Source organism: Photinus pyralis, unplaced genomic scaffold (genome assembly GCF_008802855.1).
Source record: "Photinus pyralis isolate 1611_PpyrPB1 unplaced genomic scaffold, Ppyr1.3 Ppyr1.4_LG4, whole genome shotgun sequence".
Classification (NCBI taxonomy): domain Eukaryota; kingdom Metazoa; phylum Arthropoda; class Insecta; order Coleoptera; family Lampyridae; genus Photinus; species Photinus pyralis.
Genome location: NW_022170511.1, coordinates 14,107,532 through 14,251,710, shown reverse-complemented (window position 1 = coordinate 14,251,710; position 144,179 = coordinate 14,107,532). Strand labels below are relative to the sequence as shown.

At 35.5% G+C, this 144,179-nt stretch overlaps 8 protein-coding genes across 9 annotated transcripts; 3 read left to right on the top strand and 5 right to left on the bottom strand.

The window, feature by feature from the left end:
- Positions 1-29,781: 29,781 nt before the first annotated feature.
- LOC116167928 (gustatory receptor for bitter taste 66a-like) lies at positions 29,782-30,380 on the top strand. Its single transcript, XM_031483541.1, has 4 exons — positions 29,782-29,851; positions 29,902-29,991; positions 30,044-30,175; positions 30,226-30,380. Exons 1-4 carry the CDS (start codon positions 29,813-29,815, stop codon positions 30,241-30,243), a joined length of 279 nt encoding a protein of 92 aa, XP_031339401.1. The 5' UTR covers positions 29,782-29,812; the 3' UTR covers positions 30,244-30,380.
- Positions 30,381-40,836: 10,456 nt separating this feature from the next.
- On the bottom strand, positions 40,837-42,128 carry LOC116169249 (retinol-binding protein pinta-like). The gene is made up of 5 exons (XM_031485285.1): positions 41,963-42,128; positions 41,758-41,917; positions 41,342-41,708; positions 41,151-41,259; positions 40,837-41,100 (listed from the first exon to the last, which is right to left on the bottom strand). The coding sequence occupies exons 1-5, from the start codon at positions 42,105-42,107 to the stop codon at positions 40,949-40,951; spliced, it is 933 nt and encodes a 310-aa protein (XP_031341145.1). The 5' UTR covers positions 42,108-42,128; the 3' UTR covers positions 40,837-40,948.
- Positions 42,129-53,686: 11,558 nt separating this feature from the next.
- On the top strand, positions 53,687-78,988 carry LOC116168955 (ETS translocation variant 1). Its single transcript, XM_031484976.1, has 10 exons — positions 53,687-53,820; positions 62,957-63,035; positions 63,174-63,215; positions 63,602-63,679; positions 69,656-69,809; positions 69,853-69,977; positions 78,019-78,117; positions 78,183-78,373; positions 78,416-78,524; positions 78,574-78,988. Exons 1-10 carry the CDS (start codon positions 53,770-53,772, stop codon positions 78,822-78,824), a joined length of 1,179 nt encoding a protein of 392 aa, XP_031340836.1. The 5' UTR covers positions 53,687-53,769; the 3' UTR covers positions 78,825-78,988.
- Positions 78,989-84,559: 5,571 nt separating this feature from the next.
- On the bottom strand, positions 84,560-85,861 carry LOC116169731. The gene is made up of 3 exons (XM_031485887.1): positions 85,701-85,861; positions 85,487-85,650; positions 84,560-85,356 (listed from the first exon to the last, which is right to left on the bottom strand). Exons 2-3 carry the CDS (start codon positions 85,641-85,643, stop codon positions 84,782-84,784), a joined length of 732 nt encoding a protein of 243 aa, XP_031341747.1. The 5' UTR covers positions 85,644-85,650; positions 85,701-85,861; the 3' UTR covers positions 84,560-84,781.
- Positions 85,862-91,666: 5,805 nt separating this feature from the next.
- On the bottom strand, positions 91,667-118,719 carry LOC116168895 (cadherin-23-like). 2 transcript variants are annotated; one of them, XM_031484896.1, is made up of 25 exons: positions 118,546-118,719; positions 116,183-116,555; positions 103,809-103,960; positions 103,467-103,764; positions 103,214-103,417; positions 102,982-103,169; positions 102,738-102,935; positions 102,300-102,694; positions 98,850-99,127; positions 98,484-98,797; positions 98,124-98,438; positions 95,214-95,487; positions 94,896-95,164; positions 94,622-94,849; positions 94,416-94,573; positions 93,966-94,371; positions 93,730-93,918; positions 93,556-93,685; positions 93,352-93,509; positions 92,877-93,302; positions 92,693-92,829; positions 92,452-92,650; positions 92,211-92,406; positions 92,019-92,160; positions 91,667-91,971 (listed from the first exon to the last, which is right to left on the bottom strand). In XM_031484896.1, exons 2-25 carry the CDS (start codon positions 116,409-116,411, stop codon positions 91,800-91,802), a joined length of 5,655 nt encoding a protein of 1,884 aa, XP_031340756.1. In that variant the 5' UTR covers positions 116,412-116,555; positions 118,546-118,719; the 3' UTR covers positions 91,667-91,799. The 2 variants fall into 2 exon arrangements, with proteins under 2 accessions (XP_031340756.1, XP_031340757.1); XM_031484897.1 differs by lacking the exon at positions 118,546-118,719 and adding an exon at positions 116,787-116,859.
- On the top strand, positions 109,477-111,192 carry LOC116168896 (aminopeptidase N-like). The gene is made up of 6 exons (XM_031484898.1): positions 109,477-109,689; positions 109,737-110,011; positions 110,058-110,416; positions 110,467-110,610; positions 110,660-110,729; positions 110,776-111,192. The coding sequence occupies exons 1-6, from the start codon at positions 109,512-109,514 to the stop codon at positions 110,971-110,973; spliced, it is 1,224 nt and encodes a 407-aa protein (XP_031340758.1). The 5' UTR covers positions 109,477-109,511; the 3' UTR covers positions 110,974-111,192.
- A 5,573-nt stretch (positions 118,720-124,292) lies between the features above and the next one.
- On the bottom strand, positions 124,293-127,852 carry LOC116168837 (aminopeptidase N-like). Its single transcript, XM_031484823.1, has 11 exons — positions 127,376-127,852; positions 126,982-127,131; positions 126,629-126,937; positions 126,399-126,579; positions 126,142-126,292; positions 126,011-126,092; positions 125,767-125,956; positions 125,497-125,686; positions 125,163-125,440; positions 124,621-125,114; positions 124,293-124,565 (listed from the first exon to the last, which is right to left on the bottom strand). Exons 1-11 carry the CDS (start codon positions 127,816-127,818, stop codon positions 124,382-124,384), a joined length of 2,652 nt encoding a protein of 883 aa, XP_031340683.1. The 5' UTR covers positions 127,819-127,852; the 3' UTR covers positions 124,293-124,381.
- A 2,440-nt stretch (positions 127,853-130,292) lies between these two features.
- Positions 130,293-137,863, bottom strand: LOC116168838 (aminopeptidase N-like). The gene is made up of 13 exons (XM_031484825.1): positions 137,388-137,863; positions 137,194-137,343; positions 136,851-137,147; positions 136,618-136,798; positions 136,397-136,547; positions 132,859-132,940; positions 132,622-132,811; positions 132,395-132,575; positions 131,415-131,701; positions 131,018-131,370; positions 130,833-130,973; positions 130,716-130,782; positions 130,293-130,673 (listed from the first exon to the last, which is right to left on the bottom strand). Exons 1-13 carry the CDS (start codon positions 137,828-137,830, stop codon positions 130,557-130,559), a joined length of 2,640 nt encoding a protein of 879 aa, XP_031340685.1. The 5' UTR covers positions 137,831-137,863; the 3' UTR covers positions 130,293-130,556.
- Between the last annotated feature and the right edge of the window lie 6,316 nt (positions 137,864-144,179).

Sequence of the window (144,179 nt, the reverse complement as noted above, 5' to 3'; positions counted from 1 at the left end):
ATTTTATTGTAATTAGAGTTCTGGATGCCTCCCACAAAGTTCTTGATAAACCTTAGGAAGAGTTTTGACAATTAAGTTATAACTAAATTTGAAATAATTGGGGGGGGGGGGCAACTTTACGTAGCCCCCTATTGCATCATCCTTAGCGAATTAGCTCTTTATAAACCTAAGGGACCCGTAAGACTCGTTCAGAACTTTTCTTTTACAGTATAGAGTGTGTAATAATAATAATAACAGTCTTTATTTGTTTTATTTTAGCTAGCCACGAAAAATACACTGCTAAGAGCGAGATTCAGGAGTACAAAGTCTACCCCTGCTCTTCCATGTATAATTTGTACGGAAATTGTGCAAATAGAATCATACCTTTGTGCATAAGCAAAAAGGGGAAAACATGGCCAACCTGCAAGCCGTCACCCTCGCAATGGCCCAGCTTCAAAGTCATCATAGGAATGACATTATTATTGCATGGTACCGCGGGTGGCATGGAGTGAAAGATGATATTACCACGAGGGAAAAATTGGTCATCTTGTTGAGAGAGAAGTTTGGGCCGAGGTTCGGGCCTACATACCAGTACACCACAACGAGCAATTCCATGAATCAAAGTGACTAGCTTCAAAGAGCCGGTTACTGAAATAATAAAAATTTTTTATTATAGGGTCTCCATTATAAAAAGCTTTAGGACTACTGAATATTCTAGTAGAAAGAACAACCTTTCACAAGAAAATGTGTTTGTTGTATAAAGTAAAAATCCTTTATAGTTTTTAATTAACCTTATTACAGCAACTTCCCAGACTCCCTAAAGTCTATCCGAAACTATAATCAGAGAGCCAAAAGTTTTCAGAGAAAGAACCCAAGTATTCATTTGGCAGTAGGAATACAAAAAATCCTCACTCGTTTAATAACCAAGTTTAACTCACAAGTTCATTTTGGAAAATTTTAGAAACTTTTACCACCCTTCCGAATTCACACTTACCATTTCAGTCGTTTAGCGCATTTTGACAATATAGATAAGCACCACTCTGGGCACTTTGTTGGTCTGCCGCGTAAGCATTATAATAAAATCTTTTCTTAAAGGGTATCGGTGAGTTTTTTTTTGTATGCTACTTGCTCAAAAAAGAGCGGCAAAAATAAATGATTATTATGCGGGGTAAACTAACAGCTTTAACGTTTAATTCACATCTGCAATCTGCACCCCTGTTAAAATGTGACTGTTACCTATGGATGCAATTTTTATGACAAAATCAAGCATAATATTTTCACAATGGCAATGGAATAATTACTTTTCTCTTTTTTCAATCTCAGTGAAAGTACTAAACAAGTACGATTAGAGCTGATTTAGACAAGGAGGAAGAATACCTTGTGTAAAAGGTCCAAAGTCCTGTCTAAGTTGAATCTTCATAGTTGCAAAACTTTATGTAAAGGAATAGAAAAACAATTAAGAAGCCTTTCACATTCCAATAAAATATTCGCGGCGATTTCTACGTTTATTTTCTATGAGACTTTGTTTATTAATTGCCCTAGAAAACCGGTAAAGCCATAAAGTCTGGAGTTTCGTATTTCATCCTTTCAATTGGTATTATTGGGTTACATTTGCAGACACATCATGATAGTTCTCAATATCATGGAACTTGCAAAATTGACATATATATTTGGAAAATACTGGGAATTATAATTATTGCTTAACTCCAATTTGATTAGTACCCGCCATTAAAATTTGTGTTTGCAAAGTAAAATTTAAAACCGCGAATTATTGCGAAATTATCAGGATGTGAAGACAATTAAACCTCAAATAAAACACTTTCCGTTGAATGAAATGAAACTGTATAGGAGCAACGACAGTCTAATTAAATAAATGATACAATTCAGTTGGTACAAAAAGCTATTGTTAGAACAGCTGTGTAAACGCTTTTTGCCATGAGCTTTCAGAACGGATTGAACTATTGAATCTTTCTTATACTAGCGAAAACAAAGTACTTCCAATTTTTTGTCAAACTCGTTAACCCCAAACCAGTAGTATTCATTAATTATACTGTCGTAGTACACCAGGAAAGAAAGCTTTCTGAGAAATGTTGAACTAGTATAGAATTCAATTAAGAAGTTTTGCCGTCGGCCGGCTAGTAGTAGGGGAATGTAGGTGCGTTTGCTGCCAACTATAGATACTAAAAGTTACTAAAAACAATGCTACAATGACTTAGATTGTAGCACCGTTTTTGGTTAAAGCAGAAACAGCAGCATTGTAACACCAAAATAGAGAAAACAAAGTTGTGGCAACTCTAGCGCAAAAGAACACCCTATCTGAAGGTATCAGGCCTATGATATCAAATCAACATCAACATTTAATGACCAATGAATATGAATCGCATTACAATTCAATTCTACATAAATGTATGGTAAAGTTCGTTTCCTTTCTTTCACTATACGTCTTTCGCTATAGAAACCGTTGCACGTCATTGATTTGTGTATCAATTTTAGACATATGCTGCAACACTGCAACATGTACAAAAAAAAACAAGTGTGCGAAATCTATAGAAAACTTGTCTGAAATTGATCCATAAATCAATGACGTGCACCGGTTTTTATAGCGAAAGATGTATACAATGCCGTAACCACGCAATTGTTCCGAATTCTGTTTAAGTAAATATTCTTGTGTACCATGAGAAAATTCATCAATGAAACTTAGTTTACTGTATCGAAATCCACTTCAAGTTGGTGTTTGTATAGGTCTGCAAATATCTCTGAGTATTAAATCAAGTATTTCATCAGATTTTGTTGTAAATTGGTTCCGCGAAAGATGAACGTCTTACGTTACGCATTAAATACTAAGTCCATATTTAGTAACAATTGCCGCATTGCAATATTTGATACTGGGGGATCGGCTCAGTCGCAATATACGTATAATCTCGCCCTCACTGTATTTGCTTTCATTTAAAGAGGGGGACTGACATGACCGAGTCCCTTAAACACGCAGTCAAAGACAAATTATATTATGATGAGCGATGGCTTAACATAATTTAATATTCCATTAATTTGCTATTAAGGTGCTACACGCTAAAGTGTTCTATAACGCACCCCATTATTTGAAAAGCGGACAAAAAATAGTTATTAATCAATAATACGCTTAATTTGGTGAGAAGTCATAAACGGCTTGACCTTTGGTTTATTTTGCAACCACAAGGTCTGTTCAAGCTGTAGTGGAAGTAAGTTTGCGGGTTTAGGTAATCAAATTAGCCTCTTTCCTCACGTGCCTCATAAATCTAATCTTTTACATCACAGGTGAAGTAAAAAGGAAAGAAACAAATTAACGTTCCTCGACGCCAAACAGGAGCAGTCGGTATGAATAAAATCTGTGGCGTGTCAGCTAAATAATTACACCCCAGTTCCCTGAACATGTTGCAGAATTTTATACTGAGCAAAATGAAAAAATCATACTCCTTCAGAAACTTTATTGTTGACTGTGTTGAAGCTGCAGGTTTCGCTTCCGATTGCATGCGTACTGCATACAAGTAGTGGCAGATTTCTATAGCTCACCATCTTTTGTAAGTTGCGAGGGAGTCAAATTAAAGACAACAGAGAGGAACACATTGCGGCCACAGTACCGAGATCAAATCATTGTAAATTCAAACAACGTATTACGAGACACGGCCGCCAGAGAAAAAGAAAATCAAAACCACCCCTCTCTGCTGTTGGGAAATTGTCTATTGTTGTCTTTGACCTCGATCCCTTTGAGCTAGTATATATTGATGTGTGTAAATCTTTATATACGTATACTCGTAGTGTGTGTTTGTGTGCGTTTGAAGTGAATCCTTTACTTTAGTTCGCTTACATGAAAATTTATATAGCAATATACATAACTCTTATTTACTTGAACAGTATCAGATATGAAATCGTTTCTAGGGTAAAAATGATGTATTTTAGAAAGTTCGAGGGTATAACTTTGGGAATTTATTGAGATCAGACACTCTGCCAGTACCATTTACCCATGTTTAATTAATTTATTGACCACTTTCGGAGATATCTTAAAAATAAGTCCGTAATGTAGAGCAGGTCTCGAACAAGTTATTATAGGATTATTAATATTCGACGTGAACAAAAACGTTAAATCTGCAGGTTCGATCGATTTTTTCTTGGTAATACTTAAAGTTAATTAAAGTTCTTCAAACTGCCGTTAGCTTAAAATTGATAACGACCAATCGCGAACTTTAGAAATTTTATCAAGCGTCCGACTTGTTGAAGTGTTAAAGGTATTACAATACATAATGGCAATTTTCTTTATTAAAGTCGTTAAAATTTTAGAACTGTTCGCTATCAGCGTAGTTTACAACTCGCACAAGGAAATTCGTTACGTATCTAGCTCTCATTTTATTAAAACGAAAAGCTGAAATTCATATACTGCAACGGTCCGTCGTTATAAGTAGATACAGTTGATAGCTTTCGGAAATCGAAATTACATTCGAATATTTAGCGCTGCAAATGTATAGCGCAGCAGAAGGTTTATAAAATATGAAACGGAAGATACAAGAAATTCATATTCCGGTTGAATGCCAGTCTTGGATACTAAGTTTTTCTGTTTGTTTTTGCACCATCTTCTTGCTTAGACTTGGCATACACGTATTATAAATAACCATTCGAAACAAAATACTCTATGAATAAGAAACAGATGGTACATTTGAAATTGAAAGTGAATAAGTAAAAATGTTGATAAAACTTTAGTAGAAAGCTTTAGCTCATAGTATTTTACCAAATTTGTTTTGTTTTACTTATTAGTCGGCGATCTTAGTACGAACTGGAGTACGATGGAAATATCATTTAATACACGGAAACGTAATCGTTCCATTTCTACTACAGCAGACTTTCCCATCTGTTGAATTTAACTACTGTGCTGTTTATTAATAATGTGTTTTATTTTTTCCTACACGTTTTTTCTACTTTCGTTGACAAATCACTTATTTTTTTGTTTAGTAATTTTGATCATTTCAAATTAAAATGTCTGAAGTTTATTTTTTGGTCGAGTGACTTTAGTGAGTTTAGCTTGAACTTTCTCGTATGTGGGTACGTTTTCTCTGTAACGTATTTAATCACAGTTTCTTTCAAAAGAAGGGAATTAAATTGTCTCATTCTATATTAACAAGTAGGTACATAGACATTATTTAATTCTAGATTTAATTATTCGGTCTATATACAGGGCTATTATAAATGAAAAAAATTACACCGGCGAGTGTAGACCCAAGCAAGTGAGTATGAACCTTTTCAGAATTGTACAAAATTTAATTACTACAATTGTCCGCACAGTCCTACAGCAAATCAATAGATTAGATAACCGTTCGCAAAGAATCCAACAACTAGAACGAGTAATAGATCCTGTATTTCCATCAGATGTTGGAGGAATTATCTTGTATTATAGACAATATTCCATCAGTAGCATAATCTACACTAAACAGGTAATCTAGAGCTGTCGTTGGGTTTACTGAATGCGAGAGGTCATTTTTTTAATCTCTATAACTTCACGTGTTATGCGTTCAATAATATTATTAAGTGTAATTAATCATATCATTTTGATATTGATGTGGTGACCTGCATCTAGTTAGTGAGTAGTCAAAGAAGATGAAGTATCGTGTTGTTTTATTACTAAACAGTGATTTTGTGCTCCAACGCGTGGCCCTCTACTAGTTACTCCAATGCATAAAATTTATCTTTGACATTTCTCAATATCACAAGCATTGTAGTTTCCATGAACACAATACTCGGGATTCTGTATTAATACGGGTTGATAACCCGGGTTAAGTACTAGTGGTTGGCTAATTTATGGGATAAGTTTGATAACAAACTACTCGACTGTATTTGAAGGAATAATTTTAATATTTACGTGATTTTGAAACAAATCTTTGTACTCCAATTTGTGAGGAATTATAAATGTCATTGCTGGACTGTCGAATTTGGAGTTTCATTCGAACTATTTGAATAATTATAATTAACCGTAATTAGTTTATTTTGCATTCGGACCATTTAATTTTTGCTTTTACATTAGGTTTACCGCACCGTATCTATACCCTTTGGTTTTTCTTGAACAGTAATTGCTACCGCTTCGTTAATTGCAAGGTAAGCTTTTTGTTATTTTGTGCTTTATTAATTGTGAGGCGAATTGTCTCGTTTGTTGCAATTTCTTTCTCGTAGAAACCGCCACCGAATCCGATTATACTGATATACTGTTCTAGCTTCGGGAAATTTCTGTGCAGTTTAAGTTTGCTTTAGCATTCAACAGTAGTCGCCCACCGCCATTTTCCATTCGAGTTACCTGGTATATATTTCGTGTTTGCTCATAATACATATATTCTTTTGTAATCTTATTAACAGCACAAAAGTAGTAAAAAAAAGTCTTCCAAAGAGACATGCCACTGGAAGTTGCATGATCTTTCGAAATATGCTACGGTATTCAAATTTCTAAACATTCTGCTAATAAGTTGAGACTTTTTCCGAAATTTGATTACGAAGTTTTAACTATTTGGAAGACAAATCTATTTAACTCTTTCCTATTCTTAGCCCAGTTTACCTAAACTAGCCTGAAAAGTAAAAATACGAAAGATAGATCCCAAAGAAGAAAACGAAGAAAATTATATAATAAGAAGAATGTTATATCAAACCAACCTGAGAATATATGCCCTTTGTAAGGGCAATCATTGCAAATTGGCACCCAACCGCAGTGCCGAATTAATACTCTCAATCAGTGTGATTAATAACCCATTAATAATATTAATAACCCATTAACCAAACTGTTCGAACACTGTATTACTGACATATTTCAGTTATAACTTCTTAAGGTATGAAGCAGTTGATTAGCAGGTTGATTGTTGCTCGTTGAATGAACCCTTTCCTTAATTTTCTTTCTCGCCGAACGTGTAGCCCAGTGGTAGAGCGTTGGGATACACAGCCAGAGGTCGAGAGTTGGAACCTGGGCCGAGGTAAAGATTTTTCATCTGTGGCAGAGATGGGAATTTCCTTAGGTCAATTTCGAGCATTCTGCTGGCTACTTCGATAATAAAAATTACAACAACCAATCATACACAGTTGACAACAAAGATTATTCCCTCAACGTATGTTATTATACCAAAAAAATAGAGCTCGATTATTATTATCAATTTGTTATCAACATTATAAGAGATAAATTTTGTGAGAATACTTTATAATTAATACAAGAATTTTTTTTTAATTATTTTTTTTATTTATCAATTTTTTTTTTGTTTATTAAATTTTATCTTATGCAACCAATTGATTTTTATAATATAACTTACATGTATTTAATAAAAAAAAAAGGTTTCAAGATTTAAGAGAGGAAGAAAATTTCATCTAAAGATATTGTAGAAGGGAAAGTGCCCATAATACTAGCGGTATTGCCGCGCTGAATGGCCAGACTAATTTTTTGAATAAGAAATGATTTTGAACGGTGCGCTCCTGTGGCATTTTTCAATTTCTTTCCTAAAGTATTTACAAATTGCATAGCTTCCGTACACCACGGTCCAAGGGTTTCAACAGCGAAAGGTAAAAACTGGTAACCTGCATTGATAATTTCCTGATATTTCCTCACCTTGTTAGCAGCAGTTTGTCTCGCAACCTCTCCAGTGGAATGCGAGGAAAGTGACAAGCGAGAAGAGGCAAGTGTATCAGAACAAGTCGCATCCCAAATTAAGTGTAGACCATGAGACCAAGGGATCAGAGTCATACCATCTACCCGTTTTCCGTCTGTTCTTGATAGTCCTAGGGGTTCTAATGTTGAAGGAATGTTTGCTGAGGCAAGAGCTTTCTGAATAATGCAATTGAGTTCGCGATGACGTGATAATCTTCCAGCACTTTTCTGACAAGGGAGACCATGTGTGCCTTGACGGTCAACAAGCATGCCACATATACAGTGGTGGGATTCACAAATTGTGCAACCTAGACGTAGAGCCAATGCTATTCGAAAAACATTATCATTCAGTAGTGTTCCCAGATTTTTACAAGGAAGCGCATTGAGCCACGCTCCAGAAACTGATGATTGGCAGGCTAGATATCTTGCTGTATCGACACTGGATTCTAATTTCAAATCATCACTCAACCTGCTGATGTTTATAGTATCCCAGTTTTTCTGAACAGCGGGTTCTATAGGAAGTTTCTCATAATTTAGTGAAAGCCAAGTTCCTAAATTCGCATTATATCCACTTATACAGGTCAAGTCAATTTCTCCGGTTAGAAACATTAAGGAGTAACTCGGCCGAGTTACTCGACTAATGTAAACCAGCCTTTAACTAAACCAGCAATAGCGTGTATGGAAGAAAGAAAGGCGGCTAAATGAATGTCAGCAACTCTACGAATGCCAAGACCTCCATTTTTAATTGGTAAAGATGCCACATTTAACTGGGTAGGATCTAACTTGACATTAACGATCTTCTCGAGAGTTGTAAATATTGTTTTATCAAACATGTGGACAAAATCAGTAAATCCATTTAAAGGTGTTGTCCGAAGAAGATACAGGAGCTTCGGGATTGCTAAGCAGTTCCGTAGCAGATAATAAGCGGTGTGAGTATTAAGTAACTCCAGGCGTTCAAACAATATTTTCATTTCGTCAAGTTTTCGACTTAGAATAGTGGCAGTAGCTTGTGGGACCAAAGGTGCTCCTAATAGAGTCAGATCTTCCACAATTAAAACACCGCATTATCAAAAGAAGACAGAAAGAAAATTTCACACTTCTGTGAATTAATTTGTAATCCTAGATCATTATATTTTTCTGTTAAGAGTTTAAAGCTGGCGAGAACAGAATCTGGATTTCCCCCAAGAGTACCATCATCTAAGTACCACGCATTAAATTCCGACTGAATTTCTACTAGGGCAGGTTGAATAGCAAGACAAAAGAGCATGGGTCCTGCAGCATCTCCCTGTTGAACTCCCACTTCTGACAGAATCTTCTCATTACCGAAGAATAAGTAGGATGCAGTCTGATAACATTGAGATAGGAATGACATTATAGAGGGTGTGTGTTTTTGAGCTTCTTGTAAAAGAAAATCACGTTCCACTGAATTGAAGGCGTTTTGAAAATCTATCTTGAGTATAATTTTGTTAGTCGGTTTATTTTTCTCAATAAAACTGCGAGTTGCATGAACTACAGCTTCGCATCTTCCTTTGCTACCAAAACCAAGTTGAATAGGACGTAAATAGGTACCAACTGAATCACGTACCATTTTGCAAGCAATTTTTGCAGCTAATCTTCTTAATGTAGTGCCTACAGCTATGGGATGAATTCCACCATCTTGAAACCTTTTTTTTTTTAATTAAATACATGTAAGTTATATTATAAAAATCAATTGGTTGCATAGGATAAAATTTAATAAACACAAAAAATATAGATAAATCTAAACTTAAATTCTAGGAAAAAATAAAATTCATCTCTCTTAACTACACAGAGAAGGCGATAAATCACATCCACCTGTTAATTAAGGTAAGCATTTACATTTGATAACAGATAAAGACCAAACAAAATTACCCGAAATTTCTACGTTAAATAAAATGTATAAACAAAAACAACCTTGACCGTTTTCTCGTTTAGCACAATAATCCCCACCGTCACATAGACTAACGACAAATAATAAACTTCAATTACGAATGTTAATTACACAAAAAGGAGACCGCCCTTGTCCATCTTAATTAGGATGTCCGAAAATTTCATCCTGTCGGACGAAACAAACACAGCAATATATTTGACAGGACGTCATAGACTGCTTTATATATCTCATATAACAGATATAATTGGCTTATAGGTAATAGGAAAATGAAGAATAAATAAATAAATTTAAACAAATAAAAGTAACCTAAAATGAATGGATATTTACTAAAACCGTTTTGTAATATTAATTTCGCTCTACATAAGTTATACTAAAAATACATTGAGAACCGGTTAGATTTTTGATATGATGTGGTTTGAATAAATGTTCGTGTACGAGTATAACAGAATAATGCATCATCCATGAAAACAAAGTTTAAATTCTTTATAGTGTTTTCCGTATCAGACAAATTTACCAAAATAAAACTCTGAAGTCTGTAGTTTCTAGAACCATTCTATCTGCAACTCTCCCACTACAACTATGTTCCTTTTCTCCAGTACATCCGAAACGAAATCGCCTTCATCTTAATATAGGTACTCGATTGCAGTCGTTAAATATTCCATTCAGATCCTTTGACTGACGTACCGTTTGACGAAACAACTTAAAGGCGAATACAGTTTCAACCCTAAAGTAGCAATGGACATATCGTTTATGGAATGAGTTTAATTATTGAATACCTAGGACCAGTAGTGCATTATTTTTTAATTGGTTCATTTGATCATATCAAGTAACCGACGCATAAGAACGCTTGACTATTTTTGGAGACATAGTTACATTTACTTTATTCATTTTATTTTATTTTAAATTGACCTGTAGACACCAAAACTGTGCAATTCCACAGATGTTGGTGGCCTATAATCACCTATTCCATGCCATTTCGCCTTTCTTACTTAATGCGTCTTATCTAAATTGAATAATTTACACAATTAGAAACAATTCTACAAATTCAAATGAAATAAACCAATTTGGTGCTTATGCGTAAACACCCCCCCTCCCCCTCCAAGCGATATCTTACTAAATTGAAATATTTCTTACGTTGTACATCGTGTCCCGTCCTTACTTTTGGTGCTATTTACATAACAATATGGAATCTGCTGACACATGCTAGATTGCTAGCGACAAATGCACCGTTAACTACATTATTAAAGCCGTGAATCTCCTAGATCTTTTACGGTGTTTCGACAGCATCTTTTTTCCACTCACTCAATATTGGAATTATCCTAAAATCCTAAAATCGTACCTTATATCATTAATAAATAGTACGAAAAGCAAAAGTCAAAGGTTCTATCAGTTCGTCTGTCTGTCTATCTGTCTGTTCGACAGAGATCTCGGCCCCTGGGCACTTAAGAGACTTCGGGTTTTCGCTAATTGATAGCTGCTATGGCCTATATTTTCCCGTTACTCATCATTTACGGTTGTGTTACGCGGCAACAGCCACGAGTGGGTTTTGAAACAATTTTATATCTGAACTCTGGACTGTTTGACCTTTTTCTGTTTTCGTGCGATTATTAAAGAAACTGCATCTTTGCTGTTCACCAAAAATAAGAAGTTCAGTCAGTGCGCAAACATATGCCAAATAATTTTTCTGCGAATGTAACTCTTTATGAAATGGCAGTGAGTGAAGTAGGGGGTGTTATTTCATGAGATCTATTTCTTCCATATTTATAAAAGTACCGAATGCGTTCGCAGTAATAATACGGTTTGTGTAAGCACTATCGGTGGACAAATAATGAACAATTTAAACGCTTCGACAGTGTAAATTAAACGATTTGCACCATATACCTACCACAAATAATGTTATCTTTATTTGACCACAGTTACGTTAAAAATAAGATCCTAATACGAAGCACAAAAGCGTTTTCTGTTCTAAAGGACTCGAAACGCTAAAGCAAAATTAGCGAGTGGAGCAACTTCATACATTTCTAAACGTTCCGCGTTGTCAGAAGCTGTAATATTAGTTGGGTCAGCTTAGTGGCTTTTGAGGTCTATTTCGAATTTGCGATGTAAATTCAAAGAGGAATGGTCATATCTACTAATCTAGTTTGATATTCGCCCCATTCCTGCATTTATATTTTCAAATGAGGTGATCACGTACCCCCAGACCATCCCTTCATCGCATTACCGTAACTGGCCGGAATTGTGACCCTGCCTTGGCCGTGTGCGTGGAGGCATGGCGTCATTAGCCCACTCGTTATTAAACTACTCTCCGGTAGAAGTAGGAATTCCGACCTCGAATTATACTCAATTTAAAATTGGTTGCAATTTTCATTTCTTTGAGAGATAGTGCGATAAAGTACCGGCTTTAAATAGCAATTACTTCACTCATAAGTGCAAATGTTTAAATTTTTCTACTCGAGTGAAACTTTCACTAAATATATCCATACCAAAATACGTATCAAAGTAACAAACAGAGAAGTATCATAATGCCTCTCACGTTTCTATACATTATCTACATCGACAAGTCGATCTTGAGTTATGAGGGTAACTTTATCTACCTGAATATCTTTTAAACCGTTCATTTTGTAGCTCTCTGCATTTTTTGTGCGTTTGAAATTGTAATTTCGTTTTTTTTTTTTGCTAACTGTAAATAGAAGACAATGTGTGCAGAGAGAAAATTAATATTTCACTCAAGACTGAGCTCGACGATGCGCTGTAGGCCAACACTGTACCATGTGATCCAAAATAGGCGAGGACGGTTTAAATTACGCGCTTAAAATGTTTGTGTTTTTTACTTTGGACATTGGCCATCAGGGTTTTTATCCTCAAAGACCTCAACAAATAATAAAAAATACGGTCATCTTTTTATTTTAAATCAAACAGTTCATATCAGAGGGAGTAACACAACTTAATGGTAATATAGGTAATATCTAACTTACCTTAATTTAAATTACAGGATTTTCGTACGGTACATGCCACACAGTTTTGCATAAGGACCTAAATATGTTTCCATATAAAGTTTCAAATGTCCCGAAACAGCATGCACTTGATAATGAAAGTAAGAGTAAACAATTGTCAGTGGTTTAATAACAATCTATAAACAACAACCATGTTTTGAATGTAACCTTTATGAGTGATGAGGTATGAGTAGATTAATAGACAAAACCATCGAACATGCGGAACTGAGAATCCCCATTATTTTGAAGTAGCCTGCATCCTTTAAAAATTGGTTTGGGTTGTCAGTTCTAAAAAGCGTGACGGAGCATGAGAGACGGCCTTTCTGCTACATAAGCAGACACGTAAAAAATACAACTAAAACCACTGTTTCGTTGAATCCGTTTCTTGTGTGGGATTCGGCGCGTACATAAGTAAAAATTGGGCGTGGGAGAAGGATTCTTAGCCAAACTTTCGATGCGAATCTATGCAGGTCGAGCGCGGCATTTTTCCATCGCGTAACACGAGATTGTTTGTCTAAGTATGGTCGGATTAACGACTCGCAATTATTCAATAAATTGTCACGAGGAAAGCGTAGGGGTCCAAGAAGGAAAACGTTCATTGGGGATATATTTCGAGCTGTTAGGCGCTTTAAAAAAAGTTTAGCAATCAAAACTGTCACCTCTCTTGTGTACGCGGGATGCTACCGGTCAAAAAATTTAAAGATATTAATCCGTGATGTTGGCTGTTAAAACCCTAAGGGTAAATTTTGACATTTCCATACTGCGGAACATTAGTAAACTATTCCAGTGAATAAATCAAATTTCAACTAACCAATTGCGAGAAACCTGAAGCACGGTTTGTCCTGGATCAAATTCGTCAACCATTATCTGAAACCCATTTTGGGGATTTTGTATAAAAGAATTTATGCTTAGTCATTTTAACATTCCTGAAGAGGTCGACCCACGGTAGTTTACTCCGTGAACAAATTTGTGTATTTTTTATGAACCCAAACAAAAGACATTGGTTTTTAATTAATTGTGAGCTTTGGTGGAAATAAACACATTATTGGTATTATTAATTTCAACTTCAGTAATACCAGTGTGGGTTAAATTTTATTTAGCATCTAGAAATGTGTAAATTATTTTGAATAGAATTTTGGACCAGATGTTTGATTAATTACGGGTATTAAAAAATCTAAAGAAAAGTGGAGTTGAAACGAGATTATTTTCAGCAATATATCCAAACGAGTCAATTTATATGAGTACTTATTTGACAGTGATAAAATCAGAGCATCAGGTTTTAATTTTCACATTATGAGTGGAGATAAAGAAACAAAATTCTCGTGGTATTAATTATTTCATTACAAAAAATTAATTGTTACTGTGAAATCTTTACCAGTACCGTAGGGAATAAAATTCGTTTTCTACAAGTAGGACTTCCAACCTAAGCAGTACCTAAGCAGTCACAATGGATTAAAAGGCAATCCGAGACGAAAAGTGACAGTACGCAGTGAAATGTCAAACACAACTTAATAATTAGTGGTTTGTGATTGCTACCTTCTAATATACATTCTGGTACTTCCAACATATTTTATACAGTTTTCCATATATGTATCCTTTCGAATGAGGTAGTAAAGTCCTCATCGCTTCAGTAATACCAGTGTGCGTAAAATTGATTATAATTAACACCCCCCTTCCCATTAACTATCTTTTTAAATATTTTTTATCACAGTGAAAAAGTGTATAGAACCTTTTGAGTTATTTACGAAAGATGGTTGTGAAAAAAAGACTCTTGGACCCCCCTTCCCATTAGCTTCACCCCCATCCATCTGTACTTTCAGTATGTTGTTTAAGACACATACAACTATAGAAAAATTCGCTTTTACACGAATTATTACCCCTATTTGGGAGTTGGCCTACGGTGAGTGGGCTAAATCCAAGATGGCTTCTAGTGTCTCTTTTCTACTGACAATTTTCCCAACTTTGTCATTTCATAGAAAATTGATTTGGTTTTTCACTGACGGCGACGGTCACTTCTGCTTACTACAAATTGCACAATTTATAACCATAGCAACATTAAGCACTATGTGACACCTTGTGCGTTTGTGGAATTTTAATCCCAAATAAAACTCGCGGTCATGTAAATCTCCGGTAATTTTCTCTCGTACTCGAAAGAATTTCCGGCAATTACATGGCCACTCATGTTATTTCAGTTTTTATTTGGGCTATTTTGTGATGATCGCCCTTTAAAACTGTGGGGTGTTCAGAGTGCTTCCCATGCGAAAAACACTGGGGTCTAAGTATACTTTAGGGATCCCAAATGGCATCCCCAAATGCACGATTCTACACGAATCCTCTCAACAGACTTTACAATTTTATTTAGATGGTTGACCCACATGTTATTTTTGTTATAGGATAATGCTTCCACTTTTCGTAGGTAGACAGTGGACTGGGCCGCTCTAATAAATTTCCGCAGTTTTCTTGGAAAATCGCTTATTGTTCCTCAATAAAATCGATTATTTTAAGTACTTATAATGTGTATAATAGGATCCGATTTGCTTGATATTTTTCCTTTTTTTAATATAATTTCACTTTGCGATTTTCATCGTAACACAATATTCAATAGTCACTGCTAAATCCCTTAATAAATATAAGTCAATTAGAAATGAACAACCATTACCCTGTTCGCTGTAAGAAACACAATGCCACTCTGTTGGCATTATCTTAAGAGTAAGGCCCTTTGTTGTACCTAACTAAACAACGATTAGGGGTTTAATTTTCATCGTAGGCACGACTAAAATTTGTTCTTTTGCATTTGAGGTTTTTATTGTGCATCCCGAATCTTTAAATTGGCCTTTTCAACTTTAATTTCGATTGTTCTTGAAAGGTACTTCCAAAGTTACAACTTTGTTTCAGTAATGCGTCCATTATGGTTCTCAATGATAGAAGGAGTTAGTAAACGTTGAAAAAGCACAAAGACAAAAGTTTTTTACTCCCTCAATCTAAAGTTTGACGTAGAAATGAAGTGTTCTGCAATGTTAGAATGATGACAGGCAATTTACTGTGAGTGCGATCGAGAGAGTTATAGAAAAATGGTGGTTAAAGCGAGAACTCCACTGTAGCAACCTATTTTGCTGATTACCTTTCTTTTCTAGATAAACGAGAGCGAAGGAAATATTTTATGTGCGTTGAAACGAACAAGAGCATGAACTTTTGTTTCAACCATAAATTTTAACACTTTTGCCATATATTATAAAGTTACCAAAGAATGATATACTGTTTAATTTTAGTACCGCGTTTTTTGACTTTTCCGTTATTTGTGTAACTAATTTCCTCACTTCTGCTCAACATTTTTAAGTAAAATTGTTTTGATTGTTTCATAATCAAATATTATATGCCGCATGATTTCCCGAATTAATAATTGGAAAGTTAGGCTCGCAGAACTGCGCTAATTATTTTCTATGCGATTACAAGATTGTGTCGGGTTTGTGGCATCACATTGTAGTACGTGCGTCAAGATGACGCGATTTCCTTTGCTTCGTCCCAACAGTATGCTCTGCACATTAGAAATCTCTGTTTCGAAAGGGTAACGCTTCACAGAACATGATTAGTTTACCAATAACCTTATTACAGTTTCCTCCGCCTTTACAGCTACAACTATTATCCCTTTACAAAGTTATCAAACATGTGCGTGACGATTTACGTTATTGACATGCTGTTTCCGTTAAGCGAAAAATCGTCACTATCTACCGATGTCGTTTAGTTTTAAATTTCCCATTCTGACTTGTACATTTACGTGTTGAACATTTTACTATGCGTTATAGCGAAATACAACTGTAAAAATCAAGGTAATATTGCAAATTAAATTGATCGTTTGTATATTTACGCATTTGGGGTGCTATGGCTGTTGTATAGCAACCAGCACACAAGACAGAAGTTGCGCGGCAGGCGGTCAATTGCAAATCTGTAGGCAAATAATCTAATTTCGGATTTCTCTTAGACGATTTCTTGTTTGTTTAAAGCGACATCTCTATAATAGTGGCTGTACCAAAATGTTACTCTATAGTTTTTTCTACTTCTACTTAATATAAATGTACACGCCTCTAGACGCGAAATAAGCTTTAACTCACATTCATCATTCATATAAGATACACAAAATTTGTATTCCCGTAGATCGACCTCTTCAGGAATGTTAGAATGACTTTCGACTTAAATATTTCATACAAACCTCCATAAATCGACTCATATGGTTACACAATGCATAAAATTCAGAAATTTTGAGAATTAGATGGTGGCACGCCTTGTCTAATACAATCGGATCTTTTGTGTGACCAGGTAAAATTTGATTAAAAGTGAATTTCGAATGAGGAATTTGAATCCAGATCAAACCATGCTTCAGGTTTTACGGATTATATTAGTTAAATTTGTGCCCACCTCATGCTCCGTAGCGACGGTTTTTAGAACCGGCAACGGTGTAACGTGACGACTCTTATCTGCTGGAACACTCGTTTCTTATCTTAACGCACCTTTTTTTCTCGAATATTAGTTCTGTTTTCTTCCATTATGAAGCGGTACACGTACAAAGTTTCCTATGTCGGGAAATTTGTAAATTTAATAAAAAATCTTTGAAGACTAAAAGGACTACCTGTTACAAACTGTATGTGGTATCCCATCCTGTAAACATGGATGGTGTATCTATATACAAACCTTCAAGGGGGGATCTATCGTTTATTGTTGTGCATTATTGTTGATTTTTTCATTATGGTTAAAAGGTAGACATTTAGCTGTACCCATGGGTGAAGGGGTTGCCTGATCTCTCATCCATTATGCAATTTTCTTCAAATGTTGTACATGAAGGTACACGTTCACAGAGGTAGAACGGATGCGTCGGACCCAACGGACCGTAATATTTGCATGTTACGCCCAAGTAAACGCATTTGATAAAATATGCCGTGCTGTGCACTTCATTTTAATTAAACAGCTGAGGCGTTAGTTGAGAACGCATGGAATTTCAACTGCCGTCATTCATATTTTATCAACCTCTGGTAATTGAATTCATTTAATTGGGGATTCCGCAGTACTGGACGGATATATCTAAAACTCCTATGTGAAAAGGATATAATTGCGTTTTTTGGTTAGTCTTCGTAAGTACCGCCATTTGCATTTAATGTACTTGAAGTGTATTTTTCTGTAGGTTTCGGCTGATATTGCTGACATTGTAATTTCCGTCGACGATTGTTGCATTAATCTATAATTAGCTCTCTTATTTAAGAGGTATGTTCATTTTACGACATCAACCAGAGGGTTACCTTGGATTTCTTTTAGGGTTTTAATTGTAGGGTTCAAGTGTTTGTTCAAAATCTAGTTTTAATTGAGCAGCTTAAGTGCGGAGACGCTTTTTCTACCATTATGTCGACGTACGAGTTTGGAATTGATAACCTTGGATCCAGTTCACTATTTTCCTGCGAGTTCCAACATCTTTAACATATTTTTCACCTGCTGATAACAACTGATGGAAATGGGTCACCAGGTCATGAGCGAGATTTGATATCGGGATTTCGATCCTCAACAAAGAAACAACTTCCGTAACTTTTAGCGTATTAGATAATAATCATTTTTGCCGCTTCTGGGTTATATGCTATCACATTCAAATAACTCGTTAACTTCAGTACCTACTGTAAATAAATTATAAAATGTACACAGAATCATGTTTTTACATCATTGTATATAACTCCAAAAGAACAACCAACGCGGACGTACTAGCATTGATCCACCTATTTACGTTGATATTTTTGAGGCACGGTTTCTATAAGTATTAGTTGTACTGAAAACTCACCCGTTTACGATAAGGTTACCACTTTGTCTCGGCAGATCATAATTATTACGCTGGAAGTACCTCGACAAACAAACAAATGTAAATTCTTAATCAACAAAACTTCCGGATACTTGAAAAGCAGCTTATGATAATTGTGGTGGAAAGATCTAATCAACATAACTAACACTGAGCAGAGCGAGCGAAAGGTGAAAGGCTATTGCGAAAGAGAAAATGCATTTTTACTGGTCATTATATTGATTTACAATTGTTTTAGCGCATTTTACTAAAACACAAAAATGGAACCCTCCTACTTGTTCTAATATACGAAAACATTAACCTCGCGCGAAAAATTGCCGTCGTATTAACGCAAATCGTACGAATGAATTTTACGATCGAAATTTTCGGTACTTTCACAGAGCCATGACAAAGTGTTCTTACTTACAAACGATATTATCTAACCCTAGCGCCTCATAAAAATGACCTGCCGCTCTTAAACGTCATGAAGAAACCCCATATTCATATGTCACACCCTCACCACTTTCTGAAATAAGGACTCGATGACATATTGTAGAGCAGCCACCTTATAACGTGACTTTCATACATCAAATTAAGCGAACCTTTACGCTTTTAACAATTCCTCTCCCCACTCTCCCATTTCTACGTTTTATTAATAGCAATTTACCCCATACTATTATTCTTGATTACTGCTTATGCAAAAGTGCTTTTTAATGATAATGTCTGACGAGATTTCCTTCACACTGTCACTTTTCTGTATGTCGTATTTCAAATTGCAATACGTGATATTGTTTTCGGACGGAATCAAGTGACAGTAAGCAATGGAGGTCTCATGTAATTTAACATAATCCAATTTTCAAAGTAGTACTTTTATACTAAACTAACTGAAGGTGGGTTCTAATCCCTGGGGCTGGGTTTGCTGCTCTCAACCTGGTTTCAGTAACTTGACCTCACTGCAATATTTTACAGTAAACTTCAATGTAAAACGTCACAACGTTACAAAATAATTTAATTGCTGTTTGCAATTCTCCCGATTTTTTTCAGTCTCCCACTTCCGTTACACGCCGACTCAAAGAACAAGCTGAAACGACCTCGTTTAATTTCGTCCAAACTCGGAATCCTTTACCGAGTTCTCCAGCCAATTGAATTATACCATTTTTATCTGATATGTATCTTATATGTTTAGTGTCTCTAATGCTATATATTATTATTATTAATGATATCCTTAGTAGTAGTTGTGTCGAAGATAGGGGGAACTTCCTATGTTCCAGCATAGCGCATTTTAATTTCGGTCAGAAAAGGTTGTTTTCTCGGCTGTGATGTTTCACAATGTATAGGATTCAAAATGTTTCCTCCACGTTGGTTACCTGTTATCTGTTGTGTTATGTGGTAAATCAATATTGTGATATTGGTATATTCAAAGCACAATTTTGGAAGTTCATGATAAGAAAATTTGGGAACGTTGTGCTTAGATAAAGCACCAATTTTAAATATCCCATCAAGATTAAATCGATACGTTAGTTGAATTGTACCTTTAAATCAATACATTCTCTCAAATGCAGATAATACATCATCAATTGCAACGCGTCGTCGAGACCATTGAAAGAGGATACGAATCCAAACAATTTACAACAACCCTGTTCAATGACATTGCCCAAGCCTTTGATCGGGTATGGACCAATGGTCTGAAATACAAAATCTCACTTCTCCAAATACCCAATTACATCAAAACCATTCTATTCTCCTTTCTAGAAAATCGCAGCTTCGCCGTTAAAATTCGCGCATCCCTTTCCCCCACCAAAACCATACAATCAGGGGTCCCGCAGGGGAGTATCCTAGGCCCAATCCTTTTCAATATCTTCATGCGGGACTTCCCTACTATCAATGCAGACCTTGCAATGTACGCAGACGACACAGTCATAATAACCAAAGATGAATGCTTGGAAATGGCCATCTCCAAACTGCAAGACGCCAGCACTATTCTCAGTAGATGGTTCAAGAAATGGAACCTATCCATTAATTATGATAAATGCGTTACAAAAATATTCACACTACGACGTATTAATAACCCACCAAACATCAACATTAACGGTCACATCATTCAATGGAACGCCAATGAGGAGCCCGTTAAATACTTAGGTATATACCTTGACAGTAAATTCACGTGGAAATACCATATACTCAAAAAACTAAACGAAGGACACACGAGACTAATCCAGCTGTATCCACTTCTAAACCGAAAGTCCGCCTTACTTCCTCAATGCACTATTATCCTGTACAAAGCACTGATACGTCCATTAATCCTCTATGGGTGTGTGGTATGGGGAAACACAGCCAAAACAAATCTTCAAAGACTTCAGATACTCCAGAACAAAATCCTCAGAATTGCATTCAACGCCCCCTGGTTCATTACAAACCAACAACTGCATTACGAACTAGGCATCGATACAGTTGAGCAGCATATAGCGAAACTTACTAAAAAATTTCACGCCAANCCAAAACCATACAATCAGGGGTCCCGCAGGGGAGTATCCTAGGCCCAATCCTTTTCAATATCTTCATGCGGGACTTCCCTACTATCAATGCAGACCTTGCAATGTACGCAGACGACACAGTCATAATAACCAAAGATGAATGCTTGGAAATGGCCATCTCCAAACTGCAAGACGCCAGCACTATTCTCAGTAGATGGTTCAAGAAATGGAACCTATCCATTAATTATGATAAATGCGTTACAAAAATATTCACACTACGACGTATTAATAACCCACCAAACATCAACATTAACGGTCACATCATTCAATGGAACGCCAATGAGGAGCCCGTTAAATACTTAGGTATATACCTTGACAGTAAATTCACGTGGAAATACCATATACTCAAAAAACTAAACGAAGGACACACGAGACTAATCCAGCTGTATCCACTTCTAAACCGAAAGTCCGCCTTACTTCCTCAATGCACTATTATCCTGTACAAAGCACTGATACGTCCATTAATCCTCTATGGGTGTGTGGTATGGGGAAACACAGCCAAAACAAATCTTCAAAGACTTCAGATACTCCAGAACAAAATCCTCAGAATTGCATTCAACGCCCCCTGGTTCATCACAAACCAACAACTGCATTACGAACTAGACATCGATACAGTTGAGCAGCATATAGCGAAACTTACTAAAAAATTTCACGCCAACCTCAACAACTGCAGTGGTGCAGCCCACTACACACTGGGACGACGAGGTATCCATGTACGACTCAAGCGTAAACTACCCCAAGATATATTCCTTAGCGACGACAGCGACCAGTGACCAGTTCCAACAAATCCAGTGCTCACAAGTGAACGTAACGTAACATTTAAACATTCTTGCGGTCATACATACCGCTCATGTTAGTTATATACTAAACACATCCTTGTTAACAATGCCTTGTATAACAGTGTAAGTAAATTGTTGAGCAGGCAAAAGCCTAAATAAAAAAAAAATAAAAAATAAAAATAAAAAAGATAATACATCGTCTGCCTCAATTATAATGCAAACGCTATAGGTGTAAGTGTTAAGTTTCGAATCATAAAAAATCCTTAAAAATCTATCTTAAATTTAACACAGAATTTCAACGAACATTATAATGATAAATTGAACTAAAAAATCTATCTTAAATTTAACACAGAATTTCAACGAACATTATAATGATAAATTGAACTATAGTTTACTCCAAAGATTACATGCGAACGGAATAAACCAGTGTTTAGAGAAACGCAAACGCAATTCAGTTTAAGGTCTACCTCCAATTTTTCAGAGCGATCTTCAATTCTAACGGCAATGTTACATAAATATAACGTTGTGTTGATTTCGAAGAACGAAAGATTTACATTCAAATGGCTGTTTTTCCTCTTCGTACACCAAGTGGAAATGTTAAGTGGGTCAACCGCAATTACCTCTTATCTGGCCGACGGTGTTTAATGTTGCTTCTACACCTTGATCTACTGTTGATGCGTATGGAGAAGCACTAGTGGAACAGTATTTAGCACTTTTTCAACTTAGTAATACAACGACACGTCATGTAAGTAATTTTCATATGCATGGGAATTCAAAAATATAGTCAGATACCATCTCAATGCTCATGTTTGCTTGTTGCAAGTTTTCAGGATAAATTATTTATGCATGCTGCTAAGTCGTCAACATCTGGCATATTAAACAAAACAATGAGACTGTGAATAAAAAGGTCCATAAAGGTGTATCTTTTAAATTGGCGTTAGAGAGACCTAAAAAGTCATTGATGTAGTCTAAATCAGCATTACAGCAGAAAACATGTTTCAAAATGCGTTTAATCTATTCAGGAAAAAAATCTGAAAAATTACCATTTTAAGTAAAAAGAAAGTTAAAGAAATGCAAGCCTCACTTGCTCGGTTGTGCGATTTAAAATTTTAGGGGTGAATTTCGAAACAACACTTTTAATTAATCGACAATAGTTTCGTCTTCAGTGCGCCACGTTGTGTAGAAGTAATAATAAAGAAATTCCGTTTATGGATTGATCATATTTCGCAATCCATTTCCGAGCAAATGGTCGGTTTCGTTTTCACTGTATTGTTCTATATTTATTTCATTGCTGGGATTGTGTTACAATGAAATTGATGTCCCACAAATTTTCTCAATGACAAGTAAGAAAGGTGGTGAATTTTATCGCACTATCCTGAGAAGCTCATCAAAATATCAAATATCCAATTAGCCTCTATGAATGGCTTCTTGTCAGATCCTGTAAGATCATTGCAATCTTCTCTCATTCGTTTCGCCCCCGATATGTAGCCCCTGTTGCTTCGCCCCGGAGTGTTCCCCTTGACTTGACAATAATTGGTAGTCTTTTTCAAAAAAATACGTATATCAAATTATTTAGTTAGAGTTTAGTTCAAAATTATGAGCAATACCTAGAATAATAATCCACCCTTTCTTAATCTACCGATTGCGGCCGAGTACAGTACAATCATCACTTGATGCGACACCACTGTTTTTCTGCTTGAACAAAACTGGTAACTTCATACCCAGATACAAAACATAAATGAATATACCGGGAGCCGGACCTTGGGTGTTGAAAACTTCAGGCGACACATTCAGTTTCAAAGATGCCTTACGCACGCACACAAAAATATCAAAAAACAAACAGGACACATACATATAACTTGACTAGTTACAACAATAAAGTTCGATACAAATACTGATACATTTATAAATGTATGTATAGGACAATATGTAATAATAAAAAAAGACAAACAATGACCCGTTAGGTTAAGCCCAGGGCCACAACAATAATTATATCAAAATTAGGTCCAAACATTTAACAAAACTCTGACTGGGTCGACGAATCAAGGAAACATCTCCTCCCCCTGAATAAACAAGCTTACGAAATCTAAAAGGGGAATAAAATTACCCCACTTAACCTCTATGACTGCGCCAATCGGTCCCCAAATAGCAGAAGATTAAACCTGCTATACAGGGTGTTCCTTAAAACCATGCTAATATTGAAGGAGTTGATTATTGAACCCATTTTAAGAAAAAAAACTTCCTATGAGCATATGTCCTAAACGTTTTAATTTTTGAGATACAAGGTGGTAAAGTTTTAAAGAAAAATCGTTTTTTTTATAATAACAGATACAATACAGTGGACATTATTGACAAAGAACAACCAGAAAATCAAAGTTGCTCAAAAGTGGATGAAGATTAAAAAATTAATTATATTTTAAGGGAAAGCAATGGCGTAGGACTTTTTTCTCCAAAAATATTCAATGCAAAAGCCGTACGGACGCCACTGGTAGAGAAAATAAAAACTTTTTCACATCAGAAAATGCATCCTGATGACATGCATAAAGATATCTACAATATTATCTCAGCTGTTATTATTAAAAAACGGATTTTTTTTAAACTTTACCACCCTGTATAATAGAAAATAACACTACTAGTTAAGTTACTACAATACTCATTCACTTAAACCAATCAGCTCAATGATAAATCTTTATACAACCACTGTAGATAAAGCAGCGCCGTGGCTGAAACCTCGCCCATTTATAAACTTAAAATAAGGCAAAAATAAATAAATGATAAATAGTATTACTGAAAACGCTAGTACAAAGATAAAAACTCAGGACCTTATGTCGCTAATATTAGTAACGCAATCTAGTAACGCAAATGCGAATGAAGTAGGAACACTACGACGAATTGTCGAACTGCCATTTCACCCTTGCGCAGGAATCGTTTACTACGTCGAGGGTTTATAGGGACCTCTATAGACAAGCATATTTACAGTAGCGTTCACGTAACGGATCGACTAAGGTTTGTGTAGGTATCTGGCAGTAACTCATGGCAATCGCGCTACTACATAATCTGTAAATTCCATGTAATCCTCATACCTATGTAATTAGCAGCTTAGAACGCAATACTGGTCAGGAAAAGTTACAGAAAATAAAGGGTGGTTTATTTATGAAGTGAAAAATACGCGTAAGCAGCAATTTTTAGTTACAATTCAGTGCCTACCTTTTGGTATTATTTCGCCGAGAGAACTAATACACGCTTTTTCGGGATTGATTTTCTTTTAAATAGAAACATAAACTGATCAAAATTTTAGACTCACCTAGTAAATATGTCCATTACAGACCAAAAACTCCTGTTCTTGGGGTTGCATCTTCCTACAAATTTTTAAGTGGCACGAAGGGTCGAATGACCTATAATTTGGAAGGGGTCAGTACTGACACAACCGTTTCAAAGCTTATAAATCAATAAAATTTAGTGTTTTTACAATTCCTGATCAATAAGTCCCCAAAAAGGGCAAAAGATTTCAAAATCATGTTTACGTTCTAAATGAACGAACTCGATGCTCAAGAATTTAGTCTAATGCATTTTTTGCCAAAGGGCACGATGATAGTGAAAATCGACATCGGTCGCTTATATATTCCCTTTACTAATTTAATTTATTAATGAATAATACTAAATAACACTTATTGACCAGCTGACAAATGATTAATTATGTCAAATAATCAAAATGGATTACAACGTATACCTACAATCAACGAGTTCAAATCAATAAAAAATAATATAAATAAAATGTTTGTAGGAGGCAATGTATATAAACTAATTTTGATTAATATTCATGATTTAAAAAGGAATTATTTTTTCATTTACGTTTCATTTGAATTAACTAAATACTATCTTTCTTTATATATTGAATTTAACGAATAACCAATTGTACTATTTTTTTTCCTTCGGGAGGAGAAATGCACTGACGCACTAAGTGTCGGGCTCCCCCGGATACTGGGTATACCCACTAAAATCCCTTCTGAGTCATCTATACTATGGTCATTTGCCTGATTTTATTAAATATACAGGGTGTTACATGATCGCATGTAAAAAAATGGGTGATAGATGGGATCAAGACAAGGACTTTTTCCCAATAAACCGAGCGTCCAACGTGTTTAGTTTGGGAGCCACCCCCAAAGAAGTGGTGAGATTTGGATTTCTTTAATTTTTTTTCAGCAACCATACCAGTTACAAAGATGGGTCTTTTAACAGGTCTTGGGGTATGCCCTGTCCGATTTTGAGAAACATTTTTCAAAGTTGCTAGCACGAAAGGGCGCACCCCTACTTGGGATTGCGAAAAAAAATTCTGATTTCAAAGAAATTTGGTATCTGGGGGTTTTTGATCATGAAAATGACGAATCTGGAATTAGTTTTTGAAAATTCGAATAAACGTTCCACTGCAATAAAATTGTTGGCCGGACAACGGAAATTGAGAGAAGTCAACGAAATTTGTTGTGTACATACTTGATGAGTTAAGGAACAAAATTGTCGAACACTTTTCAAAAAAAGGTGATACTCCCTTGAAGATTGGGCCTTCGGGTTATAAAGTGTCCCCCGCCTACTAGTGAGTGATCTAATTTCGCATGTAGTTAATTGAAAATGTGGCAAATAGTAAAAAAAATAACGATTTTAAATACTTATTCGATCTATACCTACCTAGGCCTCTTTTTGAAACAAATCACCTACCTTTTTTTTTGTATGTGTTTCAAAAATACCACATCCCATTTTCAACGACAACTGAATTATAGTTATTTGTGAAACTAATTTTGAAAGTGATACTTTTTTCATGAATTTGCAGTTTGATTAATGAGGGCGAAATTTTTTTGCATAGTGATCCATAATAACCCACAATTGAATAATTTTATTGACATTCGCGATTTACTGTCACTCAAAAGTGGATGCTATTGTTCATGGACAGGATTAAACTCCATGGAAACGCATAGTAAAAATCGTGAAAAAAAGTACCACTTTCCATACGATTTTTCGTTTAAAAAAGTCCGACAATTTCATCACTATGTAAAAAAATATTTTTGAATACGCCAGATATAGCAGCATATATAATTTATTCTGAAAAAAACAACAACGCACATTCCTTGCGGATTTAGTACAATTAACCATGCCTCAAATTGAAACGCGCTCAAAAATTGTTAAATTGTTTTTTTAACATTTTGCTACTGGTTCTGGAATAAAGGCTATTTTGATGTATCGGGAGGCCCACTGCCCTCGAAACTAACAAGAGTACCTCTGGAAGTTCTTCCAAATTTAGTTTACAAGACGGATTCCAATTTAGATCCCTCTGGAAGCATGAATCGGGTAGATACCTGTATTGTGTGTAGATCCAAAGTATGGAAAGCTAGCAATAGTAGGCAAAATGTTTTTGTGTAGGTACCTTATTGTGCACCTAATAGTACGTTGTGATACAAGCGTAGGTATAATGAGGGCAATGTTTGAGGTAGCTTTATTATTATTTTTTATCAATGAAGGACGTACTTAACTGAAAACATTATTTTCTTTTTCGGTTGAAAGCACCTCCAAATATTTCTTTTAATAATTATGTTTGCCCAAAGCGAAGAACGTCGGTCGTTTGTAATGTAGTTCGCTACATTGCTCAACGACTATTTCAGATCAATTTGTAACAAATTAATTTAACAGTGTAAAATGAATTGAGTTTAACAGTGTAATACATTTTCTATTTTATTTAAATTATTTGAAATCAACAAATCCTTCAAGAGACTCAGAATTTCCGAACGATAAGCGGACACTTCCTTGATAGCTTTGAACGTGTCAAGATGTTAAGAAGTAATTACGTTATAGAAATTACTAAAATTTTAATTGAATTAAATGCAAATATAATTGCCATTGAAAGAAGCACGTATTGCTTACCGAAATTTCGTTGAAATTTGAGTCCGACGAGGATTATTGAAAAAGGGATTTGTTACCAAATCGTAAGTTTTTTGTTGAGCATTCGTTTTGTACATGCATACAATTTTAGCCTTTTATTTTTTACTCAATTTATTTTCTGGTAAAATTGGTATTGGATCCAGAATTACGAACTGACGTTGCGGGGAGTTCGATAAAAGCAGCACGTTTGAGTTTCTACGTCTTTCGTTTGGTGTTAGCGAGCCCAGATTCATTTGCATTTGGAAAAACCTTCCGAAAAGTTCAACCTCTGTGGGTGTTCTACCAACTCACCTATCAAGAATCCGTGTGCGAAGAAAACTTACCATTAATAAAAAACCAATCAAATCAATCCCGTTGGTATGTAGTTTTGGAATTTGTTTCATTTCAGTTTCAGAGAAGTTTGTAATTCCTTTTCAAACCATGGACAAGAACAACTTGTTGTATAGAAGTTGGCAGCTATAAGTATTGATTTTTTCTAATGTTGTAGTAGTAACTATTAATTGAAGTTAAATTTGGCTACTTGTCCATTGGTGCCAATTGTATTCAAACCAAGTACTTATTTTTTTATATACGACGCTATCTCTGTACGAATATGGCCATACCTATTGAATTTATAGCGGTTGTTCTAATTTTTAGTTCTCAGGGGTCACATTTCAATTTAATTATTTATTTACCTGTACACTACGTGCCAACGAAAATCATTTTCAATTCTAAATATAAACGGATTTTACTAAGGGAGTTAATTTTTTGTCGGAATGTTACTGTTTATTACAGATGAATTATCTTTGCCTACGACCATTTCGCACCGACCTGAGTAGCTGGGTATCAGAATTTTATCGTAAACGTTGTTTTCACGTTATAAATTCTTAATTAAACCATAAACACATCAATATAACGCAAATATTATTTGTAAGCGTTCGAGAGACGTGGCAATACAATTAACATCAATTATTTAAGATAATTTACTAAACAGTTTTTTATTACTAACCCAACTGGAATTTCATTTTCTTTACAATTTCATTATCCACACGTCAAGTTTATTTCCAGGCATGGGGAAAACTAACGTTTATTTAAACAACAAGTTATTATATTACTTATCTGCTATCAGTGCTACTGTGACAGTCGGGAATGGATCGCATATAAAGTGGAAGTTTGCACGAATTGGTCAATGCATACTTTACATTTTGTTTTATATAAAACTGAATATAATGAATGTGGAAGTAGAATTCCATGATCATTTAGGACCGTTTTCTAGATCTGCTCTGATTTTATTCATAATTAGAGCCTACTGGTATGTGGATAATGTTGGCACTGTTCTGTCCTTGGTTGTGAGTCAATTCTTTGGGAATGCAAACAAACTGGCATGGTCAGAAATTGTCTCCATTGATGAACTTCTAGTAGTAAACGGCGCACTTACTGAATTAAGGAAACGAGATCGGCGACTTGTCCTTAAAACCAACTTTCTACTTATCGGTTACGGAGTGTACATAACATCTTTTCTTATATTGGAACGTGCTATGTCATCATGGGTTGTAATAATTGGCAAAATAGTACCATATTTTGTTAATATAACCATAAACCAACAATATTGTGTTTGGGTGACTACTATTGGTGATAGATTCGTTTTGTTAAACGTTATATTGAAGCAAGGAATAAGTCGTACAAGCCAACATGATAAAAATTCGTTTCCTAACAAATTAAAGTTGCTAATGGATGTGCACAATCGTTTAATAGGATTGGCCAAGCGCATAAACTCCTCTTACTCTATTGTACTGTTTGTATACGTTTTATTAACTTGTTCAGTAATTACAACTCATCTGTACGCCATAACGTACCTTCAGTTTAGTAGCCGAACTGCTGACAATTTGTTTGGATATATGATTGTTATCCTACCATCGGTTGTCATTACCATATTAGAGCTGTATAATACAACACTCTGCACTGCGTTTATGTGCCACAGTGTACGTTGTAATTTTTGGTAGCAGCGCATTGGTTTCTGATATGAATCGACAGTACTCGGAGATATATTACCACCAGTAATCTATTTCTTAGTGACAGACGACCTGGAAATTTCTTCATCCACACATCTCACTCCCGTCTAGCAGAAATATCCACCACGCTTGGTTTCCTTTGTAGCAATGTGTTCGTATCAGTTGCTAAAGTGCTGCGTTGCTCTATAGTAGGATTTTGTGAATAACGCAATATGTTACAGGCGAATTCGACTGTAAGGATCATTTGTGGAATGAAAATTGCGACAGAAAAAACGGATTATTCCATTTTGGTAATGATATAAAAAACACCCTTTCTTATATCCCCGTTTCTTAATTTCAGTTAAAAAAGACGATTCTACAACTAATGCATCAAACACTAAGTGTAAGCGCCTGCAAAATCTTCGCAATAGATTTTAGGATGCTTTACGGTGTAAGTTCACTTGTAAGAATTGTGATGTGTAATTTGATGATGATGATTTTAGATTGGTGCGACGGTAGTAAATTACTTAGTAATTATGCTCCAGTTTGACCTCATGGCTGACAAGCTTAGCGATTTGAAAACAGCATCCTTAAGCACTGCTGACAGTAGTGTGACATCTCCTCTGAACGAAAAAGTAAATATAGTCGGTGTGGTAATAAGACAATTTTGTAATTATTTTTTTAGATTCAACAGCCTAAGTGAATGTAGCATACTTCACACCGCACGCACGAGGAATATGGATGTGTCCAATGAAACACTAAAGAAGCATTTTCTTACATAAAAATAATTTCCCCTGGCTAAGTTGACGCTTTATGCAGATCATTTTGCTGAATTTTAAATTCCTGACCAGCATCGGCCACGACCATAATAGTACCATAATAACTCTTCTTTATCTCTCTGTCTGATTTAACGTTTTTGGAATAAAAGTTTTATAGAACCTCCTTCAGAAAACTGCCACCCTAAAACTGCTCCACCTTCGGTGTCACATCTTTATTAGTTGACAGTTTTTCTCGTGTAATTGGTAGGCAACATATTTTCATTAACTTAACAACCCAAATTTACTCGGTAAAATATAAACCTCTTCTAAGTGACAAATCGATGCTAAAAATCCCAGGTAAAGTCAAGTTAGCGGACAGAATTTTAATCAATCACTCCCCATTGCTATACTGATGGGAGCCAAACTATTTTTAAACATATTACAAGAGCAAATATGTGTAACGAAAGATAACAACACAAAACTGGGTTGGATAATCTCAGGACCATTAAATATTGCAAAATTTCTTGTCACTTTTCAACCTGCGAAATTCAGAACTCATTAGAACGATTTTGGAAAAGTTTTTGAGTCTCGAAGCAAAATTGTATAGAAACCCCGATTCACACAAAGAATAAGTAAAGTTTATGCAAAAATACATCATGCTTGGTCATATGAGTGAAATCTAAGATTTTTACGAAAATAAACAAGGTCCAGTTTCTTATATTCCGCAACAAATAGTACAAAAAAAATAGTAGCGTAGGTAACAACAAAATGTCGAGTAGTATTTGATGCATCATCAAAGTCAAGTTCAGGTCTTTCTCTAAATGACATTAAAAACAGGCCCAGTTGTACAGGATGAAATATTCAATATCATACTTAAAGCCAGAAAACATAATATTATAATTCTAGCTGACAACAAAAATGCATAGATGTGTTTACGTTCATGAATCAGTTAGGGAAATACTATTGCAAACAAATTTGGACATTAAGCATAGATTGAGATGATGAAGTTATCGTAGAAATTCAATCTGATTTTTTGAAATTTTAAAAAGATTCACTAAACATTAACAGTTTTCAAATTCCCAGATATGTAACCTTTCAGAATGTCACACAATTTAAATTGTACGCTTTTTGCCACAGATCTGAGCATATGGAGCAATTGTATATGCAATCAATAAATGTCAATAGAAAACAATTTACATTACTTTGCGCAAAATCGCGTGTCGCCCCGCTAAAAAGCTCAATATCACAAGGTTCGAATTGTTTACAAGTTAATCAATAACACAAAATATACTGTTTCTCTGACTCGACAGTAGTATTAGGATGGATCAGAACAGAATATCAGTTGAGGACATTTGTAGCGAATAGAGTAGCGCTTATTCAGGACAATAGTAACTTAAATATGAACATAACCCTGCCGATTGTATATCACTCGGAATAAGTTTTGTTGCTTTAAAACACCACGGATCGTGGTGGAACGACCCACAAAAAAACGACATGTTCCAGACATACGTTCTCTCACCATCACATGTATTATCTGAGGCAAAAGAACAAAAACTAGTCAGTATAATCTCAACAACGCAACATGGTTTTTCAATATTTAATAAATATTCAAATTTAAACAAGCTCATACGAGTAACAGCATATGTGAGTCCATTCATTGCAAACTGTCGTACAAAAACTAAAGTAAAGACTGAATTGTCACTAACTGGAAATCAACCAAGCTAAAATTACCCTCATAATACTTTGTCAAATACAAGAGTTTTCTAAGGAAACTGAGAAAATGAAACAAAACAGGCCCATTCATCAGAAAAGCAAATTAATCAGTTTAACCCCTTTCCTAGCTAATTAAGGCATTTTGTGTGTAGGTGGACGTTTGAAGCAATCCGAATTATCATTCTCACAAAAACATCAAATCATCCTACCGCCCAAGCATGCACTATCAAAATTGATCATGCAACATGACCATCACAAAAATTTGCACGGTGGATCCCAATTAATTTTGTCGACAATCAGGCAAAATTACTGGGCGATTAATGGAAAGCAAGCCGTACGTAGCGTGCTAAAACAATGCATAACATGTTTCAGAGTTAATCCTACCACAACGATTCCGCAAATGGGACAGCTTCCTGCAGATAGCCGTGGATTTTCTAAAGTAGATACATAGTATGTATGCATCTTTGTATGCTTGAGCACGAAAGCCATTCATCCTGAAATTTCCACTGCTTTCACAACCGATTCTTCCTTAAATTTGTTGAAAAGATTTGTCTTTAGACGAGGGTTATGTCGTACCTACTATCATATATCTGATAATGCAGAAACTAACATACGAAGAATTATATACACTTATTACGCAAGTAGAGGCAGTTCTGAAATCTAGGCTCATCATGACGTTGTCAAATGTCAAATGACTTACCCCAAGTCACTTCATCATTGGCTGTCTTCTCAACGCATTGTCTGAAGAACCATTGCAAGAAACGACAAATTTTAACAGTAGCATCTTTTGGTAAAGTCCAATCAGTTTTAAAAAAAGCAAATCAATCGATTATATTAAACTTATGAAAAACCGTGTCTCAGTCATCAGTCTTACTGAACTTTTAACATAAAGTACCAGTTAATAAAACAAATCTATCATATTAAACATTTTTGATGAATTGCTTGTAACGGGCGATCAAAAATGAGTTGCTGTCGAGTCGCCTTTGGAAGTTCAGATTAAGTACGATTTCCTATGTAAACAAAAATTCCAAAGGTGACTCGACAGCAACTCATTTTTGATCGCATGGTATAATTTTAAGAGTAGCACAATAAAACCTTGCTTTGATCATTGTAATTTTATATATTAATACTTACTTATATATCAAACATGTCAAAACTAAATTTTTAATTTCTGGACTAGTTTTGGTGAAATGTTAAACGTTATCAAGTTCTTACAGGAGCAGACATCCATGTCTATAATTGCTACATCGCTTAGGTACTTCGCTCAATAAAAGGCGAAGCGACGCATGAGAAGTAATTACAATAAATGGAAAGTGCTGGATTTCAGCAGAGGCTACCGTGCGGAAAAGTTAAGGTTTGAAGAAACTATTTTTTTATTACAGTACGGTACTTTGTGTTGCCTTGGTGTGAAAGTGTAGACGTTGGTCATTTTTTTCTCGTTTATTGCATACGCTAAAGTACCTATACAACAAATAACACAATGTTTCAAAACGGTATTTACTATAACATGCCTCATTCCCTCATTGATTCATTTTGGAGAAATACAACCTTTATTGGTGCAAAATTTTGAGATAGCTGGAAACTGTACCTCAGAGGTAAAGTATACAAAGTCACAAATTCAAAAGTTTACAGAAAACCACATTATAAGAAGCACAAAGGAATAATTTGACCTTATTAACCTATACATTTGATTACTTTCATCATGATGAACCATGTTACTTGTAACTAGTAAGTTTACATATGTATGGTCGAATTTTTGAAATTATATCAAAAATTTTTGTTTTACGGGACTTAGTATTGTTTACCTCTTATGAATTGTTTCGAATGATGGACTTATTATTGTTATGTGTAAACCAATTTTAATACATTTCTGGTCGAAAAGGGGAAGCAAGCATGTTTCATCATATACAGGGCGTGGAGAATATTTTTCCTGTATGAAATCACAACTCAGATTAGAAAAAAAATCTATTTATTTGATAAACAACTTATAATTCAATAATTTTATTGAAATAAAAAAATATATCAATACTGTTCAACTATTCATCTTCTTCGTTGTTGTAAGAAAGAAATGGTCATCATTTTGTAGAAAATTTCCTGCATAAACGATAAGAAACATATTTTTTGAGGATTAAAGCAGATTTTTAATAAGACACTTAAATTGAAAAATGACAACCATAAATGGGATATTATAAAAATAAAAAATAAACAAGTATAAATTGTGCACAACTCTTGTGCAGATAAAGCGCATTTTTGTTTAACCGATATAGCTTAGTAAATGGTTGGGTTATAAGGGGAGGAGGCTCTTTACACACAAACATTTAAAAACCGCCTGGCATACACTCAAAATTCTCCGAGACTCCATTCTGCAGATTTTGCCTACCTATGAGAGTACGTTCCTCCGACAAACCGTTTTCGAGATATTCGCTCTTAAAGTTTTGACATCACGAATGGATATATTTCTTGCAGATGTTCCAATCGCCCTTTGCGAGTCCCCACTTCCGATAATCCGTCCTGGAGATATAAGGGAATATATCCGAACACGATAAGAAGTCGAGGAGGAGGACTATGGTTGATAGAAATTAATTCCTTTCGTTGAGACCTTTCATTAGGGCACCATGAAGGATAAAACCAGTTCCACTCCCATCTCAGGAAATAATTGAAGGGGGGGAGGGGGCCTTTAAGACAGCGAAGTTTGATGGCCATTTGAAACACATTCAAAGTATATGGCTACCTACTGCAAAAATTCCTGGACTCTAGAAGTAGTTCGAAACGGCAGAAGTTGGTCCGGACGGACGGACGGACAGACGGACAAAACGCAAACAATAGCACATTTTTTTTATTCTTAAAAAATGCGCTAAAAAACCTGAAACATATTCCTTATAATGTACTAAGTCCATCAAAACAATACAACTATTGATACTAAGTCCACTTATTACAGTTTACCTCGCAATGTTACTCCGACATTAGTACTGTTTAAAATTCGCTAACTCTGTTGTTTATCATCAAACAATACTAAATCCATATATTTCGTGTAGAACAACAAAACTTATGTGACTGAAATGGACTAATCCGTTAGATAACTAACTGACTATTTTAGATCAATTACTAATTAAACACATCAATACAACGCAAACATAATTTGTAAGCCTTCAAGAGACGTGGCAATACAATTAACATTATTTATTTAAGATAATTTGCTAAACTGTTTTTTTATTTCTAATGAAACTGCAGAAGGTGTCTTATTTTCTTTACAATTATTCATACGTAGGTATGGATAAAACAAACATTTATTTAAATAACAAGTTATTATATTACTTATCTGCCATCAGTGCTACTGTTGCAATCGGAAATGGATCCCATATAAAGTGGAGATTTGCACGAATTGGTCAATGCATACTTTACGTTTCGTTTTATATAAAATTGAATACTATGGTAGAGGTGGCCGTTCGTGATTACTACGGACCGTTTTATAGATCTGCTCTGATTTTATTCATCATTAAAGCCTACTGGTACGTCAATCATTTAGCCACTGTTCTGTCCCTGGTTATGAGCCAATTCTATGGTAATGTGAATAGACTGGCATGGTCAGAAATTGTAGGCGTTGATGAACTTCTAGTGGTGAACGGCTCACATTCTGATTTAAGGCAACGCGATCGGCGACTTGTCGTTAAGACCAATTTAATCGTTATCGGTTATCTAGTGTACGTAAGCCTTTTGTTTATATTGGAACGTGCAGTGATATCATGGGCTCAAATAATTGGCAAAATAGTAGCAGATTGTGTTAATGTAACCGTAATGCAACAATATTGTGTTTGGGTGACAACAATTGGTGACAGATTCCTTTTGTTAAACGATATACTGAAGCAACAAATAAGTTGTACAAACCAACATGACAAAAGTTTGTTTCCTAACAAATTAAAGTTGCTAATGGATGTGCACAATCGTTTACTAGAGTTGGCAAAGTGATTAACTCGTCCTACTCTATTTTACTGTTTGTATACGTTTTATTAACTTGCTCGGTAATTACAACTCATCTGTACGTCATGACGTACCTTCACTTGAGTACTGGCCGAACTGGTGACAATTTCTTTGGATATATGATTGTCATCCTGCCATCAGCTGTCATTGCCATATTACAGCTGTATAATACAACATTCTGCACTGCGTTTATGTGCCATAGTGTACGTTGTCGTTTTTGGTTGCAGCGCATTAGTTTCTGATATGATAATCAATAGTACTCGGAGATATAGGTATTACCGCAAGTAGTCTATTTCTTAGTGACAGACGACTTGGAAAGTTCCCCATCCACATACCTCACCCCCGTCTAGCAGAAATATCTACCACGCGTGGTTTCATTTGTAGCAATGTGTTCGTATCAGTTGCTAAAGTGCTGCCTTGCCTTAGTAGGATTTTTTGAATAACGCAATATGTTACAGGCGAATTCGACTGTAAGGATCATTTGTGGAATAAAAATTGCGACAGAAAAAACAGATTATTCAATTTTGGTAAAGATATAAAAAAACACCCTTTCTTATATCCGCGTTTCTTAATTTCAGTTAAAAAAGACGATTCTACAACTAATGCATCATACACTAAGTATAAACGCCTGTAAAATCTTCACAATAGATTTTAGGATGTTTTACAGTGTAAGTTCACTTGAAAAAATTGTCAGGTGTAACTTTACTAAAAGATGATTTTAGATTGCTGCGACGGTAGTAAATTACTTAGTATTTATGCTCCAGTTTGACCTCATGGCTGACAAGTTTAACGATTTGAAAGGAGCATCCTTAAATACTACTGACAGTACTTTGGAATCTCCTCTGGTCTAAACAGTAAATACTGTCGGTGGGGTAAAAGATAATTTTGTAATTGTTTTTTTAGATTCAATGTAGCATACTTGACATGGCAAACGAGAAATGGTTGTTCTACAGTCTGTTTCAAATTAAGTCGCTTAAATTACCAAAATTGTGTATTCTTTTCTACTGAATCCAAAATCCAAAAAACACTACTCTACAGCTAAGAAAATTAGCAATAGTGCTGACTTAATTTGAAACAGACTGTATATCACAAAAAGTAGCACAGATGTAATTTACATACCTATGTGAAAGTAGTACCTAGATGTGCACGATGAAACACTAAAGAAGCATTTCCTGTTTAATCTCTTCGTACATAAAATTACTTGGCTAAATTAAACTTCCTTTCAGTCTGTTCTACAGGGTGACACTTTTAAAACTTTCAACGGGCGATATCGTTTTTTATATTAGAGGTATCACTAAATGCCCAAAACCGTTTCGGTAGAATCGAGGGGGAAGCAAAATGGTCGTATAAAGAAGGAACCAACTTCAACCTCGTACCGCCCGCCACCCCCATGCCTAAATTTTGAATTGTGACGTATCACTTGTGATACATCATTGGAAAGCTCTTAAAAAATGCTTTTCAGAAAAACCACACTGGTACATTTAAACTGCCCATTCACAATTTATTAGGTACACTAAAATTTGAACTCCGCAAATAAACAACTTTTATTTAATAAAATGTTCAAAATGTTCACCTTTTGTTCTAAACAATACCACAAACGTTTTCAAATTCATTTCTAACATTTTTAAACACTTCCCTGGAAAGTGAACGGCACTCCCTGACTATCCGGTAGCGAAGATCATTTATGGAAGCTGGTTCAGTTTTGTACACAACCGATTTTAAATGACCCCAAAGAAAGAAATCCAATGGTGTCAGATCTGGAGATCGTGCTGGCCATTCTATAGGACCTCTTCGTCCTATCCACTGTCCCGGAAATTTCTCATCTAAAAATTCATGAACAGCCATAGAGTAATGAGGAGGAGCCCCATCTTGTTGAAAATGTATGAAATCTTCAATCAAATTCATGTTTCCGTCAATTGGATTTATTTGATTCTCTATTTCATGAGTGATGAGAGGCTCGACGGTATTTTGTAGCATGTTTAGGTAAGTATCTCCAGTTAAATTTCCTTCGATAAACAGAGGACCAATAATGCTATCACCTAAGATACCTGCCCAGACGTTAATTTTTTGGGGCCGTTGAGTATGCCCCTCGCGAAAAAGATGAGGATTTTTATCGTCCCAATACCGGCAGTTATGTTTGTTCACATTTCCATTTAAAAAGAATGTACATTCATCACTAAAACAAATGTTTTTCACCAGTTCCGGATTATTTTGAATATTCTCGGTCATTATTTCACAAAATTGGATTCTTCGATCGGAGTCGTTTTCGGTTAGTTCCTGTACAATCTGCATCTTATAAGGGTAGAATTTGTGCACCTTAAGAGTTCGTCGTACAGTTTCGCGAGAAAGTCCGGTCATAGTTGCTGCTTCAATCTGAGTAGCTTCATCCATTATTCTTGGTCCGTCTCTTTTCTTATTTTCCACTGACCCAGTTTCTTCAAATTTAGTCACTAACATTGCAACATAAGTGTGACTGACACGTCGTTCTGGGAAACAGCTGCTGTTCTAAATGCAGATCGCGCTTCAGAACCATAGATGAAAATAATTTCAACTCTTTCGGCTAACGTGTACACCATTATGAAATCTTTAGTTAAATTCAAAATTTGTAATTTTCTTGCCAAAAAATACTAAAAACGAGACTAAAATAATAACCGATCAACAAATAAAACAATAGAAAATTATTATTTACTAAAAATTGCTGTCATTGTTTTTCCAAAGCATCACTAGATCTAAGAAATTTTTTTTTATTTCAAACACTGACAAATTCATCAAATACTCAAATTACTCATTTTTATTACATAAATTGTGAATGGGCAGTTTAAATGCACCAGTGTATGGTATTTCTGAAAAGCATTTTTTAAGAGCTTTCCAATGATGTATCACAAGTGATACGTCACAATTCAAAATTTAGGCATGGGGGTGGCGGGGGGTACGAGGTTGAAGTTGGTTCCTTCTTTATACGACCATTTTGCTTCCCCCTCGATTCTACCGAAACGGTTTTGGCCATTTTGTGATACCTCTAATATAAAAAACGATATCGCCCATTGAAAGTTTTAAAAGTGTCACCCTGTATATTTACTGCGGAAGCTGTGGCAATTGATAGAGCGCTACATTGGTTGGAGGATAATAATATACAAGAAGCAGTGATTGTATCAGACTCAAAATCAGTTTTAGAGGGTTTAAAAAATATTACGGAAAATCCAAAAAGATGTAGTCTATTATGTGATATAAAAAACAAAGCAGCAAGTAAAGATATCACATTTATTTGGACCAAAAGTCATACAGGTATACGGGGCAATGAGATGGTCGACCGTCTTGCAAAAGATTCCATTAGAACTGGAAAAACTGAAAACATTTCAACAGCATCTGATTTAATTAGGTGGCATCAGGCAAGCATTCAGGACAAGTGGCAACAGAAATGGGTGGAAAATTCCCATAGTTCTTATAACCAATACTTCCTCCTTCATCCTTCCTTACCAAAAGACATCCCACATATATTCACCTTCAACTTCTCCAAAAAGTCAGCTGCTACTATATCACGCTTAAAATGTAACCACGGTAGATTCCCAGCTCACCTCGCGAAGCTGCACATTATTCCATCTGCTGTGTGTTCATGCGATAATGCTTCTATATGCGACATGAATCATATCTTCTTTAAAGTGCTCAAAAAATAATGATGAAATTGAACTACTTTACAATGGATTATTGCTTAATAACGTTCAATTACCGGTTAATGTTGCTCACTTACTTTCCCTTAACCAAAAAATAATATTGAGTTACTATGCAACTTCTTGTACAAAGTTGACCAGCTTATATAATCAACTTAAACTTATATAAATAATACAATATATATAATTATATAATAATAATTATATAAACTTATATAATTTTGTGGCAAATGGATAACCTTCCATGCCATAAAAAAAAAGTCGACGTTTTTATATGCATCATTCATCCAACATGATTAACAAGATCATAAACGTACAACAATCAATTCTTCCATAACTACCAAATGCGTTTTACTATTGCTCTATACCAAAATTGCGGAATATTAAATTTCTGTGCAGCATTGACCATGACCATAATGGTACAATACTACTTTTTTTTCAATGTATGGGACTTAACGGTTTTCGAATAAAAACTAAAGTTTTGTTTGTAGTAGTGAAATAATTTTAGGAAAATCATACTCTCATCCAACATCCCGTCCTCAGAATAATCCGGTTTGTTGTTCAAACTAACATAGCATCTTCGGTCCAAAGCCGGTAATAATAAGTAATAAATAATAAATAATAAATAATAAATAATAAATAATAAATAATATATAATAAATAATAAATAATAAATAATAAATAATAAATAATAAATAATAAATAATAAATAATAAATAATAAATAATAAATAATAAATAATAAATAAACAAATCACACTGATTTGATCGTCGCGTTGGGTTTGTCTGGGATTTCGCGATCGTATGAAATAAACTCTAACCAAAAATATTTGTCCTAAACATAATGTGCACCTTTTTCAGTATATATTATGTAATTAATGCGTTATCAAAATATCTAATCTCTCCTTTAAGTTTTAAGATCTAGTTTTTCACTAATTTACCTCATAATTGAGGTATCCAATATCAGTCGGGGTACATAGTTAATAATTCAATGGCATAACCTCGATATTTGGGATCGGGTTTTTGTTTATGTACTTGTCTTTCTATATTGTAATCGAGGCCAGCAGCTATGTGCTATTGTGTCAAACGCGAAGCTGTGTCTTGACGCAACCAGCACATCTAAATGCATACGCCATTAGGCGACTAGGCCAAAGAATCCATGTAAAGGCTATTTCCATCATTGTAACGATTTATTCAAATTATAACCCTTATACGAGACTTCTATTATTACCTACAGTTAAATTCGTTCATCGGATATAGATTATTAGATACACCATCACATTTGCAAGGAGTTAATCAACTTCAATTCGTCGAAAAGAGCCTTCTAATCCGAACAACTCGTTTATAATCGGTGAATCTTTAGGTCGGTCCTTTTCGGAGGAGCAGTATTTTTGATCATTAATAAACCATTCGCTATAGCTCTCAAGTTTAACCTTTTGTTGCGCTAAAACACGTTAGCTTATAATAAGAGTAAACCAGGGTTACTATTTTTACCTATTAATTCGGACAGAGGTATGCCACCACCCCCATATTCCGGGGGTAATAAATTAGAAGGAAAATGTTGATACAGTTCATCACCGCCATTACCTTCATAAAAGAAAATCTAAAATCAAGGGAATTGATGAAATTATTAACGTGTAACGGTGTGACTAATGCTAAGGGACATCGCGGCCGCACATACTTACTTTAGACTGGTGCTTTTTGGAAAGCAATGGTATCCACAAAGATTTTAAAATTAAAGCAATTGATGACATATTAATTACATGGATCGCTTTAACTCTAATCGGATAAGCTTTGGTAACACATAAATAAATCTTCCGTAATAAATGCAGTGTCGTCTGCTTAACATGTTTGTAAGTAACACCCCGGGAGTCGATCAAGAGGCATAATCCACATATCGATATTTCCTCATATTCTTCGAGCAGGACATCCATAAACATGCAAGACAATTTGATTCGACTTTCAAACGACATTAGGTCTGGATCTACGTCAGTGGTCTGATAAATTGCACGTATAGGTTCACCAGTTACAACCGGTAACGGTACCACTGCGCTAAACGTAGCAAAATCGTATATTCATTGATGATTATTAAAAAACTAACCCAGCGTTTAGAGCGAGTTGAATTTCCGGTAAATATGGATCCCGCCTGTCAAAAATATCATCCGCAATAGTTCTCATGGTATAAAACAAATCCATCTTTTCCTTTGCCCTTTCGAGACTGAACTTAGACGCCCTTAAAAATTTTAATATCCACTGGTGTTCTACAATAGAATCGGTTATTTTGGAAAACTGTTTCTGTTAAGTACCTAAGCGGGCCTTTAGATGAGGTTGGGAATGAATCCAATTTATCATAGCGCGAATATCATCGCCCACACGATTTGGAGATTCATTTAATTCGGTTTCCGCTATTAACTGCATAGATTTAGGTAACGATCGAACTGCAACCTCCATGCTTTGTAAAACTACTTTTGATTTGCGTACACACACGAGGTATTATATCAATGCCAAGTAGTGCAATTTTCTATAATTATTGCAATCACTGTCCACTAATTAGGTAATATCGAGTAATATTATATTGATTTACCGTAAATTGCGTTGCTAAGGTTATGTCGTAGGTCACACGCTCTTTATACCAGCAGGTAATCTATTATGGGATACGCTTCTAATGCATTAGGTGCATTTCCATCAATTTCAATATACAGGGTGTTACATATAAAGCATGTAAAAAAATTGGGCGAATTGGGCACTGTTCCAAATAAACCGGGAGTCCCGTCACCGTCTACGTATTTTGTATTATACACTACCGCTGGATTATTTTTGTTATTACTGTCATTAAATTTCATTTTGTAATTATACCGTTTAATTTGTGTTCTTTTGTGAAGGAAAACCAAAGCCACGGTTGATGCACGACTTTCCGTCGCAGTATAACAAACAAAAAATCTGGATCTTTAATTGACACATACTTCAACAACAACCTGAGATTACAGAAATTTATTCTTATACAAAAGAAACACAAGTACAACCTCCTGTAATAAAGACTTTAAGGTGACGTAGCTAACGAGAAACAAGTACCATTTTTGATGTATTCAAAATTTGTTTAAATGTTAAGTGTTTAAAGTCAACCTTAGGTTATTTCTTTGTGCCGGGATGGTTAAAAAATTAAGAAGTTGTAATTGTGAACGCTAGCGCATTTTCGAGAATGACATTTTTCGGTTTTTTACTCATAACTTCGCTATTTGCGGAGCTACAATGAACTTTGAAAGGAAAAATTGATCAGTATATAATTCTGCTTTGTCCATTTAAGCAACTTTCTATCTCGGTTTACCAGACCCTCTAGTGAAAATGAAAAAAGCTTACACTCTATAAGACAATGTAATGGTGTATCGTTTTTTTTTTAAATAATTTCTTTTTACCTTCCCAACGAAGTAGAATTTGAATTTGACAGTGTAACTTAAAGGTTGAATTTAGTTGAGAGTGAATGTATTAAAATATGTAACAATAAATTAGCATCAGGTAAGCGACAATTACGACTCATGAAGTGGGGAATCTAAAGAAAGCATTCGCTCAGAAAAATTGCGTAATTTCAATGTTTACTTTTAAGAAAGTAAAAGTACAGAAAGGTAAGTTCCAAAAGTACTACGTACAATCAACATAATAAGACGAAGGAATTACAAGAAGAATTTACACATTGTGTGATATTGTGTGATCAAAACTCTCTAAACCTAAAAAAAAAAAAAAAGAATTTACACCACCAATGAGAGAATCTTTAACCCCTTCTAAGAAATCAGTACAAATTGACACCTCTTCTGCGGGGAAGAATTACCGAACCACCCAATATTTGTAACCATCCGTTTCAACTTGAAACTACTGTTTTTACCAAGATACTTTTTTTAGCTTGTTGTACTTGGTCATAATATGTATACACAATGCATGCGTCACCTTCTTCTAGGACTGTACTCTACCCATCTAAATCAGATTTGCCTGGACTGGATCTGCAACTGATTTTTTTTTATATTGGTTACTTGCAGGCCAAAATTCTTAAGGAAAACTCTGCAGCAAGTGGAAACAAATCACCTTCGTTTTCTGCGCATTTAAAAGAACTTGCAGCTCGTTCAGTTCTCACTGCAGATTTAAAACAACGTCTACTCTGGAGGCGCTATTTCTTTGTAAATGTAGGTATATAAACATATATTTTTGAAGTGACGAAGTGTAGGTACAGTTTTCCAATGATATGCAGAAAAAAATCAACTCGGGGTATGGTTTTGACGCAATAGTGATCTGTTGCATGTCGTTTGCTTTAGTCATAAGAAGACCTATAAACAGGTTATTACGGCAATTAGAGTGGGAGAAGGTTTGTATACTTTTTAGTCACAAATTAATGTCATTTTTTTTTATCACACATATCTTTTGAAGTAATATTTTAGTGATTTTGTAAACGTATTTCACTTGGAAATTGGCTGTCCAATTTAAGCTGATTAATTGAATTTGACATTATGTTTAAATCGTTAAGAGTAGGGACAGAACAAAAGTTAGTACCCTCAATTTATATGTAATTTGATGCTCTACAAAAATGGTAACCTCCTTTGCTCAATGGCATAATCTTCCTGTAAAAGAGTACAAAAAAATGCAGCTTTAAGATCTGCTTACATCTACCCATGAAAGGGCAACACCTTTTAAAATGTCCTTTTGGGCTAAATGGTCACTGTTTCAGTCATAACAGAGTGGTCTATGAATAGGCATAATTAAATATTCTGATGTAGACGGCTACGACAATAAAAGAGTGAAGGGGGTGAAGGAATCGTGTCTTTTTGCATATTCTTTTAGTCAAAAATGTTCCCTTTTGGTTGCACAGGGAGAAACAAGTACCGTTTTTGGTGTACACCAAAAATTCAAATTCACATTAATTCACGTTTATCCAAAATAATCCGCGTAAATTCATGTTAATTCACGTTAATTCAAGGCAATTCACGTTAATTCAAATTAATTCACGTTAATTCAAATTAATTTACGTTAATTTTAATTAATTCACGTTAATTCAAATTAATTCAGAGAGGTGTGCACCAAAAATTCAAAGTCGTTTCCCTCTAGACATAGAGCCTCTTTTGTGCACAATCCCGCGCACAGAACGCACACCAACAAAAGTAAAAAAACACAGGTCACAGTAAGTTCAAACAATATCCAAATTGAGATAGCCCGTCCAAGGAAGCGCAATTACTGACGAAGCACTCACAAAAACTTAAGGCTTTTTCAAATTCACATTTTTTTTGGCACTTGCAAATTAAATCTTCCAACGACTTATTCGACGAGTAATTAAAAAAATTTTAATCAACGTAACACTCACAAACTGGACAACAACGTCATTATTTCGTTTCTTATAAATCTTACCAACGGCGTATTTAATTGATTATGTCTTCTAATCGACTTTAAACAACAAGCGTATAAAACTTCACGTAAAAATGACACGTACGCTTGCAATACGACCCGAACAGCCAACTCCGTCGCCAATTGATACCCATATCCGTACGCTTATCATGCAGGTGTCATTTTATCAGGCCAATTAATTTGTCCAGTAACGGCTTTTACACATCAGTATATCGAGATAAAACTTCTGTCTTACGTCGATTTAAAATTAAATGTTTCCTTATTTATGGGTTTCTCGAATTTCTGACTCATTCAGTACAATTAACAACCCTAAACACAAATCCTAAATTTCCAATGTAACAAACTAACATTACAATGACCATTAAATAACATCCTCAAATTCTGTGTCCACTTGACAGAGCTTCCCTCAGGTTCAAAACAAATAAATTAAAACATTGTACAGGATGTCTCGCCTGCAACTTCTAATGCTAAAACTAAATTACGTTTACAGCACGTAAATTTGCAAGTACAAGGTGACTCGCTCCCATCGTCGGCATTATTTCAATCTACAGAAACGAGAGCACCAGATGCAGTATATAACAGTATTTATTACTATATTCGCAATGTTAGTACATTTATAATTGTATTTAACATAATTATGATTATGTTATTATTAGGTACTTGAACTACTGGTCGCTAGTCTAATGAGTAATAATGAAATTGACTCTATGAGGTCAGTAGTAACTACACAACCCGTGAGACGTACAGTTAATAAGGTCATTCCTTCAACCCAATAATTGAATCTTTTGTGTACCTTAAGTTATCATAGACGAATTTTCTTCTTTTACGGATAGATCCTTTCTGCTGATATCAAATTGCAACATTACTACTAAATAATTTACAATGGTGGCGAACATCTGTAAAGTAAAGGAATGTTTCACGTTCTTCGTAATAATTGGTCTTGGAAGATTTGTGTTGGAAATACAAAATAAGTTAACAAAAACCACCATTCTGAATAACATTCGACCAAAAAATCAAATAATAAGACCTTATATGCATTAAGTGTCCCTCCCTACTACCTAACATTATTTTTTTAAACCGATAACATACTCTAGGGTCCATCTGTGACAGATTCCTTTAACCTAACTTATAAGCTTTTCCAACACAAACACAATTGGACGGAATGGAATATGTACGAGGTCGTTTAATTAGTCTGTTGTTAGAAATAAATAACAATGACACATAGTCATAGTGCTACTCGTGATGACTCCTTTCCATCGAACCTTAACACTTCGATCTCTCATTACCAAATCACGGAGTTTGTCGATAATTCCTGTAGTTTTTCAGGTTTTACACCCGCTAACCCTCTTGAAAACTGTTTCATACGAAAATGTTAAATTACCCAACGTAAAGGATGTCTGTTCTTAAGTCTCCTCCTTCTTCAAATAGAAAAAATTCCCCAAATTTGGATTTAATCCATTTATAACTAGAACTCCTTAAAGGACTGCCAATACAAAACAAATGATCCTACGTGTTTGGTCACCACTAAACAGCGCTCTGATCATTAGAAAATTACGAAACAGTATTCTTATCAAACGACCCTTGTAGATACGTACTGAGTATAGCAATGCAAAATCTAACCGAAACAGTCGACAAGCAGACAATTCCAGTTTGTTATGAATTAAACGCATGACCATTCCTTTAATCTAAAATTTAATTTAAAAAAATTAAACCTCAAGAACATCCGTGGAAAACTTACCATTTCCACGTATTTCACAGTATTTGGACTGTGCTTCAAGCCACATATAATTGCTACGGTAGAATTTGCCTAAAATATATTGTTTACTAAATTTGTTGGTACACTACATACATCGTCAACTATTGGTTCTACAAAAACGGGGGACATGAATGTGTAATATGGTGGTCGGAAAACTAAAAAACGGAGCAGTTGGTGATTTGGTCCACGAGGTGCGTGGCCGGAATAAGTAAATAAGAGTAACAAGAGGCTTACCGTTTTACATAAGGTGGTTGCACAAGAGATGATGAAATAAAATTCCAATATATGGGGCACCAAAATTAAGAATGTAGTGTAGACGTACTTTGAAAATCTTCCAAACTCCCCAATAACATAAACAAATATCACTAGATAGCAATGCGTTATTATCAGAATAAAATCAATGCAAATGTAGACGAGTAATTGAAACGAGTAAGATTTATTAACAGCGTCTCCCAAAGAGACTAGTCTGCTGTGCAAAACCACTAGATCCATTATTTCGTCACAAACCACTTTGCCAGATTGCGAATCTACTGATTCCAGATCTTCGACCATTTTAGTCAATATATTATTGATGATCATGAATCTTGTTTTAATTAGGCTATTCCAAGTATAGTACTGCTTGTATAGGGAAATGTAAATTGAAAATGCTAATGTTCTTCCAATTCCTTCCATCCAAGATGAGTACTTTATTACGTAAAAGACGCTCATGTAAACACAATATTCTATTACGATAGAAACGTTGATCTTGAACCCCTGTAGACGATTGTGCTTTAAAATTTGAAACCGCTGGCCCCATTTATATAAATCTTCATCAATCACTTTCAGTTCTTTCCACAATTTCTTTTTACTTTTACCACAGATTTGGAGTGAAACTACAACATTAAGCGCCGTTAGGTACGTACCGTAGTAGTACTCTTTTGCAGCGATCAATATCACGATGGAACTTTCAATTTCTATAAAGTACTTCTGTAAGTCTGTTGGCCGACTCAAAATGCAAATAAATAATGAAGCATAGAGCCCTACTTGTAACCTTTGCAACCATTTCCAAAGTATTCCTTCATTTTCAATTAAACCGGTTGTGGCAAATGTTAGCGATAAATAGTATAATGGTTTATTGTATAAATACATTTCGTTCGTGCTACCCATGATCGATCAGATGGAAGTAAACAATTAAATGAAAATATTACTACAACTCAATGGTTTCGTTTTGCGTGAATGCATTAAACCGATTAAATATTGATGAAAGGCATTTTGGATGAGAATGTGTTTGCGAATACACTTATGCAGTAAGTATACAGGATGTTCAAAAATGGACTCAATAGATGAAGTAGTGCAAATAATTTACCGGAAATTGTTTACTTCCTTTTCATTAATAAAGATGGGCTACTTTAATATGTGTTATTTCTTCTGATATTTCCAGTTAATGCTATATTATGTTGTGGAAAAATTAGATATACTATTCCTCCTCCGGACAAAATATCTCTATATATTTAAACGCAACCTACACAACAAACTTAATTGATGTTGTCACCAAACCTGTCATTTTAATGTACAACCTAGTCCAGAAAAAAATTACTATACTATGGAGAATGCCCCAGTTCTGTGGTATAAAGAATCAATACATTGTTTCTGGTAGTACCTTTTTATGTGCTAGATGGCGCATGTAACAAATCCGCCCCTTTGGCGCCCTCAGTATTTTATATATTACATCAAGGGTCTGCAGGCAGCTACTTTACAAATCCATACTACAGATACAGAGACGCAATATACTTTGAACGTATCTGAACGCAAATGCTCGTTAATGCCACAGTAGAGGGCCCCCTAATGGGGGAACTATAGGAATACTTTTCAGTAGCTAAAGAAATAATCCGCAGATGGATAAAGCCTCGGATAAAGCCTTAAATATAAAATACCGATATTGCAATCAAACAAAAAGAAGAACCTTCCTTGAAAAGTAATTTGAAACTGATATATCTCTTCTTATTAGCAATGTTAACGCAAATTAGTAACACAAATTTGCACTGCACCGCACAACATTTCAACGCAAGGAAACGGAAATGGAAATTGTCGGTAGGCGAGTATAGAACTTATGCTCTGTTGGAAGTAAAACTGTACCTACACCTGACAACAGTGAATAAAATTCAACTAAAACAGCAAGGGTTTCTTGCTTCATGCATTAAATTTAGATAACGCGAAATAAATGGCTTTAATAATGACGTTGAACTGTAACACACAATTCATATACATTAAACAAGAACAGTATTTGATAGGAGTATATGTATATAGTTCTGTTATTTTATTCATTTGTTCATTTCCTAAATAACAGACAGAAAATACCTATTCACAGTTTTTAGATCCTAAAACACAACCACTGAAAATAAATATCTAACAAATCTGTAAACATAACAAAAACTTCCCCTCTGGGTTCAGGGGTAGAAGTGCCCCACTGGGGTTCTGAGTATTGTAGAAGGCGATATAAATTAACTGGGGGCCTCCCAAGCATTGCTAACATTTTTCCTCCGTCATGTTTTCCAATTCCTACTACCACTTTATGTAATCTACCTAGATCTTCATCTAGATGCATAAAAAAGAATTTAAGGGAAAATAACATTTATCTTTCTACACAGTGTCGCAGAATAAGGTAGGTACCGATATTCAAATACCTTTTTTTTATACGTACATACATACGTCAAATGTGACATTTCACTGATCATATTCAAACAGCGAAGTATCGTTTCGTTGCTAGGGGCAGAGATGCGGAAAACTACTACTGTTCTATAACATTATAAGATACTGGTTCCAATCAAGTCACGCTGGCTTTCGAATGAATTGAAGTTGATGATGTTTATTTTGTTTTGAAGCATATTTTATGAAGGCAATTAACACTACCCAACGCTATTTCGCCGTCATTTTCAATTAAATCGACTTGATCCAAATTCTACAAGAATAAAAATATGCTAGATTCGACATACTTACAGGTTCCGCCGCTAAATCGAAACCAAGAGGAAAAGCGGTGTGTAGAATTTGTGCTGTTTTCATGTGAAGGATGAGTGGCAGTAGTTGATATTTTTGGGAGTTCCTCGCGATGTGGTCTAGGTATTTGCATTTCTTACTGGTGGTGGTTTTGAGCTAGGCGTAATCCGTATACATGTCCTGCAGGACCTGTACATTTGTTAAATTGACCGTCCATCGGATTTTCGGCATCCTTCGGTAGAATCTTGAGAGTCTGTCGCTGTTTTGTAGTGGATGGGAGTCCAGATCTCTACACAGTAGAGTAGCATTGGTCAGATATATTATTTTAGTGTGCGTAGTTCAAACTGATGAGAGCTTTCCATTTGAACGGTTGTTTGGTTTGTTCGATTCTGCTCTTGATTTCGACCTCGTGGTTCAGGTGCTAATTAATGATTGATCGGAAATACTTGAAGTGGTGTTACTTGTTCCAATTTTTCCTTTCCTAATTTGTACGTGGTTTTGCTTGGAGTCCGGCTGTTCACGATTGTTTTCTTCCTGAAAGACTAGATTTTCATCCGTATTAAATTCAAGTCGTGAAAAACTTTTGCCTCGAGTAAGCTGATTTTTGTGAGCAGTTGGGAAAAATGCTGTGTGAAACCCAGGTATCCTATAGTCTGTTTCACCTTGTCTTTTTTACAGCACAGGGAACAGGGGCAATGCAATCCTTATGGGAGTTTTTGGGACAGCGATGCTTCTTTTAGTTTGAATTTAATGCATTAGTTACAACATCTCCATTATTAATTAAAAACCTGCGTTTTCTATTTTCTAAAATTACTTCTTGCGTGCATTTCTGGACACCCTTTATATTATAATTCCATTAAACCTTTCAGTAATTAAACAAAACTGTTGTTATTTCATACTATATTTTTCTAGTCGTTCTCTGCAATACGTACCGCCTATTAGTCAATGTCGTATATCTATTTTTTCCCGTTTCCGTACCCTGTTCCCGTGGTTCCCGAGAAGTGCTTTCGGAGTACATTTACGCCTACTAACAATCAACACCTACGTTCTAAAAGTGAAGTCTCTATCTGCAGTTTCCCCTGTAAAACGTGAAATCTCGTTTTTTTTTGCGTTCCCGTTCCTGCGGGAATTTCAGGTGCTTTGCTGAAACAGAAACTTTCCCGGGCATACGTCCAACCATTCCCTAGAGTTTCATTGCTATCCGATGAAGCGTTTAGGAAGGCATAAGAGACATACACGCAGATAAAGTTATTTTTGTTTATATACACTACAATCTATATAGAAATAGCAGGTCCTTTGTGATATCCTACATCAACTATCAACTATCGAAGTGTGGAAAAAAACTGAGGGTCAATTTTAATAATTTAAAAATGTAAAAAATTGATTTTTCCAAATGAAACATGCATTATTTTTTTGCACTTTCAAATGTCGAAAAAATTAATTAAAAGTATTACATGCCCTACTACGCCTGCATCACCACTGGTTGAATTGAGTAGCTTAGTCGGTGATGTTGCCAGTCGGAGGATTGTAGGGTTAGGTTAGCAGCCTGCCAGACATAAAAACAAGAATGCTCAAAAGACCGGTAGAAAGGCTCGGATATGCACGGAAAAAACGGTAAGCGAGAAAAAGAACAACGAACTGGAAATCGAAAAATATAATGAGGGTGGCCACATGGAATGTAAACACCCCAAATAATAAAGATCAGGATATAGAGAAAGAGTTGAGAGAACATCAATAGGCTTATGTGCTCTGCATGAAACAGAAAAGAACAGTCTAGTAGGGGAATACTTACTAATATATAGTGGAGTACCAAAACAGGAGAGAGCAAAAGAAGGTGTATCAATAATTGTAAGAACTAAATATAAAGATCAAATACAAGATTATCGGTACATATCTCAAAGGATTAAATAGAAACCTATGCAGCAGAAGACTGCAAACCCGAGCTGATATTATTGGGGGATTTTAATGGTAGGATAGGTATAATACCTGGAATAAAACATTAATGTAAAAAACAGTAACGAGAACAGAATGGTGGACTTCTGCACAACAAACGAGCTAAGAATAAACAACACACTCTTTGAACATAAATTTCAACATAAATACAAATTTGAAAATACGAGAGGACAAAGATCAATCATAGGTTATGAAGTAAGAAACAGAGAAATACACGACAAATAAGTTATTGGATGTTCGAAGCCTAATGTCACCTTATATAAGATGCGACCACTATTTGGTGCTCTGTAAAATTATATTCAGTGAAGGGTGGAAAGAAAGGTAAACAAAGAAAGACAGAAGAAAAAATAAAAATATAGAACTGAAGAGACGACTCAATTAAATACTTATATACAAAAGAGGCTTAAGCAGAAGATACAATCAGAACACATTGAAAATGGTAACAATGCAGAAACGAGCTGGAAAAAACTTAAGAAAAATATTACCGACGCTGCTTTAAAAGCAGTCGGAACTAAGACAGAAATAAAAAGTGGCAGAATAATTTACAGCGGAGATTAAACAAACAAACGGTAGTGCAACAGCAATGAAAAGAAATCAGGAATGGTTTTCAAATGAGGATATGATGAAGAACCATGAACATCAAATGGACTGATGAGGTACCTAAGTAATGTAGAAGAATTACGCAAAATTGGAGAGGAAAGATGTATGTTGGATTGGATATGTATTAAGAGGAAATGTTTGTTGAAGCAAGTAATAGAGGGAACTGTTCAGGGAGAAAGGAAGAGAGAAAGAAGAAGAAAATTAGTGGACGATCTGAAGGAGAGAGAAGGCGGATATGCAAGAGTAAAGAGAAGTACAGAGGATAGAGAGTCGTGGAGGGGACCTGCATTAGCAAAAAATTACTGATGATGACGTGAAACTGTTCTATACCGTCATTCGGTTCAAACTAGGGTATCTTTGATTTCATCATAAAGCAACTATAAAGACATAGCATCTAATTAATTCTGCAAAAGTGATATCTGCTTGGCAATCATAACTGTAGAACTGTTGTACAAATAGCAGCGAGAAACTTCTGTTGCAACGTATCTAGAAGAAACTATAGCAAATTCATGTGTTAATTCTATATCTCTCTACAATAGTCCAGTGTATTTAACATTTTTGGTAACACTGGTCACTATACATAATTATGTATATACTTGACTTTTAACTCATTAGGGATCAACTTGTATTTGATCTACTATTTATGTGTAAACTTCTGCTTTGTGCTCTCGTACTGTAACTTTTGTCCTCTTGAGTGTTTATCAAATAAACAAAGATATATATATTAATAATCCCTTATGAAATTTTAACGTTCTCAAAGGATTCGTTTATTACCTCGAATTGAGATATTCCTTTCCACATACGAGTATTGATCAATTACTTATTCACATTCCGTGCACACTTTGATCTAATTGATTGGTTACAGCTTCCTATTTAGATTATAAAACGATTTTGCATAAACAAGTACACGTATTGCATGACAATACAGAGGAGAGGACATGCGCTTTTAAAAGGGTAACCGGAAGTACGATTGGGCTGCAGGGGGTCGTCTACCACCAATGACATGTAACCACGCCTTCATTTGATAAAATAATGTAAATTTCATGTGTATTAGTCGATTGTAGTTAAGCTAAATTTGTATTACTGTCACGGAACTGAAAAAAGGGTTTTAGGTCAAGCTGTTGCATTTTATACATAGCGGGACAAAATACCTGCATAATTGCTTTAGCACCGTAATAAGTATTAAAGGAACATAGTAAGTGTTCAATTAAATTTATATTTATAAATGAATTTTCAGCATTGTGTAATGGGCGGGTTTTGCTGGATAGGCGTCGCGACGTTGGAAAAGCCACTTTGCGTCGCTAACTACGCGCCGGCCGATCGTGAGGGTTCTCCATCATTTTCATCCGCACTTTTCTTAATGTGCGTGATTTATAGAAGTCGACATCCACAAATCATTCTTGACTTAAAAATTAATTATGGTGCCCTGTTATATTTAATAACCAAGGTATGAATCAAGATCAAGAAGTTCCGACATCATCACCTGAATATACGCGTTTTGTAAGTAATTATTAACCGACAATTCATTTAATTAGCTTACGACAACCCTAATCTGTTTTGAAAGCAGTCTGCATGGTACTAGCCAGCTACAAACTATTGTTGCTGTATTGTAACAACTTTGTGTATACAGTACATCCTTATTCGACATAATTTATTAAGGAATCAATCCTTTTACATATTTTTATAATGATATGTAGTTGGAAATTTCTTTGACGTCTTAATTAAAATGTTAATAGGGTAGTTAGCCACTTGTTAATCGTCACAGTAACCGTTTGCAAGTAAAGTCTTGATGCGAAGACTTTAGTACCTACTTGTTGCATTTATAGTTATAAAAACAACATTCATTTTGCGACCGCAACTACTGTTGTAAGTACGGGAATTCTCCACAAAAAGGGGCTGACTTTGAAATGTTCGTAAATTAGTTTGTTTAATTCATTCTACCTACCTAAACAACGTCACATTTGATTGTTTGTCATCGTCAGTCGCCCTAAAGAGCCCCTTCGTTTTGTTTATAACTACTAAGATTAATGAATACTATAACTATAATACAAGGATGATATTTTTCCCTAGCTTACTAGAGTTGGGCATCAGTTCCACTGAAAGTAAGGTTTGAGTAATTACGTTAACTTAATTTGAAAAAAAGATATCGGTAAACTCATTTATATGCAGCAGTGAATTGAGGTTGAATCTTTAAAAGGACTGGATTCTTGTGTCTTGTGTCATGAATTCAGTGTACCATAATTGCAGATAAAAATGCTTCAGTTATGTTTTAATTGTCAAATTGGAGTTGCACATATTTTCGAATTCTTTGAAGTGTGAAAGTGCCCAGGTTCGAACACCCGACCTTAGGCTATGTAGCCCAACGCTCTACCACTGAGCCCCATAGTCGGGCCGCTATCCTCTAGGGGTATTTAACGAATTGCCTATTAATCCTATACCCACTTTAAATTTCATTCACTTCGGTTCATTATTAAAGTAGATGCCAAAAAGGTCTTCCTTGTTTTTTGGAATGCCTTGCTAACTCACAAACTCCGATCTACAAATTTGCTACAGAACCCACTTGCAAAATTTCATCGTAATCGGTCTATCCGTCCTCTTTTAAATCGATGAACATGAAGCTATCGAGTGATCAAGCAAACCGAGCGAGCGATTAGGAGAAATCATAAGCGCCTGGCGTAAGAACTCGCCGCTACAAACATAAGATGTTTTACAATACGTTCATGGAAACCTTACAATCAAATCTGTACAAAAAAGCCGTCATCATCAGCGAACAACGATTCGATTTGACAAGACCTATTTACGACGGAAGAAAATAAAAGAAAGAAAAAGAATTCACTTACAGTTTTGGTATACTCCACGATTTTACCTCACGTTGGTTCCGGTTTCCTCACTCAAAGCGCCAGCATACAGCTACAAGCGTGACGCGCCTCTAACTTCGTAGAAAAGTACCACCTAGGGCAACAATTTGGACACCAAAATTGGGAAAAAAGAGTCCTTCGCGTAAGTGTTTAGTTGCTACCTTTTTTTTCCGGTTGAACCAGGTTGAACAATCTACTTATTGCATGTAAATCCTCGAAATTGCATAATAATTTTACCAAAGTCATTTCACTTTTTACTTTTTGATACACCACGAACCATTATTACATTATATATGGAGTTTTTTAGCACAAAAGTATCTTGCGCGAGATTTCCTTTACAATTTACAGGCAACCGTCTCAGAAAATAACAATATGCTCTTACCACAAGGATCTTTCCGTGGTAGTACTTCCTAAAGTAGAACATCAAACAGTAATGAGTGATGTTTGAGATGGAATTGAAATTGCATATTCTATTGTCACCATTTTCAACGTAAATTCATGTTATGTATGGGTGGATACGGCTTATGGAAACCAAGACTGTCTATAAGATTAACCACTGGAACCCCTGTGGCCGTTGTAACTAAAACAAAACACCAATAAACCACATTAATATATTAAGATATTGAACGCGTTTAAACAGCGAACATGTGGCAGTGTTCAAATGTTCAAATGTTCACTGATGATGAGGGCCTTGCTGTTGAATCGCGTTCGGTATTTTAATAAATTATTGTGTTTATTTTACTTTTTACAAGACCGTCTATGTGGCTCAGAGCCAATTTTACCGTCAAAATTAAGTATTCCTTAAAGTTAAGCATAACTTAAATACCATAGCAACAATTGTCTTAATAATCGTTGCCATAGTTCGACTTAACTTTAAGCAAGGCTTAATTTTGTTGGTGCAACTGGGGCTCAGTGGTAGAACGTTGGGTTACATATCCGGGAGGTGGAGTGTTCGAATCTGTGTTGAGGTGGATTTTTCATCTGTGGCAGAGATGGGAATTTCCTTAGATCAGTTTCGAGCATTCTGCCGCTTACTCCGAATTAGGTTTTCCTGCAGTTTTCCTAATTCGTAAGGTAAATACCGGAGTAGGACCTTCTGCAGGGCACCTCTAAAAAAGCACTATGCGGGTCACCCTATAATTGGGCCAAAGCCTGTTGAGGGTCCAGAACAAGAGAGGAACAATAAATAAATAAAAGACTGTCTACTTGTTTAGCCTTTTAGCTAGCTGCTGTTAAATGCTGTGAGAAGCAGAGCGATGATGTTCAATAAATCCACAATGTTACAGAGTGCTATACTATATTGATTTCAAGTATATATTATTAAGTATAATTTAATAAATTATAACACAAAAATATGCTTAACAGCAAAGAAATTCGAGAGTTTCCTCCTAGGAGTTTTATAGCTTAAGGTAGGTAAGTTTTGATTATGTCATTTCTTTTAAAATTTGAGCCTGGGACAAGCCATATGCGTTAATTCATTCCTCTGAGGGATTACCAATTTGGTAATGATCAAAGTCAGTTAATAAAAATATAATTCAAGGCTTTAATCCGCTATGTTATAAAAGAATCCAAGTTGTTTAAATTCCAGCCCAATTCCCTGCTGCATATAATATGAGTAATTTACTGCGAGTCTTACTTTTACAATTCTTTTAAGGGGTTTTGGGTAGAATGACAACGGTTGTATGGCGTCAGAAACCGAATTTAATGTATATTGAACAAAATAAATTAATAAGCCTACATTTTACACACACATTATATTACGAACACAAACTTTCAAAGGTCTCTCTAGCGGCCAAATCGGGAAAGCAGCTATTGTCGACACTTTATCCGGCAATTCATATTTATCGCTGCGAATATTCCAGAAATTCCGATAGAGAGCGAGGCGCTCCATCAAATGACATCATTTTAAAAGCCATAAAATTCTCTTTACAGAAATACCCACAAAATTATACTTGGATGGTCTGCTTAGTAATCAATTTTAAAAAACCATACCACACCATAAACCGACACAGAATAAATGAATTTTTCACTTTTTGTTCTGTTATCATTGTGTGAAGATACTAGATATAACTGTAGGTGTTTCCAAAGAATAACAAACGTAAAATGTGTCAATTTTAATTATCCTGTGCTTGTTGTGGTTTTCTAGAATGAATCAATAAGCAGAATTGGTATCCAAATTTCTCTAAACAGAATTTTCTGGCCCTTAAGATGGTGTGTCACTCGATATTATAATTTTAAGGCGTTCACCCGAAATTCGCGTTTAAAGTTTTGACTCCACTATCATATCAATAAGATCTTGTCCGAAGCAACCACGTTCCATTTGTCGGTACTAATTTCCGACGTCCCGTTCACCCGAAATTCACATTTCGGTGGATTATGGATTTCGCTAAACGCCCTCCACTAAATAGTGCGCAATTTCTGAGGCCCTTCTCCTAGCTCGACTCGACTACCCATCGAAGACGCGCGTTTTGCAAAAGGTGGTTAATTTCGTCTCTAGAAAAAAAAACAAAATTCCGTCACGCAGCCGACCCGAAGTCAAAGATGAAATTACTGTCAGGTTAACATACATTTACTATTATTATGCGCAATGTACTGTGCAATGTTGCAGTACTTGTGGTGTCGTTTCTGGCACATATTTGTTAGTTCCACATGCTATTTAAGCATACAAGGTGGGATGACAAATAATTGAAATTGCGTCCCATCGGTTTTCATAGAGTTAAATTGTTTGATTTAAATTGATATCTACAATTTAGGAAATATCGTTGTTACCTACGCAGTATAGGAAGATGGTATGCAGATAAAGCAGGAACATGAAAATCTGAACTTTATTCAAAACCGAGTTGAGGGAATGACGAAAAACTAAAACCAAACTTTATTTGCTCGATAGCGGTGTCTAATAAGGAAATAAGACAATTTCAAGGAAAGATAATTCAATTTCATTTCACAGTTTGTGTGTTTTGAGCCAGTATTCGGAAGAGACGCGCCGCGCCGTTAGAGTAATGATTAAAGTTTCGTCCTATAATGCGTAACGACTTCGTATTATACTCGAATTTTACGCGCTTTGTCGATCATTTAATGGGATTGACTTTTTGACGACAAATACAACCGCGTGGGGTATTCAAAGGTAAAACAAACAATAGTAACACAACACCTATATAGTCAATAGAAAAAAGGTGCTTTGTACACATTTCACCCACACCGCGTGAATCATTTCATTGTGTAGGGAAAAAGAAACTTTAAATGCCTTTCTACAGTAATGGTTTTAGTTGAATCTATTAGTTTAACACACATCATACAAAATTAGTAAAATTTGAGTAGGTAATAAGATCTATTTTCGAAACGTACGTGCAGACTGAAGGGTACCTACCTGTAATTGCAATAGAGTGCATGCACATTTTAATAAATATGACTATATTATAGTTACAGTTATAATCACTATAATACCATTGAAGTTATGTGCTTTATTTGACTTCTGCAAGAAATACTGCTGTACCTAAACATATAGAGCTAAACGCAGCGTTTCTCAACCTGTGGGGCGCGCCCCCCTAGGGGGGCGTGTAAACATTAATGGGGGGGCGCAGCATATCAGAAAAAAAAAACACTAACTACATTAAATAATTTATTAAAACGAAAAGAAAACAAAATCCTGACATAATTAAAAATAAAATACACATTAACGCTGATATAGTAGGTACTCTTATGAACAGGACTGTATTAATAGGTACTTCATATTAAATTTATCAATACTAAGTTACAAATAAAGTTAACAATATTAAGTGTAAAAAACAATAATTACTAGTGACTCCCTTGGGCCTGCTTTGCCGAACAAAGCTTGTCGAAACAAGGTTTAATATTTGAAATAGACACCCTGAGTTCTTTTTCTATATTTAGCTGCGATCTATATTTGGTCTTCAAAGCAGCCACCGCAGAAAATCCTGTTTCGCAAAGGTAGGATGTTGAAAATGGTAATAGTATACGAAACGCTCTGGTTTTACTGCCGAAAACTCATCGCTCACGCCTGCCCAAAATTCAAAAAGAGATTTAGTATCAAACTGTTTTTTGATTTCGGCGTTTGCCGTCAAGTCTATGAAGAGTTCTTCTTCTGCCATTGAGAGCGCTTCGGGAGTAACTTGAAACGGATTCCTAACCCACTCGTAACTAAGTATTAATTTTTCGTCAGCAAGAAAATATTTTTTAAAATTTTTGGTCAGCATCGCTAAATGATTTTCAATGGTAATAAAGACAACTTTCACCTGTTGTTCTTCAACCTCGTAATTTTTAATAAATTCGTTTACATTTGCAAACATTTCCAGGTTTTTTTGCTGCAAATGTTTGCTCCACAATTCCAATTTTCTACAAAAAGCATTAATTTTATCACTCGTATCCAATATATGTGTATTTGCTCCTTGGAGCTGAAGGTTCAAGGTATTTAGTTTCTCAAATATGTCGACCAAGTAGCTCAATTTCATTAGAAATAAGCCATCTCGAAACTTCTCGGCTTCCGGTCGGTTTTCTTCTTCTAGAAAAATGGCGATTTCATGTCTTAATTCAAAAACACGTTGCAAACATTTCCCACGTGATAACCAGGGGGGCGCGGTAATAATTATTTTTGATAATTGGGTCGCGAATGGTGAAAGGTTGAGAAACGCTGAGCTAAAGGTTCGCAATAACAACTTCTATGTAAGCATTGCGGAAGAAAAGAAAGAAAACTTAACTTAAACTTAACATATCAAACAATTTCATGGAATGAGTGGTGGGCGCAAGGGGTGCCGATGAAGGATGCCCTTGCGCGGTGTAGTTTATTTTGCCTGCTTTAATTAACTATCGGACCAAAAAGTTACAGTGCAAACACCTCCAAAAAAATTCATTTATAATTGTTGTTACAAAGAACATACCAATTCATACCAAACTTAAACTAAAAAGGTCATTTTTTTAAAGGATTATGCACTAAAAATGAAGGCTCGTTTGTAATTACATTCCGAAAGCGAACAGTTTCTGTAGCGAGGAACGAAACGAACGTGTGTGCTGCCTCTTAATTTATCGCATCCCAAGTCAGCAGTTCATAAACGGTTTGGGTAATAACATGAAATTAGTAGGTATATCTATATTGCCCCCCCAGCCTTTCCGCTAAGATAAGATATATGAATGTATTTTTTTGTTTATCTACTTTTTTCATTTTTCAAGCTTCTATTGAGAGTATAACGGAGAACAAAAGCTATTTCAGTTTCTTGGATATGATGTAATAAATTACATACAGGGTGTTACATGACCGCATGTAAAAAAATTTAGTGATAGAGAGGATCAAGACAAGCACTTTTTCCAAATAAACCGAGGGTCCAACACGCAGGGTCCAACGTGTTTCGTTTCCAAGCCACCCCCAAACAAGTGGCGAAATTTGGATTTCGTGTTTAATTTTTTTCTCAGCAACCATAAGAGTTACAAAGATGGGTCTTTGAATAGGTTTTCGAGTATGCCCTATCCGATTCTGAAAATTCCTACCTCGAAACGGCGCACCCCTACAAATTACAAAGTTTTGGAAGGTAGAAAAACTGTCAAATTTTTTGCATAATCCGCCACCATATTGGATCCGCCATTTTGATTTTTGCAATTTTGACAGCAGATTCGTAAACAGCAGACCCGAAAACCCACTAGTACAAAATTGCAAATGATTTCTATAAAAAGTCAAATATTTCGCAAAGGACGACGCCATATTGAGTCCGCCATTTTGAATTTCGTAATTCTGACATCGGATTCGTAATCAGCAACCCCAAAACCCCCCTGGTACGAAATTGCAAATCATTTCTTTAAAGTTTGGAATTTTGGCCGCAAAGCGCGGTCTTTGCCGCACTGTGCCTCGGTTTATTTGGAAAAAAAGTGCTTGTCTTGATCCCCTCTATCACCCAATTTTTTTTACATTGGTCATGTAACACCCTGTATATGTAAAAATTATTTGAGCAAATAAATAATTTTATAAAAACAGACAAAAAAGTATGTTGAATATTCCCCCCAATAAATTCGCCCCCGACAAAGTCGCCCCCGGCAATTTCGCCCCCGTAGGATTCACTCCATTAGATTTACTAACCATCGGAAGTAAGGAAGCAACAGAGACAGCAGTTAATAAAATGAATTTTGTTTAATTTTAACTTGTTTGTAATAAATGTGTATACCTACATAAAGGGGGTAGAATAATAGCACTCAGATACCTGTTAACTAAAATATGAATAGGTAATTAAGGTAAGGTTGAATAAAGAAAGGAAGATCTGCAAAGGATTTGACATCCAAAGGAAATAAATCTTGTATCACAATGACTTATTTCATTATCGCACCGTCAATTATTTTGCGGTTTGATACGCACTGTCTTTAAGTTGTAGCTTGCTCCTCTTCAAACGTTTTCTTTGGCAAAAATACATTATTTCCATTAGACTATGATACAATAACAAATTGAAGAACTACGTAATTACTTTTAAAAGGGATAATGTTGAAAAAAGTTTAAATACTTCCGGAGGCGAATTTGTTGGGGGCGAATTTACTTGGGGGCGAGTTTTCTTGGGGCCGAATATTCCGAGAGCGAATCTTCCGTTGCGAATTTACCGCACACCAGAGACGGATCATAAGTCTCGGTACAGATAATCCATATCCTCCCTGGTCTCCGGATCTGACCCATTTGGACCATTCTTTGTTTTTCTATTTAAAGAACAGTTACCGAAATAAATTAAGCAGAAAATGTAATCCGACGCCAATGTACAATGTGCAACTGTCTTTAAAAAAGTGAACGACGGCGACGCGACGTGGTGACCTGTGTTTAATAAATGAAGGTGGGCGTTTTTGTAATTTTTGAATAAAACAAGCATTTTGTTGCCGACATTTCCTTGAATTGCAAATTGAACGTACATGCCACCAGTAAATTATTTTAACACTTCAGTTCGTTTTCTAAGAACAAACATTTAAAGTGTTTTGGTATTTCTACTTTCATCAATTAATTGTAATATCATCAACCCCAATCTTTGGGAGATATTTGGTAATTGTTTTTCGATTGCTAAGGCTGTAAATCAATTCTGGGATTATGATTGGTTGCAGAAACGGAGAACAATGTATGGTTTATCTTGAAATAAAAAAAGGGCTATGACACAACGGTCAATTGTTTTCAAAAACCGAAATAAGATAGTGAATTCTTCAAAAATTAGGGAGAGATGAATGGTTTACTTTTGTTTGAAGCGACCAACCTAATCTTTTCAAGCTTTAGCATTCGCGACCTTTCTAAAGTGTAATTGGTTAGCTTGCAACCCTTTGGCAACAAACTCGTAAATACTAAAGTATGAAAAGGGTCTCTTTCTAAGTTTTGAAAAATTAATTTTTTCACTTCGATTATAAAACAACAATTGGGTACGTACAAATCTCCACTTTTAGAGTGGCGGGTTTAATCCTCAACAAGTGAATTTCATCTGCCACCAACCATTATTAGCGTCTTCATTCTTAAGTATCGACTCTTTTGCATGATGGGCAGTTTTATTTTACCATATTCATCACAAAATTAGTTACACTTTAGCCTTTGCTTTTAATAACTTAAGGAAAGATGAGTCGCTAATTAACCTAATGACAATTAAACTCGATACCAGACCTCCAAGCCTCTGTTGACATTCCAATTATGAAGCAACAACCCTTTGAAAAAATCTAATTAACACTATAGTCTATTAGATAAACAAAATGACAGAATGTGAAGTTAGACATTAACTATAAAATTAATTTTCAACGAAATCTTTATTAATAATTCTATTTAGGGTTGTTTGTTCGGAGCCCCTATCGGGTCCCCTTGTAATCACCAGCACACGGATCCCTACAAGACTTCGCCACCCACTGGTAAGTAATTGTCGTGCTTTTAGATTATACTCTATCATACTGAACTACATTTTCCTTCGAATGTCGTTGATGTAAGACGTAATGGGACGCATGTTTGTGCGAGTGAAAAAATAACGTAGAAAAAACATTCTGTTACAGGATCATTCCCAGTTGACTGGAGAGAGCCGTGGCATCAAGAAGGTAGGTATTACAGCTTATTGTATTATTAATTATCCCAAATGCTAACATTTAAACCCCCCTTCATTGTGCGAAATACACCAACTACATTAAACCCTACACAAAACGTCAATAATTACAGCTAATGTCGCGCTCGCTCTTGTGCTGAACAGTCACGTTAAAAAGAGACTTCCAACATCACGTTAATAATGATGTAATGCTTTCACCTGTTGTTCTCTTATCAATAATTCACAAACTTAAATGATGGACCTTATTCCGTGGAGAATTCAACTGTACGCCTTTCAAATTCACCCTTACCTTCGCTTTTAAAGTTTTTTCGTTATTTTTTGAGCGAGAGTTGTAATACATTGTTCGCTGCCAATTAAAAATTGATATTTTTCTGTTTGCAGGTAACAGCTGCGAACCCGATGAAAACGAACAATACGTACCAGATTCAGATTACCCCACGACCGCACATAACACCAGCGGTATGTAGCATTCTCTCTTTTGACTAAAATCGTTTATTACTTGGCGTGGGGATTTTCTTTTACAAACATAAAGTGTGAGCGATATCAATCAACCCCGAGGATAGAATTTTTAATCATCTACAGATTAGTTCATCCCCTACAAAGTCAATAGCTGTGTTTGTCTTCTCGAGAATAAAAATTTTAAATTTACTGGACCTGGGTTCTTAATTTTTTGTGTTCGCCATTGATTGAATTTCTATAAATTGCTATATGTATATCAAATGTAGTCAACTCAATTTAAATCTAAACCTCAATTGTGCTTTATTCGACTGTTCATTAAATCGGCATGCAAAATAGTACGAGAAGCTTAGTTCATAACAACTCTCAAAACAAATTGGTTATATAGATATTTCAATTTATGCTACAAGAGTGGATTAATCTATTAGTTTACTATAATCCTCTTTCCTAGCATTTCTGATTCCTTGCTGAAATAGATTTTCAATCGTATATGTGCCCATAAAGGTTGTCTTTCAAAAAAGGGTAGGCGAAGAAACAAAAAGTCGCAGGAATCGGGAACAGGTCCAAGAAATGTATTAATTTGTGCACAATGATTTTCCGAAAATCCAAGATGCTACTGGATTTTGTCATCATCTTCTTTTAAGCTTTGTTACGTCGATACGATTGCATTCCTTTTTACATTTTATATCAAAGAAAAATAATAAATTTTTGTGTTAAGATTAACAATTCGCAACCTGACATTTCCCTCCCATGATATTTCGCACTCTGGTCATTTCACTGCCGGACAGATCGCACCCGCTCTCGGATAATTCGCACCCGAAAACCCGAACAAATCGTACTAGAAAAATTTGCTCCCGGATAATCAGCGCTTGGACAATTCGCACAGGAATAATTCGCACCGTAGACGTTTCGGTCCCAGGATAATCCACATTGAGTTCATTGGCACTATAAAAATTCATTCTCGGAAAATTCGCATTGTGGATATGGCGTGAACAGTTTGGACCGGCAAATACGTCTAGGAGCAACATCTGTCCAGAAATCGAAATGTCACCCTGGCGAAATGCCTGTGCGTATTATCCTAGTGCAAATTATCCTTGTGCGAAATCTTCTATTGCCAATTATTCGGGAGTAAATTATCCGAGAGCATATTTTTCGAGTGCCATTTGTCTAAGAGAGAATTATTCGGGCGTGAATGATACTATAACGTAAATTGTTATTTATACTTTGAAGTATATTAATTGGATTGAATTGAAAAAAGTGTGGCGATTTCATGACATTAATTTAGACATCTGTATAAAATAGTCATCGTTTCCATTGCATTGCAGCGTCGCAGTACGTTATCTGACGCTGCCAATAGAAATGAGACATGACAAATACGCCGATTATTATACCGCTTACCTTCTTCTCGGCTCAGACCTCCTAGATGATAGTATTAGCACTCTAGATTTTAAGTTGTGCTTGTTGGATTTTATGTTATAGTAGGGGTCGTCATCTGCTAGTTTTTTTATTTGAGATAGCACAGAGACAAAGTAAATTAGACAGTACTCAGAACCCAATAACTACGAGGACGCGGACTGGTATTAGGGATTGAAATGGACAGTGGTTTACAGAACCAAGTTGAAGGCTCGATGGTCCCACTGACAGAGTAATAATAATAATGTATTTATTATAATAGGCGTAGTTCAGCCTAGGTCTGCTTCTTACAGAAGCAACGTTTAAGACAATATTTGACCTCACTGTTAGTGTAGTAAACATTATAAAACCAAACCAGTGCAACTTTCCCTCAAATGCATTCATGAAGTATGAGAGATATGAGTCAATTTACAATTATAAGAGGATTAATTAATGCTTTCAGCTAAGTTAATATAATTTATTTGTTACTCAGTTGTAAACGTTTATTAACAAGACAAAACGCAAACGGATAAACGTCATGTTTAAACGCTACTGACTTGTAAAACTGACAGCTGACCTGTAAAAATTTTACAAGTTAGTAATCTAGCAATTTCATTGGCCAGAATTAATGCGAAGTCTCTGTTACATGGATAACATGATATTTTAGACATTTCTTCGAGATCAATTTAAGAACTAATTATATTTACGTTTACTATTGTTTACAAATGAGTAACAAATAAAATATTGTACATTATACGGCAGGTAATATATAGTTTTTACTGGCTCTAGGAGATGACAGGCTCGCCTAACGGCTCGCCAGTCAACTTCTCCTATCACCAGTAAAATCTCACTTACCTGGCTAATAATGTAAAATACTATTACTAGCAGCTTGCGTAATTAGCAAGCTTACTTGTATTTCAAAGTACAAACAATTCACAGGGGTTAAGTTTTTATAGGCACAATACATAATTTCGACAACGCTAAATTTAATTAAGTCTGTTCTCGGACCACGTCCCCATCAGGCATTTACGCCCCTATTTCGATGCAATAAAAACAACTAAGTTTCACGAATTATAAACAAAAGTGATATTAAATTACGTATTCAATTTAATTATCCAATATAACTGATATATTAGTTTTGCAGTATTCCTACCTGGTTTCATACCACATTTCACTTCTACGATTCAAATTCGTTAGTTGTGTACATTTTTAGTAACGCTCCACTCATTGAACGACCAAATTGCACCTTTTTTTCTAAGTAAGTTTCCTGCTTAAGTTGCACATGTTTACATCTTTCCTCAATGGGTACTTATGCGTGACTACCTCCCGAACGCTTTCTTTACCCTTCTTCTTTACCTTTCTTTACAATATCCCTTTCTTAAGAACAACGTACATTTTTCGCCTTTATTGCTTTAGTTGCACATGTTTACATCTTTCCTCAATGGGTACTTATGCGTGACTACCTCCCGAACGCTTTCTTTACCCTTCTTCTTTACCTTTCTTTACAATATCCCTTTCTTAAGAACAACGTACATTTTTCGCCTTTATTGCTTTAGTACCATAATCAAATTTTGTTTATGCTCCACGCCATAAATTATTAATGTATGTACATGTACATCAATTGGGTAAGCTTCATAAGTATATTCCAGAGTAAATTCAAATTAATTTAGAACCGCCTTTAACCCTAGACAATTAAATTAAGATCTGGAGCGGAAAACCACAAATGTATTCATTTAATCCATTGAAATAACAAAAACCCCAAGGTAGACCGACTTCGAGTAGCTGCCAAAGCAATGTCACATGTTTTCCACATTTTGTCACAGAACACTTTTGTTTATTCAATTACAAACCCAATTCGTACGATCTAATAAGAAGGACAGGTATTTATTTAATGCAGAATATGATTTTTCCTGAACCTCAGTCTTCTGTTTTGTTTTTCACTGCGTCCTTGCCTTCACCAATTCGCCATGCTCACCACGAGTTAGTGTATAACCACCACTATCCACTAGCTCTAAATTACAACATGGTTACACGCGTCACGCGTTCCTTCTCACAGATACTTCTTTTTCCAATGTATATGCGGAAGAATGGAGATTATATTATGGATACTCAAGAGAATTTTACTCCAAACGACAATAATGCAATATGTATTTATATGGTAGGACGCAAAATGTAACTGACTGTTTCAGACTATGCAGTCAAAGGTCAAGGTCATCAGACACCCTTTTAAGTTATCTCCAGGTCTTCTCCATGTTCTTCCAGGTTCTTAGCAAGTTTTTTGAGAATATCTTTCCCAAGCTCCTTTTTCAAAATCAAAACGTTGCAAAGGACTGATATTTAACAACTTATTTCGTAAACGATTCTGGCTGACTGCCGCCACCGTCAGCTGTCGATTACCTTCATTTTTTTGTCGATGGCCTTTGCGCACATGTGACCAATTGGTCGTTTATTTTACATTCCTGTCAAGTTTCTCTAAATTACATCATTCCTCTCACGTTCATCTGAACTTACCAACTTCTTCTAAAGGTTTCTATACCGGAACAGATGGTTACAATCGCAGAACTTTGAAGGTGGAATGAATCGTTCCGTCAGCGATTTTATGTAATAAACCCTTATTTATTCAATCCACACAACGACAATAAATGCGCCACGGAGGAGGCTCTCCCTAGCAATTAGAAAGCGTACGTTATTCAGGGAATCCATTACTAAGAACCGATTTTTCGTAGCTTAAACATGTGGATGCCTGAAACCGTGTTAGATTTCTTCGAACGTAGACAATGGTTCCAAGTTTTCAGATACTTATTTGGGTGGATGCGTACTAAGCATTTTCTACACCACTTGAACCATCTCTTCGGCACGGTCCCGAACCACCCGCAACGACATCACCGACCCTCCAACTTTTGGGCCACATTTATTTGACTTGGTAAGCCAATTTATGTTTCCCGGTTAGTGTGAGGGAGGAGTGTGGTGGGGTAGCTGTTCGTTTTTCGTCGCCTTTGATTTTCGCCCTACTACGTCGAACGGATAAGTAGCAGTACTCAGGACCAATTGGATATGGGAACGCGAAGTGGTGATAAGGGTTGCAATGGTCTGTGGTTTACAGAATTAAAGTTCCTTCGCTACATTTTGGCCGCACTGACATAGTCAGTTTACAAAACCAAAATTTAAGGCTTCATTCGGGCCTCACTGTCAGCTGTAGTTAACTTTTTACAACTACCCTAAACCAGTATAAAAGGACTACATGGATCATGAAATAAGATAATTCAAATATGAAATAAAATACAAGAGAAACAAGCGAAAGGAAATAATCCTTTCGGCGAAATGTAACATTATTTACGTTAACTGATCGCATAGTTGGGGAAACCTATGTATGATTTTACAATCCTAACTTTAATCCAACCAATACAGTTTTCTTAGAAAACCTGGTGCAATTAGAATGCGGAAAACTGCGCATTAAAACGTAATGCGAATTTCTAAAACCGATCGGGATTTCAAGGGATCTTTGGTGATTTTTTGATATTGTGGTTTCTAAGAATCAGAATTTTTCTCATAAAGAGGATCTCGAGTATATAGAAAAATCGGACACGAGCTTACCTCTCGGATGGTTACAAAATGGTACTGAATGGAAGAGACAAAAATGACCTGCAGTTAAAAATTGAACTTTACGGTGTCTCAACTAACTTCGTGGACCTATTCCGGTTTCACAAACAATGGTTAATGGTTAACTTGAATTAGTTTGAATGGTTCGCCTAATGTTCTAATATCATTGATTAACATTATCCATAATTTCTGAAACCTCGTACTAGTTCTGCATACAATTTTGTTCAATTACCAATATTAAATGCTTTTTCTAATAAACTGGCAGCTGATTTATTCCATAACTTTTGAAATTTTTGTTTCAGTGTTTCAATTTTGTTTATAATTCTAAAATCTTCACACCCTGCATATTGTTTAAAATGTTATTGGTACCAGACATTTATTGCCCAAATGTTAATTGGGTTGAGTGAGTGTTCTTCGTTAATTAATAGTTCAATCAAAATCGATTGCTTGAAGTAGTCAGTTCTAATTATAAGCAGGTTTACAACGAAATCAGCAAATAAAAATGATTTAACCTTTCAAAACGTTTCTTCTTCAATGCGGAAATTTGACAGTACTTGCGGTGTCTAATTTAGTACTCCTGTAATTAATAATTATTAATCTTGCTGCTAAATAACATTAGATTAAAAAGTGTCCCGTAGAAAATTGTATCTTTTGCCTTATAAACTTTATAAAAACTCCGCCGTAACTAGATAAAATTTCCTTTTAATCGTTGAGGGGTAAAATTCGAGGTAGAAACGGTTACATAAAGAGGGCAACCCCGCGGTGTCGCAAGTTCAGAATATACAAATACGAAATGGATGTTTACGTTCTAAAAGAACCGCTGACAGGTGATCTCTGCACCCAGCATGTTCGCGATTACTATCGTCAATCGTTCAGCTTTGTAACCCACCTACACATTGACAATCTTAAACAAACAATAAATGTTTTACTTCATCCCTTAACCGTTATTTTACGGGAAAGTTGTGTCATTAATCGTATTTATTGCAGATGTAAAGCCAGAGAATTCGATGTCTGAGATCTCGTCAAATTTAACCAAAGCTTACCATGGCTCAACTTCTTACCCACCAATTGAATCCTTTGATAACTTTTGCCCCGGAAATTTTCAGTCTGCAAGTCACTTTTACGCCAATAACATATCCAGGTGAGTGAGCTAAACAGTAAGCCAATTCTAATCAAAGTATTAGGTGTACATTAACCTCGAGGACAGTGGGAGAAGGACCACAATACTCGGGACATTTGCAAAGCATTCCGGATCAGTTGGGAGCACACATACCTATAAAGCAAGAACCAAACGACAAGGATTTTGACGGTAAGTCGACGCCGCACAGTCGACAGACATATTTAAATTTCAATTTATAAACGTCAAATCTAATTTTAACACCCCACGTTGTACTTCATTTTTATTCCGCTAAAAAAAGCAAGATCGAGTAGCAAACATTGAAAGGATATTTGCATAACATTCTGTATAATAATATGTTTATCCGCACCAGACGTGCACTGCAGCTTTTAATCGAAGAAGAATCAATTTTGATTTTGTAAGAAATGTCATTCAAAATTAGATCACGTTTTTGGTGGCGCGAGTGACAATTTTTTTCTTCGGAGCGGAAATTAATTTTGATTTTTGTCTACGCACGTTTCGTAAAATGAACCTACTTATTTACGCTGATACTCATCCCCGTTAAAAGTGACTAACTCTTAATTCGTTACTATAATCCGCCGGGTCAGCGCTGAAAGGCACATCATGCAGCCCCATTTAATATTAACCCTTCATTGGTGAATACGGTATTATCGTTGATGTAGTTTGTTTGTACTTTGAGCGAGAATTAATCGACACTTAGTTAATATTATACATGCGGTTTTAAACGTAAACAAGTGCTGTATTTATTAGTTCATAGAAGCATTTATAATTAAATCCCTTTCGTTTGCTGAAAGGGATGGGCTTAAAGAAACATATTCGTTTTTATAAGTACTCCCTAAACGTGCTAATTTTGGATTCAGTTTGGAAATGTTCCATCAAAATAGAGAGATGTAATACTAATGCGCAGCACACTAACAATAACTACATTGCGTTGCGGTTGTAATTATATCTCTAATCATTAATTATTTACGCCACATTTTCACTTCTTGAAGCATTGTAATTAGTGTCATCGAATTTAGTTTGTGATTGGCATTTAGATCAAAACCATTGAAATATTTAGTAGCTAACTCATATCAATTACTATTTTATCACACAAAAGGGGTGTATAAGCGAAACCAAAATGACTATATATTTACAAAGGAGTACAAATTACGATAAATGGCTTTACGACTTTCATAATTAAGACAAAAACAAATCAAACTAAAAATAAAGGACACTTCTGCAAAAATAGAATTTGTAGATTTAAATGCTAAGGGGTTAAATGATAATTATAGTTAAATTATATTTCTAACAAGAATGAGTAAAAACAAAAAAAGCTTCTGCCATTTAATAAAACACGAAAATTTCGTTGAGTGAAGTAATTACTCAATGTTCCTTTGTAATAGGATGGAAAAACTATACTTAGGTACAAAAAACCAACTGCAAAGAGTGCGTTTAGAAATTTAGAAGCTAGGGGACATCTATTCTCCAGATATAGCGGTAAAATGGTTACGTTACTATGATCTTTGCAACAGACTAGAACTACGCTAAAAAAATTATGCTAATAACGGTCTCCCAGAGGGAGCATTTACAAATTCAGAGATCAACTACGTACCCCGCGTAGGGGCGAAAATAAAGCTTCTACAATCCTCTGTGTATAAAGCTTAATGTATACAGGGTCATTCTTGACGAGCGTCAGTTAGAAAGATATGGAAAACCTTTGAAAATGAAAATAAACTGATAAGCCCTTGAAGGGTTTTGGCACATGATGAATTGAACTAAAATATTTTCAAAATGGCGCCACTTCCGGAAATACCGGAAGTAGCCATCAACTTTGTTATTTTAAATAGGGACCCTTTGCTCCAAGGGCTTCGCCGATATTCAAGTTTTTGTGTCAAAAATTGAATTTGCAGGGATAACTTTAAAAATTTATTATTCGAAAACGGTGAGAGATATTGCAAAATAGTTTTCAATGTTTTATTAAGGAAAGATCGAATTTTCTTATGGTATGCGTAAGAGTGTAAAAAAGTGAGACTACGTCACTTTTTCAAAGCTCTCAACTTTTAAACTTTTAAATATCCGTAACTCCATTTTTTCAATTGGCACCCCCCATTTTGTTCTTCACCCTTGTTTTCCTTTTCCCAGACCTTTAATTTGATGCAACATTTCAAAAGCTGCTTCAAACGGTTTCCGAGATATTCCATGTTTTAGTTACTTCTTGTGGAAAGTTGATAAAAAAATTAAATCGCTTGATGTTATTCTTTTGTTTTTATTATGATAATGTTTAAACGTCAAATTTTTGTTGCTTGAACTTATACTTCTCGTCAATAATGGCTCGTTTGGGTTACACTAATGAAGATTTTTTGAATTTAATATTAATACACGGTGAATGTAATCGAATAGCTGCCAGGACTTGTCGTCTTTTTTCCGAAAGATACCCTGACAAGGCGCAACCCACAGGGGCTACAATTCGCAAATTGCTACACAATTTCAGGAATAACGGTATCTTTCAAACAAAAATACAAAAAAGGAAGCCTGCGGTAGACTCTGAAGGACAAGAAATAACAGCTGTACTGGCGTATTTTGCTGCAAATCCAACTGCATCGCTCAATGATATCCAACGAGAAATTGAGAAGTATAAGGTCAAGCAGCGAAAATTTGACGTTTAAACATTATCATAATAAAAACAAAAGAATAACATCAAGCGACTTAATTTTTTTATCAACTTTCGACAAGAAGTAACTAAAACATGGAATATCTCGGAAACCGTTTGGAGCAGCTTTTGACATTTTGCATCAAATTAAAGGTCTGGGAAAAAGGAAAACAAGGGTGAAGAACAAAATGGGGGGTGCCATTTGAAAAAATGGAGTTACGGATATTTAAAAGTTTAAAAGTTGAGAGCTTTAAAAAAGTAACGTAGTCTTACTTTTTTAGACTCTTACGCATACCATAAGAAAATTCGATCTTTCCTTAATAAAGCATTGAAAACTATTTTGCAATATCTCTCACCGTTTTCGAATAATAAATTTTTAAAGTTATCCCTTCAAATTCAATTTTTGACACAAAAACTTGAATATCGGCGAAGCCCTTGGAGCAAAGGGTCAACTATGGGGTATCGTTGTACTCCAAATTCGACGTAGAATCCGAAAATGTAGAAAAAATAGGGGGTCCCTATTTAAAATAACAAAGTTGATGGCTACTTCCGGTGTTTCCGGAAGTGGCGCCATTTTGAAAATATTTTAGTTCAATTCATCATGTGCCAAAACCCTTAAAGGGCTTATCAGTTTATTTTCATTTTCAAAGGTTTTCCATATCTTTCTAACTGACGCTCGTCAAGAATGACCCTGTATAATAAAAATATGAAACTCTTGCGTAGAAGGACTTTTTACAGTTTCAGAGTCTACGTACATGGACCTTTTAAAAATAGTGCAAAATTACAATTTCTCCAATTATTTTTGTAACAGGTTCTAGAAACTAAAAAAATCATTGTACGAAATAGAAAAATATTAGAATATTAGAAAGCGTTTAAAGCCAGCTACAGACTGCGTGGTGCACAGTGCGTGCCAATTTCACGCATGTACGGAAGCTATACGCAATCAAAATTTACTAAATTTTGTGTAAGTCCATGTTATAGGGATACATTTATTGTGGTCTTCTTCGCTGTTCAATGCAAAATATTCAATTGGTCTTTAGTCTCGAGCCAAGCTGTGTCGAATCCGAAATGCCCGGATCAAAAAATGTTCCAAAGCCGAAACGTTCCAGAGCCGAGTTGGCCAAGAGCGGAGATGTCGTGTAGCCGTAATGTTCACGTGCCCAGATATCTAAAATCCGACATGCCTCAGATCTGAAGTGTCCAGAGCAGGGTCCAGAGCCAAAGCGTCCGTGTTCGTGAAAGTACGTCGCCCGCCATAAATTCAAGTTGCAGTTGGATGAAATTCGAGATACTGGGTATATCGACGACGAGGAACTCAAAATTATGATTTATTAAATTCAGGAACAACATTGTATGTGGCGCCCTCTAACATTAAACAAAAAACTAAGTTAATATTTTGAGTTTCTCATCATCAATACAGTGTATCACTGATCGCGTGAGATTGCATGGGTAACTTTCTTATTATTAAAGATTGAGAATTGGTTAATGGACTATATTTTTCAGTTCTAGATGATTATTTAAAATTTCCTTGTGGAAATTCAAAAAGTCCCATAGGTTCGACGTAAATTCAAAAAAACTAAAATTAAGTAGTAATTTCCTTGCTTGAATGTCTTATATCATCGAAAGTATAAGAGATATAAAAAAAAGTTTGATATACTGTTACTGTCTTTGATACACTTAATTTAGGATTGAAGTCAAAAAAATACAAGATGGCTACTTTTGAGGAACATCTACCAACATCCTAAAGTTAAATAGGCGCCACATTGGATTTTTAGATTACTTGATAGATTTTTTAATTCTCTTTTCAACGAGCTATCATAACATAAGGTTGAATACCTGCTATATCAACGGTTTTTATATTTTAATCAAGTAGTCTGTGATGAATTTAAAAAAAAAGGAAACAAAATCTATTTGAGGTAACAAAACAATGAAAATAATTACATGTTACTTAACAAATAATCAAAAAATCAAATAAAGTAGTTTTTTTGAACGCCCTGTACCTATCTAAGAAACAAGCCGTTGCGGACCCATATTTATACGAACCTTTTATCTTAAAATTAGCCAAATATTCGCCCTTTAAAGTTTGTACAAGTACGAGTACTTAATTAACACGCCAAAACCGAATAATTCGTGTAGGGTGAAAGGTCCCTTTTTTCAGTTTTCTGCTTGTATTTCGCAAATTATTCTTATAATTACTTCTACATTAATTATTTATATTAAATTTTTACAAATTAAGCCTACACGTTTTTACTGTGGGATCAATACTTGAAGCAGTATACAGTATCTAAGCTGAAAATAAAATACAATTAGTACCAATTTCAGGGGTAGTTGATTCTCAAGCCATTCCTGAACTTGTTGGAATACTTTATAGGTCTGATATTTCGCTGACCCTTTGGTAGAAGGGAGGAAAGATAAATTAGGTTTGGAATTGGTCATGGGATTGGTACTTTTATGAAGCTTTTGCTATATCGCCTGGAGCTGATTTTAGATCATTAATTAAAAGACAGTTGCTATATCCTTTATCAATGAATTTTGCTTAAAAAGCTTGAGAAATTATGCTTTTCCCTTCTAAAAAATGGTCGAGGTCGTATCACAACCACTGAAACTGTGAAGAAGTAAAGTTGAACAATACCAGTTTTTTTTAAGATCTTAGGAAGAAAATATCTTGGTTTCCATTTTCCGCCTTTCAGTATTGGCAAAATATATTTTGCTGGTGGAGTTAGGGCCATTAGAATTACTACAAGTCCAACACATTCTCCAACAACAGCAACCACTGGATTGTCTGCAGCTTTTTAAATTGCAGGCAGTTATTCGTGTTTCGATTTTGTCAGCCCTGCATTTTATCTAACAGACGTTGAGTAAATTTGTATAAAATTTAATGTAGCTAATTAATGTACAAGTAATTAAAAAGATATTATTAATAATTTTCGAGAGAAAAACTGAAAAAAGGGACCTCTTCTCCCCTCTTCCGCCGCCAGCTCACCATTCATCCTCGACGACTTTCAGTATGTTCATGTTTACACCTCAAAGAATAATTATACCAACTTTCAAAACTACACGAATTATTCAGTCTGATCGACAATTTTTAGGCTAATTTTCATAGACTAATTCTTCTTGTATTGTGTGAGGAAAAGAGTTTCAGAAAATAGTGTACATTTTGCAAAAAAAAAAAACTGGGACCCCTGAATGTGAAGTGGGAAATCTTTCACAATCAAATTCTCCCTTTTTCTCGATTGCCTTACGGGCGTAATCCGTAATAACACAACCACTACATTGCTCCTAACTTATCGGGACAGTAATTTGTTTTTCTTTTTGATCTTTTCTATTTCAAAACATTACAGTTGCCACTCATAAGTCGGGGAACGGCAAATTATTTGAAGATGTTTCACTTGTCCTATATTTCTATTTAAACGTTTCGAGTCAAACGTGGTCGTAAAAGTAAGATTTTATTCGGTGCTGCTGCTGGATGTATTGATTTAACGGCGTCGGATAATTTTAGTACATTTGTTTTTTTTAAATTATCGAATTCTTTGATGTGCTGATTTTCGGCACCTTCTGCGTCTGTGGCCTTTTATGATAAGAGGACTAACCATTTTACTTTTCAACTGTTAAAATTACATTTTGCTCATGTATACATCGATGGCATATTGCTCGCATCACAGAATCAGGAACACTTCGTGGAGTACGTAGAAACCCTTTTTAAACTTCTTGCTGAGAAGTCCAGTCCAGGAAATAGGGACTGAAAATGGACCATTTCCTGCAAAACGAGAAGTAGTTCCAATTTTTTTTGCATGTCATGAAAGAATATCTGGTGGTTAAGAATACAAGTTTTCGACCTCTTGTGCTTCCCCCGTACCACCCTTAAAACCAAAGAAATTTGGTTGGTTTTTTAGTTTTTCAATCATATCTTTTTATAGGTTCATTTTACAAAAAAATATTTTTATCAGAAATTGTAGACTATACAATTCTACACAACTTTTATACACTACTTTTTTGAAAAATGTTTATTAAAAACGATATCGAGCTACAGAGTTGCTTATATTTTTAATAATTCTGAAATTTCTATGTAGATGTTTTAACCAAATTTTATACTTTATCTCTATAATTAAGAGTTTTATGAGAAAATATCTTGAACTTATCGTGATATAAATCCCCCTACGCTGCACCCTTACCAAAGGGGATGCATAATAATTCAACTTTCAACCCTTGCTAGTGGGGATATTTGAATCACTGTGAGATTGTAGGGCTTTCTAATATACGTTTGAAACAAAAAAATTATCTCACTTCAGTTCAGCTTCATCCTTATATCCTTCATCCCCCCCCCTCCCCCCATCCGCGGTAGGAATAGATATTTAAAGAGGAATAGAACACATAATATGTAATAAGCGTTGTACTCTCTGACTAACTTCACAATCGCCACAAGAGCGTTTAATATCTATTTCTACCGCGCGGGGGAGGGGGGAGGGGAGGTGAAACTGAACTGAAGTGAAACAATTTTTTAATTTTAAAAGTATAATTAGAAAGCGCTACAATCTCGCAGGGATTCAATTATCCCCACTAGCAAGGGTAGAAAGTTGCATTATTATGCATCCCCATTGGTAAGGGTGCAGGGTAGAGGGATTTATACCACAATAAATTCAAGATATTTTCTCATAAAACTCTTAATTATAGAGATAAAGTATGAAATTTGGTTAAAACATCTACATAGAAATTTCAGAATTCTTAAAAATATAACCAACTCTCAAGCTCTATATCTTTTTTAATAAACATTTCACAAAAAAGTAGTGTATATCAAAGTTCTGTAGAATTTTATGGTCTACAATTTCTGATAACAATATTTTTTTCTAAAGTGAACCATTAAAAAGACATGATTGAAAAACTAAGAAACCAACCAAATTTCAGTGGTTTTGGGGGTGATACGGGGGAAGCACAAGAGGTGGGAGGTCGAAAACTTAGATTCTTAACCAACAGATGACTGTCTATGACATGCAAAAGAAATTGGAACTACTTCTCATTTTGCAAGTTAAAACCCTCTATTCCCTGGACTATAACTGATGCACCCAAAACACGAGGTCCTACTAGCAGCCACCACCAACGTGATAACGTCTACGAGTTCACCCTAGGCGGTATGATCTCCAGCAATACCAAGCAATGCAAAGAAAATCCATTGCGTTCTCCTCGAAAAACTGATTCTCGCAGAACAAAAGTACGGAGCAGATGACATAAAATAATTAGCGCCAAACATTACGAACACCTACATACTGAAATGGAGAAAATTCGCAGTCCACGCTTGGTGGCCTCCGTTGTCACACCCATACCAGGTAGTACAGGAACTTCCACCAGACTGATCAAAGAAAAATTCGACTGACCAAACCTCGACAAGGACTGCAGTACTCGGGCACACAAAAGCCTTGCACGGTACCGCCACAATGATAACTTCTAATACACTGTAATTGCTAATAAAATGTAAATAAACAACAGCAAGCATACCAATCCATCTTCGTTTTACTTCGGAACACATATTAAACATTATTATAAGAAAGAAAAATTCCTAACTGTAATTGTTTCTTCTTTTTTTAGGTAATTCTAATTATGGCAGAGCGACCTACGAGCGAAATAAAATATTACCGCATGCGAATAAAAGTTGCTGGATGCAGACTTTAACCCTAAATCAGACAGGTAATAAATACACTTCTTTCATTTTAGGGCATACCACGCATCTAACACTTGAACTTTTTTGCTAGTTCACTTTGAAAGGACAAATGAGGAAAAAAGAGAATCGATAGATAATCGTTTACAAACTTCTAATGGACGAAGAGGATCCTTGCAACTATGGCAGTTCTTAGTAGCACTTTTGGACACTCCCGATGCAAGTGCCGGTTGTATAGCGTGGACAGGCAGAGGAATGGAATTTAAACTAATCGAACCCGAAGAGGTATGTTTAGCTTTACTGTAGTTTGGCTAAGTTAAATTTTAGGTTGCAAGACGATGGGGCGCGCAAAAAAATCGACCCGCTATGAATTACGATAAATTAAGCCGATCGCTTCGTTACTATTACGAAAAAGGAATCATGCAGAAAGTTGCAGGTAAACACGCGTTAGCTTCTTCTTTGACCCACTACAGTGCGATTTTCAGGTGAACGGTATGTTTACAAATTTGTGTGTGACCCAGATGCCCTTTTCAATATGGCGTATGGGTCCCATTCAGAAAACAATCTAAGGACGCAGATAACTTCAAAGTTGGAAACTATTAATCCCAAGAGTGATTCACATCATTTAGCTTATGCAGATATGCTCAATTTGTATAACTGTGGTATTGCGCACGCACACCCTTATCAACACTTGCACCCTTACCTACAAGACACAAAACAAAGCAAATACCCGTAAAATAGTTTACATTAATTAACATTGTTAGGCACATTCCAAAAAGTTTCAACAGTTATTGTATGTTGTCTTTTTATACATTTTGTTACTTGTAACTAAATTCCACCTATACTATTGTTTTTCTGTTAAGTGAATACTGTTTTGTATATGATAACACATCGTTGCTTTCAACACAATAAATTCTTGTTAGTAGGTTTTTAAGTGTCTCACATAGGTACTACAAAATGTCACATACATGGATTCTCCATGTATTTTGAACGGCTGCAATATCAGAAAGTTCCACTAGCTAAACATAAGACGACTATAAGATTGGCCTATCAAGCTCAACGTAAATTATTGCAATTCTGTTAACTGCTTAAATATAACTTGCTCCGGCAGTATCATCATACTGTGGCGATTGTCCCTAACGTTACCAGCTTTCTGCCCAAACCGGGTAGAATTGTGGTTCTCATGGCGGAGGCAAAATTTGACTTAGTCTATCCGAAAATCACGTCGGGGTCACCAAAATATAGCGCGTTCGTTTATACGTACGCTTTATGTATGCATAACACTCGGTTTATAAAACATTTATTATATAAAACAAAATGGAGAATGACTTACTTGGGTAAATATACAACGTTGAATACTTGAGACGAAGTAGGAAGAAACATTCTAAACTTTCTGTTATATACTAAGCGATAGGGGGCGCATGTGAAGCTTAAACGCTGTTGCCACAATACCTTCATACATAACATCGTAAATGGTAAAGTAAGGAGCGCGCTTCTATTCTATAGTAATGGAACAATGAATACTATAGACCATTCGCACCTTAGTATGCAGTATGGGGCTTATGGAGAAACAGTACATGCTTGCCAAACTTATTATAGGATCGATTACTGCACCGTAAAACGGTAGTTTAGACACTATTTATTACTTTTTAACCTAACCTCAGAAGTCAAAAAGGTAAATTAATAACAAGTTGTAATTGTTTGTCAAATGTGGCCGAGAACAGCTTGTATTTATTAAGTCCCCAAAAATTTACAAATGTACAGTATACATATTAGTCACTGGAATCGAATTGAAATTCATCGGAAGATGACTGCGACACTTGAATTATAAATTCTTCAACATCATCTTGAAGATAATCTGCTGCCCACATGCCAGCTTCGATAGTTTTCACGTGATTGACATAATGTTGCCAATTTTGAACCGTAACTTGTGAATAACCCATTTTTATTAATTCTTCCATGTCCTTTATTTTAAATGTTTTGTTATTCATTTTGATATGATGTTTAACTTGAGCCCACACCATTTCAATGGGATTTAATTCACAATGGTATGGAGGTAAACGGAGAATCTCGTAACCTTTTTCTTGTGCAATAACATCAAGCTTATTTTTGTCGTAGTGATGCCGAACATGCGCAACAGAAGCCAGTAGGTCTCGTTTTAATGGATTTTCTTCAATCGGTACATTTTTCTCACGAAGCCAATCTATAATGTGTTCTTTTCTCCACGACATTGTTGGTATCTTCTCCAACTTTCTACTGTGGTACGAGGCATTGTCAATAACAATGACTGAATTCGGTGGCACATTTGGTAGAAGCTGTTCAAAAAACCACTTTTCATAAGTGTCTGCATCCATTTCGTTGTGTGCATCAGCAGTGTTCTTTTTGCAGAGAAAAGTCAGTTCCGCGCCCGGAATAAAACCATTATCACCACCAGCATGTACTAACGCAAAGCGAGGCCCTAGACCAGTGGGTGATTTTAAACCTGTACTGAGTCCTTTGATGAATGCCTGACGATTGCTTTCAACGGTGGTGTCATGCCACGCCCTGCTCACCGAATGACCAATGTTAACCCATGACTCATCCGTATACACAATATTTTTACCTAAAATATAAATATTATGTAATTTGCAATACTCTTGCGGCCAACCTTCTTAAATTCAAAACCCATATCTTTCAAGAGATTGAATAATGTGGTGCGTTTAAAGTTGGGTAGATCGTTATCGTCATTTACGGAAGCTAAGATGCTGTTCATAGTTGGTGGAATATTTGTAATGAAGAAGTTATGCACTTTACGTCGAATAACTGATTGCACATTTTCATCATACACATGAAGACGATCATTGCTTTGTTTCCCTTTTCTTTGCTTGCGTTTTTTCGGGCTTGATACACCTTCGTTTCCGTCTTCCTTTTTAATGGCATAGATGCTCCGTTCAGAACAACATAAAGCTTTACTTGCTTCTTTCACAGCTGCAGTAACGTTCATCGTTCCCGAGAAATAGTTCAGCACGTTGATAAGGAGGTGTTTCTCCTTCCGGCTAAAACACTCTCCTTTATGGCGTTTCACGTTAGCAGATCCTGCTTCAGCTTCGGCTTCCATTTAATGGGATATTCTCAAAAGATGAAATCAAATAACGGTTCTACAAGTACACTCAAAGTTACCTTGTATATAAAGTACGAGATGGAGGCGTTCTTAAAAGAACGATTTTTAAAGCAATGAGACAATAAAATGTGTTAAATACGAAAGACAAAAACGAACCACACACGTAATGACAATACAAGAAGATTTGACGTTATATTTTGTTTTAAAGCTTAAATTCAATCATATGTAAGTTTGGCATCATTGCGGTAAGGAATAAGGATAGCGTTATTGAAGAATGACGCAAATTAGTAAAGGAGGGATATAGTCCATAAGACCCCATACTGCATATTAAGGTGCGAATGCTCTATAGTAACATAGCGCCACAGCTTGGGAGAGACACCAAGGTTACGAGGCCAGTTAATTTACCTCACAATAAATGCACTTACCCGTACATTGGAATCAGTTTTATGCTTGAAGAGAAGAGGTTCGGGAGACCCTGAGAAACCACCCTTAACCAGAAGTAGCAGACACCTATCATATTTTTTTGCTTACCTACAAGAGATGTAAATGATCATTTCCGTAGCACCGTTCAGTGCCTTTCCCCTATATGTATTAGTACCAATGCATCAAGTTCCAAAAACTAATATGCCTTCAATTCTAAAAAAAATGCAATACGTGCTGTAAAAACCGGTGAACTGGCCTGTTCTATTCTTTTCCATAACATTGTTTTTTTTACGTTTGTGTTTTGTAGATTTACTTTAAATAAATTAGCATAACCAATTTAGAGTTTTGAACAAATAATAATATAAAGGCAACGAAATATATTTCAATTGATCTCAACCTTTTTTCGTGAATACTATACGCCAGTGTCTGTGAGACACATACCTACTTCTAATAATAGCCAGAAAATCTATACTTCTGGTTAAGGGTTAAATAGGCTGTAAAGAAAATCAAAGCTCCATTTTTTCAAGTTTTTCGTTCGAGTTCTTACGTCGTCTAAGACCACAACATTTGTATGCCTTCCATTTTCTTAGCAACCATTATATTTTATGTGGGTGTTGGGAATGCCCTTTCTAAATTTAATCCGTGTTTTTATTCAAAAACTTGCTACCACTTAATGGCGTGCTCTGAAACAAACGCACCAACATTTCTTGGAGATCAGATTTTCGTCGCAACTCAATTTGAGTAGGAATTTTGAGAAAATTCATCTCAAAAACGTCGGTAACTATAGCCGCTAATTCTATTTTGCTCTGTACTATTCTTGCTGAAAGTACGGAAACCTTGTCCCGACCAACTTTCCAAGTCAAACCGTATCGTTTCCGTTAGAACATTTTTAAGTTTATTTTTCTTTGCTGTATTTATTATGAACATTTATGTTTAGTAAAAAGTTACATTTATTTATTTTCAATTATTTGAGACATTTTTCTTTTTTTCTTATTTATAACAATGTATTTAAGTCAGTTTTATTTTTAAACTACTACGGTAACTCCTGTCCAAGCGAAGATTATGATACTATTCCGATCCTTTTGGATGTTTGGCCACGCTATTGGGATTAAACCGTAAGATAGGTGCCCCATACGTAAAACATACTCAGAGTTTCAGTTACTTTATCTGCCATTGTCCGCACAACGTACATCCTTTCTAATTCGTAACTCCCTAACTGGATCCATCCCAAGGAGTCTGTTTAACCAAGAAAAGCATTAAACAGGGCAGTGGTAGACCACTTCTTTCCTTTCTTCCAATACTATTTCTAGAAGCCGCTCGTATTGGATGGAGACTGTTCAACAGAAATGGTACAAGTTCGAGAAAAGATAAGTTTAATATAGAAAAAGGAAGGAAGCAGGAAAGTGGCGATATAACAATGGACGAATTTATTATTAGAAGTGATAAAAGAATTAAAAAATTGCCAAACACCAGGGAATGACAGAATTACTACAGAAATGGTTAAATACTCGTATATGGGAGAAAGCGAAAATTACTTTTGGAAATATTTAGTAAGGAGGAAAAGTTACCGATCTACCAATCTTTAAGCTGCGATGGTCTGTAGTAACTACAGAGAAATTACCTTAATGAGAAGTATTGAAGAATAAACGAAAAGCAAGGAAAAGAACCAGAAATTATTTCATGTCGGCACAAATATCTTCGACTAATCCGAAAGTATCGAAATGAAGATTATAACATATATTATCTTGATGAATCGTGAGTTAAAGTCGAACAAGGGAGGGTAGATACCCCTGTGTATTCTCATAGGGACCAACTTTTCGTGGTCCGATGTTCTTCTTGGTTCATGTCGGAAGTAAGGGTTCATTGTAGGTACAGGATAAACTTTCTCGGTAAAAAAATTCCTCAGATTACCACGACGATATGGATGGAGACGTTTTTGAAGAGTGGTTTACAAAACTTAGGTACTGTCATTTTACCAGAAAAAAACCATCGTCGTAATGGAAAATGCGCCCTATCACAGCAGGATGTTTGAACTCATCCCTAATAGGGCTTCTAAGAAAGAACACATTAAAAAATGGTTTGCTAGCAAAGATATTTTTGATGGTTATTTAAAATGTGAATTATTACAAGTCGCTAAAAAGTTCAAAGATGAATTCAATAGATACATCTTAGAAAATATTGAAAAAAATTGAAAAAAAAGCAATAACAGTGAAGGAATTTTAATATTAACCCCGTGTCACTGCGAACGGATCCCTATCAAAATGGTGTGGAAGCAAGTGAAAGGATACGTGGCTCAAATTAATTCTTCATTTAAGGAACCACAAGTTCGTAACTTAATTTCCGAAGTATACCAGAAAGTTAGAAATGAAAATTGGGCAAATTCTGTTCGACATATATTGAGAAAGTTGAAGAAAAAATGTGGCAAGTTGTTGTGCAACCCCTTATTATAAACTTAAGCAATGATAGCAGTAGTGAAAGTGACATTTAAAGTGTAAGTCAGAGCCAATAAGAAATGTAATTGTTACTTAATTTGTGTAAAGTAATAAAAATATAAAACAACAATGTATTTTTATCGCCTGATTAATCCAAATTAGCTTATTAACATAAATTTAGCGTTATTTATGTATGATTGTTTGAGAATGGAAAATTGCTTTTTTCCTTGAAATATTGCAGGTGTGAAAAACGTAACTGAATTGAGTTATGCATGTAATCACAGAGAAAATAGAACAAAAATCTATGGAAAAAATTGTTAAAATAAGTGAACATATCCTCCTATCCTCGAAAAACACGGTAATGCAACGGATTTTCGATCACTGCCTTCACTCACTCTCATTATGTAGCGTTTGAGAAAAGACCGTAGCAAGAATCGGTCATCTAAATGCCACCTACCATCCATCAAAGTGAATTCTATTCAAATTACGTTATTTATTGCAATTAAAAATGAAAAAGAGCGTATTTATAACTTTTATTATACCTGTAAACATTCAAGTGGGTATAAATAGGTAACATCAGAATTAGGTTTGTGTATATGAAATCAGCAGTAGAAAACAAAAAAATCTTGTTTGTTAATGATGACTGTCGAATCATTACGGAATATACACGTTGTATAATAGGATAGAACCCGTAACATCAATAATATGACAAATCGACACCTTTATTAGAAAATTGTTTCATTTCTTGCTTTTCTTTTTGGGTGTTTCTTCTTCCGATGACTCTGAACCCGATGACGATTTTCTCTTGCTACTATTTTTCTTCGGCGACTCTTCTTCTTCAGAACCTTCATCATCCATACTGTCGTCCCCTTTAAGTTTTTCTTCCATCTTTGAGAGATTCTTTTTAATATGACTTGCTTCGGGACTGTAAGCCCACGCGATGAGCCTTAAATGCTCCTCGGTTGGTAGGCCATCATCCCACATATCCGGTTTATTCTCTTCAATGTCTTTGAGAATATTCTTCAGCTGTGAGTTACGCACAATATCCCAAGTAGGTTCGTTCTCCCCGCTCGATACAGTTCGTAAATGCTTATATTCGCCTCCTACCTTTTTGTAAGCCTCTAAAAACTCTTTTGCCAATTTATCTTGCACGTCATACTTTTTAAATAAGGATGACAGAACTTTTATGCTCGGTAAAGGCAAATACGCCTTATTCTCTTTGCCCAAATTCATGTCCTCAAAGTTTTGTAACCATTTATCGAATACTTCCATTGCATCTTTTATGTTTTGCAATTTGTCCTCGGCTTTTGTTACTGCAATAAGGATTATTTAGATTCAATTAAAATTTGGCGGCAATATCGCGCGCATGTTAACAGAGAATAACGCGTAAGACGCCGGAAGTAAGGGGCAAACTTATTTTTAGAGATAAGAATCAATACTTACATGTTAAAGTGCGCTTTGCACGTCCTATTAAACCCTTAATTGCCAGGCGTTGATAGTCGGGATCTCGACCTTCCAAAAGTTTTAGGGTTTCGAATGCCTTCTCCTTGTCTTTAAAACCAAGTCCTGGGACGGTATCGGGTGAAGTTTTTTCTGACATTTTGAACCTATAATAAATTATTGTCTTTTTTCAGTTAATCTCCTGCGGATTACTTACGATTTTTAGATATTGACTCGAGGAAGGAAACGTTTGAAGCCGGTATCAACACGATTATGTTTTAACTAATATCAAATTTAGCGTTTCCCACTTATAAGCTGCGTGTCACCATTTCAACCAAACGGTTTGCGTGGCGAGTTATGCTTGCAATCGAGTTACAAAGTTTTGGTCACTTCTTAGAAATAGTGAAACGGGCTAATGTGACTACACATCTAAACCGAGATATCGCGTCATTTTTAGGCAATCGCAAAATTTCGGTCGCGTAACCCTGACATTCTTTTTCTTTTCACCTACCGTATATTCCTTAAAAATAATCATTACTGAATTATTTTGTATGCCTCCTTGTCATTGACTGAATTGGATAAGTCGTTAAATATAAGACAATGACATCAACAGCTTTACCCATATGCTAAAAATATAAATTAATGCAAATATGTGAATTATGTAACCGAGCCTCTTGGGCATCGGCTTCAACCGTTGAGTGAAGGAAGATCATTCTTTCAACGCCTCTACTTTTACTAACTTTTACAGAGCAAAATAAACTGTTCTTTGCCAAAAATAAACTAATGTTATTGACCACAATTTTTTTTTTCGCAAGTAAAACAAATTAATTATAATACAGCTTTTGTGTTTTGGTGGCTGAAGTTCGTAAATGTGTGCCTACTGCCAACTAACACAAAAAAACGGGAGTTGCGCCCCAAGACCGCATTGCTGCACGTCAAAGAAAAATTATTCGAAATCGATTGTTAGTACAATTTTGAACCCGCAAATGAACAACAGTTTCAATTGAAAATAAACCCTGTTTTTGCTATTCAAAATTAATTATGGCTAACTTAATTTGTACATTGGTATAAATGTAAGGGTAGGAAATTAAAAATGACAGGGAGGTTGTAATTGAATTTAATATAGAATGGAACGAGGGTTGGGAAGGTGGAGAAAGATTGAGGGATTGATTGATTTCGTTGATCGTTCTTCTATCATTTTAATGTTAATTGAATCTACGTACTTATGTTGCTACACAGTACCTAAGTATGTTAGTTGGCTTGCGAAGAGGGTTTGCTGATCCAGCGGCTAGCGGAAACGTGGCATGAACCTTGTGAGCGTTAATTGCCCAAACACATTTGCCAAAGTGTTAAATCAATTTTATCTAATACGGCAACTTATGGACAAAGCGATTAAACACGCATTGGCCATACAAATAACTGTTCCTTTAGGACAGTGGGTTGTGAAATGACTCTAAGGGGTACAATTCGCGAAGAGCCGCCCAACTACCCTGTCGCGCAACAAATGCGCCCACCAACTATAGTAGCGAGACGTGCAATAAGCTCAGGAGGATTAAACAGCGCAATGAGCTTTTCTCATCCACTAATTGCATAGTTACATAGGTATACTATTTCTTTAACTTATTTTTGAAACCTGGTTACAAAGGGATAGAACGCGCAATGTAACCTCCCCAAGAACGGTTAAATGGCCATCACAAATCAACTGATACTATTGGTAATAAATAGAACACTTAGATTCTCTTAATTACAGTTTTTACTCATGCCAATAACTACACAATTTGTTATACTCATGCGAATGTAAAAGAGTAAACCGCTCAGTGAAAACTCACCTATTTGCAGGTTAATTAAATCAATCAGAGCACCCCACACACTCACAATGGCTTTCAGATTTACTATGAATGCAGTAAAATAATGTCAACCCTCTTTTAAGGGATTCTTAGAACGGCGGGCTGACCTTTTGATCCCGAGTCCTAGACCAATTAACAACCCTAACAGTGCAGTTCACACGTCCCTTTTTTTTGTGAATATTTCTATTCTTAAAACACCCTCGAAATTTGGTGGTCATTTGTAAGAATTAATAAACATACCTTACATAAGTAAGTATGTAGTTAAGGTTGGTCTTTCCCTCTATTGTCTCAGAATTTTCGCTATTTTGTGTATGTTATTTAGATTTACTTAGATCCAACAGAAAGCTATCTTAGAAGCTGGGGTTATCATTGTCCCAGTAAATTTCATTCACCGTATAAACGGACTATAGTCTAAGCGGTACACAGAAAAATCTGACGAATAATGCAGAAAGCATGCCGTTTGCCATGGTCGATTTTTATGTCCAATACATCGATTTGACTAATTTCAAATCTGAGGTCAAAAAAACAAAATGTAATAAATTTAAGCTTTCATTAGTTTTACCCTTCATGGTACTCTAATGAAAGGTCTCAACGAAAGGAATTAATTTCTACCAACCATAGCCCTCTTATCGTGATCGGGTATATTCCCTTATACCTCAAGAACGGATTATCGGAACAGGGTACTCACAAAGGGCGATTGAGACGTCTGCAAGAAATATATCCATTGGTGATGTCAAAACAAAAGCTATTTCGGTTAAAAAAATGCGCTTTACCTGCACAATCTATACCTGTTAAATTTTGATAACACAATTTGGTTTTGATGAAACAAACGCTGAGCTCCGGCGGCTCTGCCACCTCGACTCGTTCTGATTTGTAACGGTCCATAGCTCGGCTTCGCCTCGCACTTTTAACTGATCAACAAAGACAATTTTTCAGTTTCAGTTTTGGTACGGTTTACGGTAAGAAAATGATTGAGCAGACTGACTTGACAAGTGAGTTTTTTGTGAAAATTTCGATTCACCTTGTTGAATCCCGATCTGCAGATAATTGTACATAAGATTTTTTAAATTTTGGTAACAATTTTTGGTTTTGGTACGGTAAGAAAATGATATTGAGCGGACTGACTTGACAATTTTTTTAATTTGTGAGTAATATTTTTATTTTTTGGAAACATCTATACAAAGTGACTTTTTTTTTAAAATCTCGATTCAATTTCTTGAATCCAGATCTGCACATAAGATTTTTTAATTTTTGTTAACACTTTTTGGTTTCGATGAGACGTACTCTCGGCGCTGGCGGCTTTGTCGCCTCGCCTCGCTCTGATTTGTAATAGTGCATAGCTCGGCTTCGCCTCGCACTGTTTACTGTTCAACAAAGACAATTTCTCAGATTCAGTTTTGGTGCGGTAAGAAAATGCTATTGAGCAGACTGAATTAACATTTTTTTTTAATTTGTGAGGAATATTTTTGTTTTTTTGAAACATCACTTATACAAAGTGGCTTTTTTTTTTATTCAACTTGTCGAATCAAGTTCTGCACATAAGATTTTTTAATTTTGGGGACATTTTTTGGTTTTGATGAGACCTACGCTGGTCTCTGGCGGCTTTACCGCCTCGCCTCGTTCTGATTTGTAATGGTCCATACGAGGGTACATAGGTTTTTTTGAAAATTTGGATTCAACTTGTTGAATTCAGATCTGCACATAATTGTACATAAAATTTTTTAATTAACCCTTTTAAACACTTTTTGCTTTTGAGGAGACATCCGCTCGGCTCCGGCCTCGCCTCACTCTGATTTGTAAAGGTGCATAGCTCGGCTTCGCCTCGCACTGTTCACTGTTCAATAAAGACCATTTCTCAGTTTCAGTTTTGGTAGGGTAAGAAAATGATATTGAGCAGACTAAATTGACAACTTTTTTTAATTTGTGAGGGATATTTTTGTTTTTTGGAAACATCACCTATACAAAGTGACATTTTTTTGAAAATGTCCATTCAACTTGTTGAATCCAGGTCTGCACATAATTGCACAAAAGATTTTTTTAATTTTGGTAACACCTTTGGATTTGATGAGACATACGCTCGGCTTCGCTCGCTCTGATTTGTAACGGTCTATAGCTCGGCGTCGCCTCGCAAATCACGTATAACGCAAATTTTTTTCATATCTCCCCTCCTTCGCCCTCTACGAATTTTTAAACCAAAGATGGTTTTACTTTTTATTAGTAAAATGTATTTTTTTACAAAATCAAAATTCTAATTATTTATCCAACAATTATTTTATGATTTTGATAGACATTAAAACAAAAAAAAATATATTAACTGGAAGAAGTATTTTTATAATATTTAAATGACTAATTAGAGTGTTAATTGCTTGAATTTTGATTTTTTTGTGGCAGATTTGAAATCGGCGCCCTCAAATTAGCCTTAAACGATGCCATCCTTGAAATATAAATATATATTTTTTAGTCAGTAACAGTTTTTTTCCTAAATGGCCGCCATATTGGTTCCACAGGGGGGGGGGGGGGAGGGAGTGCCACGGGTCAAATTGATCTATTGGACATACACATCGTTTATGGCAAGTGGCTTGCTTTCTGCATTGCGCGTCAGATTTTTTCGATTTTTAATATGTACCGCTTAGACTACTAGGGAAGAGATCGGAGCAGTGTAACGGCGACACTTATTTAGGTATGATTTTCCATACATGCATTTTCATAGAACTTGTATTTTTAAGTTTCAAATAAATTTAGCTGATAAAACTGACGATAGTTGATAAAAATATGAAAGTAATGTGCATATCTGCCAGACACACTTTGCATTGTTGAGTAAGAACCAATTGAATACTCTAAATAATGGTATTTTCCGTCCTTAATCCACCTTCGGACCTTCGAAATTGAAACGTATAATAGAAAAGGTTTAATTACCTTTTTTATGCAAGCGTAGATTAGCAAATCATGGTATTGCTTTAAAATATATACAATGCGTATCACAAAATGGAACAACAAATAAATGAGACATGTTCAAGAAAATAATCTGACACGGCGATTTGTAGTTGTAGTTTCTTATTTTAAATACCACACCCTTAATATTATTGGATTTTTGGAGTCGTGAATTCATTCTAGACATATTTCGTGTAAAATATCCTATACCTATCGATCCTTATAAACTATTTATCTAGGAGTTTTGAGATTTCTCTAGTTGATTGATAGTGCATGCTTGTAGGTAGGTGGAAATTGTCTCACTTCAAGGAATATGAGTAACCTATAAAGCGCCGTCAGTGAGACTTCAACTTCAATTTTTCAGGTTTTGTGAAGAAGAGGAGGGGGATAGTATGATAATTAATGTCTTGCTGACCAATAGCCCAGTCAATCTAGGTTAAATAAAAATAAGAAAACTTATAGTTGTGAAATTTGGCCAAAATTTAATGTTCTTTGGACCTTAGGTTTTATTATGATACAGCCACGTGTGCATCAAAGGTGGTTACTTTAAACAGAGAGGAGGGGGGTGGTTCATCTCTTGACATTGTATCTATAAGCCTTAGTTTGATACCTATATGGTCCATGTACCAGGTGAACACCCTCCAATGAAGACAAACAGACAGGTAGAGAGGCAGCCAGAAAACAACGTATTTTTTTTAATACGGTAAAAAGGTTATACCCTGGCACTGCTTCTGAAGTCGAACCTAGAATCGCAAGAATCTCAAAGACGGTAATGATATTTGAATTGTTTAAAAGATTGGAGTATTGAGAACAGAAATTTAAACCTTTGTATGTATACCAGAAGTCTCTTCGTCATGTATTTTCGCCTTAGTTTTTGTCAGATAAAGCATTTTCATGTCCGTCGATGGTCATTGTCGTTACTTACAAAATCAAAATATAAATGTATTTCCACACAAGATTTTTTGATCGTTTTCTACTTTTACCTACTTTCAAAAGCGCCCCAGGAAATTATTTGCAGGTATGACGCTGTCGCCCCTACTAAAGTGGCGCCGGGGGCGGACCGCCCCTCCGCCCCCCCTTCTATACGCCACTGAGTTGTGGTCTGTATTTTATTGTAATTGAAAAAATCTGGCCGTTTCCCGATTTCTTACGACCACCAAACAAGGATTTTGAAATTCAGTTCAGTCACCTACTGATCTACGAGCCTGTAATGACACTTCCAAAGGTAATATTTTGCTTTGTCTTGCCGGTCCCCCAAAAGGCAAGGATACCTAACTCTATCGATCTTAAACTGAAATTCCACAGAGGAAGGACATTTTCCTAAAAAAAAAAGTCTGTGTAGAAAGGATTGACCATGGCAGAGAAAATTAGGTATTAGTAACAATTATAGACCAACATACTCTACGTACTAGTTTATTCAAATGACTTTTCTTTGGTATTGTTGAAATATACATACGGTTATCAATATATACAAGCTTTAAATCCTAACTCTACATGTCGTTGTATCATTTACGTTTAAGTATTATTTTATTGACAGATCACAATTCAGTTGTTTCCAATTTTCGAGGTGGAGGAATCGGTGGTAGCGTTTGATACACATTTTGAATGCAATTGATGATCTGGTCATGCGCATTATTAATGCAGCAAGTTGAGTCTCCACTTCCACTGACAACATTTTCGTCTAGAGAGTCTCGATCAGTTCCCTGACAGCTGCGAACAAGAAACTAACACTTTTTATGGTGAAGTTGATAAACTACCTTAATTCGTCACTTTTATACCATTCATTTTCATAAGCCTGCAGCCAAATGGGATTGCTACCTTCCATACTGTGTTTGTTAGTATTCGGTACCCGTCCGCTTAAAGCGCTTACTCCGCGATCGTCAATTTCAGAATCTCCACCTAAGGTACCTACATATGAAACCCAATCTACTAGATGCAATAAAACTTACCATAAGCTGTAGCAGTAGCTGCCTTCAACTTCCTTTGGTACGTATGTCGTTGATTTATACAGAGAGCTAAGCATAGAAGCAACAGAAGTAGCAGAAACAGAGACATCGCTGTTAACCAAAATACGCTTTCCGTTGGGTTTCTTGTAGAGATCAAAGCGTAACTTCCTCCAGGTTGTGTATCAAGAACATTGAACTCCTGAAAGAATGCATGTGAAAAATATTCGAGTGACTATTTGCCCACTTTAAACAAATAATCCAGCTTCTCTGTGTTTTGATCAATTAATCGTAAGACCTCATCCACCTCCAAAATCGAATTATCGCGCCTATTTACCAGATGTAGATAAACATCTGTACGAGTTTTATCTACAGTGCCGTCGTGGTTGGTATGAACTTTTAATTCGTCGACGTTGACAAATGCTCCAGTTACATTGCCTAAAACCCTAACCGAACGTTTACGTTGGCAACTATACATTTTATCTTACTCTCGAAAAGCTTCCATGTGGTTCCTGATTTCGGCAGCGTGCTGTCGAAGCACGAACCTGACGCGTTGGTCTTCTCGGAGTAAATAAATGAATGCGTGCGCTCTATCTTCCAGCCCTCCTGTGTCGTTTACAAGTACCTGAGTGAGATAGATGAGAACGTTGCTCTTTAAATGAGAGCACTCACCATAAAATCAAAATACCCTTTCATCCCTTGTTGCGGATCAAAATTAAGTTGTACGTTTCCCGTTAACCGGTCAACCAAAAAGGGGTGCGTACCTAAATTTTCCAAACCTTCTGTTAGTGTCATGCGTATTTTCCCTATTAGATAGTACGACAACTCTGAGTTAATTCCCTCATCTAGGTCGTCGGCAATGATAGTCATAAAATCTGTGCCAAAGTCTGTAGCGGTACTAACACCTCCCGTAAAAATTCGATGTCTAAAAACCGGCGCATTGTCGTTGATATCTAACACTTTAACGGATACTTTCAGCAAAGTGTCGTCGTGAGGATCAAAGAGAGTTAGGTTTGTTGGGGGTGACGCACAATCCTCGGTTGCTTGAACGAGAAGTACATGAGTGTCCCTCCTTTCTCGATCAAGTGGAGTATTCACCTGCAAAAAAAACAATATAATAGAATTTATATGCAAATGCTTAACATACGGTTAGTTCGTGTGAAGTTGCATGTAAGTTGAACAATCCTTCCTCATTTCCTCCAACGATATGGTAACAAATGGGAGCAAATGGACCTTCGAATTCAAGCTCATCTCTGTCTATTGTATCGGGCAACTTGTAACTTTCAACCCCAGTTTGCTCGTTTTCTAAAGTCAGTATATAGTTTTTCTTACTCGTTATAGGTAACATTACCTGTGAAATTTAGGAAAAAGTCGTCCGTGGTAAATTGTGGGCGATAATCGTCGATATTACTGATGTAGATTGTTAAATCGAGATCGGAGCTTAGCGATGGCTCTCCTAAATCGTAAGCTTCTATTCGAATCTAGAGGAATCATCAGTCATTTGAACAGAATGTGAGTTACTTACATCGTAAATTTTCTGTTTCTTTCTGTTCAAAGGTAGTCGAAGTTCAAGGATTCCCGATACGGGTTGCAGATTAAATGCTTTCCAGTGACCAGCTGGGTCAGTTTTTAACCGGTATCGTACAGCACCATTTCCACCAACGTCATCATCAATTGCAACAATTTTTATTAAAGCGCTTCCAACAGTGGCATTCTGTAAGGTAACTTTAAACACACCACCTTTTGTTGGAACAAGGATACCTCGGGAACTTTTAAAGTTGAGTTGTGGGGAGGCGTTACAAAAAAGGGCGCGTGGTCATTATAATCTGTAATGCAAAGTTGTAATGGTGCTTCAGCTGAAAGACTGGGATGCCCCAAGTCCTGGGCGCGTATTGTGATTGTGTAATTTCCGTGTTGTCCTTTTAGCGGTTTTAAGGAGTGTAGATGTGCCGACCACCTGTCTATTTGCTGTAGTTCGAAAGTATCGTACAGGTTTCCATCGGAGATGTCAAGCATAACTTGCCCATTTACCGTTGAGGGATCATCATCGTCTGAAGCTTGGATAGTTGTGATTGGCTGTAGCGGTTCGTGAAATTCGGTAACACTCACGCACGATGATGGCAAGTGCAACTTGGGAGTGTTATCATTGACATCAGAAATTGTCACACTAAATCACGATGCTGTTAAACCGCGACTGTAGTGCATACTTACTTAACATGTTTAAACGCATTTCGACTTTCGGAGTTATAGTAACCGTACTGGTAATTATCCCAGGCTTCCAAAATGAGGAAATACGAGCTTTTTGTTTCGCGATCTAAAAAATCGGCCACCTTGATTTCACCAGTTTCTGGATTGATGGAAAATTTTCCCTGCAACAATTAATCATCAGTTGGAAGTTACGACGGCGATGACCGTACTTGAGAGCTAACTCTGTCGAGTAAGTACGTTATCTTCGCGAAGTCCCCAGAATCCAAGTCGTGGGCTTGGACGGTTCCGATGGTTTCCCCGATTGATATACTTTCAGTAACTATCAGCTCTTTGGGTTCCGGCAAGAAATATGGGTTGTTGTCGTTTTCATCTAATACTTGAACGTAAAGCTCTACTCGGCTAGAACGCCGTGGTAACCCGGAATCTACAGCTTTTACCTAGGATTAGGGATTAACACGAAACAAACCCCACTATATTCTATACCGTTAAATTCAACCATTGATACGCTTCATGATCAATTTTGTTGGCAACAACCAGTTCTCCAGAGTTAGAATCTAAATGAAGGAATTCGAGCAACTGAGCCGACCCTTCCAATGAGTACGTTATAGATTTATTTTTGTCTAAATCGTCGGCGATGACATTCCCAACAACAACGCCATTTTTACTGTTTTCCGTAACAGTAAAGCGATAATGGGACTTACGAAACTTGGGATTATTATCATTTACATCCAACACTTCAATTGTCAGAGAAGCTAAAATTCGTATCGTCAGTTTATCGTTTAAGGTAATTGTTATGGTAACCTTTAGTTTGTTGTAGGTCCGTTTCAGATGCGATATCTTCAACTAGGACGCCCAAGTAGAACTGCTCCGCCACTTCTCGATCTAATGGTTTCGCAATTACTAGTGAGCCGTCGAATTGGCCGACCTTAAAGATGCTAAGGCAGTTGTACTCCGCAGCCGACAAAGACACTCCATACTCCGTTTTTGCTTCACACCTAAGTGGGTCTAGGGTATATCGCAAAGATGCAGATGTATCCAGATCTTGACCTTCTAGCTTGGTTACGATGCTGCCAACCTATATAGAATAATTAGGAAAAATGATGGCGTCATCGTCCCAGATCGGGTGGGATTGCATGGTTAATTTTCTGATTTTTGAAGATACGGTAACGCGGCAAAATGTTTAGTAGATTTGGAACATTAAGTGCCCCGGTCACAAAACAAGTTTAATGTGAATGTTTCTTATTTCGCCAAGACGAACTGACGAGTGATGCAAAATTAAATTCAGTGACCCTCCCTCTTGGTCCCCCTCAACAGAATGTTTTAATTCAAATATAGAAAATTTAATATGTAATCAGATTTTCTGTATTTTCTGTTTAAAAGAGTACGAAGGGTGTTCTATTTGAAAAACCTTCGTCACTGACGTTTGATGTAAACGCAGTATGACATTCGAGATGGGAGTACGGGGTTGGTATTTTCGCGACAAAACCTTGAGAATTTATAACAACCCTGCGAACCTTTTTTATCGGCTCTCTTTGAATTTCAAGGATTTATTTCTCTTTTCTCGAAAATAAATATGCAACAGACGAAGAAAAAGCGATCTTATGAACTGTTTCCAACTGGACACTGAAAACATGACCGTACCAAAAGATTTAAGTTACTATTAACAGGAAATCAAAATGGCGCCAGAGTTAATTATCTTATCGTTGAATCGTAGAATACAAGTAGAGATCATATTCGGCCTCTCAAACAGTCATCACTGGGTCTCGCAGGTTAGATAACTTCCTTTCTCTTTTGATTTGTTTTAGGTGATCGTTGCATCGTGGAGAGCCTTTTTTTCGGCTCACATTTACTCACTGGTAAGATTTTTATTTCTTATGATGGTACTTGTATTTTCTTTATCTAAACAATTATTGAGCGTTATCATATTGTGTTGGGAGACCTTTAATCAATAATTTTGATCATCGGGGACCATTTTTGTATTTGTGGGGAAACTTTGTTTAATGTTGGAGACAATTTTACTTGGAATAAACCAGTATTTCTTTTGTTAATTTTATTGTTAATTTTCTTGCATTTTCCATGTTTACAGGGAGAGTTAAGCTTAATAAACTGGGTGGCGCTCAACTAAGGGTAAGTTGTAAAGGGGTACCGTAGATTATTATACCCTAAACGAATCGACCGCTGTGGAAGATCTCAACCCTTTAATTTTTTCAGCCCTGGGTTAAACTTGGGTTAAACTAGCGCCAACATAATTCTACCGTTATACAATATAAGAGGTGTCATACGTGATTGAGACAATTACCTTGTTAAGAATAATATTGAAATAGTACAAGCGCATTCTAGAAACTACTCTGAGTTGGCGGGTTCAAGCTCATCCGAAGGAAATGGAATAAAGAATAATGACAAAAAAAGGTAATAAGGTAATGCCAATCTCCAAGAACAAATAAAGACCTACATAGACGAAGGAGAACTTGACACGGCACACCTAACTAGATATCCAGATCAACGACAACGGAAATTAAGACCCGGAAATTAATGACAGATTTCATAAAGCAGTAAAAAGAAAAGAATTACAAGAACAGCTAATAATATAATTTATAGAAAACGAGCAGCTAAGTTCAAATATTAGTAACGAAAATCTCATAGAAGAGAGAGGGGAGCCGAAAAGGCAGACGTGTGAAGGTGCGGTTGGACACAGTAAAAAAAGGAAAAGATATGGACTGAAGCGAGAAACCAGACATATAAATTGTATAATGATATGAAATTATAATGTAAATCGCTGTACACCTAACAGTAGAATGGGGATGGAAAGTCGAGAAACATGGAAAAAGTTGTAAATATGACAGGGGAACAATTTTTGCAGTTAAATTCGGAATAAACTGAAAGGTGTAGTGAAAGCACTATTACCACTATTTGTAGATAGAAAGAAGAATTGCGGGTAACTGTTTGTGGAAGTTAGAATGAATTCATATATAGGATTACTGAAAACTTTACAGAATGAATTTTTGCCATTTCACCCAGTGTGTTACGGTGTTCAAGTATAACTGTCTTTTTAATAATATTATTTAAAAATATTGCATTAGGTACTAAATAGAGATTTTTATTTGCGATGACTGAACAAATCCGAAAAAAACAGTTACATAAATTATCTAATCACAAAAATTAATTTTACTGGTATTCTTTAGCAGACCATATCTAATTTAGACATGTTACAATTCAATGCGCCCTTTCGTATAAGAGTTGCTATTTGTGTGTCAGCAAACGATATGTTCAATTACATTTTTACATCATTTTTGTTTTCTATCGAAATAAGTTATCTTAATATTAAACCGTCGCTACATCTTTTATACTAACAGAGACATTTATTCTTTTAGGTTTGAATATGTACGGTTTTTTTTATATCCTTTGATCTAACACGAATTTTTCAAATTTTCTAAATGGAATTAGTCAGTACACAACACTGCAAAACTCTTCATATTTGTCTAATCTCTAATGTATGCCATCTTGAACATTTATATAGTTACCCATGTGGTTCCATCCGATTGGGAACACTCTGGAGTAAGGAAAGCAGCGACATTCGCACATAATTCAAATGTTTAAAAGTGTGTAAATTACAAATTTCAACAACCAAGTGGAGCGTGCAGATAATTCAAAGATCTTCGCTATTGTGAACCGTTAGGATTATCAGAGACGCTTTTTTAAAGAGAGTCTTACCTGTATATCCTCTCGTAACTTCAAAGTTGAAGGGATGGATAGCGTGGGCGGCTTATTGTTTACATCAGATATAGTAATATTTACGGTAACCGTTGAATAAAGTTGTGCATCTCCTGGGGCACTATCTAAGGCAGCAACCAGTAACGAATAAAGCATCCGGCGAGGATGATTCAAATCAGGATCTAAGGATGCTCCAGGTGCCACTGATATAACACCACTTTCCGAATCTATAATAAACTTATCAAAAGCACCACCTTGTATTCGGTAGATCACTTTATTGTTTGGGGTAGATCCATCCCAATCAATTGCATGCACCTGAAGGTTTGCTATAAATTCCGTTGGTAGGTGGCGAGTACTTACCTGCAAGACGTGTGTTCCTCCCGATGCTGTTTCTGGTATGGTTGTGTTATAAAACGAGTACTCAAAGTAAGGTTTGTGGTCATTGATGTCGTGAACATATATTATTAAGGGAACGTCAGATGCAAGACTCGGTGTACCACAATCTTTGGCTCTTATTGTGAGATGTAGTGGTCTCACGTGTTCGTCTGCAGAACCAGTTAACTCTTCAAAATCAAACGCTCGTTTGGGTTTTATTAATCCCGTGACTGTATTTATTGAAAAATTGTGCTTAAAGTCGCCAAAGAGCACGTACTCTATTTCGCTGTTTTTGGTCCCTGCAAATATCGCATTGATGCCAAAGCTGTTGCGAACAATTAGAATTAATACCGTTCAAGTCAGAATCTCGAGCCTCAATTCGAAGCGGATGCTCGAAATCATCTTCGTTTTCAGATATGCGTGCTTCGTAGTATCCCCGAGAGAACAAGGGGGGATTGTCATTCTCATCTTCCAAATTAATAATTAATTGTACGGAATTTCGATTTCCTTTGCCTAAATCATCTCGTGCTTCCGCCGTTAAATAATGCCTCGAAACTTGTTCTCTATCCCAGTTTGGACCACCTGCTTCTTTTATTGTTATTACGCCAGATACCGGATGCAAGTGTAACCTGTAGTTAATTTTTTCTAGTCAACTATCGCGTGTTAGTGAACATTCTAATAAGATTAATTTGGCGAAAAAAATTCTTATAAAAAACTGAAGTAGGTAAGTAGCTTTATTGCCCACACTTTATTATTCGCTGTCATAGACGAAGTATTTGTTCATCTACGTATCTGTTAATAGTTTCCGCAATCGCTTTTATATTTTAAAATAACATTAAATGTTCATCATTTTTTGGCATCATCGAAGAATGTCTCCAGAAATGCAACTTGGTCTTTGCTGATTGCTATGCAAGATGGCTCATTGGAAGGCCAGTGGATCATTTCTAAATTTTGATTAGTGACTAGTGGCAGAAGGAGGGTATGAGGTCTTCTCTAGCGATATGCAATACGAATCTATGTATGGCTAAGCTTGTGATCATACGTTATAATCAGTTTTATTTCTGCACGCGATATAGGTATCTTTTAGGATCAAACAACATTGACCGAAGCAAACGTCCACAACGTTGTCTGTATCCATTATTATTATTATTATTAGTATGTTTATAAAAAGGAATTCGTGTCGTGTATCTGTAAATCAGGGTGGAAAGATACTTAAATTCCCTTAATCATGTGACTAATATCACATATTTCATAAAAATTCGAGTAAATTTTTTTGTCATAATTTAGTGATTAATATCTGCGTTTGTTCCTTATGACCAAAGAGTACGTACTCTTTGCTTATGACAACTCGTTCTAGGATGCAGGGAACTACAGGACCGAGCCCGGCGTCCGTGTTGTTTGGTAAGGAACTCCGCTTGCCGTATGATTTAAAATTTGACACAAGACCCGGCCAAAAAGAAACTGGGGAAACGAGTACGTGGAAAACCTACGACAGACGCTATCCATGACAAAGTTCGCGATAATATGCAGTTAACTAGCGATAAGATGAAGGAGTGGTACGACGTGAAGGCCCAAGCTGGTGGTTATCAACCGGGAGATCTTGTATCGTCCACACAGGAGGCGCGGGCTCTCTCCGAAGTAGCAAAGACCTTGATTAAGAGAATACACGACTTAGATACGGAAACTACCACGAGGAAAACCAGTGGTGGTGCACACAAATCGGTTGCCTCCATACGCGGGATAGAACGAGCCCAAGGAACATTCAGAAGCGGAGAAAGGGACGCGGGTGAGACCATCACAATTCACTAAAGATTTTTTTGAGCTATTTAGGTATTGCCGTACAATTCAATTCCGGTTTTGGTGCTTAAGAAATTTACTTTCAACGTCCGAGGTTGGTGAAGTGTGTTTCCTACAGGGGGAACCCCGCAACCGATTCGTCAGACGGTGGATTGCTTTATTCGTCGTGCAAGTACCGCCATCAAGTTCGTGCTTTAGGACCAGGGTTACCTGGGACTGTACTGTGACTCCGCGACAACCGTCGTCTGTGTTGCGCAACAATTTTTAGAGGACAGTGTAGCGAATATTCCACAAATCCCGATAGAAATCATGCCGCCATGAAAAGTAAATCATGGGCGATAAAGACCGAAGGCGGATGTGACGCAATCCTTCTGGAAAAAAATGATATGTGTAAAACATTCCGAGTCGTTCTAAGAACATTCTAGACCAATTGTGTAGCGGATTTCAGTTCAGTTCCAACTTCGATGCCTTCTTGTTATTTATGCTATAAATTGTAAGTGATAAATTGTATTCGCTGATTTGCCATTTTATGACTATTATAAATGAATCCATTTTAAGACTATTGTACATTTATTGTTAAGAACATGTAAATAAATAAACGACGCAATTAAATTTACGCGTCACTTACATTCAATTTTTTGTATATTATTTATAATTCAATGATTGAAATGTCGATCTTTCTTCCTGCTACAATTTTTCTGCAGTGTCAATCTTTGAGTCTCATGTTTAATTATAGAAATGATAAAGGCCTTGTAACTCCTTATGTTAATCAGAGCTTTATACAGGGCACGAAAAATGTCCCGTAATAGTCAATTATCTTCCTTATCTGCAGATAAACCTTTTATAAATTTGATATGATTTCATGAACTACTATAATAGTAATATTATATTGCTCATACTTTCACCGGAAATTGTACAACCTAATTTTCTTAATGGAACACCCTGTATTTTTTTAATCATTCGACATTTATGAATTTTCAGAAAAAAAAGTAAAATAGCGCACAATATTCAGGAACTGCGGATTCGCATACAGAGTCCTAGATCCTACCTGGTAAATTTAAAAATAATGCGTTTTAATAGGAACCTTTTAATCGTTCTACGGTAAAAGATAAGCAAACACGCAGCTACTTAGATTTATCTCGAATCGATAATCCAGATCGTTATGTAACATTGTGTAACAGATTGATAAGATACTTTTGGACCATTGTGCGGACAGAAACAATTATTAAAATTTTATATGAAGGCAAAGAGTAAGTATTCTTTGATGAAGGTGAGAATGTCACGAGGTCCTAAACAATGACTTATTCACAATTGGTCAAGAACATCTTCTAATAAAAATCCTTGTGAAGAAAGTTTGTAATAGAATGATAAGTTTACTATACCTACCTGTATAGTCTGTACTACAAAAAGTGTCGAAGGCTATAGCGAATTCAATGATGATTTTACGAATTATTTCTCAAATATAATTTTATATGTGACATTACGATCTATCCGATCGCATATTGAAACTTGCCATGTCACTTCCGTTTAAACCGGAAATCGATGCGTCTGTTTTTCAACTGCAATTCCCGCGATTTTTCAAGATCCTAGACAAAAGCAAGCAGTTTGCTGTGCGACAACATAAAATATGCATAATGGTTGATATGCAAAAAAATGGAAAAATTCTTCAATATAAGGGAAACGGCAGTTTTTGAGTTATTCAGCTCAAATTTAAAATATAAATTGCGCTGAAGGGCTAACATCATTGGCCATGTCAAGGGTAGTGAGAATCTACAGGGTTATCTTTTTTCAGGTAATGTTCCTGAACTTTTTTCAGTGAGCCGCTGGTACACCAAAATCAATTTTCGGTAGGCAACTAAAATGTTTAAAATTACGCTAATTTGAATAATCTCTTGTTTTTATTATCTTTGACAGATATAATAGTATGAAAGAATTATCCCCTTCCGTGTGGACATCATATTTAGGAACATCCGGTATAAAGTGGTAACAAATTAGTGTACTTACATATGTTGAATGCTTCCAGCTAAATTTGTATACCGTATCCCACGGGTACCATAATTCTCAGAGTCGTCATCCAATGCCTGGACCCATGCAACTGTTGTTCCAGCTTCAGAATTTTCCGGAATGGAAATCTCATACAACTCTTGTGTGAACTCCGGATAATTATCGTTTTGATCACGAATGAAGACGGTAACGGGAACTTTCGCCATGTGGGGATCATCCGCAACAACCTCCTTTGCCACCAGTGTGAAATTTATGATTGTCAATTGCTCGAAATCTAAATGACTAGAATTTCTGACACGAATAGTGAAAGTTGCCTCGTTTATAATTTTCCTCGGCATCACTTCGAAAATATTATTAGCGCCTTCAATGCTTAATATAAAGGTGCCATTGTTTCCCTAAAGAAAAGTTCAGCCACTAATGCATTTTACTAGAAATTACCTGATCGCGATCGTACACCTCCGGTGTAAAATTGGGGGAAAATAATAGGGGAGTGTTGTTCGGCACATTTTCGGAAACTTCGCATTCGTAGTGAGAATTTCGAAACTGCGGTTTCTCATCGTTAACGTCCGTTATCATCACTGTCACTTCTGTCACAGCGCTTGGTTGTGGATCAAGCCGGCTGTTCTGCTCCACAGCCTAAAGAATACACTAAGTATTATAGCTTACACAACTAATGTGCTACCATAATTTGCAAAATATACGCTCCAGAATTTGATGTAAGCGCCTCCCTATCAAGTTTTGATTTTGTATAAACTACACCTGTATGCTCCTCGATCGCAAACAACTCTGCCAGTGCAGGGGAGATGTCGTTCGAAGTTAGTGCATATGATATTATATTGTTAATCCCTCTATCCCCATCGACAGCTTTCACTACAATTTACCGATAAAAACACGTTGGCATTATTTAACTAAACCTTGCAGAACTGAAGTACCAATCGGAGCATCCTCAGACACTCGTGCAACGGATTGCACTCGGACAAATTCAGGTGGTTGATCGTCAACATCCTGAACTTTCACCACCAATGCTGCGGTACCAGTATTCACTCTTCCTTGTTTCGCTCTGTCGATCGCTAAAACTTTGAGCTGGTGCAGACTTTGCTTTTCATAGTCCAAACTACCTACAAACCAGACGCTAACGTTTTAAAATCAGAAAAAACGGTAATTTACCGATTAAACGCAATACAGCGCTCCCGGAAACTGTACTGATGGAAAATAAAGACTGGCTCCCTTGCATATGGTAAACCACCTGTCCATAAGCACCTTCGTCGGCATCGGTCGCTTGAAGAGTTGCTATAACGTCAGGCGAGGAGTCTTCCGGCAGAATTATGGTCGACTGATACGGTTTAAAAATGGGAACGTTGTCGTTAACATCCTCTACCAGCAGCAATAGACTTTGGGTGACATAGTTTCCGCTTCCAAGACGGCCATCTGTTAAGGTGAGTACTATTGCGTATTCGTCGCGTACCTAAAGATCAGTGTAACATAAGGAATTATTTGAAAGAGGATTACTTCTCGATCTAATTCTTGGTTCAGGTATACATTAGCTTCGTTTGCGGACGTCGTTTCGACCCTAATTACTTCACTTCCAGATTGCTGTTTTACACCAAATTTCAAATTGTCGCCGTCTGGATCGATGGCATGAAGCTTGTATATAACAGAACCTGAAGCGAAAGTGAGTGGTTAGGTACAAGGTACAAGGAGATCTATTTTTCCTTTTTCTGGAACATTTAGAAATAAGTTAGTATTCCATAGAATGTGTATTGAGTGACATCATTTTTAGTGACTATCACGTTTTGATAAACAGTACGAAGGGCATCTTTAAGGTAAATGCTCAAAAAGCGTTGTTATCTAAAGCAGTTGCGATACATTTATCTTCACAAAAGTCGCATTTTTGTGGATAAGATTGTACCCACGAAAATCGAACTTTGGAGTTTCCATGCGATTTTGATATTTCTGCTGAGATTATGTGGAACCACTGAATCTTCCACATTCTTTATGGCAAAAAAAAGCGGGTTTTTGGACTTTTTAAAGAGTCACTTCCTACAACAAAAACTTCACAATTTCCTTTACACTAAATACTTAAATACAAGTTACTTGCTTGGCCTACATTATTAACCGCAATTGAATAAAAAGTAACAAATATAAAAGTGGTGCCTATACATGGTCCGTATCTATATATCTGAAGAGCAAAGCGATGCAAGCTATAGGTCGCTCCATGGTATCTGTCTGTATGTGAACTCCAAAATTGGTAAACGCTTGGACCGACTCGGTAGCACAGTTAGCCTATATACCACATGTAACAAGACTATTAAAAATGGGTGAAATCTATTATTCCTCCTAACCCAATAATGTTTTCTTCTATTTTTTTAATAGTGGAAAAGATGCCCGAGGTTGAAGGAGTTACAATACTAATTCCTCCCAGATTATGGAAAGTTCCTGCACCTGTCAAAGTTGCTGTATTAAAATCACTCACTCAGTACTGAGTACAGCGGAATTTTGAGAAAGAGCTGAGGCTTCATATAATTGTACTTTGTGACACGTTCCATAAACATCTTAAGTATGACAGAAATCAATAACTTTCCTGGACCCAAATTTTCTGTGTAACGTTACATTCAATCCAACTTGAGGGGGTGATCAAAAAGGACAGTGGTCTTACAGCAGACAAAATTGCATGTGCAATTGACGTTCTTTTTATATCAAGAACATTATTATCATCCTTGATCCTATTCATCTCTATTATCTCACTTAAGTAATAACTATAATAGGGAATATGCATGTGGTTAAAGTTTACTTGATTCTTTCTTCCGCGAATATTTATTGTCCTGACATTATACTTAAACCATTACTTTCTTATTTAGTCTGTTTTTGATTGCAAAAAATGTTAATCCAAAAGTGCAAAATAAGGCAACGAAATTCCAATTTACGAAACGCATCACTATTAGACGAATGAAACTGACGTCAAATGAAGAATGATACTTCGATTCCAAATTTAGTTGCGATCAGATATTCTCGAGGACATTCTGTTTTGCACTGCCGTGTAGAGGTGTGCAGTCTAGGAGTAGTGCAATCTAAGATCTTCAAACAATAAGTAGGCACCCTCGATCCAATCATGTTTTTTTGGATGACACAACTCTATCAATGTTGGGTCAAATAGTGTCCAAGTTGTTATACCTGAACGTACAGCTTGCGTCGTGCTAATGTGCCGGCAGATCAAGTGATTGTACCGAAAATAGATAAATCCCCAAAGGTACCACAAGCGCAACCAATCGAAGATTTTTGATCGTTACTGTGTCGAAAAGGTTATGACAACGGATAGGAAGACCAAAATGAACAAAAATTGTGAACGTATTAGACATTCGGGAAGTGCAATAGTTCAACGGAAGATGAGACACCAAATTGCGTGCTTTTGAGGACAACTAAACCAATTCTTAAAATATCAAAAAAGTTGTACTAATGTTATTGTACAAGTTTTTATTAACGTTGTGTTAACGGATCAAATGCGATAATGGTATCGAAATTTCATGAAACTAGTATTATTATAAGTAAGTATTAGTATAAGTGATTAATACAACTCAAAAGATTCTATACATCTCAATGATGCGCGGTAGATAAAAAACTGATACGACCTGGTATTAAGTATTGATAAATAAATGATAAATTTTCAACGAAATAATTATCTCGGTTTAGTACACCTATAATTTTCACTGGTAAGTGGTCGAATTTTTTTAAATTCATTACCTACCTTACCAGCGTACCTACGCTTTTATTAATTTTTTTTAATTTATTTGACATAGCATAAGCAAAATCATGTTGTGGATTGCATTAGGGATCCTACTAGCCCAGAGTGTTGCTGGAGATCCATTGGTACATCCAGAAATAGCCAGACCAAGATCAAGTGATACTGATTACTTTTTACCAAAAACACTTCGGCCGTCTTTGTACGGATTGACCATAGCACCAGATTTCGAGAAAAACACGTTTTGGGGAAAGGCAGAAATTACGGTAAAACCTTTGGTAGATACTTCGACGATCACCCTTCACTATGATGACCTAATAATTGAAAAGAAAAACATCGAAATTACGAGTGTGCCTAATGGCACTAAAATCCAAGTAAAAGAACTTGATTTTAAGCAAGAGAAGCATTTTTTAATAATCACACCGGCTACTGATCTGAAAGCAGGCGAAGAATATCTCATTTCTTTTAAACGTTATGATGGGAAACTGCAAATCGACAATCGCGGATTTTATCTCGCATATTTCACAGATAGTTCAGGGACCAGCAGGTAAATTACAATAGCTATACTTTCATTCCAGTTACCCCTTTAAAAATCAATTTTATTTCATATCTTCATTTTTTCGAGAGGTTAATGTAGGCAAAACGTAGAAGAGAAAGAAATACTGAAATTATTAATAAACGCAGCATTATTGTGACAACTTGCTCAATATTGAGTATTAGTATTAGTAGTCGCGTCAATGCAGGTTTTTTTTTTGAAATCCTCGGAAACAGCTTCGATTTGGATGATTCTTTTTTTAAATGTTTGTTTTTTTATATTGTTTAAAATCAGAAACCTTCTAGATGGCGGAAATAATTATTTATATTCTTTATACAATATTTATGCTATTTATATAAAAAAAAAGTCAGTTTTACGTGATTTTTTCCACAAAAATTCTTCATATATTAATTATAATATTACTTTCGCCAGGAAATATTGCCGGTCACAGTACACCGTATTTCAATCTACAATCTATGTTTTTCTTAAGATGCGAGCGACTTCCGGAATAGGACCGTTCCAATGTTGAACGAAGTCTTTTCTGTTCTGTGACCGGCAATCTTTCCTGGAGAGAGGTTTATAAAAAATAGATGTTAAAATGAAGTTTGAAATAATAATTTAATATTTACATTCTAAAAGGCTTCATGGGAGTCGAGAAATATGCGTAGGTTACACAGTGAATTTTCAACACGTGACCGAGGTTTAGACTCGTCTCGTCTCGTCTCGGCGAGTCTAACTATGAGTCTCGGCGAGAGTTTCAACCCTATTGAGACTCTCGTTTGGTCTCGAAGTTTTTTTTGTATTTATTTGTATTATTAGTTTAACTTATATATTGTTTAAACAATAGAAATAATTATTTCCCCCTTCCCCCACCCTGAAAGGCTTCTGATTTTAAGTAATAATATAAAAGAACCACACTTTTAAAAAATCAACAAAATCGGAGCTGTTCTTAAGGACTTCCGAAGATTACCTTTTTTATGTGTGCATTGACGCGACTATAAGGTCCACCGTGAAAAATTCACAATTGGGCTGCTCCACAAACCGTTACCTTCAGTCACACTAAATATACAGTTTCTAAATTTCATTACATCATGACACATTTTCCATTTCAAACTGAATTTTCAAAGCAAACGAAGAGGCAAAATGAAAATGGTCATAATGTTTAAAATTCTCTTCTACGGCCAATCCTTTGGCATGTTTTCCGTTGAAATGAATCTGTAAAACTGAAAACCGAACGATCCTCGAGATAGTTTTTGGGTTGTAACTTTTTGACCCGATAGTCTAAGTAGCTGAAAAACAATTGCGATCTTTCTTATATCCTCAAGAACTTAAATACAGCATCCCAGTGCCATGTAATTGGAATACTTGCATTCTGTATGGTATTTGGCTAAACAAATAAATAAATAAGAACGACGTGAGTACCAATTTACAAGGCAATCGAATGTTTTGTAAACACAGCTATCGTGCACACAGAAAGACAGATGAACAGACATACATACAGACAGACAGACAGTAATGCAAAGTTATAAACGATCTCGAGAATTTAAATTTATTGTAACCTCTCTCCAACCTAGTTCTTCGACTGCGACATGATACGAAGTGTATGGTTATACTTTGTAATTCTTTTAGAAAATTTGCAACTACCCAGTTCGAGCCGACCGGTGCTCGTCGGGCATTTCCATGCTTCGATGAACCGGAATATAAAGCTAAATTTGACGTAACCCTCATAACACCAACCCAGAAATATGTAGCTGTTAGTAATACTAAGCAAGCCGGACACTTTGAGAATACATACACATTTCAACGCAGTCCCATAATGTCAACGTATCTTGTTGCTTTTATTATAAGTGAAATGAAATTAAACCCAGATAAAGGAGATCATCGAGTTCTGGCCAAACCTCAGGACATTGATGCTGGAAAGGCATCGTGTGCTCAACGCATAGGAAAAACTACACTAGAAAAATTAGAAGAGTACCTAGGGGTCTCTTACGGCTTAGACAAAATGGATCAAGCTGCGGTTCCCGATGAGTACTTTAAGTCTGGCGCCATGGAAAACTGGGGATTAGTAATCTATCGGTAAATAATGTTTGCTTGTACAGTTCACATCTAGCATTTACTTTAGAGAGTCCGCATTGTTATGTTCGGAAGAGACTACTGCATTACGACACCAATCCATAACGACGATAATTGCGCATGAGTACGCTCATCAGTGGTTTGGCAATTTGGTTAGCCCGGCTTGGTGGAAATACATTTGGTTGAACGAAGGTTTTGCAACATATTTCGAGAATATTGCCGCGGATTTGGTATACACTTTTCTTAAGTAATCCATAACTACTACCATCTTATAGGTAAATCCAGATATGGATATAATGAAACAATATTTGGTGAAATCCGTGCAGAGTGTCCTTTTTGATGACAGTTTCACTAGCACAAGGGAATTAAATATGGATGCAGGAAGTCCCGATGAAATTTGGGCACTTTTCGATACAATTGCGTATAATAAAGGTAATATGGGTATTTAACATCAACATTTACTGTCAATTACTTATTTTAGGAGGTGCAATTGTTCGCATGATGGATGGTTTCATGACAACTCCAATTTTCAAAAAAGCCATTAGAAACTATTTGACGAAAATGTAAGTACCTACTTCCAATACTTTCCAATTTGTTAAACACGCTCACCGAAGGGAATATAAAGTTGCAACACCATTACTCTTGTATAAGGCAATGCAGGAAATACTAGACGGGTGGGATACAACGCTACCAGCATCACATTCACTTGCGGATATTATGTCCACGTGGGAAAATAAAAAGGGATATCCCCTGGTTACGGTCACTAGGGATTACGGACAATCGGAAAATAACGTGCATCTTTCACAAGTATGCAACTAATCTTCCTCATCAAAATTGAACACAAAGTTCTTTTTAGGCGCGTTTCTTAATGCTAGGCGAAAACCCACCAAAAGTAGTATGGACAATTCCTGTAAACTTTGTAAGTGCCAATTATCCATCTTTCAACAGAACTACGCCCGATGTATGGCTTACAGGGGGCGAGGATTTCGTAACCGTTCCATATGTGAGCGACAATGATTGGATCATTGCGAATAAAAAGCAGACGGGTACAGTCAAAGTTTACCATTTCGTTCATTTACATTTTAATTTAAAGGATACTACCGTGTAAATTATGACGAAAAGAACTGGAACCTTATCAAAAAGGCACTGCTTGGGGACCATAACAAAATCGATGTCCTTAACAGGGCTCAAATCATTGACGACACGTTTATGTTGGCTCGGTCCCGACAGTTGGCTTATGATATACCAATATCTATTGGACTATACCTCAAACAAGAAAAGGACTACGTTGCATTTTATCCTTTCTATAGAGCCATCGGGTACTTAGATAATATACTTTATTCAACCAATGGTAGAGATAAATTAAAAGTAAAAGCCTTGTACCATACGGCGAAAACTAACAATTCAGTTTTAGGAATACGTTAATAATGTTTTACAAGACACCTACAAACAGCTTCATTTTAATGAAAATGTCAATGACAAACACACGGATAAATTAAATCGAATTAACGTACTGAATTGGATATGTAAAATGGACCATGCGGATTGTAGATCAACGTGTTTGGATAAATTTAGGGCTTGGAAGGATCGTAAAGCAATTATACCGGTTAATTTACAACTTTCAGTATTTTGCGGTGCAATGCGAGTGGGTAGTAAACATGATCACAGCACACTGCACAAGGCAGCTAAAGAATTAAAACTAGATGATAGAGATTTGCGTTCTGCCATGATAACTTCATTGGGATGCAGTGAAAATGAAGAGATTTTGCATAGGTAAGGCAAAAAAGCAAAGGAACAATTCGAAAATCGTCTAAATATTGCAGTTACCTTAATTCCGCTTTAGAAAAAGATGCGGTATTTGGACCTGACTTAGTTTTTCCGTCAGTTTATACAGGAGGAGGTGTGGGGGTTCAGGCTGTTTTAAACCTTTTATTGAAACAAGGAAAGTTTGAAAAATTACAACAAAGGTAGAATCTTAATTGGCATTTTTGCCATTTAGCTATTTTGTACTTTTAGATCTGAAAATATAGAAGACCTTTTAAATGGTATAGCTTCGCGCATCTCCGGAGATAATCAATTTGAACAAGTATGCTTTCTGGTTTAAATTATTTTTGATAACATTTTTTCTTTAGCTGACAAGGCTGTCGGTCACCCATGACAAATCATTATTTAAAAGGGCACTAGAAATCGCCAAAACGAATAAGGAATGGTTTTCAGCGAATGGTCCTGCATTATTAGAAGCTTTAGATAAGGCCAATGGATCTACTTTATTGACAAACATTTTTATATTGACGATCGTATCTGCTGCTACTAGTATATTTTATTATTAATTTAGTATAGATACAGCGGCTATACTAGGTTTTACTTAATACTATGTCTGTGTACATATTTTCGCATGGAAAATTACCATTTTGTTTTATAATTTCTGAATGTGAACTGGGATGGTGTGGTGCCCACAATCACTCCATTTCTGGCGTGCGGGAACGATCGCATATATAATTTTTACTCAAGTATCCTCGCAAATATCCTACTAAAATTTGAGCCACTCATCGATATCTTGTGAATTATTGTACATATATCAAATATACATTGTGAGTTGTAAATCATTACTCAAAACAAAATCCTACGTAATCATTTGAGCAATTTACCCACTAATCAATAAGAAAATATTTTGCTCCTCACATATACCAATACCAAACATCCTCTTTCACTTCATTTTCAGCACCGGTGGTGCTACTACACTTATCTCCTTTTCCATGTAATTATTGTCGTTCCTAGCCTCGCTGGCAGTATCGTCTGAGTATGATGGTCGAGATGATGGTGCAGGAAAAGGGATTTCGGGGATTTCTCGTACCTCTGCATAATTATATTTGACCAGCCGTATAAATCATTGGTTCATATTCGTGATCAAACTCTTCATACTTGGTGGTAATTCGTACCCATGGTACAGTCTCATATAGTCTATGGGCCACCTGGCTAAATTTAAGGAAATGGTATAATTTGGGGGTACCAATTTTCCTTTTTACCACGGTTAGACACATACATTAGGACGGAAAAAAACGATAATTGCCATCTCAAAGTGGTAGCTAATAGAAATGGCGGCCAATCCAAGATGGCGGATGTTGAGTTTTATAAAATTAACTATACCTATCTTTCGAATTATTGGCCCGACTTCATCATTTTCTTAAATGAAAGCTTTTGTGTGTGCTACAATATTGTCATAACTACATTTCCGATAAAATCAACAATTAGTAACTAATGCATGAAGTAAACGAACGGAATTTTTTTTACCTCTTAACATTTAATGAAAACTAAATTAACCCCTCGTTACTTTCAAAAGTTTCATATACACTAAAATCTGCTCCTTCTTCCTTTTCTTCAGTGACGTATCCACAAGTTTGCAGTTTGCATGCGCTTGTACACATTAAGTTATTAGCATTACGTAATGGTAGGTAGTTGTCAAGAGCCAGGTTGGTAATTCTACGTGAGGTGATATGGAAGCCAAACTTAGGGTATTCTTTCATCTTTTTGCTGCTTCCGGAATTGCATCTCTTTGATTTTGACGTACAATTTTCCAATGTATTTTTTGTTTTATATAATCTACTTATGTCAAATTATCGGCACAGTATACACCTTTCCATCAATATTAACAAACTCTTTGCTGATGTTATGGCTAAAAGCCGTATTTGATTCAATTAAAGTAGAGAAGTAAAGGTTTAGAAACATAATCCGCACATACCAATTTCATCATCATTTGTTATTTGATCATGGCTCTTCAGCTACAATATATCTATAGACGTAACTTCAATGATTTTTGTATTTAGTAATTATTTTTATTTTAATTCAATTGTTTGATCAGCTAAAGCTGTGAATAATCGTTTACTTTTGGTTGTCTTATGAGATTTTGTGTATCTTCGGTTTGCAATATTTATTAAACCGAATTTATTTTTGCGTATCTTGCATATTTTGATATCCTTTGCATTTACTTGATAGAATTGCATATTTTAAGATGTATTTAAATTTTTGTTAGATTTAATCGATTTTAATTTCAATTTTTAATACATTCTTTCGGATTTTTATAACGGACGCGATAATGAAACATACTGCAAAAGCCGAAAGGAAGATTTATTGATTTAATTGATGTTTAATTCCTTTTTTATTAGAAATTATGCAACATATATAGTTTTGTATACGTGTGCATATACAGGGTGACAATTTGAAAACTTACCACCCCCCATATCTTAGTAAATAAACGAGATATTTAAAAAAATCAAAATACGTGTCGGTAATTCGGAGGGGGAATCACAATGACATAGTTGGCGACGCACCCCCTCACACCCCCTGCGCCCTAGCCACCCCAACTTTTAAATCTTAAATAGTGACTCCCCATGTGTGATACGTCATTGGAAAGCTCTGAAAAAATGCTTTCCAACCATACCAAATAGCATTACATTTAGGTTAGTAATTATCGTGCAAATCAAAAAATAAACATGGAAAATCGTATTCAACTTCCAAAGCCGACTCGACAGCAACTCATTTTTGATCGTCAGTTATAATCTATTCTCAAACTCTTGTCGAACCTTTCCAATGTTGGTTTTTCAATATTTCGACATTCTTGAATTATTCTCTGTCTTAGTTCGTCTATGTTCGCCGGTTGCGTTTTAAATACGACAGATTTCAAATGTATCATATTAGTTTATTTTTTGATTTGCGCGATAATTACTAACCTAAACGTAATGCTATTTGGTATGGTTGGAAAGCATTTTTTCATAGCTTTCCAACGACGTATCACACATGGGGGGTCACTATTTAAGATTTAAAAGTTGGGGTGGCTGGGGCGCAGGGGGTTGGAGGGGGTTCGTCGCCAACTATGTCATTGTGATTCCCCCTCCGAATTACCGAAACGGATTTTGATTTTTTTAAATATCTCGTTTATTTACTAAGATATGGGGTGTGGTAAGTTTTCAAATTGTCACCCTGTATATCAAAACTGTTTGCATATTTTTCACTAACATTCTGCATAATATGCGCATAATTTTACCATTCATTGTAGTAAAGAACATTCGGGAAACAATTTAAAAAAAAACATCTTTTTAAATTACTGCTTTACTTGCCATTTTGAGAAAAGGTTTCCTTTTTTCGTCATTAGATTTCTGCGAAGTTGCATTTAGAGCTTGAGAAGATCGTATTTTTCGTATTGTTTTGTTAATAGGTACAATAGTTCAATTTGAATGTCGCAACAAAATTTCAAATTTTAAGTTTGGAGGGCATTGACAGCTGTAAACTTGAAACCATTTTGGGACATTTAAGGCAATTTTAAAGTAATATTCTAAATTACATCTGGAATATAATAATTCAAGCGGAAATCGAGAATTTAACATTTGCAGTTTGTAAAAATTTCGCAGTTTTAGATTTTAGTTACCAAAACTGAAGAAAAACCAAAAAACAAAATTTTATTGTAACTTTTTACTTATTTTTTGTTTCAGTGTAGGTTATGACAGCTTGACTTCCAGAAACAAAGTTCCTAATTTGACATTTGTAGAATTGTCAACTTAAAAGCTAAAATCTCGGCTAAAATATTTAGAATTTTGGAAATTAGAACATGAAGGTACCACACGTATAAATTTCAAGTAGAAATCTTGGAATGAAACTTGAGGTTTGGTGTATAGAGGATATACGTAACTTTCAATTGCAACTTTAAAGCATACATTTCAAAAATCGGGAAGGAAATGCTGCACAAAGGCAATTTTAAATTATAAGATGGAAAGATATTCATAATTTAAAATTTTGCAAGTTAAGATATATATAAAACGTTCAAAAGATCTTGCTTATTTGTGGATCAATTTCTAACTGTTTTAAAATTTCAGGTGAGTTTCAAGCTTGAAGTTTAGAGGGCATGACTGCAAATCTCTCAGATAATAAGAAAAGAATGTGTTGTTGAGGATGCAGATCTTTAAAAACCTCTGAATGTGCAAAGCATGTTTCCTCATATGAACAAATGATAACAATTTACGCAATTTTACAAAACCGCAAGCTGCTGCACTGCGGTTTGGTATCCATTGTATTTTAGTATTTATACAAATGGTATGAATCAGACACCAAGAAAAATGACATGCCTTGTCTTTCGTTTTTTGTTACCGTAAATCAATTGTCTTAAATTCCAAGGAATTGTTAGGAAGGAAAAGGGCAATAACTATGTATAATTTGATTGGAAAGAAAAAGTTGTCACCAATGTATAGCGAGTCAAATTTGTATTTCTAGTTAAATTCCATGTGATTGGACACTTGAAACGTTTGATCTGACGAGATAAGTGGGGAGGAATTTTCCGAACTTTTGGCACTTAACTGGCGTGGGTTATTAAAGAAAAGACCATACAACCAAGACTAGATAAATAAATCACCTCTGGTAGAGTGACTCCCACACCAAGAGAAAAGAAGAGAATATTCTCCATTTCCAAAAAAATAGAACCGACTATGAGCTAATTTGTTGCTGATGTAAAAAAATTGGACGGTCATTAAGATCATAATACGTCAGGTAGAAATTTCATATTCGGTTATTACCGGAAAATAACTGTAAATATCCTACGACTCCCAAATAATTGTATCAGAAGTCCTGCTTATTCCAAAACTCAAAATGCCCCATGCAACAAACCGTGTCTTTTTAAGGGAATCGTCTTAGACGCAAAACCTAGTAAAGCTCAAATACGCCGAGAGCCAAATATCAGAAATATAGACCGCGGATTCTGCGGTTTCATATACGATTATAAAGAATAAAAATCGGAAAACAAAATTCTTATTTGAAAGTTTACAAGTGATGCCCCGAATAAAAGTCAGGGATAGAGAATTGAATATGATCCCTGAAAAAAAAGACAACACTGCAGATTCTCACCACATTGACTTGATGAATGACGTAAGACCTTTGGCGTAACTTATATTTCCAATTTAAGCGAAACTGTAGGAAATATTAAGAAAGATCATAAATTCATGAAATTTTAACACCCTGTAGATCAGTAAAATAGCATTTGCGGGCTTATGTTTATTAGAACTTTTAGTCATACAATAAGCCAAACAATTAGCTCCTTCCATATTTACATTATATTTAGGAACACCCTGTATACATGTTACTGTCTCCTTCTCCATCATTTTTCCGTGATGTACAATTGCAATGGGCTATTTCAAGTTATTTAGAAATCAGAAAATTTAAATAATGCCCATCCATGTAAATTATTACCAAAAACTCTAGAATTTCACTTGGTTTGTAGTGGAGACAGACAGCGGTAATGTAGAAAGAATGATGTTAAGACACAGCATCTATAAAAATTACAAAATAGTACAATGCCTCATGCATGAAAGGTTACAACTTCAGATTACTAATTGGGAGTATCTGGAACCAAGCAGCATAAACTGTTGAAGATAACGGATCGTTATGAATTCATATCATTACAGAACTACCAGGTATGACGAGAAGAAATTTGCTTTAATTCATTTCGATGAGTACCTTCTTTATTCAAACCTGCACACTTCTTCAAAGGGTACTTACCAACAGGAGTGTCACTACCCTCTTTAAGTCTTATTACAATTTCCGTCTGCCCATCTATTAAAAATCGAGGGGGTCTATTGCACAGTACTCCGGAAATGCACCCTTGAAACGCGTACAACACGCACACTATTTTAAAGAACAGGAACACACTCGAAAATTTTAAACGAACTTTTATTCTGAAGAAACTTCTATGCCCGTCGATGAGATTCCTCCTTCCGGTAGACATCATCACCGAATCCGTTTATGTAATTTGGTAGCTAAAGTCTAAATCCACCCGGTTCTTAATTGTCACCACCTCGGTAATTACGTTAATTAGCATATTAGCTCTCATTTCCAAACAGAGGTCTAATCCATTTCTTCGCACAAACTTTCACTAAAACAAAGAAATTATTTTAATACTATTTTTCTAAAATAAGAGATTAATATTTTTAATTCACACGTTCCCCATGTAACGCACTGCATTTGCAAACCAAGCGATACTAATTCTGACACTTTATCTACACTGAGGAAGACGACCTGAAAATGCATCAGGTGGAAATATGTGCTTGATAAATTAAATTGTTACAGTACAAGAAATAGTGGTTAATTATATGTTACAAATTACCTTTTTACGTTACGTGCGTATCTATGTACAAGTTTTAGAGATCGTTGCGTTCAAGTAATGAGTACAATAATGAATACCAGGTGTAAAATGAAATGCTTCATCTCCACAGTTTTTTTTAACAAAATGTAAATTATTTCAATGAAAATGAAGGTATGGCCAGTGCCCTTACTTTTGGTCAATGTCCGTTTAGATCGTGATGGTTCGATACGCTTCACGTAACATATGCAAAATTGAGTTAGTACTGCAGTAGGTATATGGGATTTGACACCACGACCGTAATTTTACTTATATGAATTATTTTATCTATAATTTACCTATACTATTCTTGCACCTTTTCCTATAAACTAAAATTCCTTTATTTGGCAACACAAGGTTATTATCCTTATTTTTGTAGCTATAGTAAACTTTCAGTTACAAAATTCAGTAGTAAGCATTGTATGGATGATTATTTTATTATATTTATAGCAACCCAGAAATATAAATGCTTGTTTAAGAGGAACGGGGGCTTGCATTTACAGATTTTTCCTATTAAAGTTGTTCTCTCCAAAAGAAGTGAGGAAAAAGATGGAATGGTCGCTGATTTTCCTTTGACTACTTTTAGTCCAGGCCATATAATATTTTTTGACAATAAAATTTGTTCCCGGCCCAAAACCAGGTTTTTAGTGCACGTGACAAAGTTGAAAAGAGTGGAAAGTCTTTTGCGGTTTGCGGCAAAGCTATTAAATGTGGGCGAAATAATGTTTGAAGTAAAAGTTGTAGGGAATAAAAAAATGAATAATATCTATATTTACACTTTTTTCACAGACCTTTCCGAAAAAAATCGGAAAAACTGTTTTGTTTGTTTTCTATTTTTAATTCAGTTAAACATAGCTTTTGTTATGTTCAAAAATATTCAGTGGAATTAGATTCGATTATGAAAAGTGACATTGAATCTGCTATTTTCTAATTTTAAACAATAGAATAGAAATTTACACTTAATGGTTACCAAATTTAAATGGAGTTACACAATCATGATTGATTATACTTCACCGATTGAAATTGGCTACTAGAAACCATAAAGTGCTTACCTATTTAAAACGTAGTAAGGTAACGAACTTATGAACTACCGTGTAAATAGCACAGAAAGATCCATGAGCGAAACAAAAGCGTAGTTATTAAGTGGTAAAATGGCGTTCTCTAGGAAATGCATTCTGCGTTCGTACAAATTTCTATTAATTAATATCTATTCGTTATTAATAATTATTTAGGAATTTTAATAACATGGTAAATGGAACATTATTATTTATTATTCAACCGAGTAGAGATCTAAATGTCTAAAGTTAAATTATATAATTAATTATAAATGCCGAAAACGATTTAAATATTATAGTAGACTGATTCGGTAAAGCACGAAATTATTTCATACTATTTAAGGGTTGGTAGTTTTAAAATGACTTGGGAATGAGTAATTAGGGTTTAGTTCTTGTGTTAGTATAGGCATAGATTAAAATTAATCTATGGTATAGGTAAAGGCAAAATAAATCGGTTTAAAACGAATTGAATCACAGGTATACGCAACATTTACTTTCAAGTATTCAAATTTAATTAAGTTTTAAAAATTAATTCAAAATTTGAAAGAACTATCTATACCCAGGTCTCTAGTTTTCTGATCGATTGCGCCTTTAAGCACCAAGTTTCAATTATGGATCGCAAGTGCAGTGCAAATGTAATCATCACGAATTTGTGATAAATGCAGAATTGTAAAAATTTGTATACTTACAATTTACTTTCATACCGCACACTTGTGCATAAGACACTCGGTTGCGTGAACATTTTCAACGAAGTGTACCTATCTACCGGAAATGGTGCGTGCATCACTCCGGTAACCGGTGTAACAATGTAAATACGGTGCACCTACCGAAACCAAACTGGATTTTGTTCAAAATGTGCGGCTGTACGCATTTAAACTGGAACGGACAAGTCCGTCCAGTCTAGTGGATTATGTTAATAACAGGAACTTCCGCTTACCTTCCCGCAATTAATATCTTCTGCACGTGGTGGAAGAAGAAAAAATGTTTCCTGCCTTCGTTATTTGCTGTCACATTCAAACACTGTAATTTACCTACGGCGTTTTAATGTCTAACTATTAGTAGTCGTCTAGGTGCATTATTGATTATAGTTAGAGAAGTACCAGGATTCGTGTGGAGTAAAACGTATTAACTATTGCATGTGCATAATGGTCACCACTATGAAATTATAGTGAGGGGGCGATAGGTATTCCGTATGATTAAAGTATTTCACTTATGGAATTGTTTAAAGAGTTAGTAAAAAAATCACAAATGCGCCATGCTGAAAATTGAAAAACGTTACCATCTTGAGAAGTGGCGTAAAACCTAGCAGTTGCTTATCTCTCGAATTAAGAAGGTATGGTTTACTATTTGAAAAATTAAAAAATTTCTTGACGATCACGTTTCGTTCTGGAACGTTACTGATTTTTGATACCTATAGTGTTACGATGCGTATTGTGGGTATCGTAAAAAAACTTTCTTGATGGATTCAAATTGGTGCGACAACATTTGTATGGTAGTAAAGTGTATGACAATTACATTTTCAATAGATATATTAAAGTACTTTATACCCAAAATTGAAGTGTCTCAAATAAATCCACCAGGTATTTATTTTCTCGTAACGCTCTAACTTAAATTTGAGATTCATTAAGATTCATTAAGATGTCGTTACAAAGACTGAATCTGAGTTACTAAACACTATAAAGAATATAAAGATACCTACTTGTCAACTAGAATATGTGAACAATATAGAATACCTTTCGGCAGAATAAACATAAACAAAAGCAATGTCTACATCCTTGGAGTAAAAATATTAAACAAACTTCCACTTGAAATAAAAAACGCTATAACATTCTCTATCTTCTAGTACAAATTAAAAAAGTATCTTCTTTCTAGAAATGTTTATGAAATTAGTGAATACCTATCCAACTAAATTGTCCTGTGATCAAGAAATTGTGTTAACTTAAAAAAAATATTATACAAATTACTATATTATTATAACCATTACCAAAAAAAATGTTAATTGCTGTTATCGTTTATAAAAATTTAAGTAGTGTTTACTATTATTACAATATACAATACAATTACTAGATTAAGGTCATAGCTGTATTGTATAATTTCTTTGATACACATTGATTAACGTGACATGTCTTTGTCTAAAGGTAAAGCACACACTTTGGCAATTGGAAGTTTTATTACGTCATTCTTTGTTTTAACTTACTGTCGCTGCAGCTGTAGTATTCGTCTGTAGGATCACCAAGGCGAGGTAACGCCTTCTTTCATAAAGATCATGTCTCCAAAGAACAGGCTTTGTTTCTCCATCTTCCATTTAGTTAATCGATGCTGCAGTGTTTCGAGTAATTTTGCTTGGTCCCCGCTGGCTGCAACATTCACAACTCGCTCGCTTTCAGTGTTGTGACATCACCCTCTATAGGCGCAATCAGTAAGTCCTCAATATGGAATTGGCTGAGACATTGAATAAAAATTAATTTTTTATTCAATGCTGAGAGCTTTGAAAATATAGACAGCAAAGAGTAACTAATAATTCTTTTTTGCTCACTCTCAAAGTAGTGGAGGTCATTGCTTAGGAGTGTTATCAGTCGATAATTTACATTACAATTTTACAATTACAAAAATGGTGCAGTGAAAAATGGAACAATACATTTTACCCAAAATCGACCTGCAACCTTCATTTTCATGCCTATTTTCTGTCGGGAAATTTTAGTTTCCATGACAGAGGGAGAGCAGACAACGTTTCCTGCCGCTTGTTACTTTACTGCTCGCACATGTCACCTTACCGGCCGCACCGTCACTTTATCGGCCGCATTTGTGTCATTGCTAAATGTCTATAATGACTCCTGTCATTACTGACAGGATTGACATTAATTAAATAGTTATTTGTGTACCAAGGCCGTAAAAGTGATCTTTTTTGGCCGAAGCTGCTGTTTGTGGCCGAGGCGGTAGCCGAGGCCGCAATTCAGATGAGGCCTAACAAATCACTTTTGGCCAAGGTGCACACAACATTTTTTAGGCGATCATCAAAAAAGAATTCAAAAATTTGCTCATAAACATATTTTTTCTGAAAATCATAGTTATCTTAGACAATTAAAAACAAAGCAATTCCTGTCATATGTAATAAATTATAATTAGCATCTTTGCGTGTGTTTTGTGCGTATCAAAATGGGTGATAGCGACAGTTCAGGATGAAATTTTGGAAGCTGCAAGCTTGCGAACCTAAGCCATATATGATATAAGAGCTGGCGTTTGAGAGTAAAAGTACAATCGCAACTTCCTCCATTGCACAAGATTTTAATAATGTCAAATGCAATAGGTCCTTCGTAACTGTGGCTTCCAAGACCTTATAGTTAACATGCTGTACAATTATTAGAAACCTGATTACCTACTTTGATGGCAGGTATAGGTAGCTACTTGTGTTCTCGGTTAATTGCTGGTGATTCTTCGCATAATAATGTAAGCAATAACATCTTCCTCATGTTTTGGTTCTACACTTCAAAAAGGTCTGCAAGCAGCAAAGATTGAAACGTCAAACTATAATTTTAAATGTGAACGTTGTGATTATGCAAAATAGTGTGAAACATTCCTACAAGTCCGAAAATGAAAAAAACCCACGTGGATGGCCCAATCCTTGATGGGGCTAGACCAGATAGACGCTTTGTATTAAACAGATTACTGTTTCTCACACATCAGTTTCAAATAAGTAGGTACAGTTTGACAGATGTGTACAATAAAGTAAAGTTTGACAGAAGCGTACAATAAAGTTAAACTTTATGGCCGCAAAAGCGTCCACAAAATCAACGTTTTTGTGATGATAGCCTTAAAAAGTTCTATATGAAAATTGAAATTTTATATTAAAATACGATTTCGGTAAAATTTAATACAAAACTCGTCAGTAAAATGACATTACCTGATTCGGCAATTAAATATTTCCTCGCCAGTAATGTGTCATTTTCCTGACTTTTATGTAAATAAATAACTATAAAACTAAAGTGTCAATTGATATTTTTCCTTGTCAAATTTATCGGTAATATATTTCCGAATGACTCTGATTTCGAGTCTTTTCTGAATTTGCGGTCGATTCCTACAAAATTCATTCTTTTACCAGAAGTGTTAAGTGTCACAATTAAGCGCTTAATACCACCTGTCCACCTTCGTAGCGAAAGCAATAAAAAGTGAAATGTTATCCTCGATCTTTAATTGTGGTAGACGGCTGTAACTGGGCGCAAGGGGCCCAAAACAAGACAGGGATAATAAGTAAATAAATAATGGTCCCGCACTTACATTTGTATGCGCATTGATGTAAAAACTTTTTAACCTGACGATGGGTCAATACCATCTCCTAAGGGAGTGTAAACTCATCAGTTGTCCAGCTTGTTCTTGTAAAATTTTGACATTTCCTTAATAAATCTGTGGAATTTAAAATAACTGGTGGATGTTGAGGCTCAATTAGGTACAAAGTGAGGTCCATGCCACTACAATTTTAGGAGGACCACACAGACAGACGGGTGAACAAAACCAACACATAAGGGGAATTTCTTTCAAAAATTTCGCTAAAAATCTGTCTTAGGCTTGACCAATTAGCAATTAAATAATTAAACACATACTCAAAAAATTTATTTTCTCAGGTTTTTGTTAAATGTGCGATTTAACTAACTCTTTTGAGGATATCTGGTGTTCAAAAGGTTCTGAACCTAAGAACAAGATATGTATACCAAAGATCATGATCTTTGTGTATACGATAAAGCGATCAATAAGTAAAGTAATCAACTGGCCAAGTGTACGTACGTACGTAACGTACCTCTAAGTAAGATTCCCTAACTATAGGATTAATATTAACTTACGCAAATCTTCAACTTTACTAGAGCTCTACGAAATTCCATACAACAAATTGACGTTGCGGCAAATCTTCACGAGTCCAATTAATTTGACCTCGCAAGTTAGCGCTACAATTGAAGGTACAGAACCCACGGAATTAGAAAAGAAACCTAAGTAATCCACAAAGACTAATTATTTAAGATTGAATCCTCTATATAATGTAGATCAAGGTTAGGTGTTCGTTACGTTAAATTGACTTAAAATGTCATGACTCGAATTAAAGCGCACGTCCTTCGTTGACCGGAAATGAATTCAATACGCACGTACGCTACGTTTACCCCTGGTAATGTTGATAATTTGGGAACCTAACGGATCTGTGATATCCTTACGGGCAACAGCCAGTCGTAGATTCGGGTTGCTTAGACACAGTACAGTGCAATGAGATGGTCACGTAAACGTAAAGGTAAACCCGTTTAGTTAAGTTATTTTTGGTAGTGTTTCCTTGACCTTACTTCATTTTCTTATCGCTAGAGTTCACGCTTTGTACCTTGCTGCACAAATTAAGGTCACTTTTATGCTTTTATTTTAGCAATTTGTACGGACGATTCGTTTTCGAGTCAAAATTTTGATTTTGCTAGTGTAAAGTCATTTGAATTATGGATTCCTATTGATTATTATTTACGGTTCTAATACACAATTGACCCTAGTGTCAGATGTTAGAATGTTATTGTGAACGTTTTCACTTGGTGTCGGTGTAACTTATTTTGTAAAAGAAAACCATTTAGAATTGGTACCGCACGAAGTACCGCAGATCCTTAGGTAACATAACCTAAGGCGACAGACGGTCGATTTTAGCATACTCGGATAGGCCACAGTGGAATCACTTTCGTTCAGTGGATTTCGTGCTACCTAGATCGTCTACTATCACGGCAAATAAATCTCTTAAGGACAAATCGGGAGTAAGAAATATAATCAGATAAGTAAAAGAATTGATATCGAACGCATCCTCACGACAGTTGACTAAATCCTGGGAGAGGCGTCGACGCCAGGCATATGTCAAAGTTTCAAGTGTCAAGTTTCAATTATAAACGGGATCCCTTTTTAGAAAAAAATTCCCCTTATGTGATGGTTTTGTACGCCCGTCTGTCCGTTTGTTCCTCGTCTAACTCGAGAACGAAAAGACAGCGATGTCAATCCTTCGTCTCCTCGTCGAGTACAAGGATCAGTGCTATTTAATATGAGCCGTATTAAAAGTTTGTTCTCCGAATACGATCCGAGTGACACAACAATCCCCTACTGAAAATCGTATGCGATTCTTCGTATTTTGTTTGTCACTTGGCGTTGGCGACACCCCGGGCACCGGTGGGCGTTCGGAGATTCGTTTAAGACGATATAGGCGCTTTCTCCCATATTTCGTTTTGTTCCTTTTTTGTGGTACCTAACTTAAAGAAATAAAATGTTTTAAACAAAACCAATGTTGCGTTTAAATTACTCTATAATTAACATGTGTTTCTCATTTTTCTCAATTGTAGGGTGACCAAGGCGAGTCCATGGATTTTGTATTAGAAAGAATTAATCGTAATTGGATAGATTAATTGGGCAAAGAAAATCAGTCATTCTACTACGAATTAATTTTGTTTATTAAATTCACAAACTACTCCTTGCGTGTGCCTACATTGTATCGAAGAAATTCTTCGGACAAGACACTTACAATTGTCAGAAGAAAGCGTATTTTTTATTCCATTGATCCAACCACTTTATTAAACCTCCTGCTTCCTCGTCGTGCTTGAAAAAAGCAATAGGAAGACATCTTTCTTGCGATGAGCGTGCTGCTCCTTCTATTTGAGCTGCACGTAGCGGAATGAATAATTCCATCCTGCCCGAAAAGTAAGCGCAGTACCTAATCAGAGCAAAGCATTACAAAAGACAGTAGATGCCATATTTGTATATGTAACCTGTCATCAACGTCGACAGTTTCAATGTACTTTATAAGTAATTCCGCTCCTTGAAGGGTGGAAGATATTTCAGTAAGGCCAACTATTCTATCCTCGACTGACACGGTGTTATTTAAATCAAATAACGTCTTTAAAAACAGTTGTTGGATAGAGGTATTTTTACTACATGCCAATGCGTACATATAAGTCTGCTTAGAAGCTTCGTCGGTGCTTCGAAAATACTGTTTAAGTAAAAATTCCCACAAACTGATAGGTGCACTTTTCATAACGGCGCATAACGAATCTTTCATTAAACTTGCACTAATAGTAAGTTCACCAGTATCCATCCAACTGGATAATGCTTCCTTTGTTTTTTTAACGCAATCTTCATGTTCTATTGAGCACATTATCCTTTCTAGTACGTCTCTGCATAATCCGTCTACATGTGTTTGGTTTTCTTTCGGTATGGAATTGATGCGTTTGTAAGCTACAGCAAGCATTTTCCCTATATATTTCTAACAGAAAGAATTCCTTCAGCGGACTTCTACCTTATGTCACCATACCTGTACTACACTAAACTCCTCCTGTTCCACTGTCCATATATCTACACGTGTCAATATTTCTACAAACGCACTTATCGGTATGTAGTCAACTTCTTGTTGCATGTATAATGATAAGTTAAAAAGGAGTTCTTTATTGAATGGGTTTGCCATATCCAGTGTTACAGCATCGTACAACAGACGCGCACGGTTTACCGGTGGGATCTTGTAATAATTTTCACTGCGCAAGTAAGTTATGAGTCGCTCCCAATTTTTGTCATCGTATGCTATTCGGTAGTACCCTAAGGTATTACCGTTTGAAATTACTGCTTTCACAGCCCTGAACTTTTAAACTTACCTGTTGCATGTTTGTTCACCAAAATCCATCCTTCATTTGTACCTATGTCTATAGTAATATTTTCTCCCGATAACCAGATATCAGTGGTTGTTTTATTAAAATTAAAGTAATTTTCGTTGCTTTCCAATGCGTACGTTATTGGAATATGCCACAGCCTGTTTTCTTCATCTCCATCTGTGCCATACAGTTTCTGAAAATAATAATACAGTTTACAGTCCCTTTCAGACCAAAGTAGTAATTTCCATTCTAAAGCTAAAATAGTTTCCTCACTTGGGAAAATGTCACTTTCCCATTTTCATAATCTCTTGTCACTGTTACAATTGGATATCCAGGATGTTTAGTCCATGTTCTCAATATCTCGTGCACAGTCATGTTGCCCAACAAGTGAGTAGCATTGGCATTTTCTACTGCTTGTTGATACGAGTTAAAAACATCTACAGGTTCAGTGTTTTTAAACTTACTGAAATCATTACCAATTATATGTGATGTGTCGAACATAGTAATAGACAATTACTTATTTTTCAAATAAATCCTTAAACCGTTACGATGAATTTCGTCAGTTAATATATGCTGAGTCATTCGGATAATAGCAGATGCTAACAACATTTTCTTGTGAATGTGACACATTTTTGATACATTCCTTACCTTTTCTATAGTAAATGTTGGGATTTGGGTATGAATCCGGTGAAGTATATACGAAATCTACACTTTCGTTGGGATATTCTAGGTCATCTCCGAGACTGACTTCATATTCCTCCAGTACATACTGCTCCATTATTCGCCAAGATGGTTCGACCTACAAACGCTATTATCATCATAGTGTGGCGCTGACCAGTAACAACAAGAATTTAATCGCCTTTCTAATAATTTAATAGGAGAGAAGTGCCCGATTATAGACCTACCATATCTGCAATATAGTACTGGAAGTAGGAAGCAAATCCTTCACTCAGCCATAGATAATTCCAAGACCTTTGTGTTGCTAAGTTTCCAAACCACTGATGAGCAATTTCATGGGTAGTGAAGGTCAAACAATTTTGTATATCTTTGTGTGAGTAACTTTTTGGACACAATAAGTATTTTTCGCTACAATTCGATAAATAAATAGCTGCATACTAGACCTGAAATGGATCACCTAAACACAATCAACCCCCAGTTTTCCATAGCGCCATCTAAGTAATAATGAGCGGGTACGGCGATCATGTCGATTTTGTCTAGAGGATACTGTATTTCCGTGTACGCTTCTAGGGATTTTAATATTTTGGTAGATTCTCCCAGTACAAAATCTGTACTGCCATCCTGAGTGTGTCGAGCCTCTGCCAAAATGCGAAATATTCCATTTGATTTTGTATACTGAAAACCTGACACTATAAATGCCACAATGTATGTTGGCATGATAGGTGTTTCTTTAAAAACGTCCATTTTATACCCGTTTTCCAAGTCACTTTAACAGATGTGTTAAAATCGAGAAAAGGAGTCTAATCTTACATTGTTTCTACGAGGGGTGTATTAAATGCAGAATGTAAATGGGAAGGTCTAATCATTTTCATAATGAACGTTGCTTTTAAATTGGGTTGATCAAAACAAGGAAACGCCTTTCTGATTCCAGATGGTTCGAATTCAGTCATAACGAAGTGTCTAAAACAACCGTTAGGTGTAAAAGACAAGGAACCTTGTCATCAATAAATATATAGATATTCGCATCCAGCAAGAAATATGACAAATAGCTTGAGGTATAGAGGATGCCGAAATATCTAAGATCAACCCGCATTCCACCATTACTTTAATAACACATAAGTAATGATTAGAAGGTCAAATCGCACTCTGTGGCCTAGATAACCGCAAAATCTACATTAAGTAAATTGATAACGGGGATACTTACTTCTCAGTTCCGTTTACATCCAAATATTTTGCAGAAAAAAAACCCGACTTTGTCTCTTTTAGCGAGCCTGTAAAATCCTTGATTGTTAAATTGTACCTCTTTCCTTGAGTAAGGTTTTCATTGAATGCGATAATATAAAAGTCTTTTTCTGTATCAACCGCTGTGTAATTTCGTCGAATTTCTTCTCCATTTTCAGAGACTACCGAAACAAGGTTTTCATCAATTTCAATATTTTTCGAATGTAAAGTTATGTTAGAGGACTCTTCCTTTGCTTCCAGTTCGATCACCACGTTGCCCATGAAATTAGTGATGTTAACTAAACGAATTGTAATGGTGTATCGCAAGGGTTTTACATTGTTCGGAAGGACGTAGTCTGGATGCTGACATTCAATGTAAACAAAATAGTTGAATAAAGAAATAACCATCAACCGCACCAAGAACATCGTGCTGTACTTTTAAAATAGGACTACACTTTATCAAAACTTCTCACTAACTATGACACAACCAAGTTATTGGCCATGATATTTATCTCTGAAATAACGCAAACACTACATTTGTATAATGTTTAAAACGTAGGTGAGATCATTAGATTACATTTTTTTAGAAATTACACCATGTGTGCCATTGGTGCCACTTTGAATTCTTTTTATTACTTCTTTGTATTTTTATCTAGAAACAGCTATCAAAACAGATATTTCCAAATGGAGTTTAGGTTGATAATAATTCTAACAGCACATCGAATTGTGGTTAAGTATAACCATTGAATAAGGTGCTTATTCAATGGTATAACCATAACATAACATATAACGCTCTGAATAACGGTTCACGTTACTGTTGCCTGAATGTATAGAGTAAAAAGAAAAAGGAATAGAAATTCGAATTTCGACTATATTTCTGACGTTAAGAGCCACCAGGGAATAAGCGGCAGTGCAAAATTCTCACATACGCAACAAATGCTCCATTTGATTATCCAAAAACTTAACATTTCAAAAACAGATGCAATACCCTGACAAATAAAAGCTGACCTTTAACAACAATAAATGCCTGCGTGCGGGGTATTAGGTCCAAATAAGCTTTGTAGGCTTTTCTTTCTCTCGGGAATTTTGATTTAAAAAATGTTTTTGTGTGTTTATTGCGACTCGGATAGAGTTTTCATGACATATTTTTCTTATCGTAGTCCAAGAATTGTGTCAGGTGTTCATGAAAATTTCTGTAGTTAATTTTTTGGAGTTTTCGATAGCTGATCGAGGCTACCGAGTTTCCCAAATTATTAATTAGGTCAATATTGGGATTGTAGCAGATGCCGGAAGTGTACACTTCTTCGCGTAGGTATGTGATATTGTTCCTTTGCTGCGGGGTCGCCACTTTAGGGTATGGTGAGCTTCCGCGGTTGAGAACTGGTTAGCATTTTAAAGTGTTCTTTTGTCCCGGAGTGACCAGCGCATTACATTACATTATTAACTTGCTTTGACTTTGACTTTGATTTTTGACCTTTCGTCACTCCTTTCTGACCTATATCTATTTCTTTTACGTTTCACTTTGTTCTTTCCCATACTCATTTCTCTTCCGCTGTCTGTTATTATAATATCTCCTACTATTGTAAAAATCACGGTCTCCATGATGTTCTCGGTCTTATTGATCCTGACTTCTATAAGAAACCAAATTTTTAAATGCGTCTTCTATAACTCTCGTTGCGGTCACTTCACTTCCAAGTAATGGCATCTTTATTTCTCTTCTTTGGATTCTCTTTTTTATATTCTAGTTACATTATTTCCTTTAACTTCTTATTTTAAATCAAATCTCTTTCTCGTTAGAGACAATTGCAGATTCTGATATCCTATATACTTCTCATTTCTTGGAGCTGAGCGTCCCCTATTACTATGCAATATGTACTTCATCCTGGCGGTTCATTCTTTACTCGATCCACAATTTCCCCTTGAACTTGTTCAAAGTTTTCCTTGCTGTAACTTTGTTCCACTCTAATTGTATTGCCTACATGCTTTCTCCAAATTAACTCATGTCAATTCTCAGATTTTCAATTTCATTATTTAGATTTTCGTTTGTTCCGTATATTTTTTCATCCATCTTCGTTTCTATACATTTAAATTTCTCACACATACCTTCTTGTCTTCATCATCAATAGTATTAAATAATTCCGTCCGTCTGCTTTTTTCCTCTCCTTGTTGACTTCATACCTTGTTGTCCCAGAGGCGAGAAATTGTCCCCAAAGGCCATTACCTTTCAGCTCTATAAAAGATTTGTGTTTGCAATTATTTTTTATTTTTTCAAATAACCAAATGGCGATCGATAAAAAAATCACAAACCAAGATTTTTTGATAACCAGCCCATCGACAACATTTATCCTAAACATTTTTTTAATTTTTTTAAATTTCGTTTTCCAAAATGCATCGATACAGGTACCCATGTACAGAGATAACTCGCAAATAGAGGAGCTGTGAAGAAAGAAAGAGAAGAATGAGAGGTGTAATGGCAAAACAAATATTCAACTAATATCTGCAGAATGCTCAAAAGCGTGAAAGATATTGAATTGAGGAAAATACTGGAGTCTGGAGCGTAATACTGTATGTTTGTGAAGCATGGACAATAATTAAGAATGACCAAATGAATAGAAGTATTGGCATATGGAGAAGAACGATTCGATTGGGAAGACAGAGTAAGGAATGAGGAAGTACAGCAACCAGTTGGAGAAAGGTGATAAACCATAGATAACGAACAAAAGAAAGAGAATTTGGTTGGGTCACGTATTAAGAAAAAAACTGTTTGCTAAGAGGTACGTTGTGAAAGGAACTGTGAACAGAAGGAAAGTATTATAGGAAGCAGAAGGATGAAAATATATTTTTCTATAAACTTTTAAAATGCACAATATATTTTCAGAGGAACGATAAAATCATCTATCAAGGTTTTTATGATTTATATATTAAAACAACACATTATTTTCAAAAACATAGGTATTCGCGACTAGATCTAATCAAATATATACACATTAGGCACATTACTAGAAAATAAGTTTCACTCAGCTTCCTCGGATGTTTAGAACCAAACCACGTTTTCGTACAGAAAACATCGTCATATTTAGCAGGGCAAAAATGTTGATAAAGTGAAATTACATCAGAGGACTTGTTTTAAAAATCTTCACAGCTCCTGGTATGTACGAGTATTCTTATAAATATTTTGGAAAACCTTCAACAAGCTTTCTAACAGCTTTCTCGTTATTCTCTTCATCAGTAACGAACAAAACACAAAGACGGGTTAAAATTTTCCTGTCTTCAGCGGTAAGCTAAAATAAAATGTTTATAAACTAAAACTAGTACAACCATACCTTTTTTCCGATTTCAGATGGCATTAGCAAATATCGCTCCTTTGAATCCCGAAAGAGCGAATAATATCTGTAACATAAGAATCATTAAAGATCGATACTTAATTGTATTGCGCTAACCTATCATCTAACTGGTTGTCTTTAATGTAATGGATAATCGCCTTTGCGCCCATGAATGTGTTACGAACGAAACTTGCCAGACCATCCGTTCTCTCTTGAGATTTCATGTTATTATGCAAATCAAAAATGAATTTCAAAAACCTGGAAATAATTTACTGATGTATCGTAATTTAAATTCAACTTACCTTTGTTTGAAAACTACCGAGTTGGCACAAGATAAGGCTCTAAGATACTTTTGTCTCAAAATATCGTCATCAGTTAAACTATACTGTTGAATAAGAAAATTCCACAACTGAACTGTGGGCTTTTGCATTGCGGCACATAACCACATTTCCATATCATAATTTCTCAGAGGTTTTCCAGTAGCTTTCCATTCTGTTAGCATCCTCAGACCCTGTAACCTACACCGAAAGTCTCCCAATGTACACAACATTTTCATAATTTCCTCTCTTTTTAGTTTGTCCATGTGTGTATCATATTCTCTTGCGTACAACCCTACTCCGTCAAGGGACGCTTTTAAAAGTGTAATTAGATAACCCTGTAATGCTATAAGTATATATTTCCATTGCGAACTTCGCTTACCTTTACAATCCCGAATTCGTTGTCGTCTCGTCGAATTTCATTTAATTCAAAAATTATATCCAGATCAGTCAGATAACTCTTAATCGGAATGTAGTCTTGTTCTTTGGCCAAATACGATGTAAAATCCAAGAAAATATCCGTATCAAGTTTATCCCTAATAAAGAAGAAGAAGGCATCATCTATTAATTGGGCGCGATTTACCGCCGGGATTAATTCATAATCCTTTGAGTGCAAAAACTCCGTTAAACGTCTCCAATTTTCATTATCGTATGCCACTCGATAGTAACCTACAAAAATAGCGTTATAATTTAAGGGATGGGGCATTTTTGAGTTCTCTCTCATTTCTCAGATAAAAAATATTAGCCAAAATTCAGATTCTTCGGTTTCAAAGTAGATGTTACTTTTATAATCTCGTATGGTAGCGTAATCTTGGTTCCACACCAGTACGAATCAGATCGATGGTGACGTTTTTGTTGCTTTCTCGGTTTGTATAAGTGCACAAAATTTGTAATCAATGAATACCGCCCTAATTATGAGGTACCACCAAAAATTAAATCGGCGGGTATACGATCGCGTTTAGTTGAAGACACCCATCTGCCTTTAGAGAGTTTATTGCTCTGTATGAGAGCACACAATTTGTTGTTATCGGCAATAAATAGCAGAAAATTAGTACAAAACTATTAGCTTCAATTTGTTCGACAATTGTACTTGGGTGTCACATAGCGAAGCAAACCGTGTCCGCCATTTTCTTTTTAATATCTCGATAAATTGATACCACAAAAATGTAACTTATGAATGGATGATTGATTCATGTACTTATACAATGCGTTGATGAGTAAAGTGCGACAAACTTCAAGGGGTGATTCTGCATAATAAAGTAATGACAGTTAGCTATATAACTTTTGTCCGCAAATGCTTGTTTAGCCAGATACGCAATTTCCATGCAATTTTGTAATGAACTTTTCTTGTTTAATTCTCACCTGTTGCGTGCTTATTTACTAAAATCCATCCTCGAGGTTCACCTGTCTGTGCCGTAACAGTTTTATTGGTCATCCACAAATCAGTAACGGTGCTTTCAAAGTTCATCCTATTCTGAAAGGTATATGTTAAAGGAATGTACCAAATATTGTCCTCTGAATCGCCACTCAAATCATTCACTTGCTGAAAAATAACGTTTCTTCATATTAACTTAACTCAAATGAAAAACCTGCGAAAAAGTGACATCTCCTGTTGTGTAGTGTCTAATAACGGTAACAATTGGATATCCTGAACTTTTGGCCCAGTTTGATAAAATCGTATGTAGGTTTAGCCCTCCTAACAAATGCATCTTGCCTTCTCTACGCAAGATGTCTAAGTAACAATCATACAGGTTTTTTGGTTCAGTAACTCGTAATTTACTAAAAATCAAAATATGTTACACAATTCGTGGACCATTGCCACTTACTAGGTGTTCAAGTATAGTCGCAGACCATTTTGGAAAACGGATTCGGTTAATATGTGTTTAGTCATTCTAATGACCGTTGAGGCTAAAAATTTTAAATAAGTAATTTGGCCGCACACCTAAATTACTATAAGTTTAAATACCACGGTGTATAATAATGGAGGTTTATGTACTTCTTATCTTCAGAAGTTATGATCAATGCAATGTAAGAAAGATGTCAGGGAATAAGCAGCACATAACATGAAATTTTAAAATAGTACAGCTAAATTAAGCAAAAAAAAGACAAAATTCGGAAATTAATCTCGTACTTTTGAAATTTGGCAGAGTTGTTCACGGAGGTATTCTGATGCACATATCAAAAATCACCGGTACCTAGAGGAAAGCGGGAAGCCGCTTAAAGGTAAATTTTTGAGTTCTTCCAAAATACTCGTATATTCAATTAAATTTCCTATAAGTAGGGTTTTATGCTTAAATATCGTAAGGTTGATAGTTTATGAGTTATAGTGAGGGAGAATTGTAAAAATGATGTTGAAAATCAAGTTTTCGTCTGAATTGCATTTACAAAAACTCACGATGAAAGGCTAATAAGTAATAACATATAAATATGAAGTTTTGAATCCGATCGGGCCCAATTGTGAATCTGAACCATCCAGCCACACAGCAAAAAATTTCATCACAATCTGTCCAGCCGGTTAGGAGAAGTTCAGTCACAAACACACGTACAGAAAAGTTGTAGGTATACACAGGGTGCCCATTACCTATGTATGGAATATAGCATTACTCGGTAAATATCGACTTTATAAAATAAATTGTACTTATATTAAAGTTATTTGCCATTTTATTTTCCATTCCATTCCATTCAATTTTTTTAAATTTCAGTAAACAAATGAGTAGCCAATAACACTTTAATTTTTTTAAATAGCATTATTAGGCTCATTTGATACAGATTTTTTTTCTCTTTTCGATTACATAAAATCTTAATACCATTATAGTAGAAAATTCTTGAAAAAAATATAAAAAACTGTTATAAGTTAATTTCGCCATTAACATCAACATGGTTATCCAAGATCTCTTTTATTTGTCTTAACAATTGAATGTGTGATAGAATTTTGTTTATTTAAGTAACTTGGTGCATCGGAAAATAAAAATGGTTCATTTAACAGAAACTGAACGGATACAAATTTTTATTATGGTTGGTTATGGAGATCGCAAACGAACACAATTATAGAAGTAGGTAAAATTTTTAATGAGCGTTATCCAAATCGAGAACCAATTACCCAGTCATTATAGTTAGCAAAACTTTGGAACGGTTTAGAGACAATGGACGTGTTACAGATTTGTGGTAGACTGGTCCGAAGAGACAAATGAAGATAAAAAGCTCGATGTTTTACTAGAAATCGAAGAAAATCCAAATACTTCAACTCATCAGTTATGTTTAAACCATGCCGTAAGTAAAGGTTCAATACACAAAATAGTACATTCAGAAAAATTACATCGGTACAAACCGACTTTATTGCAAGAATTATCCATCGACATGTTGAGTTTTGTGAATTTATGATGGAGCGAATCAACAACCATTTTCGCTATAATATTGATTTTTCTGACGTAGCTACGTTTTGTTTAAATGAAAATGTAAATAGGCATAATTGTCGATATTTGGCCGCTGAAAATCCCCACTGAATGATCCAAAATCATACCCAAATACCACAAAAATAAAACGTATGGGTGGGAATTTGTGCAGATTACATAATTGGACATTTCTTTATTCGTGGTACTCTAACTGGTGAGCGTTATTTTCAATTATTGCAGCACTAAATTATTCCAGCTTGTCATGTCAAGCAAATCTTGATGATCTTTGGTTTCAACAAGATGGGGCACTGTCATTTAGCGGGACGCCAATATTTAGATGTGGTATTTGCGGCCCGTTGAATAAGTAGAAAAGGGTATCTGGAGTACGGGAGCCTCCGCAATCTCCGGATCTTACACCTTGCGACTTCTTCTTCTGGGGATATTTGAAATCAAAAGTGTATACAAACCAACGTCAGAATCTGACCGAATTAGACAACAAATACAAGCTGAAGCTCCAGTAATTTCACCTAGATTGCTCAAAAATTCTTTTCAAGCTTTGCAGTTAATGGCGAACATTTTGAACACTTATTACCATGAAAACCGTTTTATTGCTAATTTTGTATTATTTAAAAAAATTAAAGTGTTATTCGTTACTCATTTGTTTACCGAAAACTAAAAATATTGAACCCTAAACCGTTTCAATGTTTTGCTAACCACTGACTGTGTAATTGGTTCTAGATTTGGATGACGCTCATTAAAAATTTCTCATACTTATAATTGTGTTCGTTTGCGATCTCCATTACCAACCATAATTAAAATTTTTATGCGCTCAGTTTCCATTAAATGAACCATTTTTATTTTTCGATGCACCAACTTCTTTAAATGAACTGTATTCTATCACATTAATGACCTTCAATTGTTAAGACAAATAAGAGATCTCGGATAACTACATTGATGTTAATGGTGAAATTAACTTATAATATATAAAAAAATCTCTATCAAATAAGCCTAATGAAAGAGTACATTACTATTTAAAAAAATTAAAGTGGTATTCGTTTAAATTTGGCAAAGTTGCGTATTTTGATACTTAACAAAATGCAGTTTTGAAACTCAAAAAATTCCGACAGCTTTCGGAGATATCCGGATAAGAAGGAAATTTTGCAAAATTAGTTAATTAATTAAAATTAGTTAATTAGTTAATTAAAAAAAAATTTCAAAATAAATAACACATTATTATGACCACTTTTTTCCCTCTACAAAGTACAACACAAGATATCAGTTTTAAATTTTAAATCGGACGGTTCGCCTCCTGTCAACATTCAAAAATGTAAACATCACAATTTTTTAAATATTGTTAAAATATATTCTTTTTTGCCTAGAAAACTTTGTCTTGAGTAGTCTACGTACGAAGTTTCGTGCGTTTTTACGAATTAATACCGCTATTTCCTATTAAAAGATGTTTGCACTTTTGAAATCAGAAAAAAATTCTCTATCAAATGAGACAAAAAGTAAAAATGACTTCCATAAGAAAAAACAATGTTGATAAATGTTTACTGGAGACGAAACGTCAAACTTAAAACTTAAATTGTAGAGGGAAAAGAGATCCCCATGGTGTCTCTCGAATTTGAATCAACCTGTATAATACTTTAACTTTTATGGAGCACACTTTTATCGAAAGTTACGATATTTAAAAAAAAACTAAATAAATTAGGTTTGAACGGCTCACTTTTCCCTCTCACCCCTTAGTAAGGGGGGGGGATTTTTGATAAGTGCATCAGGACACCTCAGTGAACAACTCTGCAAAATTTAAAAAGTACACATTTCCGATCTTTTGCAAATTTCGCTGGACCAAAAGAACTAAATACCTACACGACGGCATGTATACCTATCTTAAACCGTCTACATGCTTACTCTGTCTTCAGATAGAGCCGTACGAATACACCTTTCGTATGTTACATCGTGTTAAATTTACCTTTCTGATAAGAAATAATTGCTGCTGGAAATACGTAACTTGCTTCAAAAATGAAATCCATAGGTTCGGTGGACGGTAGGAGATCTTCACGAAGTGATCGCTGAAATTCCTCGACAACGTATTGCTCATCTAACCGCCAACTTGATCTTAACTGTATAGAGAATGGACGTGTTGATATGAAAGCAATATTGGAAACAAGTTCATAATCATTAAAAACGTACCTCGGCGGCTATAAAATATTGAAAATATGTAGCGAATCCCTCATTTAACCACATATAATGCCATGATTTTAATGTAACGAGATTTCCAAACCATTGGTGTGCAATTTCATGCGAGTTGTAAGTCAAACACGTCTGAATAGCCCACCGCGTATTGTTATCTGGACAGATCACATACTGTTCGCTATAAGTACAAATTTACCACCTAATCATAAGCCAGAGTCTGCCTATTTTACTCAAATGTAATCAGACCCCAATTTTCCATTCCACCAACTTTGTTGACGACACCAACTATATCAAGCTTGTCTAGTAAATATTTAATACCGGTGTACTTCTCCATTGCATCTAGGACGTTTGCAGCTTCCGTCAGAACAAAATCGGTACTATCCTCCGTAAATTGTGGTCTGACTAAAAGTCGAATTTTCCCATTTTGCCTAGTGTATTTCATATTGCAAATAATAAAGGCCACAAGATAAGTTGACATGGGAGGCGTTTCTTTGTAAACATCTTGGTAGCGATCACCTCCCAAGTACCTTAAAAGTATAACAGTAGATAGTGAATAACAGTAGAATTCCTTACAATGTCTGCACTAGTGGAGAGTTTGAAGCTGAAATTGAAGAAGAGGAACGGATCAAATTTACTATAAATGTCGCTTTCAAGTGTGGTTCGTCGAAGCAGGGAAACGTTTCCCTTGCAGACGTAGGCTCAAAGTCACTTAAGGTAATAAACCTAAAACACCTTCTACAAAAGTTCAATAATGCGGTGTTCATTACCCCTCTGATTTATGTAAACTCTCAAACTTCTCGATGTAGAATCCAGTTCTTGAGTCGGTAAAGGTGCCTTGATAATTTTCGATAGTCAATGTATAAACCCTTCCTCTTTGTAACTCTGTTTCCAATATTATAACAAAAAAATCTTTTTCCTCATCCGAAATCGTATCTTTGTGGAACACCTCATTTCCATAGACATCGCGTATTTTTATGGAATTGTTCGGAATCTCAAGCGATTTCGCGTGTAAAGTAATGTTTGATGTGCTTTCCAAAGCCTGTAGTTCAATTGAAACGCTTCCACGATAATTTGTTTGTGTTAATGGCTCTAATGTTACGATGTAACGCAACGGTTTAACACTCTCAGGAAGAAAATAGTCTTCTGTTTGACATATTACTTGAGTATTAAAAATTGTGAAATAAATGATTAATTTTAACACCTTCATCATACAGTATAGATGCACAAACGAAAGTTTGGTACTGTTCTAATTTCATTAAGCAAAACGATAATAAAGTCATTAGCTTTACATCATAGCGATATGATAATTTTATTTATGTAAGAAGATAAAAGCATACGAGGAAATTATGGTATTTATTTTGAATCAGTCGTTTTCCCAAACGGAAGTGTGCTCTGACGAATAAGTCGCAGAATCCTGGCAATTTTGTTTATTGCCAGGTAGTATTGAAAGGCAAACCTTTGTAACTACTATAAAGGGTATTGTGGGTGTTATGAATGAAATAACACAGATAAGATCAGCAGCATGTGTCTTGATGGCCTCTGGCCTGAGATATATACACTATGTCAATTTCAAGGCGAGATCAAAATAGCATATATGTTAACCCCGGTGCCCTCAACCCTCATCGGGTCCTTGAATATTTTTAATGGTAACAGTGCGTGATCGTTGGGAAACTTTAAAAATGCTTTTCAACCATACACAGTTATGGGCTTCCACTGTGAAAGGTACTCAATTAGCGAACTGAATCGAATGATTATTAAAATAATTACTGAAACAATAGGGGAGGGTGGTCAAACTGTAATCAACCATTTTATTATTCGAAAAGACCATTATTTTTTGGTAATTTTGCATTCACTTTGTTTTATCTCCAGTGCGGTTTGAAAGGGCATAGTAAATTAAAATGAGTGGGTTCCAAACAAGAAGGTTCCAAGTGCCAAGATTGTCCAGCCTTACTTTCGCTAGATATTTAAAAGACGTATTTTATCCATTTCGTTTGATTTTCGGGTACGACCCTTTTAGTAAGCTGACGCTGTAATTGGACGACTGGGCGAGTCGAATGCACGTTTTGCACGTTTTTTTGTATCACCGTAAAAGAAGAAATTTCTACTACTCAAGATCGTACACTTATTATATTTTACCCATTTCGTATGTTTAGAACAAATTTATATTCTCAGATCCTCTGTTGCGTCAGCGAATATGTAAATTAACGTCGGAATTTTCAGGGTAAAAAAAATACACTCATACATTTAATGGATTTAATGGAAACGCTCGTTAGATTTCCGTTTCGATAAAGGAATACTCGCAATAACTACTTAGTTTTTTTTTGCGCGATCGGTCATTTCTGACTATTTACCATGGGTGTTTCCATGACAGTACGTAGAATTTACCAGTTGCTATGATTACGACGACGCCAAAATTACTTACCGATCTAAAAACAGAACAGCAAAAATACTTACCGACGCCTTTTTAAAAATCAACAGTCTTACATTACATTTAATCTTTAATTATTGTTAGGTACATTAATCGTACAATTTGTGCTGTTGTTTCCTATAGCAAGACGCTATTTCTTAGTGCATAGTTATATTGGTTGGATAATTTTAATTTCGATCGCGCAAAAAATGTTATAAGCACGTCGAACGTTAAGGGTTACCGTTCTCAGACAATAATTGGAGTCGTCGCTTCGCTCCTCCTCCAAACAATTGTCTTCGAACGGTAAAAATCCCTTACCGTTCTCCATACTTAATATACTATTATGCTCGCATCTTTCTGAGAACTAATTTACTTTTTGACTATCTGTTGCCCAGATCCGACTTAATCGCCCGTTTTCTGCTCGAAACGAACTAATATCTTGGACCACATACTAAAAGATATCGTAGCCCAAAACCGAATGCCTCTCCAAAAATCCCGGGAAGATCCCTACTTTACTTTGTAACTAGTTAACGCCTTTTTCAACATGGCGTTCGGTAATTAAAATGCAAATCTATTTCACGGTGACGTGATATTACGTCAGCACCTTTGGTTACAGGAGCCCCAATTAAGGTAATTTTTAATTTAGAAAGCTTTCTATAATATAAAGCGCTAACGTTGTAACCTATTATTATTATTAAATTTGAAAACGATGTTCTATCGTCGAAGGCCACGCCACGTGAGCACTATTAGCACAGACAATATATACTATGTTGTCTGTGCTATTAGTAATACTAAAGACGCTAAGATAGCAGTCGATTTTTCGAAAAGTTACAAAATGGCACCATCTAACGAAGCACTATTATGTATGCGTCTAGTGCGTATGTAGTATAGCAAATACGAAGGGAACAAAGACAAGAAGAAAAGATCTAAATGCATTGAAGTAAGAAAGCAAAAATTACAAGAGAGGAAATCAGTAGATGGAAAACAATCAAAGGAAATCAACGAAAGAATGGATACGCTCGCACCCTCGGAAGCGATAAACAGTTACATAATGTAGAGATATAAATGATTAAGAGAAACTAGTAGAAGTTGAGATGTTTATGAGATAGAAACTAGGCATAAAGATACAAATAAATAAAAGGAGAAAGAAAAGTAGAAAAGGCAAAGGAAAAAATGAAAGTGATGAAAAATAAAATAAAACTGAAAAATAATAGAGAAAATGTGTATCAATGATGATCTCTCAAAAAAGACAGCGAAATACAAGGCATATCAGAAGAGTAGCGCAAAAAAGACATTTATTTCACAAAAAAAAAACGCAATACGAATAGGTAAAAGGTGGCTAATTTCTAAATAATCTTCCGTTTAGCCATTTCCCAAGTGAGGTTATGCATGCACTACTTGTTTATACGCCCTAATTGCGCCAACAACTCACGGGCGTATGGTCATACGTCATTAATTATTCTGGGATAAATTATCGGAAGAAATCGAAGAGGCTCCTAGTAATTGATGACCCAAATGGAAGAGTATAGGTAGAAAGAACTAAGGATTCAGGAAAACAATATGCACGCATGGCGTACCTTAAATAATAATTGAAGAAGTTTGGTTGATGTCTGTACTTCTCATGCATACACTGTACACCAATACACTAGGGAAGTAAAGCGCACAGGTGAGACATCTATAATAGATTGCATTATAATAGACAGATATCACAGGAAAAATAAAAGGTACACGAGTATACAGAGGACAAGAAATATATTTGATCACTATTTGGTAATGTCAAAATGAAGATCCTTTCAGGACAATGCAACACGAAACATTAGGGAAATATGCATAGAAAAAGTCAAACATATATGCTGAAAGAAGAGGAATTGAGGCAAATTAAAATAGATAAAATCAAAGTATCAGTTGCAGAGCTATGGATACGTATTAAAGGGAGCATGATACAGGCAGCAACAATCAATCGGTGGAGCAAAGAACTGAAAAAGGAAGTAAAAAATAAAAAACTAAGATGGAAAGAATACTTGGGTAGTAAATATATGGTGACAAATTTAACGATTATAATGATCAAAAAAATAAAGTGAAGGAAATGGTAAAAGAAGCCAAACAGAAAACGTGGGAAAGGAATATCACAGACAATTAATGAGATTAAAACAAAGGAAGCAAAAAGTAAGTGACAGAAGAAGAAGATATTATACAGAGATTGAAGGAATACTTTGAGGGAATGTTAACAACAGACCAAACAACTAGAAATAAAGAAGATCAACACGTAGAACACGAAGACTGGCAATTCCCATCACAGAAATTCTCTTCTAAAGAGTATTTAGGACAAGTAGAAGAGCTTTGTCGGAGTTTTACGCAGTCATAGATGATATAATAAAAAAAGTAAGAAGAAAAACTAGAAAGTTAAAAAAGAAACCTGAGAATAGTAGCGTTAGCGGAAGTGCATTTTTTAAATGATTTGATAGATAGTTTGGATAAAGGATGATATGTATCATCCATCACTGATTGTGAAAATCGATGCCACATCCACCAATATGCACATTTGTGACTCTGAACTACTTATATCTAATTATAATTTTAAGAAATGCAATTTTGCAAATTTAGTGCGTGCTTTAAGAGATGCGGACTGGACGGAAGTCATGAGTTGTACAGACATTAATATTGCTGTAGAAAAGTTCTACTTCATGATTTATGGTATCTTTGATGTTTGCGATCCCTTATCATCAAAAAAAAAGGTCAAAATATCCTGTATGGTTTACAAATGAAATTATTCAACTATGTAAATTGAAATCTGTCTATAATAAAACGAAACGCATTTCGGAAATCCACTTTAGCCAATACAAAAAAATAAGAAAGGATTTGAAACTTCTTACTGATAAGACGTATAGGTAAACTATATGTAAAGGAGGTGGAGGCTAATATCAATAATTCAGTCAATAATTTTTGGACTTTCGTCAACAAGAATCGCGCTTCGAATTTAAATAAAACAGCCATAAAACAGAATGAAAAGGAATTAACGAATAGTGAAGCTTGTGAAACATTTGCGAAATTCTTTGAATCAGTACATTCAGATGTTGGTAGTACGAGTACTTACAACACCGATTTTAAAGATATTAGTCGAAATGAAATTTTAGATATGCTAAACGATCTTGAGATTAGTGTTGAAGATTATAATAAGGCAGTGAAAAAATTGAAATCTGCAGGGACTGATCTGACTGATTTGATACCACCATATGTTTTAAAGGGCTGTTCGGAATATTTGCAGCAACCACTTCTTTACATATATAAATTATCTATCAGTCAAGCTAAATTTCCTGAGCGCTGGAAAGATAATATCATGATGCCTTTGCATATGGCAGGAAGCACTTCCAATGTTGAAAATTATAGACCTATTACTATAATCTCAGCTCCTGCGAAACTTTTTGAAGTAATTATATATGAGAAGTTGTTGCGTCAGGTTAGGCCCGTTATCTCAGAAGTTCAACACGGTTTCATTCCCCATAAATCCACAATTTCTAACTTACATGTTTTCACAAATCATGTCTATGAGTGTCTGGAAAGAAACAATCAGATGGATGTGATTTATACAGATTTTAGGAAGGCATTTCAGTACATTTTGTTGTTAAGAAAGCTTTATCAGTATGGCCATAGAGTAAATAATATATGGCCTATCAAACAATTTGTTACACTTTTTTGCTTCTTATTTACGCAGTCGCAAACTTGCAGTGAAATTTAATGGTAACACATCAGGCAAATTTGAAGCTAATTCTGGAGTACCGCAAGGCTCTATTTTGGGACCTTTGCTGTTTCTGATTTTTATAAATGATCTGCCTTCTCAGTTTAGTAACTGTCAATCTTTACTTTTCGCGGATGACCAAAAAATATTTATGCCTATAACCAGTATTTCTGATTGTTTAAATCTTCAAAATGATCTTAATAAATTGTATCAGTGGCGCCGTTTGAATAAATTACCTCTAAACATAAAAAAGTGCAATGTATTATCGTTTTAGCGCAAGAAGAGTACACTCTTTTTTAATTATGAAATTAACGGGTTAAGTTTGGAACGTGTAACTTCCATAAAGGATCTTGGAGTAACTTACGATGATAAAATGAACTTTAATAAACACATAAATATTACAGTGGCTGGTGCATACAAAACTTTGGGTTTTATTGTGAGGCAAACCAAGAATTTCAAAAACATAAGTACAGTTAAACGACTTTATTTTACATTAGTTAGACCAAAGCTTGAATATGCTAGCACAGTTTGGCATCCAAACACGTGTAATTCAATAAAAGCAATTGAAAAAGTCCAAAATAAGTTTTTACGATTTCTCACTTATAATTGCACAAGAGGTTTGTATTTTACCGAGTAAATTTGGGTTGTTAAGGTAACGAAAATCTGTTGCCTAGCAATTAGACGAGAAAAACTGTCAACTAATAAAAATGCGACACCGAAGGTGGAGCATTTTTAGGTTGACAGTTTTTCGAGTCCAATTGCTAAAAGGAAACAGATTTGAATTGCAACAACCCAAATTTACTCGGTTTAAATACAAACCTCGAGTGTAATTCGGCAGGGCAATTTAACGAACAAGAAATTCACCAAACTAGTCAATTATTGACAGACGTCAAGCTAATCATATGGGAAAGGATAATGCGATAATTGTTCCAAAATGAATAAGTGAAAAAACCACTAGTGCATTTGTCGCTGGAAAAGTTGCAGGTAACTTTTGCCTCTGTCAAAGTGACAATTACACTGCGGCTTATGCGATTTTTTATACATGAGTTGAATTGTCTATTATAAAAAATTTGGCACTTATCCTAACTATAACAGTGTTAGATCGGTTGAACTAAGGAAAGTTTTTGAAATCCAAAGCTTAGTGAATAGGAGAAATATAATTTTAATGCAGTTGGCTTTTAATATTCTGAATTACAGGATCAAAGATAGTTATCTTTTAACTCTAATGCAAATCAAAATTCCGCGTGTATCTGCCAGAAGTGTACCTTTTTTACACGTACCTGTAGTCACGTACGCTTACAATAAACCGTTTCTGATAATGACTTGTCAACGAATTATTTAGTTTACTAGATTTAGACTTTACTGTAATATTTAACATTTTTTCCAAACAATTAATAAAACATTACGATTTCAATT

Excerpts from the sequence above, each read along its gene's own strand:
- LOC116168837 (XM_031484823.1), bottom strand. The coding sequence starts at position 127,818 with ATGTTCTTGGTGCGGTTGATGGTTATTTCTTTATTCAACTATTTTGTT. Across the intron at positions 126,093-126,141 it reads CAACATTTACTATAGAAAAG|CATCTGCTATTATCCGAATG; the intron begins GTAAGGAATGTA and ends AAATGTTGTTAG. Across the intron at positions 124,566-124,620 it reads ACTGTCGACGTTGATGACAG|GTACTGCGCTTACTTTTCGG; the intron begins GTTACATATACA and ends TGCTCTGATTAG.
- LOC116169731 (XM_031485887.1), bottom strand. The coding sequence starts at position 85,643 with ATGTCAGAAAAAACTTCACCCGATACCGTCCCAGGACTTGGTTTTAAA. Across the intron at positions 85,357-85,486 it reads TGCAAAGCGCACTTTAACAT|TAACAAAAGCCGAGGACAAA; the intron begins GTAAGTATTGAT and ends TCCTTATTGCAG.
- LOC116168838 (XM_031484825.1), bottom strand. The coding sequence starts at position 137,830 with ATGATGAAGGTGTTAAAATTAATCATTTATTTCACAATTTTTAATACT. Across the intron at positions 136,548-136,617 it reads AATATTTTATAGCCGCCGAG|TTAAGATCAAGTTGGCGGTT; the intron begins GTACGTTTTTAA and ends TTCTCTATACAG. Across the intron at positions 132,812-132,858 it reads CGACTATACTTGAACACCTA|TAAATTACGAGTTACTGAAC; the intron begins GTAAGTGGCAAT and ends TTTGATTTTTAG.
- LOC116168895 (XM_031484896.1), bottom strand. The coding sequence starts at position 116,411 with ATGATGTCTACCGGAAGGAGGAATCTCATCGACGGGCATAGAAGTTTC. Across the intron at positions 92,651-92,692 it reads CACATGGAAGCTTTTCGAGA|GGTTTTAGGCAATGTAACTG; the intron begins GTAAGATAAAAT and ends ACGTTCGGTTAG. Across the intron at positions 91,972-92,018 it reads TATAAAAGTGACGAATTAAG|CTGTCAGGGAACTGATCGAG; the intron begins GTAGTTTATCAA and ends TCTTGTTCGCAG.
- LOC116168896 (XM_031484898.1), top strand. The coding sequence starts at position 109,512 with ATGCTAGGCGAAAACCCACCAAAAGTAGTATGGACAATTCCTGTAAAC. Across the intron at positions 109,690-109,736 it reads TGCGAATAAAAAGCAGACGG|GATACTACCGTGTAAATTAT; the intron begins GTACAGTCAAAG and ends TTTAATTTAAAG. Across the intron at positions 110,417-110,466 it reads AATGAAGAGATTTTGCATAG|TTACCTTAATTCCGCTTTAG; the intron begins GTAAGGCAAAAA and ends TAAATATTGCAG.
- LOC116168955 (XM_031484976.1), top strand. The coding sequence starts at position 53,770 with ATGAATCAAGATCAAGAAGTTCCGACATCATCACCTGAATATACGCGT. Across the intron at positions 63,216-63,601 it reads AGAGCCGTGGCATCAAGAAG|GTAACAGCTGCGAACCCGAT; the intron begins GTAGGTATTACA and ends TTCTGTTTGCAG. Across the intron at positions 78,374-78,415 it reads AACTAATCGAACCCGAAGAG|GTTGCAAGACGATGGGGCGC; the intron begins GTATGTTTAGCT and ends GTTAAATTTTAG.
- LOC116167928 (XM_031483541.1), top strand. The coding sequence starts at position 29,813 with ATGAAAATTGCGACAGAAAAAACGGATTATTCCATTTTG. Across the intron at positions 29,852-29,901 it reads AAACGGATTATTCCATTTTG|TTAAAAAAGACGATTCTACA; the intron begins GTAATGATATAA and ends TCTTAATTTCAG. Across the intron at positions 29,992-30,043 it reads ATTTTAGGATGCTTTACGGT|ATTGGTGCGACGGTAGTAAA; the intron begins GTAAGTTCACTT and ends TGATGATTTTAG.
- LOC116169249 (XM_031485285.1), bottom strand. The coding sequence starts at position 42,107 with ATGGAGGTTGCAGTTCGATCGTTACCTAAATCTATGCAGTTAATAGCG. Across the intron at positions 41,709-41,757 it reads CAACTCGCTCTAAACGCTGG|CGCAGTGGTACCGTTACCGG; the intron begins GTTAGTTTTTTA and ends TGCTACGTTTAG. Across the intron at positions 41,260-41,341 it reads CCAAAAAGCACCAGTCTAAA|ATTTTCTTTTATGAAGGTAA; the intron begins GTAAGTATGTGC and ends CCTTGATTTTAG.